Source organism: Pinus tabuliformis, chromosome 3_2 (assembly GCF_031772625.1).
Source record: "Pinus tabuliformis cultivar Carrire ecotype Pingquan chromosome 3_2, CPIR1, whole genome shotgun sequence".
Lineage (NCBI taxonomy): Eukaryota > Viridiplantae > Streptophyta > Pinopsida > Pinales > Pinaceae > Pinus > Pinus tabuliformis.
Window position 1 is genome coordinate 111,911,351 of NC_142302.1, and position 144,179 is coordinate 112,055,529.

General features: G+C 35.3%; 1 pseudogene; it reads left to right on the plus strand.

The window, feature by feature from the left end:
* The first annotated feature begins 9,840 nt into the window (after window positions 1-9,840).
* LOC149180081 (putative pectate lyase 18) lies at window positions 9,841-98,527 on the plus strand (annotated as a pseudogene).
* Window positions 98,528-144,179: the final 45,652 nt, after the last annotated feature.

The following is a 144,179-nucleotide window of genomic DNA, read 5'->3' on the forward strand; positions in this document are numbered from 1 at the left end:
GAAGAATTTTGAAACCTGAAATGGTGGGCATGCATGTGGACCCAAATGGGTCAATAGGTGATGAAAGAGAAGAATATGGAACATCTTCGTCAGCGTCCAGTCACTCATTTGAAGATGTGAATTCTGGTTGTGTGCAAGAAAATATGAGTGATTTTGAATAATTTCTTAAGACAGTTTATATAACTAATGTTTGCATCGTATCTTGAAATAAAATTTTTAATTTCCATATGGTGTTAAATGAGAAGTTATGAGTCATTTTTATGTTATTGGATTATATGTCTTAGTTATGATAGTTTTTATTGTTTAGAATATCTACAATGCAACATTAAATTAGAGATATAATGTGTGTTGCATTCAATATACAAATAATGACTTTTGAATTCATTTGGTGATGTAATTTGTTCATAATGTCATGGTCTTTTAATTTTATGGTTGAAAAAATTCAATTTCTTTTGTATTTAGCACGTTATGGTTGAGAACATGATGAATTTATACGTAGGAAAGAAAATTGTTATTTTACCAAAAACATTAGTGTGTTTTTTCTGCATAAGCAACTTTCTTTGGCACATAAAAATTCGGTTTTACTAGCATTTGTTAAAAATGTTGAAGATTGACCCTAAAAAAAATCATTGTTCCAAGATCATCACTTTTTCAGTCTCAAGCTTATTTTTGCACGAAAATTTCGTTTTCACTGCCATTTTTAAAACATGTTCAAAATTGAGCCTAAAAAAGAAACCATCATTCCAGTAGCCACATTTTTTGTTTTTAGCACTGTTTTTGATGTTTTTTCAGGGTTTTTTAGCAAGAGTTCCCATTTTGAGTTTATAGTTCCCGTTTCAAAGTTTACATTGTTGTACTTAGAAGTATATATAAGGTGATTTTAATGGGATATTTTTAAGGCCTTTTTTTGAGTAAAAAATAACACAATATTTCTATGTACTTATAGGAAACTTGTGTAACCCTTTTTAAGTTTTGGATTTATTCAAATATAAATCCGTTGTCATTGCTATCTCAATACAAATATTGGTATGAGGAGAAATTATATTTCTTGAGATATATGAATATGATTTTAAGTACAATGTATTTATGTTTAAGAGTGAGGTTGGCTCATTATCTTACAACCCAAAATTCTTCCCATAAATCACTTCTAAAAATAGATATAAGTATATTCATTTCTAGAAATTATTTATGTTGAAATTAACATCACAATAGATGAGATATTTTTACCCCAAATGTAGTAGTGGAGGAACTCTAGAAAAGAACCCATACAAGGAAAGGATAATAAGATACTCTTATTTTCATATATTTGAAGTACAAAATATTTCAACTATAACAAGGAATGGCTATTTAATTAGATTTGAATTAATTCATTTTAAGTATGAGGGCTTCACTCGATGAACCTATGACATAGAATGTGCATTTGTCACATACTACCCTAAATTTGACTACATATTGTAAAACACCTATAACAATAACTTTATTTAACCCCCCTACCAATATGAACCTAATACACCTTCCCACTTAAAGAAACCTGTATTTTCACTAGATGTTCTAGTTATCCCTTTTTCGTTAACATTTTGTGTACTCATTTAAAATTTTCATTAACTTTGAGCTTCATTTTTTATACACAACATATAAAAATGCTTTTCCTGCTATTATATGCTCAATATATTATGCCACTTTTTCCTCAATATATATCCCCCAATATAAACATAGGTAGTATCGTATTGCTCCCCCAGTGAAGCCCATTGATTTTAAGCTCCTTCGGGAATAAGATAAAATTGGTGTTTACAATGTTGAAAGCTGAGGTTTCTAAAGTACAAAATGTAGGTTTGAATGTGCTATTATTAGATTCAAAAACTGAAAAATTGAATTTATAAAGTGAAAATAAAATTCCAAAAATGAAGAATTGGATCCCAAAAATGTGAATATCGCATCTTCAATTTCTACTTGGTTTAATGTTGACTATTTTTCATGCTTATTTAGTTCAACAACAAGGAAAAACTCATTAATAATATATTGAAAAAAACTATATCATAACCATTGGTTTCACATTGTAAGCCTACCATTTTTTATTTAATATGATTCAAGCCTTTCTTACCCATTATTCATGAGTTTCTTCTGTGTTTATTTGCTTCATTTCTTGTAGTTCTGTATTAATAAAAAAAACAGTGTTCTACAAGGTTACAAACTCATAAAATAGTTTATTAGTTTGTTACAACCTCATAGGTTCCTCGTGGAAAAAAGATTTGAAGTGTTAGGTATTCTCCTCCCCTCTTCTCTGTTTCCCTTTATTTCCATGTAAGTGTTTTCATAATTAATTAATAATTATTTTATTAAATTTATACTAATTTTACTGTATGCCCTTTAAGAGATAAACCAAAATCAATGTTTCCAAAGTGCACACTTGGGTTTTCTAAACTACAATCCCTGGTCTCAATTATGTTAATGTTCATTGATGACATTTATGCCCATAGGGGTTACATTGTCTCCTTCAACTTCATCAAAATATAAATCTATCTGGATGTTAGTTGGTTTATCTAACTCAACAAACGATAATTTTAAAGAATTTACACATGAATGGTTTGTTGACGTACCGTTATTCATGATGGTTCCAAAGTTCATAACAATGTTTACCATTGTTCCATTATTCATTTTCTCTAAGCTCTAGTGTAATTGGTTGTTATTCATAAAAAACAAACTAAATTACCCATGGAAGGAGACAAAGTAAATTATCCATAGAATGAGAGGAGAATTTAAAAACATGGATAAAATTTACATAGGGAGAGACGGAAAAACAAGACAAATCATGCAATTACTAGTGCACTACATTACTAATAATTATGTCCATGTACATTAAATTGACTTAATGACTGACTATACACGATTGAGAAATCCATAAAATGTCCTACAAATCCACTTTATGAATACTCACTAAAATTCACATTGTGATGGAAGACAACCATAACACAAGGCTACAAATATATAGACACAACATACGTGGATTCCAAATATTTATGCAACTATAACCAAGTTGTAGTCACAAATTAATCTCCCCCACAAACACAACCATATGTATATACCTTCTCATTAACAATAAAAGGTTATTCATTGATGCATGATTGACTTAGGAAAATTAAAAAATAGCACCCACATTCATAGAAATTAAATAATATTGAAATGAACTATTCATACATATCAAAATTTGAACAAATTACTAAAAACCAAATGCTAATAGAAAACAAAATGAAACACTATAAAGTATTTCAACTGTGAATTTTATTTTCATGGCTATGATTTTTCATTTTTTATACTTCATAAATTTGCATTGTAATAATTTGGTAGTTGTTGTTTTTACACTGAAGCATGAGTATAGGTAGCTCAACAGAGATTTATTATCTAATATGTCAATCTTTTTCTGCAAGTAATTTTTAGATATTTAGTTTGCATGAACATTCATCCCACTTATAAACATATATTTTCCTAGTTTATTTCAGTTACCAACTCCCCTTCTAACCTTACACCTTACGGGGCATTTGTTATACTTAAATATTTGCTACCCTAAAATAAATAAATATAAATTGAGGCGTTATGCACCCTCATGTCAAGATGTGACATTTCAATGAAGGTTTCTCCATTAAAAAAGATAGCTAGGTCAAGGTTGTTTCTTAATGACAACTATGGTATACCATACTTTTCCTTAGAAATAAATTTGGTCACCAACTAGATTCCAATGAAAACCCATAATCACTCTTTGTATTCTTTGAAAAGGTAAGACAGTGGGGAAAGCTAAAAGTTAAAAGAGTTAAAAGTCAAAATATGGATGAGAATATTGTGCATGTATTGCATGCAACATTGATCTTGTCACCTCCATATTTTGTATATAAATCAATCAAAGGAAAGGAAAGAAAAATTAAGGACAACCATTTTCTAACCAATCTCATTCTTCCCTTTTTCTTTTAAAATGCATACTAGTCTTAAGAGAACTTAGATAGGGATCTATATTTTTATATATTGGTGAATCTATCCCACTCACTAAGGAATATGCTTAGTTCTTAATTAGTGAAAATATCTCTTAATATCATGTTCCCCTAAAACACATCTTGTGTTCATTACATGGTGGTGTGTCATTGTTGGTCTCTTTTATTTCAATTTTCACTATATTTTAATATTTCATATGTTAAAATATAATATTAAGTATGAAATCCACATCAAGACATTTCATAATAAAATATTTTAGAAAATTTATCGTTACAAACTATTTTAGTAAAATATCTGAAAACCTATCATCCTATTAAACGTTATTCAAATTCTATAGCTATTCTACTCAATATTATCAAAATCTCAAAATCTAGTAAGAAGCCTCTCTAATTCAAATATATCTTCTTTTCACATTGAAAATGCTGTGAGTATTTTGAAAGCCTTCTCCTTTTACCTCGATAATAATGTGAGTATTTTGAAAGCCTTATCCTTTTGTCTTGATAGTATTATTTAAAAGAAAAAAAATTAGAGATCATGACCTACCTTTACTAGGTGACTTACATCCTTTGGATCTCTCCTCAATCCATATTCAATTATGTTTAAATGGTATTATCGATGAAGTCAACTGACCTTGTGCTTAGTTACAATATTAATCATCACCGGTCTTTTATATTTTTTGATAACCCATAATATTAAAAATGTTTTTCAAACTGGACCGAAAAACGTCCCCTTTCCTTAACTCTTTTTCAATATTTCTTTAATTATATATTCTTTTCAAATGTTTTTTCTATACATGTGATAGTTTTTTTCACAACGTAATCGACATTTTTTTCTTGAAATATTAATATTGGTATATTGTATTTTTAATAGTCCGTAAACCAAAACTAGTGGACATTAATGGTGCATTAAGTAAAATAAACTAGAGTAGTGACCTAGCGCATCTCTCCTCGTTATCATATAATTGGACACGGGCTACAAATAGTATCTATTGAATACATGGCACGAAAGTAGAAAGTGAATAAGATACAGAGGTCCTTACTGCATCTTTTTTCATTTTCATCGGTCTAATAACCTAATAGTGACTCTCATATCATGAATAACTTCCATGGAAATGGATCGAGAGTAAGTTAGATTGCTTCATGTCGAGCAATTTAATGGAAATGTCAAATGACAATGGCCCCCATTTGTGGCATGCTTTATACTGGCCAATTCAAAGGAAATGTCAATGGCAGTGTACCTCATGACTAAGCAAGGTCGTGAAATTGATCAAACGAATAGATGAATGCCACCGTAAAATAAATTACCATACCAACCACTCAAAAATTAGAACAGAATAACATACGGTGAAAAGAAGGCGCACCTTCACGGTTCATGTCAATTGGTTCAGAGATTGACAAAACGATGACAGCATTAATAAATTCAGATAAATTGCTCAAATATCACTGATAGCGATCCAATAGCAGAAGAACCCCGGGAAACGACAGAAAGAAGGTAGAGAGGTCAAGTCTCTGCAGAAAATATGCAGAACAACACTGGGTTGGCACAGTATTGGATGATAGCGTCATAAGAAAAACGACTAGAGAAGCGGTGGGTCGTATACAGGGCATTAGTATTTCAAATTCGACGGCTCGTATACCACCGAGCGCAGCGTAGGCAGGTTAGTTACGCCATCGCGTGTGAGTGAGCAGAAAAGAGATTCATTAATATTAATTCTCTCACTGACTCCAAAATTTGGATAAGGGAATAGAATTGAATCTTGATGAGCCTCCGCCAAAATTTTTGGTTTTACAGCACATACGTTGAGTTCAAGGATTTTTGTAATTTGCTTTTGTTGTTATATGGAAATATATTTGCATGAACTTTTGTGAAAATCATATTATATTTTTTCGAGGATGGTATTACATATTTAGTTTTGTTTTTGTTAACCAGACATGGACAGGGAAACAATGTGAAAGATAAATCAGTGAATACTTTTTTTATTAAGATCAGATATACATTTATAGTACAACATACATGACTCTTGGGATTCAGATCCCAAGGTCTCTTGGACTGCTTTTGTCCATTCGAATTCCACACTAACCCTTTAGGATTAGGTGTCCAACATTCCCCCCTTAATCCGAAGGGTTATGTATGAGTCCAAGAAGAGAGCTGTAATACAAAATGTACAAAAAATTGCATGGCAGCACTAGGCTGAATGTGCTCTATGAAATGTTGGTAAAAAAGGGCGGTGGTTTAAGGATGACCACCAACACTGGAACGCTTAGTGCAGTTCCCGGAACTCTTCCAATACTGGCAAGAAACTGAAGTTTTCTGCTAGAGGAAGTGATCCTATTGTTTTAAAGAGGGAAACCTTCAACCATGAAAGGGAGGTCTCACCCCGCATAAAAGGTAAAACTTCAACCTGAAAAGGGAAGTCTCAACCTGTGATGGTTTAAGGATAACCAACAACTCTGGAATGCTTAATGCAATTCCTGAACTCTTCCAAAGCTGGCAAGAAGCTGGAGTCTTCTGCTAGAGGAAGTGTTCTCAATCTGTGTTCACGGGCATCTTTGTCTCTGGCTGCAACTCTGAAACTGGTGTGGCAGGTTGTGGCTCAGGCTCGCTTGATGTGGCTTTGAAGCTTGTAGATGACCATCATTTCCCCCCCTGTCAGATACAAGGTGAGATGATGGAGAAAACTCGACTTCAAGACTGTTTAATATTCTGGAACAAGTTCTGACATGTGTTTGGAATATCTTCTTGGCTGTTGATGCCCATTGCCAAGAAGCGATCCATCCAAGGTGAATCTTCGTTCTTGCAGGACGTTTGTTTCTGAAGCATCTGTGTGAAGAATGACTGGTTTTATGACAGTGCTTACATGGTTGAAGATCAAAACAGTGATCTTTCAAATGGCCAACTCGGTCACAGTGTTGGCATTTTACAATTTGTTGTTGTTGTTGGTGTTGTTGTGGAAGAGGGGTAGAGTCTGGAACAGCTGAAGCTGAACTGTCATGAGAAGCAGGTGAACTGTCATAAATGAATCCAGTACTTTGAAACTGAATGGGCTTTGAGTAGTCTGGAATATGAAAGGACAAGTCCTTGTCATATCCAAGACCTGTTTAGTGCTTGTTGTGGACAAGCTGTTCCCAAGGTCTGATGATGGGCTTGAGAAGTGCAGATTGAGTTTCTGCATCTGCATGTACAACTGCTGCTTTATTGGGTACTGAATCTGAATGAACTTGAACAATATTGACTTGCTGTTTATGGGAGTCTGCTTCATTGTTCTGAACAGAAACAGGTTCAGAATGATGACTCCACTGCTGTAATTCTTCCTGCTGTAGCTTTGTTTCCAGCTGCAAAAACTCAATATTTTCTTGTACATTATGCAGGCAGGTCTGAATGTCACAGAGAGTGTCTTTGCTAACATTTACCTTCCCACCAATAGTGGAGTGTATTAGTGTATTCACTAACTCTAATACATCATGAAATCTAGCCATTGTCTCAACAAAGAAATGAACACACAGCAAGTCTAGACAAACTCCAGCTATTGAAGATTTCAAAAAATCAGTTTGAAAAAGGAACTCAACTAATTCCAGCTAAGAATTTAGCCAATCACTAACAGATTTTTCAATTATCAAGTTTTCACTGGTAAAACTACCAAGGCTACATATTGGCACCCTTTAGATGAGAACATCATTCACGTTTACAGTTCTCTGGTTTACACATTTTGTGCTTGAGAAATTAGTCATGCCGTCAAAGACTCAAATGTACCAAATATATCAGAATATTTACATACAATGACTGTAAGCTGAACCCGTGTACTTTATTCTTTATCGCAGCAAAGTAGAACAGAATACAAATAGAACCGAAATTTCACACTGTAGAGACCAATTATAATCTTCAGAAGCTATTCTGATTTTCTTCTAGTTGCAAAGAACCATCAACACTTCTGGTATAATATTATGCCACTGTTTGTTGCTCACAGTTCCCATTCACACTATTCAACATTGAGACTTAGCTGTTAAAAATGTCGTTGAATACCGCAATACAAGTCTTTTATGTCTGCTAATCCTGGAGTGCACTAGGCCTTCAACGTGCAGGAAGATCTTGACACATTCTCTCACTTGTCAGAGAAGATTATCTCGTACACCCGGGTATCAAATCTGGACAACGTTCAAATGACTTTCTTGCACGGCTTCTTCTTGTAGAGCTTTACGCGGTCTGGAATCGATATTTACTGTGCATATATTGTTTTGCGTCGGAACACAGACCATTCATCTAGATAAAACTAAATAGGATGAGGACAATGAGGCTGGAAAACAGAATTGGACCCAAGAAACTGAAATCTTTGCCCTTCTTTGCCGCCCAGAATGTGTAACCAGTTAGTGAGAACACCACAGCTGCTGTTAATATCAATCCCTCCAGAACTATCCTTCCTTTTGTGTATGCACAGGATATGCCAACAGTGAGGCTCAGAACAACAGTAAACACTCCCAACAATGCAAGATTAACCGGATGCTTCTGATGATAGGCATAAAGAGGGCACATCAAGATTTAAAGGCAAGATGGAGATGCCCAACAAGAGGCCCGGGGTTTGAACCAGGAAAAGATTTATGGGTGAATACAAAACCACGACTGCAGCAACAATTACGGTCAAAAACAATTGCGTGCTCAAGATTGAATACGCTTTCCTCAGGAAATCACAGATCGAAAACAAATACTAGTGGTCTTTTTCTGTCGGCATGTAGATCAATGTTTATTCCACGTTTCTGAATACTATAAATTGAGGAATAAGCCCCACAGGTATTTCACGAAGTCGAAGCAAGAATTTTCCTCAGCCAAGAGCGCGGGGAGAAGAGTAAGATTGTGTACAGAGAGCGCCCAGGAAGAAAGAGGGTGCATGATTTTTCTAATGGAGAGTTTGATGTGCGCCAATATCTCTCCACTTCATCCAGATATGGTGTTGGAAAAGAAGCAATGAATGATGATTATCAAAATTCCGCAGTGCCTCCCAATGGATGTACTCCGATTCTTTTAAATCTTGTGGCCAGGCATGGAACTCGTGCACCGACCAAGAAGCGCATAAAGGAGCTAGCGCAATTATCTATACGTTTGGAGAGTCTTTTGAAGTCTGCAGATGATACACTTACAGGGGAAACACATGGTTCACAACAAATACCATCATCAAAGCTTAAAAGCGAGTCAGCAGCAAACGAGAAATCTCACCAACAGTAACCGCAGAAGAAAATGTCTCAAACAGTCCATCCACAAAACTCTGCAGATGCGGATCACATTTATCGTACTTTCCTTCGTAAAATCAAATGTTCACCAGGAGAACTCGTCGCATAGTTGTTGAACTCTCTGTTGAACTCTTTTCTCGGTTGTTAGATTCTCAATCTAATTCTGCAAGGACTTGACAGAGAAGGACGACTTTTAGGCAGAAATATTTTGGGTACGATGCACCGCACATGGCGTGAGGTTGGAGAGAAGCGCTCAGTCCATGCCAGCATCGGAGGATTTCGCAGAGAGAGTAAGAAAGCCAAGCAACTTGCAGAATGCTTATTTCTTACATTCTAATTTTTTTTTAATTTTTTTTTTTATTGATCGTCACATTTACCCAAATTTTCAATAGATACTTTCATTCAAACAAGCTCCCAACAAACTATCGCGGAATTTCAATGTGCAAGGATGCGTTACAGTGTTGGCAGTGTATGCGCAGAGAGGGCAGCGTGAACGGTGTATTCAGGCAAAAAACGTTACATGCATCTCTGGGCAGCGACAGAGGCAAAGAACATTAGATGCGTTGGCATATGGACAATTCAGGCAGATGCGTTGTCAGGTCAGATTACTACAGAGGAATAATGACTGAGCAGACTCAGAATGGCAGGACAGAAAATGGCAGAGCATCGATGGTGGGAGAACGGTGATGGTTCAAAACGGATGCGCAGAGAATTAAGCAACGCATCTCTGATATGTCAGTCCAGCGACAGAGGTAGAAACACTCAAGTATACAGCCCAGAGAATGAAACGCATTGCAGAGAGGCAGCACTCAGATATGAGCAGCTCAGACACAGAATTATGGGCAGAGGTGCAGGACTGACTTGCACATAACAGGCCACAGAAAAACAAGTGGCTCTGATACCATGTTAAACAGACATGGACAGGGAAACAATGTGAAAGATAAATCAGTGAATACTTTTTTTATTAAGATCAGATATACATTTATAGTACAACATACATGACTCTTGGGATTCAGATCCCAAGGTCTCTTGGACTGCTTTTGTCCATTCGAATTCCACACTAACCCTTTAGGATTAGGTGTCCAACAGTTTTCATGGTTATTTAGTTTAGTTTTTTTTATGGTTTATTAATTTGTTTAGTTATTTTATCATTTATTAATTTGTTTTATTATTTTATTTGATAAAAAAATTTGTTTACTTATGATGATGATGATGGTTAACGTCCGCTAAGACTAAACAATGATCTATCGGACCTAAATAAACAAATTATTTATTTTGATTTAAGATTTTATTCCTATGCTCAAAAAACTTGGAGAGAAGCCTCCCAAACTCACTATAATTTTGACATTGTAAAAGGCTAGGAAGGTAAGTATTGTAACAAAGATTGTGAAAGTGAGATCTAATGTGGTTGTAGGCACGACACTCTAAGAGGAAGCGGTTTTCATCCTCGATGCTCCTATTCTCACATATATGGCAGATCCTTTCCATCCATGGTGTTTTAGGAACTGCCCAACGACTTGTTTCACTATGGAGATCATGAGAATTCATTCTAATCTTTGCTATATTAATTTTCTTCTTTGAGCTAGTTAAAATAGAGAGATACTTTTGATCTTCTAGGTGGGGTTGATGACCTTCTTATAATAACTTAATTTTCTTTTAGCCGCTAAATCTTTTCCACACCACAATTTTTCTTTGAACTTAGAAGTAATAATATCTTTAATGTTATTTGTGTTTTGCAATGCATCATTCTCATTGATCTTGCAATAGTTTAATGAGGCCCTTGTGTCTTTATGCCACCCTCGATTGAGCCTTAGATGGTTTTGGCTGGAATCTAAAGCTAGCTTAGGAAGTCTATGATTGTCTATGTTATTGAGTTTGTGGCTGTACAACAGAAACCTAAGCATAACTAGGCTCTCAATAGGGGAAAGACCTGCTTCTATAATTTAAGTTTCGAAATTCAAATTTTGTTATTTTTATTTTATTCAAATTTATTTATTTGTAAAATGATTGGTTGAGGTTTATTATTTAGTAACTTTAATTTCTATTAGTTACTAATTTTTTATTTTTTATTTTATTTATTTATTTTAACTTTTTTTATTTTGATTTTTTATTTTGTTCTATCATCTCGATTTTCATGAATTATAGTTTTTTTCCATATTTTCAATTTAAAATAACAAATTTTAAAGAGGAAAAAAAAAATTCATTCTTTTTATTTTTCGTGTTTTATTGCGTTTTAATTTACCTTATACATTTCTTTTGTCTTTTTGTATGGATTTTTTTAATCTATTTTCAAATTCAATTAACATTGTTGATTCAGTTTTGTTATTTTTTATTATTATTAAATTTATTTTTAGTAACTTCATTGGTTAAGGTCTTATTCTCTCATCTTTAGTAACTTCCATTAATGACCATCCCATGATGGAATTTACATTATCTATGAAATGATGTAATTTACATTAAATCTCCTTGTTATAATCTTCTATGCACTGGTAGCTAATTGATCTTCTTGGATTCAAGAAGTCTTTTTTTCCTATGTGATTAATGTTTGTGTGTATGTGTTCTTGCATGTTAAAGGATTTGAAACTAGAGTCAGAGGTGGACACTTGGCTAGCTACAAATCCAATGCAATGTAGTGGAGTTCTTCATTTCATTTTAGGGGATTCAAATTCTATGGTACAAAGTTTGGGGTATGGGATCAAACTAATTCTACAAGTGCACACTTTGAAGTTCCAAATTGTTCTTCAAGTCATTGCAAATGAGAAAATGCTCAGCATCTGTAGCATCTATTGGGAGGTTAAGGGTAGTCTTTACTTTGTAACTTATTTCAATTGGTTTGTTAAAGATGTTTTACCTTCTTGCCTTGAACCAAACACAAAATATTGGTAGAGTTTTAAGTAAAACATTAATGTGTGAATTTTGTCAAAGTGGTTTAATCTAGTGCAACTTTCTTCTTGGTTTTATTCAAAGTAAATGCCTCAAATTCATCCAATTTAATAGTAAATCACTAGCTTGTTAAAGATGTTTTACCTATGTTTTACCTTCCTTCCTCAAACCAAACACAAAAGATTGGTCGAGTTTTATGTAAAACATTAATGTGTGAATTTTGTTAAAGTGGTTCAATCTACTACAATTTTCTTCTTGTTTTCATTCAAAGTCAATGCCTCAAATTCATCCAATTTAATACTAAATCGTAAATCATAGAGAAACTATAATATTGGGAAAATATTTGAAAATGGTTGATGATATATTTTATTTATTTTAATATTTAAATTTTTTAATGGTTTTTTTTCACAATATGAAATATTTTAGGAACTAAGTATATTGATTAGAAACATAGTGTTTTGATGCCTATCTTACTAGTGATTTAAATTTTATAAGTGTACTAGTTATAATTTAGCTGTTATATTAATAGTAAAAAAAATGTTATTTCTTATTATTCATATATATTAATTAAATTGTCTTTACAATTTAATTTAAAATTTAATTTAATACTAAATCACAAATTACAGTTCATTGCTAGTCCATTTCGCTCTACAAAACAAATCACCAATTGAGACAACAAAAGTGTTTTTCCACATTCTCGTGCCTTCATCACTACAAACACAACTGCATTTAGCTCTATATCAATCATATACAATGCTCATAAACTTTCTATGATGTACAATGTCCATGAACTTTGTAGGAGAAAAATGGTTGTGCGAAACAAGTTTCTTGGAATTGATATCTCATTCAATTGAAACTAAGTTTATGCGTATCAATTTGAATGTTTGTAAAATATTGCCAAAGAAATAAAATTATAAAGCTTCATTACAGCTAATGAGGTAGGGTGCTCACCAAAAGGTACCATTATAGCACAACATTTTCATTTTCACTTTTAATTTTTTGTGAAAGTTTGAATTATTCTTCTCACAACCTATGAGCAATCCAAACCCCAATTAGTTATATTTAAACTAAGTAGCAAGTGCTGCTGCTGCTACTACTAGCATTCAAACATTTTATTAGTGTGATGCTGAAAATAATACTTATCTAAAAAAATATTTTTTCAATTTTGCACTTTACAAGATAATTGAAGAAATCCGATTTCATTCTATATTTAACTATTATAAATCCATATTAACTATGGATTTAGTAGTAGCTAACCATGGATCTAGCACTCGCTAAAATGGAGATAAAAACTTGAAAAGATATTTGAATCAGAAAGAGATTTGATCACAAATCCATTGTTATATATACATGTATATATTTCTATTATTAATATATTCTAATATTTATTATTATTAATAATATTTTTAATATAGAATATTAATTTTATATTGAAAATTTAAAAGAATTACATTTATTTTTTTATTTCTAAGAAGAAGTAATTATTTTATACTTTCAATTACTTATTCCTTTTACAATTTGAAATATTTTGTTATAATTAACATTATATATATACACATTATATATATATATATATATATAATTTTACATTCATATTCAAATAATTTAATAAATTTAAATTTGTACTAAAATATTTTAAAAAAGTAATAAAAATTATATGTTATTGAGAATATATATATATTTTTTATTTTTATTTTCATGTATTCTATTTCTCTCAATTGATTATAAAATTAGATTACTTTATATCAATATCTAAATATTTTTATATCTCTATACTAAATTTAACTAACCAAAACATTTATATTCATTATTATTTAGAGAATATTTTATTTTGATTTTAAATAAAATTAGTGTTAATTCGATATTAAATAGAGATGAGATTACACCCTCCTGTTATGCTATAAAATATGCTTTTCCTGATCCTAAATGTAGAAATAACATAAAGCTGTACTAATAAATTCAAAACTACATATAACTATTCTACTAATAAATTCAAAATTACATGTAACTGTTTTACCGGTTATTATATATTATATATACAAATCTCAAAAACAATAGCCACCACATTGCTTTAATTTTACTCGTGAGAATCTATGGGCAGGTTGCTACCTTCAGTCAATTTTACAAAATATATATAATGTCTGTATGATCAACAATTCTAACAACTTATAATGTGATGATGAAATATGATGGAATGATTATCTGTTAAAATATTTGAAGACAAAAAAGTCAATCACATATTTCTAAATGATGTGTACGTAGAACTATATGTCGTGTAATCTGTAATGTCCAGCCATATATATTTTAATATATGTATGATTGATGAATTTACGGTCAGCTCATAATCTGATAATTATTTAATAAAATTTGAAGAAAAACAGACATTGCCTATAGATTTACGAAAGTTATATATGTTAAATATATTATGAAATCTGATATCATAACTAACTATATATCCTCGCATCTTATCTTATATAATTTTATTTATGAATTTGTGGGTCAGTATATATTTTTGTTTTACATTAAAGTAGCATTGAAAATGGAAGTTATTTTTAAAGTGAATTAAATTATTTTCAATTCTGCTTAATCTAGTGAGAACTCTCCATTATAATTAAATTATTTTTACAAGTTAACATTTATGAAATTTTATCTCACATTACACCATTCTAATGATAACATTTTAATAATAATTTTCTAGTGTAAATAAAGTGTTCCAAGCTTGGGAAAAAAGTACAGTGAACCGTTAACTCAACGTAACTTACGAAGGGTGACATTATTGAGTTAAATCTATATGTGAGTGAAAGGAATTTGTGACATTATTGAGTTAAATCCATCATATATGTGAGTGAAAGGCGTTTGAAAAGGGACATCATTGAGTTAAATAAATCACTCTGAAGTTTGATTGGGTAAAATTCCGTGCAAAATCTTTTTCTTGGCCAATGGGGCTGCGGTCTGGCAACGAGTCTAGGTCAACCAATCACTTGCCAACATTTTAATTTTGGTTTGATCGAAATAAAAACGTTCAATACTATGGGCTTCACGCAATTCCGAAGGAAAGTATGTTCGCCAAAATGTTATTTTCAATTGATTGGCACGCATGCCGGAATCGGGTGAGACGACATCGCATTAATCTAAAGAATTGAAAGAGTAGTGTCCAGAGACTTCTAAATTAAATTAGTGTCGACCCCAGCCGAAATATGGTAATAGATTCTGTACAACCCAGAATACAGTAATGGTTTCACCGGTCCATTTATTTTCAGTTTTGATATTATTTTTATCGTGTTATCTGTCATGTGCTGGCTTTTTAATTAAATAGATTTTCGATATAGTTCAATTTTATGGTTAGATGGAAGAATTATTTGTTCTATGAGTATTGTATTAAATAACGTTTAGTCCGTATATTATTTAACAATTTTTATAGTTATAAATTATTCCCTTTCCATTTTTCTTAATGAAATTTAAACAAATAACTTAAATTTTCAATTCTCTCAATTTTTTTTTTGTCAATCGTAAATAATTTTCACTTCCAATTTTTTTCAAAGATTTTCAGTTTTCCGGGATGGGGCGTTACTGTTCATGTGATGGCTTTTTTTTGGGTGTTGTGCTCTCCTGCCAAGTGTATCGGCTTAATTAGAAGCAGGAGTTGTTTGTAGCGGAAGTTAGTGGACGCATGCAGGGTTATGGATCGAATTGTCTTGTTTATATGGTATTGTTTCGGTGGGATTTGGCATATGGAACGGCAATTGTGTGTAGCGGTGGGGTAGGCCCTCTACCACCTTCGATGGTATATTGTTTTGCCTGGTTCGAAGTTTTGTCGTTGAAGGAATGTAATGGTGGTCATATTTCCTTTCAGGGTGCATCCTCTATTTTATTAATGCGTTGGTGAGCAATCTGTAGCTTGTTACTTATATAGTATTTCAGTTTCTCAGTTTCTGATCTTGTATCTTGGATTTAGTTGGTTTGATCATCGTTTATATCCGTTTTTCGTGTCCGGATTTATTGTCGAGTCCTTGAGGGTGTGTATTGGTTGTTGGGTGTCTTTTAATCTTAACTACAGTCAAGTTCTGAATTATATAGCGTCAATTCTTGGAGTAGAAGTAAGTTTTTCTTCTTGAGTTTCATTTAATTTTGCCTAAGTCAATTCCTATTTCATGGCACTATGTTGTTAGTGCTTTATGTTTTTTTTTGTGTTGAATTAGTGCTTTAGGTAAGTCTTCTTTTGTTCCAATGCATTCCACAACCTCGTGGGGTCATGGTTCATAGCACTATGTTGTTAGTGCTTTATGTTTTTTTTGGTCTTGAATTAGTGGTTAGGTAAGTTTTCTTTTGTTTTAATGCATTCCACAACCTAGTGGGGTCATGGTGGGTCATGGTTCATATCTGTGAGGAGTTTTGAAATTTAGTGATGATATAATGGTTTTTAGGTTAGGTGTTCACAAATAGTGTTCAAACCTTAATGTTATTTTATAATTCATAGGTCTTCCAATAGTTTTCCCGATTGTATCTCTCTATAGTGTTGATGCCTCCTAGGTAGAGAATGAGTAGCAGGTTCTTCTTTGGGACAGAAGAGGTTTAGTCTCTTTGTATATGATCCAATGGTTACACATTTTAGGTGAGGAAAGAAATTCAAGTACTAGAAAGTAGAGGTGGAGGAGATCATATATATGATTCAAATTCTCAATTGGCTGGCGAAAATGTGAAATGGAAATGGATTTGTGATCCTAGAAAATTCAGGAGTTAGAGGCTACATTTTGTGAATTCTCTTGATTTAAATCTACAAATTTCAACTCTGTCGCAGCTAGTATTCAAAGACAAGTAGGTGGAAAATTACAATCTTATCTCTTCTCTCGAGGATATTTGAACTCATGCTCTAAAATCAAAGGTTTTGTTTCGAAAATATGGATTCTCATTTGGCTCGTATAGAGGATTTTCTTTTGAGCAACTTTGGCTCTCATGACTTCATGAATTATCTAGGCTCTAGTTCTAAGGCCTTGGCTACAATATGTCCTTCAGACCATAATGAGGATGAAGGAATATAATGTTTTTTGTAGTAAAATTTGGTAGGTCTACAATGAGATTGTTATGGTATGGCTTTTTAGCTTCTTGGATTCTTGGTTGGTATAGTGAGTATGTTTTAGTCCAAGCTTAATTTGTTAAAAAACATCTTTTGGCTGGTATGTTGGTTAGTGCTATGGAGAGATACCCCTATGTTATAATTTTTATTGTGCCATGTATTAACTAGCATTTTTATGGAATTGTGCATTTATGGATGGATTTCTCTTATATGGATGGTTCTCGGTTCATGGTGGTTCTCTGGTTACTGAATATGCATAGTGAGGATGTGGTTATTTATTATGATTTTTTGACATGACATTAGATTAGATGGTGTTATTCGTGTTACTGTCTAAATTTTAATGCCGGGAATATGTTTGATGGTTGGTATGTGAGTATACTAGCACTCACTACTTGTTGTACCCATTTGGAGTTATTTTTTCTTTCTATCCTCTAGGTTCTATACCTAGCCTAGGATGTTTTATACTCGTGAAGGCATTTTTTGCTCATTTTTATGGTGCCAAATATTACTTGGATTTATGTTTTCTTCTATTGAAATCAATTTCTAGAGAATTCTAGATTTCGTAAAGGCACTCTTGCCTTGGTTTGTTGGTGCAGAGTCTAGTTTGGAATTATACTTCTTACTGATGATCTTAATGGTCTCTCATATTAACTGATTTCAACTTTGCAAACAATGTAGAGTTATATTTGTAGGTTGGTCTCATTATATATATATATATATATATATATATATATATATATATATATATATATATATATATATATATATATATATGGAGATGACCAAATAATTATGCCTTGATGAACTCGATTGAGCATTCTTCTCTTCTAGTTTGTTGTATTTTGGCTTCTGGGTTATTCTACTTTTATGGTATTGTGGGTGGATTTCTATGTCAAGCTCTATAATCTCCATTTTCACATGAAATATAAGTACTTCAATTTAGCCCATAGGGCATAGAATATATAGTGATGGGGTGTATTATTAACTCACAATGTGATGTGAAGGTCAATGGTACAAAACTCCATGGGAAAAAGTTGATCCATGCTAATGCATGTTGTGGCCTAGTTTGGGTGCGATCCCTAGGTGATTTTGATAGCTTATATTCCCCTGCATTGGAGTTTCTCAAGAAATAGATCAAGCCTGATTTAATTTTTAAAGAAATAATATAACTTGACCAAAAAATAAGTACTTCAATTTACAAGACAAAAAAACATAAATTTTGATTTCTCTCATTTTCTTTTAAATACATAAGAATAACTTTAAACAAAATAGAAATAACTTCTAATTAAAATAATAAAAAATTTATGTTGTTGTTATTATTATTATCAATATTTATTATGTAGTTAAGATAAACTTGACTTGGTCAAGTTACCTTTGGTTTTTGAACTCCAAGTTTATGAGAAACCACAGTATTCATAGGGAATATACCTACTCAAAGGGGGAAATTAAACCAGCCTAAATCCATCTTAACCTCTAATTTACCAAGCATCGAAAGGGATCAAATATCTTGAGATGAAAACCTATTTTAGAGTGAAAGTAGGTTTGATCCCTATCATCACTTGGTATATCTAGCGTTAAGATGGATATAGGCTAGCTTGCTTATAAATAAGTAAAATAAGATTTAAATCTTATGAAAAGCAAGTCCATATGAATAGTATCATTTGTAAATTAGGTATTGACACTATTGTAATAATTAGATCTATTCATATTATCCCATATATATTAACAATTAATATTGTACAACAATATACATACACATTAATGTATATAATGCTACCATAAAAATTTCACAAATAATAAATTCAAAGAAAAAACAATTGAAAAATTAAATATAATAAATGCAAAAAATAATAATCAAAATGTCAATTAATACAAAGTCAACTATAAATCTATGAAGTCTCTACGAAAAGTTAGTAAAAAGAAATACAATTACAAAATATAAAACTAAGCTAACATAATATATTTATGGAGTAGTCTTCAAGTGTAACTTTTCCGAGTTTTTAGCATATTTTTTGCCAGAATCTAGTGAAAAAAATATTGCCAAATCTTGATTTGTGTTGTTTAAATTCGATTTTTGACTGCATATATGGATTGAACACCCTTAGAAACCCCTAGGGCACTTCAATTGTTAAGAGTTCACCTGTCAAGCTTGTGATTTCAATGAACCCTTGTAAGATTCTAGACAAATTAGATCATAAACTAAATTAGAAAACTTCCCAAAAGGTCATGCTTAAAGACTAATTTTATATTTATTATAATAAAATGATGTTAAATTATTAGAATGTCTGCATTTTTCACATTTTATAGAATAATATTACTCCATAATTTTCAATTATTCTTTACACAATTACTTAAAAATTCATTAAAAAACAACAATGATTAAAACAAACAATGTTAATGAAACTTATGCATAAATAAGGAAATCAAACCATATGTTTATCCAATTCTTCTTACCAACCTAAGAATTCTCTCTCATCCCCACCATTAGCCCTATGAGCTCATGATCTTAGTTTAGAATATTTGTATATGGAATTCTCACATGTATTTTGGTAGTTCCAATTAGTTAAAACTCTACAAATTTTGTCAACCAAAAGAAGATTCCTCATCTCTATCTACTTCCTTTTTTGATTTTCTATTATATTCATATTAATTAATATATTATCATAAATTTTCCAATTCAAACCCTTCCACCTATTCCACATAGGTGATTTTACTCGACATTATCCAAATGATGGTTGCCACGTCCAATTTGAACCCATCTAGCTAAACCATTATAGAATTTTATAGACTAATTAAGATTGTTTGTTAAGTTTTCATTTCATTAATTAATAGTATACAAAAGGTTACACTTCTAAGATTCTTATAGGGATAATCACATAGAGGCTTATTTTTTTCCATATAATTCTCCTTACAACAATATCATTAATCATTAATGGAATTTTAAGGTAAAATATGGGTCTCAAAACAAAAAATGTAATAAAAAAAATTGAAATAACCAATGGGATTCAAGATAATGATGTCATCCCCAAACGCGAATATTTTTGGAGGGAAAATAATAAGAATAATTTTTTTAATCGTATTTTCATCTTATTTCCTTGTAGGTTTACTTAAATCTCAAGTGTATATACCTACTAAATGTGGAATTAAATTGCGCATCTAATAGGTACCCATTGTGCATACTTATCAGTAGACTCACATCAAAAGAAATGAAAATACATGAAAAAATAATATGGACACATGTTTTTCATGTATTTTCAATTTTTTTTATGTGGGTCCATTCCACATGCATTTTTCATGTTTGTTCATTTCTTTTTATGTGGGTATACTTAGAAGAATGTCAAGTGGGTACTCATTGGATGTGGAATTTAATTTCTCATCCAACGGGTGTATACAATCGAAATTTGATGAAACTTACAAGGAGATAAACCAAAAATTATAGTCAAACGAGTAGTTACCTTTTTTTAAAACTCATCTCTTATTTTATTCTTTTAACTATTATTTTATTCCTTTCCTTAGGAGGCCCATTTTGGACCTCAAACTTCTCCAATTTCCTACTTGTAAAAACTCTCATGAGGGAGATACCTAAAAGATTTGTTTTGATCGACATTTTCAATGTGAATTAATTATCAAGAACAATTACAAGTGGAAATGCGAAAAGGGGAAACACATTTTTGTGTGTAGAGACAAGTTGTGTTATATTTGGCAAACTCTCGACTAGGAAAAAAGTCAAAATATTTTATCGTTCGTGAATTTGAAACTCTCTCAATTGAGAGTTTTAAACTTTTTTGGTTGAGAGTTTAGTAGGGTTAATGTCGAGGTTGCAAACTCTCAGATGAGAGTTTAACAATTTTTTAGTTGTGAGGTTTGGGAAAACATTCTCTCAGGCATAAACTCTCCACTGAATTTTAGATTCCGACTACGACTCTTACTAAAGAGTTTAGGTTCCATTTAAAACTCTTGGCAAGAGTTTTAGATTCTAATTAATTATCTTGGCCATTTTTTTTGTAAAAAATATGTTCTCATGCACAAACTCTCAACTGAGCGCATAGATTCTACTTAAAATCTCCTAGCTGAGAGTTTAGATTCCATTTAAGCTTTCGGTCGAGCGCTTATATTATACTTAAAATCTCTCGACTGAGAGTTTAGGTTCCATTTTAAATCTCAGCTGAAAGGTTAAATGTTATAAATAGGAAAAGTGAATTTTTGGTAGTTATTTCTACCCTAGTCTGTGAAATCGACAATATCGATTTCCATAAAAAAGTATTTTCCTTTCTGCCATAGCCCACAAAAATTACAATATTTCTTCCCACAACACAATATTGTCGCTTTTGCACTAGACCGTGAAAACGACAATAAATCTTCCCACAAGAAAGTATTTCCATTTCTTCCCTCGTGCGTGAAAATCAAAATATTTCTTCCCATAACACAATATTTTCATTTATTCCCCGACCTGTGAAAATGATAGTAACACTTCCCACAACAACATATTTCCATTTTTGTCATGGCACACAAAATATTGACACAGAATGATCAAGGTAGTCTTTGAAAACATTTTTCGTGTGGATGAACACTGCTTGGGCATTGGGAAAACTCACAAAGAGAAAAGGGGGTGCATTCGTAAAACATTGAATCATGCACTCTTTACTAGGGATTGTTTGGTTTACATATAGGTACATAGTTACTTTTTTTTTATAATAATTGGTAGTATGAAACTTTCACTTTGATAAACTGTAAATTCTTACATTTCACATTGCATAATTTCATGATCTTACATCCTTAGGAAAAGGAACTCTTTTGTTTTCTTGCTTACTTTTCACCAATTACACTCATTTCCAATTATTGGTTGGGTTATTTCAGTTGATTTATTTTTCTTGTATATGCATATAGTATTCATCTGAGATAGTAAGATTTGTGTGAGTAGAAAATGAAACTATATTGAATCATAACATAGCTTTTCTAAACAAAATGAAACCATATTGATGGAGCAAGACTTCACCTTCTATAAGGCCCTAATCCCAGCTATATCAACAAATACTTGACTTATCCTTCACTTAATATATTGCTCATCCCTATTTCAGTTACGAAGTTGACTAAGAAGATGTATGCTTCCTTCTCAAAATAAGATGTCATCGTCTTCTGCTTTTTATAGCTTGTATAAATAACTTGCTAACTTGACTACCTTCTTGTCATTTCTTCAATTCGCACCAGTAGTGGGGAGTTTCATGGTATGAAGTGACCTTCAAAATAGAGTGTTTTGTTTACACTATTTATTTTATTTATAGAACTGTAAAGAGAAGAGATACCATTATAATATCTGAGCTATGGAAATGTTGGCATAGAAATTGAATCCTTGCAAAATAGCATCATATCCCCTCCAAATTGTCATATGAGTAATCTTAGCCATTCCTTTCAATGATTTGATTCCTATAAAGCTTAGTTCTTCCTCCCAAGACTAACCCTCCCTTTCAAGTCAGTAAAATAATCAATTAGCTATTGTCATACATATCACATCTACTTAGCTATCTTACCCATATCCCTTATATTGCCTAGCTTTATCATATCAAGATTGTGTTGTTCCCTAGTTCCTAGTGTAGATAAATTCTCGGTGTAAGGCCTTAAATGTAGTATTATTGCGATCATACTCATGTTTATTAATTTTATTATATAGTGTTATGTTAGGTAGTGGGTTTTAGGTGCTTCAGTCTCACTCTTGATGTCAAGAGTCTTTGAATCTATTTTGATTTTTGATGGAATCTTCTTTTAGTAGTTGCTTGTAATATTTATAATTTTTTTGTGACACTCTCTCTCTTCGTTGATGTTTAATTATTCCATGCACCAATATCTTCTCCTTTTGTTAGTGTCATTCTAGTTCATCCTTTATTTTTTATCTTGTGACACAAATTTATGCATTTGTGTGCTATCTTGATACTCCTTTACAATAAATAATTTCCCACACTCTGAAAAAACTTCATTGTAATTTTTAGAAGGCGTCAAATTTGAATCCCGTTTCACAAAAAGAACATTTAGTTTAGAAGCCAGACTTATTTATGGAATTAATAGTTCATAGCTGCTTATTTCTCAACTTATTTTCTTTTATAATTATTTGGTATATGAATGCAAAAGTTCCATACAAATTATGTTCTTGAACAATTTCCTTTTCATACTATAATACTTCCTTATTATGACTAGCATTTTTCTTATATAAATTTTTTTACTTTGATCCATGTGGTGCAAAGAAAATAATTTGTGTGGGGTTTAGTCTCCATTAGGTCTCAAGATCAAATGTCATGAGGAATGATTGAATATGGGAGTCAAGTGTGGGAGATACACTATCTAAAGGGGTGTCTAGGATTGACCAAGTCTCACATGATCTTGATGAAACCCTCTCATGTTTGGGTTGATTTTTATTCCATGAAACATTGGGGTTAGCCGCAACCAAGGCTCAAATATCCATTGGAAGAAAATGAATTTGAACTAAGGCCTTGGTTTTCGTAAGTGTTCAATACCCTTCTCAATTTCTCTAATACTTTTTTAATACTATGTCTTTTAGAAAGTATCCTTGTTTTAATTTGAACTTTGAACCCTGAAGATTTTCAAAAGTTATAAATCCATCTTTTATCTTACATATCATTGTTTATATTTTTAATATAATACCAAATAACTTGTTATTAATTTTAGTAGCAACAAATTTCAAATTGCACTTCTCCTTCCCTATAATTTGAATTGGGAATTAACTGGTGCTTTGTTCTCTTTCTGGTCAATATATAAAAATTACCCTTTCTAATTTTTTTTATGGTGATAAATAATTTATATTTTAGGTAAAGGGTTCATAGCAGGAGTGGTTAGGCAGATGGTATGTTTTCCTCCCCACTTGTATTCAATTTTTACAAATGGCATTTTGTCCCATTGTGATAAGGCTAGAAGGGTAGATGTCCCCTCATAAGTTCACACCCCGTCATGGGTGTCGCTTTGGACATCTTGGCCCTTGCTGTCATAGGTTTCTTGATAGGCATTATCTTGTCCACTGTTGGCACTAGCATAGGGTCTTAATGGTAGTTGTTAGCTTTGAAATTATGCCTTTCCCAAGTAATATCGAAAAATTTAAAGTCCGAGAATTATATGTAACCAAACCGTGACAATTTTTAGTGTTCAATATTTTTTTTCTAATTATGTTATTAATTACTTGTTATGCTATTAATTTTAACATCTATGTGTAATGTTTTTTATCTTTAATTAAAAAATTCAATAAATGTAGATATAAAAATGAAATAAATAGCTTTTCTTCTTAAATTTTCACTTTCAAAATAAAATATTTTATCTTTCCACTTAATTAAATTTTAATATCTCACTTTCATGTAATACTCTTGAGAAGTGAGTAGTTATATTCCAACTATTTATTTATAATAAATTTGGTTAGAATTTAATTTCTTTCTTTTAAGACTTTTCTAAGGGAAATAGATTACATGATTTTTAGATTATTTTGACAATTAGGCAAACATCAAGACTATTTCTACCCAGATGAACCTTGATCTATACTTTATTGTGCCTAAAGGAGCTCTCTAGCCCAATAACTAGGACATGCTTTCATGTCCTATTATGTTATGTAAAAATTTTGACTCACTCAAAATAAAATAAAATAAGAATAACCCTATATTAAAATCAAACTTTTACATTATTAGTCTTTTATCAATTTTTGTTGGGTATTTAAGGTAGATTTGAAATAAAAATAAAAATAACCTTATGTTAAAATAAAAATCTACTCTATTAATTTTTTAAATAAATTTTTGTTGGGTACTTAAGGTAAATTTGACTTGGTCAAGTTATTGGTGTTTTCCAAGCTTTAGGCTTATGAGAACCAAAGACAATTTCCATAGTATTCATGGGGATTATAGCCTATTTGAAGGGTGAATTAAACCGTCCTAGATCCATCTTGACTCTGGATCTACCAAGAAGAAATATCTTAATATGCATAAATATTTAATCCCTGCAGGTGCTTTGTAGGTCCAGAGTTAAGATGGATCTAAGTTGGTTTATTTAGTTATTAATTAAGTTACCTATACTAATTCATCATGTTTAAAAAAAAAGTTAAGAAATTACATCATAATGTATCAATAGGAAAATCCTTATTAACTACTATCTTCTAATTGACCAACTAACAACTCTATGGGTGTCTAACATGTCATCTTTTGATTTTTTATGATATATGATTTGTTCTCCACATTACATGTCATCCAATTCCATGGACAAATTGTTCTTTCTACTAGTATCATATGTAATTTTATTTTAAGTTTCTATAGTATGATTGAAAACAAATTTTTAAGAGTCTTTAATATTTTGAATGTCAAAATTGCTAATTTAGAGTATTCAAAATTTAAGAAAAGAATATTTTTTAATAGAAAAAATTTTAATAACTTAAGATATATACTTTTTTTTTTTCTGTATTGAATTTTAAACAATCGATTTTCTATTATTATATTAAATCGAATTTGTCTTCGTATTCGATCTCACACTTGGTAACTATGGCTTAAACCGGATCAATTTGGTCAACTACTGACTATGACCCTGCTACTTTTGCTCGATCAAATGTTTGACTGCCTATTCCCCAAGCTCGAACTTATAGGATGAATTATAGCAATTTCCCATATAAACCCCAAAAATTGTCTTCTGAGGTGATTTCCCAACTCTTGATATGGACAAATCATAGTGAATGCTTAAACTTAGCCTTTACTAGCGCTATTTCGAATTCTATATCCCTTTATAGTTTTAGATGTACCTGTATTCACCTATAGCACAACAAAAAATAAACCATGAAGAGATAGATCTCAAGTCGAAACCTTGCATTTTTTGTACTCTGGCTAATTTCAATAAGTAACCCCAGGCCTCACTTTAACAACCACTTTGACTGGTACTTTTATAAACAAACTAGCCCTGAATACTATAGCCATCGATATACACAATTTGGAAAGGAAAGAAGAAGGATCTTATACTTCACTATCACTCTATTGGTTCATCAAATGCTATTAGACTTAGACTTTGGATCATTCAACAATATATCTGGATCAACTAGTTCCATCAATAACAGCAAAGGAACCTCAAGCAGCTCTTGTTATAGTTGTAGTACCATTGTTACAAGGCTTGTCATCCCACTTAGCCTACAATACTTCTATGTTAGCTTACTAATGTTGGAAAAGAAGATGTGGTTTGGGGTATTAAATGGCTTATTTCCATAGTGAACTGCTCCATAAAAAATTTAAGAAAATTAACTTGAATATATTTATGAACCATCCTTTACTAAACATTAAATTCCTTTTTTATTGGTGTATTGATGCATGGCAAAAAAAATCTAATCCATCTCAGAAACAAATAATTCCATGCATGCATAGAATTGCAGTAATATTAGAGGACTAAATATTATTTTTATAGAGATCTATGTTTTTCAATTTATGGATTAAATAGATTTTCATTCTCATCTACCTAAAATGAGATAAGAAATTGAAATCAATATGAAATCAATAGTAAGTGGGTGTGGTAGCGCCTTGAAATAAAATTGTAATAAAATGAATAACAAGCAAAAATGATTTCCATAATTGAACCTATGACCCACACAATCTTGTCCTCTCGTTTTGATCATATGAAAACGAGGTTGAAATAAAATACCAAGCAAACCTTTTTGCTCAAGATATTGCACTAAGAGTTATATCATGCATCTCTTTCTTTCCAATATTAACAATCATATTCTATAATGTAAATCCTTGGGATTGCAGAAAACACTAAAATTAGTGTGTTATTTGGTTAGACATTGAAATACATGCATTATAATGGAATTAATGTGTGAAGCACTTGAGCCAATGTACAGAAATAGATTTTATCAATTGAGTTTAACCGTAAGTGGAATATTGGTCCAAAATATCCTTTCATAAAGTTGTTGTGAAGAATTGTGAGTATATTCTTGGCTCAGACATTCTAGATCATGCATTCCTTCATTTCTTGTTTCATATGTATAGGCTAAGCCCTTATACTTAGATGAGGGAGAAAATATGTTAGGAGAAAACCATGCTCTTTTCATGTTGTGACAACATCATATTTCAAAACTTTTAGATGATGGTATATTCACCTTAAACCCTTTTCTAGAAGTGTTATTATTTCATATTAAATAATTATTTAAGTCCATATTCAAACTTTAATTCTTGATCATTTTCAATCTTCAACATTAATATTAATAACTAGTCCTCTTGTATATAGGAAAAATGGCATCGAAGAACCCATCTAATTACCCCTTGTAAGGCCTCTCCATGGGAGGAGAAGTGTTATGTTCCAATAGACATATTAGATGGCATTGTGAGGGGTACCTTGGGTGTTTTACAAGTACACATTCTATTGCTAGTAAACATTTTCAACGCTCTATTATAAATTTAATGTTTAACATGTTTAAAAATATCATTGTTGATAGGTGAATAGGTTGAGCTTGAGGTTGGTCATAATTATTTGAGTACTCTTCCTTCAAGAGTGAACCAACTATTTGATAGAGTTGCCTAAGGTAAAATCTGAATAGAAACATTGAAGTGAGATGTTTAATGTATGAAAATTTATCACACATGTCTCATGCTTGTGATTGACAATCAATTGTAAATTGTATAGGCCCCACATATAGATCTATTGACACGGCTTCCCTCATGAGTATACACACTTTTTATTGGTCTACTATGCATGTTATATATAGTCGTTTGATTTTTAGTTAACATGTTCAAGTCTTGATAGTATATAAATTCAATGTTTAACTTGTGAATATTTTCTTCTTTCACACACATAGTAACGTGAAAACATATCATCATCCATAGGTGAATGTACTGACCATAAGGATAGCCATGTGGATGATCAATGACTCATCCAAGAGCATTCAAGTGAAAAATGAACATAAATCTTGATCAAGATATGTTTAATGTTAAAAGTTATCTCATCTCTCATACCTATGCAAGATTAGTAATTTGATGTTTTTTATAAGGCATAATAGATTTGAGTTTGTTTTCTTATAAGGGGATAGTCATCCTCTGAATGATGGCTTAGAGAATGAGATAGTTCATAGACCAGGAAATTTTAAATGTAGACATTTTTTAAATATGAATTGTCCGAGTGAAATTTATTTACATTTAAATAATATGTAAATAGTTATCAAATTTTGATCATCCTCCTATGGGGATGTCATTGTGGCTATAGAGGTCTTAGGGCACAACAATATCCTTACAATGAAAGCCATGAACTCTTTTACCATCATCTTGGAGATATTAATGAGGAGACGCCTTGGGAAGACAACATCTCCAATCTTACTATTAATGGCACGAAGGAGCATTCTGTGAGATTGTAGAATGAGGTAGAAAATAACAATGCCTGTAGCCCTACTGGAGATTGTCTCCAAATAGATTTACATAGTTTGGAGAATCCCATAGAGACGTATCATGGGTTTGGACCGGTGATCAAGATTTTTTTGACATGATACATAGGAGGATAGAATTAGTTATTGGTATACACCCCTTTAAAGAAGTGAGAGACAATGTCACTAAAGAAATGACATTATCATTATTTGACTTGTGACCTTAAGACAAAAGTCATATGAAGGTTAAGAGAATTAATGACCCTCATATTGCACCATTTATTTATCAGAATTTCTTGTAGTCATATTAAAAGTTCCCCAATAATGATGTTGTGATGCAAGATTTTGCTAGGATGTTGTACGATGAGTTTCAAGAGCACATGGATCCCAATTATACATATATGGGATCTAAATTCTATGGAGTTGGGAAAGGTTGTACATATGAATGAACTAGTGATATGTGAGATGTCAGATTTAGGGTCCCATCATCTCATTTCCCACCTCAACCACCTAGATTATTTTACTTCGAGATGATCTTGTTGTTGCATCCAATACATGAGCTCATGGGAGGGAGAGGATTAGGGATATTGTTCATGATTTTTTGTGAGTGGTGTTATTTGGCCTAAGGAAGAGGAAGAATTTAAAGAGTGAGGAAAACATTACACCATTTGTCAGTTTTATAGATGAGGTGTTCAGAGAGATGGATCGATTCAAAATCAAGAGATATGCAACATCTTGTAGAGATCATTTGGAGTGATACATGGATCATGCTAGTCGAAGCCTTGTTGAGGCATGTTCTAGGAAGCCATGATTAAGATCACATTTACAACATTTTTTATAAGGCATGTTACATATAAATTTATTATGTTGAATTGTATAAAAAAAATTTCTCAGAAAATCACTTATTTATTTATTCGAACATATGTAGTCTTCATCATTTTATATGATAAATTACTTAATTAACTGGAAAAATTACTACTTCGTGACTTGTTGATGTACGAGCACCACGAGTATTACTATGTATATAGTTTTTTTTTTTGCCTCAAATTGTGAATGAATTAAATTGACATAAATTTTATCGTTTCCCTAATATGTTATATGTTCAGTTTTTAGGTTAGTAGGGAAAAAGAATGAGTCAATCAGGAAACTGAGCCCTAAGGAGTGGTACAAAATCTTATCAACATGGTATTTTTATACCCTAGTAGCCTGTTATACGTCCAATTATTTGTATAGCCTTTTCTTAATAATGATTGTAAGCTCTAATTAATGGTATGCTCTTTTAGAAATTCCATATAGAACGTGTTTTCCATTTATTAATTTTTTTTTATTATTTTTTTTAGTAGTTTAATTGTAGTTCTCTTTTGGGATGTGCGCGAGGAGTTCATGTCCTAAGTTTTTTTCATTTGTATTTGAAGGATAAAAAGTATAGTTCACCATGTTGCATTAGGTGATCCATTGATCTATCTATATCTCATAGGTGCATGGTTGTAAGCCAATTTGTTTGTGAAATTCTTTTTATATTATATTTTTGGCATTTAAAATTCATTTTTCTGTGTAATAATCTTTTTAGGGAGTTATATTCCCTAGTGGTACTTAGCACTTTGTACCATGGCCCTAATTTGATTGACAAAACATCAATATTGGTATGTTGAGTGCCTATTATCCATCGAATTATACCTTTTAAATTCTTTTCTCTCTAACAATACTTAGTTTAAGCTAAAATAAAAATATTACAACTAGCACAAAAATCTGAGGCAACAAAGGTAGTTATATATGTAGATACAAATATATCCCACAAAAAATCTCCATGAATAACCTCCATAGAACTCCATTTTCTCAATAGAGTTTCCCAAAAACATAACCTTGATTTGGATGGCTTAGTTCATCTTAGCATAACAGTCCTGTGAAAGTATTCAAACTTTAAGTGTTTTTGTATCCTTCATTTGATGACAAAACACACTAAATTGATTGATACTAGTAGCCCAACTGGCATTGATGGTTAAATATGACTAAATATGACTATTCAAAGAGGAATACATCCTTTGTAGATATAGTGAAAAATTGGCCATTGATTTTGATCACATTAAAAAAATCCCTGGTACACCTATTCATGTTACCAAGAACTTATCGATATGTGTTCATTTCCACATTGCTACCAAGTCCATCTCCAAGATTTTCGAGAGAAAGATTAATATAAAGGGTTCAAACCATTTCCAGCATTTTGAAGATGCATCATGTTCATGTGGAGATTATTGGTAGGACCAACTAAAAAAAATATGAAAATTGGTTAGAGACTTATTCATTGTACTTAGTTCAAGTCAACATGGAGGTTATAGGTGCCAGTATTGTTGTAAATCTGATTAAATGTTTGAGATCTTAGGTGCTATTGTTTCACGATACAAGTAGTGATGGCCTACATACCGATATATTATAGCTATTCGATATTTGATTTTTAGATATGACTTGGATGGCTTAGTTCATGTTAGCACAAGCACCATCTAAAAGTCTTCGAACTTTAAATGTTATTGTCTCTTGGCTTTGATGACGAAATACAATAAATTTATTGATACTCTCAGCCCACCTAGAAGTGAGTCGTTTTACCTGAACAAGAACACGTAATTAGTGACAAATCAAAGTTAGTTTTGAATCCACAAACAAAATGAGCATGTATAGATGTGCCTAGAATAAAATCTAAAATAAAAAATATTGATGTCTATTACTCATATTCTCAAGAAATATGATAAAATGTTAGTTGATTACCATTAATATGTACGACTTGTGTTTACATACTTCACCATATTCGTGCATTTGCAAAAGCTATATAGTAGAAGTATCGCAAGGTCAATGCCACGAATATGGTAAACCGGGAATTTCTATGATAAAGTGTCAATATCAAGTGTATATGCAAAACAAACAAGTTACTACATCTATGCAAAACAAACAAGTTACTACATCAATGCATTTGAGGATAACCAATGGCATGATTATAATAATGATTAAAACCATAGTTTGAAGGAACCACACAACAATTCATTCTCATAAATTTTTTATAATAATGATTAAAACCATAGTTTGAAGGAGTCACACAACAATTCATTCTCATAATTTTTTTTTTTTTTTTATATTGCTTATTTAGTCTTCTTTGTTCTATTTCTTGATCTCCTTAATATGGTTAGAAGGTATTATACACTCATCTAAATAAATTTATGTTCATGATCCATGTCTCTCTCATAAATTTGCAATGAAAACTGAGAGTATACTGGAGAGATATATGCCTATATTAAAGATTAGTGATTTCTAGATTTCTCATATTGAACATTGATAAGTAGCTATCAATATATATATAAATAGAACCAATATTTATTCCATTCTTCATATATCTATGTCCCTTACTCTCTTTAAAGTAATAATTTTTTAATGTCTTGTGACAACATATATTTATTTCATCATTTTATAATGATTCCATCCTTTGGTAGGAGAATGAATATTCATTTTTACATCGAATTAAATGTTCATTATGACCTACCCTTCTTTTACTACACAAAGGGAACTTGGAGACACACTAAGTAGGGTAACCATGTATATAGTTTGAACAAATTTCTTACATTTAAACATGACCATTTCTCATTGTGCACAGTTTCGGTTTTGAAAATTTGGCTTAACAGGTGAGATCGAACCCAACTATTTACTTTCCAACTACAAATATCCACATATCTTGTTTTCGATATGTGTACCACCTATCTTCAATATGGGAAACATTGTACAAGCAGGAGTGCCATTGTACAAGGATTAGTTTCTGAAATTTACTTGTAAGAATTTTACTGGTAAATTCAAATTTCATCTAACTATTCCAGATATTTTACTACTCTTTCAAACCTTGAGTTAACATTTACTTGTACTCATTTTCTTATATCTCTAGTTCATTATGTTATTTTTTTGTATATGAGGATGTTTTAACACATTTGTATCTAATTTCTAGGGTCTGATTCTAGTGCTTGCTTCAAACAATGGTGACTATTACTTTTCGTGGATACCGTGGAATGAATTTACTAGGTGAAAATAAATCTGGTTTCACAACTAGATCATCATCCCCAGTTCCTATATTATATTTTATTTCTTGCTATTGCTGTATCGTTTATTTTGTACTAGAGCTAATATGATTTTTTATATTTTTATGGAGGCAACATATAATTTTCTGGTGTTTTTATATTTGTATGTAGACAACATACAAAAAACATATTCTTTTATGACTAACCTACTATGTGTCTTATCTAAGATGTATTAATTTGGGTACAAGGTACCATTATGTGTCTTGGGCATGAGGTGTAATTATTTTCTAGTTTGGTCCCACGGTATTATTATATATATATATATATGCTGAGTATCATGTGCTACCATTTTTTAAAGAATGGAATGCTGGAATATTTTGGATACATATAAGTGTCTTCAAACATGCACTCACTTTGCTTATGGCTTATTTTTTGAATAAAATTGTGTTATATTTAAGATCTAGTTTATTTGATGTATGAATTGAACCACTTAACAACCAAAGTAAATATATAAAAGGTTAATTCATTCGACATGATTTTTTGTTTATTATGGAACATACCTTTCAAGAAATAAATTTTTGTATCTATGTTGATTTAACATAATTACCATCTTGCAATTAATATTTTGAAATGTTTCTTTATATGTGGCTCCATTCTCCATAGACTTATTGAATAAAATTTACAATGGTAAGTATTCGTGTTTTTTATTTGGGCATAGGTTCACTAACTAATCAACATTTAAGTTCACTGATCATATGGAACATCACTTTACTACTCTAACCAACTAGCTCGGCTCCAAAGAGCGTTTGATAATGGTAATTTGTTTCTTTTTTTGGGTGCAGGGGGGTGGTCTATATTTTAATCAAATTGTACATTGAATATTGTTGTATTGAACATCATAATTAACGATTCAAACAAAAAATTATTGGCAAAAATGACTTATTTATTATTTGTTTTTGTTATACCATACTTAAAACCATTTGAATATTTAAAAAAGTACTATTAATGACGTTTGATTATAAATAGGTTTCCTTAACTACGTTAACCAATTTTATAGCTAAGCTATAGTTATAATGCCAAGGTTGGAATTTTCTAATAGTTTACTAGAAAACATAACATAACAATTTATAAAAATATAACATAAAATAACAATATATAACATAACAAGTGCTACATAGTCATGATTACCTCCCACATAGATTAAATATAACTAAATTGAAGTAAAAAGTAATGAAGAACTAAAATTGTGTATATCCCATCTTGCAACAAAAAGACAAGTACATTTAGGCAATAGAATGTAGTAGCCATTGATGTATTTATTATTTATTATCTTTGTTCATGGTACCATTAAATATAGTCGTAATAATTTTAGATATAGCTACATTGTGACCATGGTTTGTTTCTCAAGTTTCCACTTTCCATATTCCCTATGCTAAATATGTTATGCACTAACGATTGGATGTTATATTTTTAAGTGTTATATGTCCACTTTATGAAAGGTATAAAAGGAACCATCAATCTTCCTTATATTAAAATATTGTATATTATGAAAGAATGTGTCTCTTCCTAAATTATGTTCAATAATTTTATAATTATATGTGTTAATTATTTTTACCTTATATATTTTATGTTGAAGTTTTTGAGTGCTTTTAATTTATCTAATAATAGAAACCTATTAATATTAACTTGAGTAAGACAGTAGAACTTTCATTAGATCTTTATGCTTCAACATTCACTCTCTCACCCTTTTAAGATACTTTATTATGATATGCATAAGTTTCCTAAATGTCCATTATGAATATGGAAGATGATCTAGTAATTATGGTTAATGATCTCATGGTTGTTATGCTATAATTAATTCATATTGAATGTTTTTGGTGTTTTTAATTTCTTTAATATTTTTTTATACTTTCTATAATAAGTAATATTATGTGAGAATGTTAAAATAACAATATATAATTTCATAATTATATGTTTTAATTATTTTTATCTTATAATTATGGTCAATGATCCTATCATTATTATATTTTAATTAACTATTTTATGGTTGTTATATTTTACTAATTTATATTGAAGCTTTCTAGTGCTTTTAATTTATGTAATAATAAAAGCGTATTAAATTTAAGTTGAGTAGTATAGTAAAACCTTTACTAGAGTTTTATGCTTCAACCTTGATTATTTTATAGGACCATTTTAAAATAATTTAATGTGATATGTTTGAGTCTTCTTAAATGTTTGGTGTTGGTATGGAAATTAATCTTGTAATTATAGTTGGTAATCTTATGTTTGTTATGCTTTAATTAATTTATGTTAAAAAAATGTAATGCTTTCAATTTATTTAATACTTTTTACACTTAATAAGTACTATCGTGTGATAATGTGAGAATTGTGTTTAATTTTATAATTGTTATGTTCTAATTATTTTAATTTTCTAATCATGATTAATAATCTTATCATTATTATTTTTTAATTAATTTATCTTTAAATTTTCGATTACTATTAATTTATTTAATTATTTGTTACACTTCCTATAATAAATAGTATTATGTGTGATATATCTTTATTCATTATCATATGGTTGTCTTATTTTTATTAATTTATATTGGCTTTTTCTAATAATATTAATTTAATAAACAAATTGTTTACACTTGTCATGTATTAATATGCAAATGGTAATGAAATAATTATAGTCCATATTCTCATAATTATTATATTTTTTTGGCTGATTTATATTGACAACTTGAAATGTTATTAATTTGTTTAATAATTGTTTTATTTTACACTTATATAAATGATATCAGTAATAATATGAAAATTGTGTTCACTAATCTTCTATCATACGAAAATATGAAAATTGTGTTCACTGATCTTATAGTGGTTGTGTTTTAAGTTTTTTTTAACACTTTCCTAATTATATTGATATGTTACATCCATTTTTTTTTGTTTTTTTTTAACTTACTGTATATTTTCATTTACAAAATTATTGGTACGAGTTTCTCTTTCTAAAATCTCAGCATTAAAAAGAACATTATTATATTTTAAAGGTACTTTAGATCTCAAAAATAAATATATATATATATATATATATATATATATATATATATATATAAAGGTGTATTAGATCCCAACATTCATATAGCATTAAATTGTTTAGTATTTAATGTATGTTATTTACCGCATAAAAATATCATTTTTCCAAATAAATAATCTAACTCTCAAATCCCAATCTATATCCTTTTACTTGTATCTAACAACACTTTCTAGGTGTAGGAAATTCTATATTTTGTTCTCGGCAAACATAGGAACCATACCATTCATGTTTCTCTAGGAAACGTTTTAGAGAGAATATAATTATGCAATCCAAGCATTTTTTTTAGCTTTTTCCATATAAACAAATTTGAGAGTTAGCTTGTTGCATTGGATCGAACAAAGATCACATCCTACATCATTCCAATACCATCCATGCAATAAAATTAGGTACAAAGTAGAGGTGAGCCTTATTTTCACCCCTATACGAAATATAATGCCCACCTCTTACAGTACCTGCCAATGGTTCAACTCTCAAAACTCTCTGGCAGTAGCATCCTTGACGTCATCTGGCAGCGTCTGAGCCCATACATCCATCTAGCATCCTTGACATCATCTGGTAGCCTTTGAGCCCATACATCCATCCATTGATATTGGCAGCCTCCATATACATTACATAGCCCATACATTATACATTGGCGTTACCTCACATTCAATTCACATGCCCCTAACATATTTGTCATTTGTATTTAATTGCTCTTCCTACCTTCAATCATTGGTTAGCCCTTCAGGCCCTCTGTTACATAATTGCAGAATATGAAAGTGTAGAAAAGCAATATATGCAGGAAGTTACACATTCTGCTCCTACATGAAACAAAAAGATACCACTTCAACCATATCAAATTCCAGGTCATTGGTTAAGCCTTTAGATGCAGGTGGAAAGAAATTTGGACATTGGAGGCCATTGAAGTTTCTGAACATTGGAAGCAGTTTTTGAACATTGGAAGCAGGTTTGTTTTTTCCTCTCCTATGGTAGCAGCTTTGCATAAATGTAATATTTTTGCAGGGTTACCATCTGAACATGTCAAATAAACATAGCCTCTATGGTTATGTTGTTGGATAAATGTAAAATAGTCTCCATGATTTACAAAAACAAGTGCGGTAAAATGTAACTTTTTTTATTTAATGGTGATTTTGTGGGGTATCAAATGCATCTGGTATGATATCTGATGTTTTGATTCTTTTTCTTACTTTGCCTCTGGGCATCAGAGCGTTTTGAGTGTGTTTGTATGAGTGAGGTGGTGTGGAATTTAGTTGGCTGGCGAGAGTAGGGTCCTTAGTGTAAGGACCTGCAGTTCTTACTACCACCGAGAGACGGGTTACGACCAACATGCATGAGGAAACATAAGGTTGAAGTGCATAGATGGGATGAGCAACCATGTTTATATGATGGTTAAGCGTGGGCACCCGTGAAGTGATGCCGAAGGTTGAAGTAATGCTTGAGGGCATTGGTCGACGGGCAAACTAGCCACAAGCATAGACAAAATGTTTTGGTTGAGGAATTGAATAGGTCAGCCAAAGAGGATAACACGAATGCTTGTGAAGTGTATAAACTACATGCTTGGTGGATTCATTTGGCATCAATCAATCACTTGCTCATCTCTCAAACGTGTAGAAGAAGTGCGTAGAATGAAGAGTAGCTGCAGCAAGTAAAAGGAGGTTGCATAACAGTGATGTACCCAACCTTAGGCGAGGCTACATGAAGGAATGTGCTGTCTTGTTTTGGGTGAAGGGCACGAGTAGGGTCACCTGCCAGTTGGAGTGAGGCATGCATGGGTGTGTGGTGCCCGGTTTGTGCGACGACTTGGCACGGGTTCTTGGGTGACTCGGGTGAGCGCCCGCCTGTCGTGCAAGTGTGCACCATGACTTGGTAACGTGTTGAGATTGTGGACAAAGGTGTGTCTCGGGTGGAGGCGCCCGTGTGTGGAGACTTGGAGGCACGCCCAAGTTGGGCAAACAATGTGATCGCGTGATGAGGTGAACGAAAGGTTGGTGAGTCGTGCGACGATCGTGCAGAGGTGCTGACGAGCTGGGCAACCGAGTTTGCCGAAGATTGTAAATTTAGCTAAGTATGAAACTTGTGGTTTCCAAGTATACTTGTAAAGCTTGTAACTTATAAAAGATTGTATAATATATTATTCGGGTAGACTCATTATTCAGGGAGTTGCCCCTCCCTTTATACTATGCAATTGTGTTCTTCATTTATAATTGCTGATGATAATGAATGTGTATTGGTGTTCATTGGTATAAGGGAAAACATAATAATACTTGGTTGCAAAACACAAACTAAGTAGGAATAAGTGGTCAGGCATAGTCCACGAACATAAGTATTGGTGAAAAGAAAGTGTTCGGTGGTGCCACACCTCGCTAACAGCGGTTGAAAGACTACCGCTAGCTTGGGGGCATGACAGTTGGTATCAGAGCTAGTCTGAAGACTTGGAGGAGTCTTGCAGGAAGCTGGGTGAAGCAAGTGTGCATACACTTGACAGTTGGTGACAGGTACTTGCAGGTGAAGGAATCTGACTTCACATACAAGTGGAATAAGAGCTTGTTCATGTTTTGTAGGGAACTTGGAGAAGACTGAAAGGCAAAGATGGTGGATGAACCTATGACAAGTGAATCTAGCCATGATGCAGGTGAAGTCTTCCGGTACAAAGTGTTGGAACAGATGGGTCGATGGAGTTCTAATTGGGTTTTGATGAAGTCTAAGAACATGGGGATTCGGGAAAGTTGTTCAGAACTAAGGAGGGAACTTGAAGAACTCAAAAGCTAATGCAGAAGTACGACATAAGGTGAACTCAAGGAACTTGATGAGGAGATCCGACGAAGTGGTCTTAGTCTTCAAGAGCTCTTGTATGAAAGAGCCCGGTTGAGGATGAAAAGTGCCATGGTTGAAGCCGAAATCAAGTGAGTTGAGGAAGAGATAAAGAAGAAGCTTCTTGGTAAGAAGATCATTGTGATAGAGAAGGAAGATCTCGATTACATTGACAGGCTGGGAACTCACTACCGAGACAATCCAAAGGATGCTTGGAAGCTTAGTTCTATGGAAGTAGTCAATGGACACTTGGTTGGTGCACTTGAGCAGAATGCGATGGAGGACAAGCTTGAAGGGAATCAAGTTGGACCAGGATCAATTTTCTTAGAGGAGCTAAGCAAGGAGGTGAAGTACCTTAGGAGGAATGTCAAGTTGGAACACAAGCCAATTGACACTTTTGAGGCCGAATTCTTGAAGAAGGTTGTTGATGTAAGGAACCAGATAAAGACAACAGAAGGAGGTGATTCCTTGAAGCTGAGTTTTGTGCAGGTGATCGTAAAAGGCAAGATATTTGTAGCTTTGGTGGATGTGGGGGCTACTCATAGCTTCCTAAGTAAGAAGGAAACAAAGTCTTTTGGGAAGAAAGCTAAAATGTGCTTTCAAAGCAGTCAACACTACCATGAAGGTTGTTATTGGTGTGATGGAGAACACTTAGGTGACAGTGGGATCGTGGTTTGGAAAGTTGGACTTGAGGATCATGGACATGGATGATCATTCTATGGTGCTGGGGCAATATTTCATGAGGCTTGCACAAGCCATACCAATGGTGGACCAAGACATTCTCTTGATCACAGCTGAAGGAAGAACCATGATGGTTCTGATGAATAGAATGAGTTGCTTGGGGTATAGACCAAGGATGAATTCTATGACTTTGTATCCCAAAGATCCAAATGTGAAGCATGACGATGTGGAGCAAAGAGGACTTGGGAGTATGACTCAAACAATGAGGGCAGGGAAGCTGATTGACTTCGTTGCAAGAGCGAGGAAGAATGAAGTAAGTGAGAGGGCAATCTCACGAATCAGGGAGAACTTGACAGAGACATCTTCTACTGATGATCTTAACAATGGAGTTGCAAAAGAAGGGAGTCTGAGTACTACTTCAGATGCAATGCTTGGAGAAGATTATGAAGGAAGAGATCCAGCTAGTATAGTGGATTTTTGTAGGTATGCTATGGGAATATATGACTTTCAGCTGACGAAGGACAAGCTAGGTGAGCTTGGGTGTACATATGAGGAGATTGAGGTTGTGCACATATACTTGAGGACACAAAATCAATCTGATACATGGGTGGATGAGATTCAGGGAGGAAACTTCCTGGCCCTCATTTCTCTATAGACAGTCTTGGAGAAGGGTTGGTGTAGGGACCTTGTTCGGAAGGGGCTACACCAACTTAGCAAGGGGCCTTAGGAAGAGGCTTCTTTATGATAGATTGCAAACTTGGATGTAAATGACTAGATGCTGGGATGAAGTCTACATGGGTTGGACATCATGGACAACTGGAGTCATGGACATCAGGTTGAAGACATGGAGCATGATAGTTTTGCAGGGACATTATGCAAGAGCATGTGTAGAGGTGTCATTCATGGACATTCTATGGGGAGTACCAAAGCAAAGGATGTAGTGCAGATGCTGTTGTGACATGGAGATTGTATGAGCCAGTGGAAAGGTTGTACACTATTGTGCAACAAGGCCATGGTTCGAACATGTTGCAGATGGGATGGAGTTTCCATGGACTTGACCATAGGATTGAGAGTAGACTTGACAAGTCTGAAATATAGCAGAAGTCAAGGAAAGACTTATGGTGGCATAAGGATGTGAATTCTTGTGGTTTGGGCATATGGTTGGATTAGTTACCCAAATAGTTCGAGTCATGAGGGGTACCACTGTGCAGAGGTATGTTGGCATTAGTTGAGACGGGTCAATGCATGGCAGAGATGTGTTAGTGTTGGTTCTACACTTGACGAAGAGCATGCATAGGTGTGTTTCGATGGAAGGCTACAGAATGAGGAGGACACGTGATTGAGATGGAAGCTCTACATATGTTGCAGGGATGTTTGCATTATGTGGAGGAGATGATATCATGGATAAGACTATTCGGATATGGGAATCTTGATATTAGTGGATGGCTACTAGGATGGTATTTTGTCAAGGATGACAACGACTTCAGGTGGAGGAGGATGTAAGGACCTGTAGTTCTTACTACCACTGAGTGACGAGTTACGACCAACACGCGTGAGGAAACATAAGGTTGAAGTGTGTAGATGGGATGAGAAACCACGTTTATACAATGGTTAAAAGTGGGCGCCCGTGAAGTGAATCTGACAGTTGAAGTAATGCTTGAGGGCATTAGTCAATGGGCCGACTAGCCACAAGCATAGACAAAATGCATTGGTTGAGGAATTGAACAGGTCGGCAAAGGAGGATAACACGACTGCTTGTGAAGTGTATAAACTATACGCTTGGTGGATTCATTTGGCATCAATAAATCACTCGCTCATCGCTCAAATGTGTAGAAGAAGTGCACAGAATGAAGAGTAGCCACAGCAAGTAAAAGGAGGTTGCATAACGGTGATGTGCCAAACCTTGGGCGAGGCTATATGAAGGAACGCACTGTATTGTTTTGGGTGAACGGCGCAGGCAGGGTCGCCTGCCGACTAGAGTGAGGTGTGCATGGGTGTGTGGCACCTAGTTTGTGCGACAACTTGGCATGGGTTCTTGGGTGACTCAGGTGGGTGTCCGCCCGTCGTGCAAGTGTGCACGGTGACTTGGTGAAGTGTTGAGATTGTGGACAATGGTGTGTCTCGGGTGGAGGCGCCCATGTGTGGTGACTTGGACGCATGCCCAAGTTGGGCAAACAACACGATCATGAGACAAGGTGAATGAAGGGTTGGTGAGTCGTGCGGCGATCGTGCAGAGGCTCCGACGAGCTGGGCAACCGAATTTTCCGAAGATTGTAAATTTGGCTAAGTATGAAACTTGGGGTTTCCAAGTATACCTGTAAAGCTTGTAACTTGTAAAAGATTGTATAATATATTATTCAGCCATACTCATTGTTCAGGGAGTTGCCCCTCCCTTTATACTATGCAATTGTGTTCTTCATTTATAATTACTGATGATAATGAATGTGTATTGGTGTTCATTGGTATAAAGGATAACATAATAATACTTGGTTGCAAAACACAAAGTAAGTAAGAATAAGTGGTTAGGCGTAGTCCACGAACATAAGTATTGGTGAAAAGAAAGTGTTTGGTGGTGCGCACCTCGCTAAGAGTGGTTGAAAGACTACTGCAAACTTGGGGGCGTGACACATAGGATCCTGTTGAAATTTTGCATAGGGGTCAATGAAGAGAGAAAGGTAAAGAAATTCACTGTCAATACTAATCCACTTCCTATATTATTTTGTTTTGTTGCCACCATTTGGCAATATACAATGCATGTTCATGGGCTTAAAGAGTGGCACATTTCCATGGTGTTGTTGGGGATTAAATTAGAATTATTCATTGCAAGGCTTACTATGCCAAAGGCTCTGATTCCAATTAGGGTGCCTCACACCCATGCTGTGCCTGGCTCCATCTACCAAGTCTCAGGTTCAAATCTAATAGACTTGATTAAGATTCCAATTTCCCTCTCTTATAATCACGGGCCCAGTTCATTCGATTCTCAGGGGCACCAGTTTTGAAGAGAAGGAATTCATTGATGCTAATTTGCAAGTTGAATCAGTATGCGCCAACGTTTTGACATTTATGACATATAGTTGACATGACTCTTCGAAACTTTCAGAAGTGAGATTAAATTGGCCTTGTGTGGATATGTGTGAGTTGTGGAGCAGATGATAATGGGATAGGCTTTCCTGGGTGTTTTCATGATCTCTGTGTATCTAGCTCCTTAAAAAATTGTTTGATATTGTTTCTTGGGCCAAGGGAGGGAGGAAATGGGGCTTAAAGCCATTTTGGATTTGGGATTCATGTGAGAAACTGCAAGTTTTTGTGAGTGGTATTCTATAGTTACTAGACTAAAGTTTTGGTGTTTCTGAAAAAATGTGGCGAGAATCGATGTCTTTATTCTCTTAGTTTTGTTTATGGGGTTTTATGTTACAGCAGATTCATCTCATCCTTTCAATGCCAAGTTGTTGCTTGCTCTGAAATCAGGCATCGTTGATTACAATGAATATCTAGATAGCTGGTTAGAGAACAATTTTGCTCACCATTGTTCCTGGGCAGGTATCCAGTGTGATCACTCTGATCATATTATTTCTCTGGATCTTTCAAACATGAATCTCATAGGCCAAATTCTGCAAGAAATAGGTCATCTCCATTGCCTTATCAATCTCAAGTTGCATAGAATTCTTCTATGAGTGGTATTATGTTGTTGTTAAACTAGATTTGTGGTGTTTTGGTGTTTCTGCAAAAATATGGAGAGCATCGGTGTATTTATTCTCCCGGTTTTGTTTGCGGGGAAAAAAATGTCCTGTAAATAAATGGCATCCTATTTTGCCTATGTTGAATAGTCCATAGAGCCCTCCCCCATGGAGTGTGTGTGTTACTAGTAGTATGTGCATCTCCTTCAGCTGTTTTTCTTTGAGTACCTCCCACCATTTACCTAATCTCTTTGCTATCCATCCTGGCACTTCAGTGGCAATTTTCTTACACTTGTTACCATATTTTGCTTGAAGACTTATAACAAGTGATTGCTCGTGTTCTGTTAAAGAACACATTTTTATCCCAGGCTTAAGATAGTTCTTCCACCTCTCTAAACAAGACTTCACATCTCTGTCCAAGGCTTTTCCCCTTCACTGTGATACTAAGTTCCATTCCCTTGGCCCGTATATCTTAACATAAGCACGTAATAAAGCATCTTCTTTAGGCTGCCACCTGCCGCTCCTTCATCTCCAATATTCGATGCCCATTTCACAAGGATCTTCATGATTAATCTAAAAACAACATACAAGAGAATTTCAGACCCAAACTGATTTCGGGCATATGAAATAAATTCCAATGCTTCTAGAACAGACATAACTCTCTGTCTGAATTTAAATCAATAATTTTAACTCTTTAACATTTATTTCTATACTCAATGCAATGAACATTATACTATTGATTAACAATTTATTCCAATAAAAATATAAGAAGTGAGCCAAGACAATTAGTTGGACACTAATATGATTGCGATTAGCAAACAATGCCTATGGAACATTATCTGAAACCATTCTCTATTTCAATAAGATAAAATAATCTCTATTGCAGGGAAAATTCAAGAATAACAATATAGTGTGAATAAACAAACTGTTAGACCTTTTAAAGCACTGCAGTTAATAGACATGTTCATTAAATTATAACACAATAAAATGAATTAAGTATATTGTGGCATGGCATCCAATAATACACTCATCATAATATAGTGATACAAATGATCAAACCACACTGTTGCTAGAAGAAAATATCTTGCCCGAAGGAGTTGGTTCCAATGGTAAGGAGAAAGAAGTCTTTCACTATTGGACAAGGCTCACTTATCATGAGGGAATTTCATGAAGCCAAGAACCTTGAGGAGTGATGGAATGTCTGGTTAGAAGCAAAGAAATAGTATTAAATGATCTTGTGATCTGCACACACTCACAGGTTAAAATCCAATCAAATTCCTCAAAGTTACTAGCCATTGTGGTTGTCAGTTAAACCACCCTCCATCTAGTTATTCTAGGAAGGGAGGCAATCCCACAAGGTTTTCCTTGAAAAGAACAACTATATCATTTACCGATTATAAACTACCATTAATTAGACTTGCATGTAAGTTGCTCATTTTAATTGTGGATCTGTGATAGCATTCGAGATAATAGAACTATAGGTTGTCACTGGTCATATGACAATTGATAGTAAATTTACAATGGCCGTTGTAAGTTATAACATGTTTTAATATGAATAACCTAGCTTTCGTGACATTTCTCTACATATAACACTAGGATAGGCTTTCCGGGGTGTTTTCATGATCTTTGTGTATCTAGCTCGTTAAAAAATTGTCTGATATTGTGTCTTGGGCCAAGGGAGGGAGGAAATGGGGGCTTAAAGCCATTTGGGATTTGGGATTCCTGTGAGAAACTGGAAGTTTTTGTGAGTGGTATTCTTTTGTTGCTAGACTAGAGTTTTGGTGTTTTGGTGTTTCTGCAAAAAATATGGAGAGCATTGGTGTCTTTATTCTCGTGGTTTTGTTTATGGGGTTCTCTATTACAGTAGATTCATCTCATTCTTCTAATGCCAAGATGTTGCTTGCTTTGAAATCAGGCATCGTTGATTACAATGAATATCATTGTTCCAGGGCAGATATCCAGTGTGATCACTCTGATCATATTATTTCTCTGGATATTTCAAACATGAATCTCACAGGCCAAATTCTGTCATAAATAGGTCATATCTGTAGCCTTATCAATCTCAGAGTTGCAGAGAATTCTTTTATGACTGGTATTCTATTGTTGCTAAACTAGAGTTTCTGTCTTTTGGTGTTTCTGCAAAAATATGGACAGCATCGGTGTCTTTACTCTCCTGGTTTTGTTTGTGGGGAAAATGTATGTCCTGTAAATAAATGGCATCCTATTTCGCCTTTGTTGAAGAGTCCATAGAGCCCTCCCCCATGGAGTGTGTGGGTTATGAGGAGTATGTGCATCTCCCCGAGCTCAGTGCCATGTGAAAATTCAAGGAATGGTGTGGTTGGTCTAGAGAATGGTTGGTAAAGCCTGCTTTACAATCATCAGAGATTACTTTTCGGTTTGTTTCGTTTATCCTTTGTGACACAAGGACTTACATTGACAAAGAGGAATGGAAGAAAAGGCTTGAATCCTTAATTTTTTCCCAGATTGAGTTTATCTCAATGATTTGTGAAAATGACAAGCAGGTTCCCACTATTCAGTTGTCACTAAGTAGTGGTGTTCTTGCTACGAATGTTGACCAAGAGGTATGGCAGAGACATGGTGCTTTACCTATGGTTAGCAGAATAAGTGAAGAGAGCTTACTTCCTGATTTGGGTACATGAAAAAGAGCTGAAGCTATGGTTTCTAGAATATGGCTTTCCATTGAAGGCCATATTCAGAGGACTCCCTTCACTTTAGGTCTGGGGGAACCAAATATGTCAGGTAAACCTATTCTTGAATATGATAGAATATGCAAGCCAAGCTATTTCCACTCTTTAAAACAACATAAACAGTTCCATAATCTAGAAGATGCCACACTCTGCAATGTCCTCTAGATCTTTGAGGGTTTGATATTTGTAGGGAAATAATTGTTGCACAAAATATATCAAAGAATATACTCTGGGGATTTTGTAGGAGCATCCACAAAATTTTGGATGGTTGAAAGGATATGGAAGATGCTCACATAAATTGTGAATTCGTTTCTAGTGATGGACCCAGATGGTTTCCTTTTCCTTCAAACACCAATTGGCAATTAGAAGCACCAGTACGCCTACAGGCACATATTGCCTTTGGTCTACCACCCTAAGAGACATTACAAATGCATGCAAGGAACTAAGGCATCTGGTGCCCAAAGTCATGGGTGTTGGGTTGATCTAAAGGGTGGACCAAGGCTCTAGGAGGCACTTATGCATTTGTTTCATTCACATGGACTTTCCTCACATAGCACTTCACGTGCTTATCATGCTGCAATAATACATGTTTTGTTGGCCTTCTAGGCAATAGAAGCCACGGTGAAAAGGTTTTTCTTCTCATATCAGCAGCTGGTAGTAGTAGCCATGGGTAGCATTCAAATGAAGGGTCCATCATATCTAGGTGCTTGTGATGCCTTGTGTTAGATATATTTCGAACCACCTTATTTCCCTAGTGTGGGTGGTGCAAAGACATTTTTGGGTTACTATTGCCACTAAAATTCTACAACTATTGTGGATGGTGCACTAGAAAGTCTACAAAAATCTACAGACAAATCAAGTGAAGTTTTCAACACAAGGAACAGTGCCTTCAGTTTTTCAAAGTAAAACCCCAAATTCATACATACACTTCTTACATTAAGAGTTTTGAATACTGTACATAGAATTATATTGGATATACGATTAGACTCATTTTTTTTCATCCCCATTAGTAGGAGCAATCAAAAGAATAGTGCTAGAAATTTGAACATAATTTCTTTTTTCCCTCTTCAACGTGGATAGGATACTAAGGATTCATAGTGTGTAATTCCTCCTTCGCTAAATGCGGTCAAGAGATTGTCCAAAATTAAAAAGGTAAATATTAAAATTATTAAATTTTATGAGTTGTTTCTTCTTTTAATCTTTTAATTCTTTACCTAAATTCTATGATGAGTTTAATGATATTTATATAATTCATTATAAATTTTAATATGAAGTGTAGTTTAATGTTGTTATTTTTTTTTGTTTTTTAAGAGTTTTTAATTCAGTTTGTGAAACTAAGATAATTATAATTTTAAGTTGTTAAGTTTATTTAATGGAATGAATCATAATTTTTTTTGATGCATTAAACCTATTTTATATTTAATCATATTTTTTGTATTTTTAAATTTTTTTAATTCAGTGCGTGAAATTGAGATAATTATAATTTTAAACTATTGAATTTATTTAATGGAATATATGATAAAAAATTTAATGTATTAAATCTATATCATATTTAAATATATAATTTAAACAATGGAATATTACAATTTCATCATGGGTCATACTAAACAATTATCTCTCTAAACTAGGCCTCAAAAATATAATTCTTTTATTTGAATATTTTCTGCTTCAAAATTAATATGAGTGAACAAACTATCCATGGGTCTTACTGGATCTTGTTCTGATTTAGTGATTTAATGATATATAAGATATATCATTATACTATTGATCAGTCATCTTATATGGTGACTTTATCCAATCTTCTCTTATTGACGAAGATAGTTATTTATATATATATATATATATATATATATATATATATATATATATATATATATATATATATATATATATATATATATATATATATCAATTTTATGGATATATTGACATCATACCGTTACATTTTTCCTTTTTTCCTTACCTTTGATGTTTTTGCATTGCGTGTTTATGTCACAATAAAGTTGAGTTAGCAATAAGGGGTGAATGAGTCTATTCTAAAGGTTGTCTCCAGCTCATCATGTTTGTAGCACTTTTCATGGTGGGTTTTCACTTTGACACCGATTTTCTTCCTTTGCAGATTGTTCTTTAGAAACCATTTTGATGCTTCTTTTCTACAAAGTGCACATACTTTGTGAGTCAAAACACCAAAACCATAATGAAATTTGCTCCTTTATACTTTGGTATAATTGTAATAAAATAGATTATGGCCTCTTCCCAACACTCACTTGGTATGGACAGTGGTTCTAGTAGACTTGATTTCTTGATTGTTCCTCTTTTCTATTCGAGCTACATTCCTACCATAAATATCCACTCATTTCCAAAGTTTTGAGAAAAAATATTACATAACACATTTTGGATTGACTAATAACATATAATTAGTATAATTTTTTATCTCTACATTTATTTTGCAAAGTACTTTGATATTTCTTTATACTCTACTTTAATTTCCTTGCACAGGGCCTTGCATTATTGCTTAGTATGTCATTTAATTTAACCGAATTTATGATAAAGGTATAAATTTTGCCTTTAGTTCTTCAATACTAATTTTTATTTTAGTGAGATTGTAAATTTTAATTAAATTATTTATAGTATAGTGTCATTTATAAAATACGTTGTTCCTTAATCATATAAGTTTAAATTTAGAACATTGATAATGCATATTGCTTATAATCATTCTCACTCTTAATATCTATAATTTTTCTCAACACTTATCATTTTCTTTCAGATTGACACACAGTTCACTTGCTTGTGCAGAGCCTAACCCCACGGTTTAGAGAGAACAAAAACAATCGTTATAATTTTTCTTTCGTGGGTGACTACCAACCTTTAGTGAATTACCTTCACCTCTGCAATTTTTTCCAAACAGTTCAGATTGTTTTAATAATCAGTATTAGTAGGGCAATTACTTACCCTTTACTTTAAAATTTTTACATTTCATGCATATCTTAATTAAGGGGAAAAGTAAGTGGCCATAATCCACACATTTTTTCAATTTGTTTTGCTATTCTACCCAAGTCACATAGCTTAATTAGTAAAGGAGTAAGTGGCCCATAATCCACTAATATTTTTTACTAACCAATTTTTTTTTACTTCACTAGCATTGGGACTAGGAACTAGTGTTGTTAAAGAAAGGGAGTAGCCCCTGCTTCTCTTGCGTCTTTCAGACGATCTTGGGCTTGCATCTGAAATCTTTCTCAAAGCACTCAGTTTTCCATCACCCTCTTTAGGCTCACATAGTGTAATAGGAAGGAAGTAAGTGGCCCATCAACCACACATTATTTTCTTTGCAGGTAAGGAACAAACATAACTTAGTGTAAGTAGACGATTTTGTAAAGGATCATCGCATATCCACATGACTACAAACATTGTATGCTCATTTTTTCACTTACACACACATTTCACCACACGCACTAGGCTACTCTATACTTTGAACAAAGGGAATAAAGTGTAAGGACCTTTTGTACTTAGTTTATTTGAGCTTAATTTTTGACACCATAAGTGAAGGAAGACACCTAAAAGCAATCATAACTTGAACAAACTAAATTTCCCCACATGGGCCACAAAATAATTTATAGTTTAGGTTAAGACTATTGGGGGTAGGCATCCAATAAGCCGACATGGTCATGTTACAATTTAAAACATAGAATTTGTCTTTTAGGGTGCTTCGAATCCTTCAATCAACCCGTGGAAAAGACTACCCAGGAAACACAAAGACTCGATCCAGAGGGGGTTTGGATTATGCTTAATATGTGCAGTGCTATATGGGGCTACCCAACCTGTATAGTGCTTGGTACTGATAATCGATTACGACGAAGCTAAAGACTCGACTGCATCTGTGAGATGAAGGTATCCTATTGGCCAAATTTTATGGAATCTTTCCCTATAGGTCGAGGTGTGGGAAGCACTAAAGCCTCATTCAATACCTTGGTTGATTCTTTTGGCTGTTGGAAGTGTCACCAGTTCTTTCGGGATGTAGCTCCAGTACCCATCATTTTTTGGTTGCTAGAAGCATCACCAGTTCTTTGGAGACGTAGCCCTAGTACCCGTAATTTTTTGGCTGCTCGAAACATCACCAGTTGTTTCGAGATGTAGCCCCAATACCCGTCATAAAAGATATCTCCATAGGGCCTAGTTACTTGTATAGTGGAAAGGACGAATAGGTATTCATAGGACCTTTTATCATACGCAAAACAAACTAAAGTCATTTTCCTTGTTTGATTGATCACAAATCTTAACTTAAAGGGAATGTAACACTTTATTTTCCATTTTGCTTTATGTATGTAATTTCTTTTTCTACATATGCCTCTCCTCACCACAAAAGTGACGCACATTCCATTTTAAGACTACATAAATATTTTACTTTTTGATATTAAGAATAACAAGACAATGCTACACAAAACATTCCAATTCTTGTTTCACCTGAATATACATTAAAGTAAATTCTACAAATAAAAATTGAAACGAATTTTTTTTTATCTAATTTAAAATGAATTGTTAGATAATTTGTTATTTATTTTGATATTTTTTGGGTAGAAAAATTGGAGGAATTATATTTGTGACATTTTATGATATGTCTTAATTTTGAGATTTAGAACTTAAAGCCCTCTAAAGTTATTTTGGGATATGAAATGAGTGAAAATTTTGTGAGCATAGCTCTCTGCCTCTTGATGTCATTTTAGACACAAATTCTAGCTTTCAAACAATGTGAAAATCACCTTAATCAAATATCATATGAAGAAGCTATGTCTCCCACAAGTTGAGCTAACTTGTTCACACGGTGGTACCAAGTGGATGTTTCATCACCGCCATTACTTAGATATGTGGAGTTAGTCATGTGTGGACATTCAAGAAGATCAGAAAAGGTCCAAAACCTTAACACTAATAGTGGCTTGAAAAATGTGAAAACCCTAAACCTTAAATAGTTTCCAACCTATGTTAAACACTACGTCACTAGGAAGAGAAGGGGTTCCATCTTCTTAGGATTGTATTAAAACATAGTTGAGCACAACATCTAGGAGTGGGATTTGAGATCAAAAGAAAGGAGAAAGATAATTTGCAACAACCATATAGACAACAATGTCATAGGCAACTCGATAGTTAATACCCCTTTCTATGTATTTGTATTTCCTTAATTAAATAAAAAAGAGTAGAGTATAAGCCTCACCTTCTAATTAGTTTTTCTATGATATGAAGTTCCCTGAGTTATATCTTGTATTAAATTATATGATTTCTATATTCATTTACATTTTTTTCTTTTACGGGTTTCAATATTTCTATGTATTTAACACTAATGAAGTGTTGAGACATGTGAAACCCTAATCTAAAATCATTATCAAGCTATGTTAAACACCAGGTCACTAGAAAGAGAGGGGGCTCCATATTTTTATCATTGTATTGTCTTGTGGCTGAGTAGAGCATTTAAGAGTTAGATTTAAGAGCATAACATAAGAACCATTTAGAATACAATGTCAAAAAAACTCTATAATAAATACTCATTTTTTTGTATGTATAGTTTCATAATTAAATAAAAGATAATAGAATATAAGTCTGCTTTTTCATTAGATTTCTCTGATATCATATTTTCCATCTTTTATTAAATGATATAACTAATATTTCCATTTACTTATTTTTTATTTCAATTATTTTTAAATATTTGAATAATAAAATAATAAACAAAATTAAAATTCAAAAAATAAATTAAATAATAAAAATTCAAAAATGACAATGTAGGCTATAATAAATTATTTTAGGTGAATATCTACAATAATTTATATATTGTTTCACAATAAGTTAAACTTAATATTACCTTTTGAACAACTCATTGTCAACTTTCAATACCATGACATCTCATGGTGAAGACCTCTCCATTCTACTTATGTAAAAAATGAGGGGTATTATTAAACTCGAGAAGCCTGAACCTATGCTTTTACACTTAAAGGTTACCTTTCTCAATGGCTCATTATCATCTTTAACCACATACCTTGAGATCTGGTAAAGGACTCTCCATAATCTACTTAATTTAAAAAGAGGGGTGTTATTAGTTTAAATAAGCCTCAAATTATGCTTCTAATAAAGCAAAGATGTGGGGTGCATCTACTTATGTTAAGTTGGTTCATTGTTTAATATTAATTATGTAAGCTAGGGTGAGCAATGATATTATGGGGACAACTAACTTAACTTCATTCGATGCTTCATTCTTAAATGAAAAAACATGGAAATTCTACTAATTATAGTTTTTGGGACCATCAATCATTGGTATAAGTGATTGTTCCCAAATATCTCATGAACGATGCTTAAATGGGTCCATTAACATGAAGGAGCATTTCAACTTTGAGACATAATTGAATCTCTAAGTGTAGAATTGTAAACTCCTTAATAATTAAATATTTTAAATATTTAATCAATTATTTTATTAAATTATTACTAGTTAATTATAACTCCAATAAGTTGGTTAAACATTATGTGTTTATTATATTATAAGTTTTATATTTGAATGTAAAGGAGCGGAAGATATGTATACTTTTATTTTATAAATTAAGTAGTGAAATTTTTGTATGGAAAGAGTTGTTTATCTCACAAATGAGGTCGTATATGTTAATATTTAATTGCTAACTGTAGTATGCTTTTGAATTATGTTATTATTATTTAAAAATGATTTTTATTACTTAGAAAATTAATAAATTAACTAATGAACTAATGGGTAGATTAGGGGTAGATTAGGTGAAAATTAACGAAGGTAAGTCTAACACTATCAACATTGTTAAAGTGTGAACATCATATTCTTAGCTTATTTTTAAAGTCAATGCACATTAAGTATTGATAGGGTTTTGCATTTGGAGCAAAATAGGCATATTTGAGTGAGGAAGAGTAACTTGCTTATGCAAAAAATAGTATTAATGTTATGGAAATGGTGCAATATAGAGGGGAAAGTTAATGGCTATATCACAAACCTACAGTTTGCAAAAGATACCAAACTTAGGCCCAACATTGTCTAATATGTTAGCATATTCAACTTTGGAAAGAAAGGAGGTTTCATTCGAGGTGTGTATGATACTTTTCAAGTTGATAATGTGCAAAATACTAAATATTTAGTGGGGTGTTGTTGATTGTGATGGAAATCGCCAACATACAGGGGTGGGTGAAAACATGAAGATGGGTTACACTTTTGTGAGAAACGCCCCAAAAAAATTCACAATCTTAATTTCTTGGTAGAACATTTTTATTTTTATTTTTTAAAGTTTATTTATTTATTTTCTTTTTTTAGCCAAACTATTATACAAATGCTCAGTAGAACGTTTGGCCATTTAAACTAGCATTGATCATTAAATGAAATTTGACCAAATAAATAATTCAGTCGAACTATGTGTTTGACCAAACTAGGGTTTTGGGCCAAATTATTTATCGAGACGAAAAAAATGTTTATATATATGATGGGTCAAACGTTGCTGCATAGTTTTCTACATGGTCGATTTACGTTTGTGGCCTATCGAGCTGAGTGGAAATCGAGCATTGTAAGCCAACGTTTGTTGAGCCGAGTGGAAGCCGAGCACTGTTGATTTCTGTCTATGGTCTGTTGAGCCGAGTGGAAGCTGAGCATTGTAAGATGAGGTCTGTTGAGTTGAGTGGAAGCTAAGGTATGTTGAGCCAAGTGGGAGCTAAGGTATATTGAGCTGAGTGGAAGCCGAGTCGAAGTTGTTAAGGTCATAATTTAATTATTTTTTTATGAAAATTTTATGATGTTTTTTTGAAATTTTTATGAATTTTTATGAATTTTTTATGATGTTTTTTGTTCTTTTGTAGTGTGGTGCCATATGAACTTTGGTTTGTTTCACTTGTCACTGGAAGCTTTCTCAGCCTCCTTGTCCACCCTCCTCATCTAGACCAGGTAAGTTGCCTGTTGCATGTTTGTATGAATTTTCCCGCATGAGAAACACAATGTAATTTTATGTAAAGACCAGAATTATGAATGATGAAGGCAAGGGGTGTTGTCATCAAATTTTTTATACAAAATTTATTGTGAGGGATATATGTTTTTTAAAAACTAGATGGCCACATCCAACGTTGATCGTTTTTGGCAGCAACCATTGCTTTATTTTAATGTAAATGTTTTCACTTAATTATGGATTTCACAATCTCACTCATGGAAAACCAATTAGGAATTTCTATTTAGTTTTAATGATAAAAAAAATTATTTAAAATTTAAAGAATGATTTGATCGACTTAAAAAATTCCCTTTTCACTTGAGGCACGGAGTTGGACAAGGTGAAGAATAAAGGCGCATGATAAAGAAAGTTCTGAACATTCAGTGAGCTCGATTTGGCAGCCACCTTTTATTACATAATTCCCCACTTTGAAAAGGCCATAGAGAATACACAAGCATGGTGAGATTATAATCTAGAAAATGACATCAATTCGTAATTAATAGAAAAACACATCTTTCACTATATTTCACGTTATTAAGATTTAAAAAAACATTAAAATCAACTAAATTATAATTTTATTTTAAATTATTGTTATTACTATTAGTTATAATGTAAACAATAATCATTTAGATTTTGAAATTTGTTACTAAATGATATAAAACCAGTTACAGTTTATTAATTTTTATGTCTTAGGAGCCAAAACAATGTTCTTAAAATTTGTTTATAAGTGGAAAAAAATATAGCTAACATTGTTTTAAAAATGAATGGTACATTGAATAAATAACCTACTAAACTCATCAAATGTAGTGATAGAAGTAGGACTATAATTCTTAGGAGACATGCCTCTCTCTCTCTCTCTCTCTCTCTCTCTCTCTCTCTCTCTCTCTATATATATATATATATATATATATATCGAAGTATAAATTTTACTTCCAATGCTCTTGTTTTTGAAAAAAAATCTCTGATTAGAAAAGTTCAGAAAATTAGTGCAGCCATATAAATTAGATGACTAATAAATATTGATAGACATCAATTCATAATCAATAAAAAAACATGCTACTTTAATATATCTCATATTATTAAGATTTAAAAAAAAATTTACTAAATTATAATATTATTTTAAAATTTTTATTTTTATTATTATTAATTATAAAAAACAAGTAATACAAAAATTAAAACTATATACTTTTAGAAAAACAGGTAACAAGGTTTTTAGTAATTGAGATTCACACTCACTTTACCATGGAGATTTTCTAATGTAAATAAGTTTTTTTACAATATCAAAACTTATCAATACTACATGACCCAAAACCATAACTTGTTTTATATGACACTTGGTTATGTGGAATTTTTTTAATTGGTCAATTTAATTAAAAAGACAAAAAGAACGTAAAAATTCTAGAATATTAAATCCTTACCATTAATAATTATTAATGATTCAATTAAAATTCTAAAAACTCTACTAATTTTCTTAACTCACTAATTATCATGTTATAAAGTGGGGTGGTGGGTGATACAAGGGTTACTACAAATCCTATAGGATTAATTGAAAGTGAATTTCTTTGGGTTCTTGATATTTCAATAATTAATTATGTTGAATCTTGTGCACTATTTGAAGTTTTGAAGCCTTCATTTTACTTTGGTTTTCAAAATTTGAAGGTGGTGATGAATTTTTAGAATGTAACAAGGTGTATGGTTCACATTACTCCATTGAACACTCTTTTGGATCTAATACTAAAGTGGGTGAAGGAAGTATCCAAAAACTATCAAGGGTTAACTTATTGGATGGTTTAAGGGAGAAAAATTCTTTGATCAATATATATATGCAAATCAATTCATTATTACTAAAAGAGAGGGGGGATTGATTATTAATGATAAGTTGGGCATTTACCACATTCCCTAAGTTTCTCATAAAGGAAAAGACATGTATCCCTTATTTATGGAGGCACAGTAAATATAATAATCATATTGTGGGCCATGTAATGTAAAGATACCCAAATCCCCTCATTGCTTACATGAGCAACTATTTGGTTCCACACAATTTTGATTTGGTGAGAGGTGCCACCCTTTATTCTTCAAGGATGATGGTTATAGGTTTTGGGCTTTTAGCTAGAGGAACTAGATTGGAAAATGAGGTGTGGTTTGATGGGTCTTGTCTTTTTGTGCTAGTTGATCCTATTCTATCCTAGTTGAGTCCCTATCCTATTTTATAAAATTACTAAGTCACCACCACTGTGTATTTTTTTCTCAGAGAAGATTTAATAGAGGGGATTTCCTCTTGTCTTAATTCACAAAGTTTTTTAGTGGTTTTACTCTTGATATTGGGGGGTTTGTTGGGGAGAGGTTTTATGTCTCTCCCTTTCATCCCTATTTGGGGGACCCATTAGCACACCATCTCATGTGTTAGTGTTAGGTAGTTCCCTTTGACCCCTTCCAGCTCACTGACTCATCACAAGTCGCCCCTTGACAATAACATGGTGGCACCACCTCCAGAAAGAATTCATATGTCATACATGGTTATTTTAAATTTGTCATAAATATTTAAGCTTATTGATGACCCAATATATTATGATATTACGAATCATACAATGTCATCTAAGATCCCCTCAATATTACTTAATCCCAAAGTAGGGACAAGTATAAAATATTTACCTAAAAATGAGACTTCCATGCTGAGTAAGCTATGTATTAATCAAGACCATAATATTTACTCAAACTAAATTATTTTCAATGCAATTTGTATAGGTATTTTAAGTATGACTGGGTGGGAGAGGATTAATGAGTTGGAATTTGAAGACCCAGAAGATATGATACAATTTTCAGCAAAAGACTTAACATGGATAGAGATTGATGGGGACCAAGTTGTAGTTATTCCATATTGTTGACATGATGCTTTCATAAGTGGAGAGGAATCAAATGAAAGTGCACCCACTCAATTTCTTTTTAAGTATTATCGAAGTCAAAAAATAGAGGATATCAAACACACCTATTACTCAACATATCTGGAGTACGTTGTGTGAGTCTCTATATGATTTTTCAAGATACGTATAATTTTTTCAATATGCATAAATATTATATCTAATTTGTAGTAATTTTTTTACGTACAGTTATTGGTGTTCATATGGTCCACAGTCAGAAAGGAGAATTAGGAGTGCATCCTCAGATCCAAAGACAAACCGCAATTGACATGAAAGTATTAAAATTGGTTGCCAATGTGACTGCTTTGTGCGACGACTTCAAATTAGACCAGATGATGCTGTAATAATATATACTACATGTAGGCATATTGATAAATCCAATGTTATTTTTCATGGGATAGATGCAATCGGTAGGCCCATGAGATTGAATTATGCACCAAATTTAACAAGGGATATGCGATCTAGTGTCCAACATTTCACTAAAAGAGGTTTTAATGTTGGGATAAGTTCATCTCTGATGTCAAGGATGGATCTGGTGAGTTATATTCAGGGATATCTCGAGATACATACATGAGAAGGCAAGATATATTAAACATTTACAATGATATCATAAGGCTAGAGTATGTTAAAGATCAAAGTGATCCAAACAGTGTAGAATGCTAGTATAAGGAACACCCAGAGAGTTTTTTATTCTACCAAAAACAAGATCTTGTCGAAAATATCCCTTTTATCATAGGAATACAAACAAAGTGGATGTGTTCAATGATGCTGAAATACTCTCACAATAATATTATCTCAATGGACTCAACATTTAGTACAAATAACTATGGGGTGAGTGCATATTTATCCTAAATCTGATTCATTTATTTAACCTCATATTAATGCATGTATCTTACATATATATATATATATATATATATATATATATATATATGTACATTTTTTGTAATGTAGTATTAACTTTAAACCTTAATGATTTTCAACAAACATCACAATGGGGTTCATGTAGCTTGGTTGATATCATCACGCAATACTATAGCTGATATTTCTAAATGGATGTTGGCCTTATTTGCAATTGGAAACAAAGAGTGACCAGATTGGCATGTTCTTTCCCTCATCACAGATGATGCTACTACCGAAATTGAAGTGTTAAGGTGATGTGTTTATTATTTTTTTAAGAGGTATAAAAAATATTGTTAATGTATAATCTCTCTAAAAATTATGTTATTCCAAGTCTTCAATCAAGTGTAAAGTATTATTATTTGTGTGGCATGTTCATCGTGCATGGTTGAAGAATGTTGGAAACAAGGTCCAAGGAAGGGAACACCAAACACAAATTTTTCGTGGTTTAGGAGAAATCACGCATATGTGTAAAGATGATGAATCTGTGAAAAAGGAAGTTGAAAGCTTATTTGAAGAATTCAATGAACAAAAAAGATTTTTGGAATATTTTAGAACTACTTGGTTAACTAACAACAAAATATGTAAGCTTCTTATTGGTGGTTTTAATGACTCTATTTTTCATGTCATATGTATAATTATTATTATATAACTAATATATTTCTTTCTACAGATATGTGGGCAAAAGCATACAGAAATTTTCCACGTTCCAATCAAGATACGAACAATGCAATTGAATCTTACCATCGGTATGTCAAGGAAAGGTACCAATGTGAGAAGAACAATGCCTACCATAGAAGGGTTGACTGGTTAATCTATGTTTTGTTGACAAAGGTTGTATTATATTACAATCATATGCACCGCTTAGAATAATTTAGTTTTGTACGACCCAGAAAAATCCAGGAACAATTGAATTCATCCAAGTGTAGAGCTAAGAAAATCCCAAATGATTGTGTCCCTAATGAAAAGAGTAATGATTATTGGGTTCATAGCCAAAATAATGATACTCATGACATTTGGTACAATGTCATATATAAGGGTTCTAATCTATACTTATGGAATTGCAATTGGGCCCTAAATGGAAATATCTGTAAACATGTATTAAAAGTTGAGATGTTAGTGAGTAACACTATTTTGGGTGAAAATGTACCACCTGGTGTCACTGATCCCACTACAGAAAGGCCTAGAATTTTATTTGATTTGAATGAAACACATATATTGGGCCTAGAAATCCAAACAGAGCTTTCACCATGCTTTGATTGTCCTCCCAATCTGAATTATCATAATGAAAGAAGCATTGATGATTTAGAGAATTTCTCATATAATGTTGAATCAAGCAATGTACGACAAGATAGTGCATTCTCTGAAGATGATGAGATGAAATGTGTTAACTCATCAACTCATGAGAAATTGAGATTGATAATACCTACAAATTTGGAACCCGCATATGCATTGAAAAACATGGTAGAAAAAGCATGTCAAGAATGCAATGAAATGTTTTTCAATACTATCACTCCATCCAATATCACTACCAAGAGAAAACATAGTTTCTTGAGTCCATTAAATAAAAAGAGGCGATGGGGTTGGAAGTCAAAATTAGGGACAGATAAACTACAATTTGAATGGGTTGGATGAGTTCATGCAAGAAAAAAAAGAATGGATGAACAATTGGAGTTATCTTCTCAAAAACAAAGAAATGTGGACCATACGCCTGAGATAATGCAATATTCTATTATACCCAATATTGGTATGGAAATTTCATGCTATGCATTATTTTACATTAAATGCGATATATTATCATGTTCAATACATTTGCATAACTATATGAACTTGTTTTTTTGTTACAGCTGAGGGACCCACATCTCACAACATTCCAAATTGTCAAATTCATTTATTTGATGAACATGCTATTGAAAAAAGATCTAGCATTGAGAACACTGCTTCAGCCATTAACATCCCAATATCCTCCCCAAGTGTGCTTCCCCCTATTGTACAACCAATTAGGATGTATCATCGCCCACACCCACCACCTATTTCCTTCATAAATTCTTACATGTCTATAACCACCTCTGTAATACCTTCCCAATGCTCACCCCTACCCTTTATGCATCCACCATTCTCATTTTTTCAATCATCCACCCTTAACATTCCAATTCCTCCCCCTAGGTTAATCGCCTGGCCTACAGTGATTCCCACTATCGTACAACCAGTGGGGGTGTATCATCACCCACACCCACTACGTTTTCCCTATTTCACTTCCATCATGCCTTTATCCAGCACCCCTGAACCATGGCTATATCTATCACCAAGTGTTCCACCATCTACCCAGGAAGGGTTGTCTTCTCCATTGCCTCAGATCCTCATGGTGAGAATGAGTATTTGATCAAAATATCATCATGAATTATTGAAATTGACTCTATGCCTTTCAATTTTTACAACTAATTGATTATTGTAATTTTTGCATAGATATCAATTTGGAAATCCACCTAGGAGTGCCAAGAGGGATGAGGGTGACTTATAGACCCATACTTTAGATCGATCATGATGTTGTTTTTCCATTATGTCATTTATGGGTATGAGATTCATTATCTATTTTGGAAATGAAGTTCTATTTTGTAAAAAGGAAAAATGTATAGCTGGACCAATTTGGAATAAAAATACATAAATTTAGACTTGTGTTTATGACAACATCTTCATTGAATTTTAAATCCTTATGTGGACATGATGTTATATTCTATCAATGTTACATTACTTTTGATGAATGTAGTTGTAATGGATTTTTCTTTTATTATTTACAAATTATCAAGTTTGCAAGTTAAGTTACTTTTATATTTATATCTTATTTGATGTTCCATGCCTGGACAAACCTATCATTACCATGGATTGACATCTTGTTTTAATAAATTAGGAGAAGACATGGAGTATAGGGCACAAAATGTATGTATAGAGGCTAGAGTTCTGCACAACTTCCGCATATGTGCATATCTTCCGTAAATGCACAATTTTTTTTCGTATATGCGTTTTTTTTCTTTTTTTCGTATATGTCCATATACGAAAAATATGCACATGTACAAAAAATATGTAGATATACAAAAGAGTCAGATATAAAAAATATATACGTATATACGAAAGTTGCGCATATATGGAAGATGTGCACATATGTAGAAGTTATGCGTATTTAGGGAAGATTTGAACATATATAGAAGATATGTGTATTTACGAAAGAAGCATAAATTTTATATACGAAGGTAGCACAACTTTATATATGTGCATATTTCGTATCACATGTATTCCGTATGTGCACAACTTATATGTATGTGCATATCTTTCGTATATGCACATTAATAGAAGATCCACATATATATGGAGGTTGAAGTTGAGTATATAATAAGGTTGAAGTTATTCTCAACCTTTGTATATGTGCATATATGGAAGCTACATATATACGGAAGTTGGGCATATCTTTCATATATGCACAACTTTTATATATGCGTATATCCTCTATATATGTGAAACTTCCATAATATGCATACACAACAGTCCATATATATGCTTAACTTCTCCACATGCACATGTCTTCCGTATATGGAGAACTTTTATATGTGTGCATGTTCTCTCTATATGTGTATTTTACATATATTCATGTATCTTCTGTATATATGGATATTCAAAAGATATGCACACATACTTGAAACTTATATATGAAAGCTACACATATACATAAGATATGTGCATATAACATATTGTTGTGGGGGAAAATGCCTATGCAGGACGATCCTATCCACCTAAGGTGTGACAGTGCCTTAGCAACAAACAGAGATAACTATTATAGTATTCTTCCTTTATGAATTAAGAATGAAGAGAGCTAGATGGACTAACCGGTGTCTTCTGTTTGTCCCTCGATCCGGTCTCTCTTCTCTTTGAGGGTTCCCAGCTACTTGCCTTCTCGCTCGCCCAACTTCAAGAGGTTTCTGCAAGATCACAAGAAGAGAACACTACACAAGACATGGATTCATATTCATAACTAGTTTAGGATTAGAAATAAACTAAACATACTAATGCAATCATACATCAAAGATACATTAGTATATAGGAGAAACCAAGATAGCTTTATTGATGAATAACAAGGTTCAGGAAGAGATACAGCCCAGAGGGCTCCAATCCAGCATCTCCTTCTCAGCAAATGGAATTCCTATCTTCACCCCCTTCAAAGCATTAAGCACCCAATGATTGCAATCTCAAACCAACAACAATTCTTTGCAATAACAAAATTCCAGCCTCTAGATCTCATGGAGGAGAGATCCATATATAGATGTTTGGAGAGAGGATGAGTCAGCTTGAGATCTGACTAGTGCCCTCTCCCTTTGTCAGTTCTTGATTCCACTTGGAGGTTCTTGCTTCCACTTGGAGATTGGGAACCTCTTACTCATCACTAGTCGAATTCACTGAGGCAAGTGTCACTGAGGAAGATTCTGGAAGCTTCCTGGGTCTTGACACCTCTTGGAATGAACATGCCATTTGGCAATTCTCGCTCAACGCACCCTGGTAGTGCTTCTACCTGCGTTGCAGTGCAGGTAGCCAGTGTTGGCTTTGACATTCAGCGCAGACAGCTAGTGGAGCCACTGAATTGATCCTGAATTGACTTGTTTTTTAGCAGTTTCTGGTGGAGAACTTCTGTGAATTGCTGTGGTTTGTTAGCCTTGTTCCTCTAGGGGTAGGAACAACATGTTTAGGGACTTTGGATCCCTTAGATTATGGACATTTCATGCTCAATTCTATAAGGCACAAAAATGTCTATAACAGTTGGCCCCTAAAGTATGAGGTCATTTATCGGGTGAAATGCTTTATCAGGGGGATCCGAAGTTCATCCAATGCTGGGAGGAGACCTGTAATAAGATACAATACAATACATTATTTTTCATACTGCTTTCATGATCCAACTGAGGCGGGCATTCCCATGCTCAGCTTTATAAATTCATTTTCCTGTACATAGAACAGGCAATAGTTTGATGGTAGACTGATAATTTTGATGAAATTATCATCCTTTGGGTAGGATGATTATCTGCTGCAATGATGTACATGTCAATGTCTTTATCTTTCCTGAATATATATCGCAGCCCGGATGGATGAAACTAGATCTAGGGTCTTCAAACTCGTTCGATCTTCACTCTAAGTACAAGTCGATCCATGTGAGAAATGTTCTGAAGTTGAACATGGAAAGACATCGCTTGATTACCGGTCAATGAGGTAAACCGTTAACAAGAGCGAGAGGAATCACCGATAATGATAATGACCCTCAAGGTACTGCAGTACAATTCACGTGGTGTGAATAAAGGACTTGGCGTCGAACACCACGCAAAATCTTTCGGTCGAAGGTCATTGATGTATACCTGTCGCCGGAAGTTAGAAACTTGCCATTGAGGCATGCAAGCTTCAAAGTACTGAAGGGGTTGTTCCTAGATCAACTTCTTGGATAATGAGCTGATGTTGACAAGAAGCGATCCGTCAAAGGAGGGCCTTAATGAATCCCACATCAATGACACGGAACAGAGCTAATGATTTTTATGGAGGTGAAAACGATCTGTGACATATGATTCAGGGTGGCGGTCATGAAAGGATGAAGGATAATGTACGGCAGTGGATGGGACACGGTTGACTTTTCTGAATGACTTCTCTTGAACATATGGCGACACTGATGTGATGGATCGGTAGCATTACCCCAAATATGGATGGTATGGCGAGACCATGGATGTGACCGGTGAATGAAACAACCCAACCCGATTGTGGTACAGAGGAAAAGTATCATGTTCAAGAGCGACTTGCTACCATCAAAGTTTTCTTGAGTTTCTCCCAATTTTTCCCCAATCATTGCTGACCAGTACCTCTTTATTTTTGTCAAGCTTGAGAAGGATAACATATGCTTGTTCTATAACCTGCCCTTCGGGCAAGCCCATCGCTATGTTTTAACGAGCCTAGCGATAGTGAAACTCGTTCTCGTCTAAAGACAAGTTTGTCGCTATTTAATGATTTTAACGAGTCTAACAACAAAGATAACTCGGTTCTTTTCATTTTTAGAGATTCTGAAAAGATACATAAAGTTAACTCCAAAAGTCCTTTTTCGTCATCTAATCCCTTAAGTCCGAAAAAGTATAAAACAATACAGAAGGGATGAGTTTTCGATAGTTTTAATGAGCCGAATAAAACAAGCACTCGATCTTTTTGTGCAATAATCCCTCAGGTCCAAAAAGATTAAAATCTAGAGGAGGGATAGCACTTCCTGTCCCTTTAACGAGCTCGAAGGCCAAGGACTCGGAAATCTTTTCATATTTTACGAGTCAGATGAAAAGAGCTTAAAGAAGACTCATCTTTTGAGGAACGAGTGATGAAATAGGTTAGCAGCTAATTCCAGGTACAGGTTGGAATTTTCCAATCACGGCAGTGTCACAAGGATGGCTAGTGAAATCACTCTTCGCAGCTGTTCCTCAAAATGGGTAAACAAACATATGGAGGTGAATGATCGGCCAATGGAAAAGTGGAGGTGATGGTGCAAACACGACCAAGGCTTTAATGGCTGATAATATTACATTCACTGTGGTTATTTACTGGGATAGTTCATTTTTTAACGAGCTTAAATGCGGGTGGAAACAGTTTCTCGATCTTATGTTTATTTTTTAACGAGCATGAACTATGCGCTAAAACTGCTCGGATCTTGCGTTTATTTTTTAACGAGCATGAACTATGTGCTAAAACTGCTCGATTACCCAGTCATATGATAAGAATGTCTCATTGAAGATGCTATTTTTTATGGAGCTTAGATCTTACAAAGCTTTGCTCCGGATCCTTTCATTATGCAAGTTCGGAAACGACTAATCCTACGAGTTTAAAGGGTTAGACCTACAGGTTTAAAGGGAGGACCTAAAAATTTAAAAAATAAATAGCCGCCCCTTGCTTGCACTCAAAAAGGTTTGCATGCCCCCAGGCATAAAGTACGATTTCAAAGTTACCTCTACTTCATTTCCGTCAAAACATTTGTTTCACCGAGAGAGGCCTACCTCTTTCAGGTTACCCAAAGATTGCTCCATTCGCGGCCACGAATAAAACACATCTTCGGCGATGCCTACCGAAATAGACAAAGTTGAGCGACGATGCCCGCCAACTCACATAACTTTGACAAAAGAATCTTATTCTAGAACAACCCCTCTTCCACTCATGGACGGGGTACGGACTAGTCATATTCTCCCGCGGAAACCTACCCTATACCCAAAGTTTTCCTGCCGAAGAAGACCAGGACGCATGCCCCCTGGGTTCCAGTCATATCCTCCCGGATTACTCGCGCTCATCAGGAGGACGGACCGTGGGTTGAGACACTTCTTGCGTGAAGAGACAATTTAGGGATGGTATATGACTATTTGCGATGCGTGATCCGGGAAATGAAAGCTGGTCCACGAGCTTGACCACTCTTCCTTCATGCGGAAAACACATTACTCTAAAGAGTGAGGAGATGACGGCTCCCATGCAATATATATAGTCTTGTCCAAGGAGCAGGTTATAATCCAAGGGTCCTTGAATGACCATCACATTCATTTGAACGGTCTTCCCTTTCAATGTTATGGGCACATTGGGGAGGATCCCTAAAGGTCGACTGGTTCCTTTATCAAAGCCTGATAGATTTCTCATTTCAGGCAAAAGCACTGGCGAACCAAGCGCTTTCCAAGCAATAGAGGAAAGGATACTCACAGATGCCCCTTCATCAATGATAGTGCCAGCCATTACCATTCTGTATATTTGAATGATAATTCTGAATGGTATGCTTGCTGGCAAACGGGGTCTGCCTAGTTGGTTCCAGTCGAACGAGACAACTAGGTTGCTTGGTGGTGGGACCGAATAGACGACCGGGTATGACTCTGACGAAGTTCCTTCTTGCGATAGAGGAATGGGCAAATTGCCCCCTTGTTCGTCGGAGTCTGTGTTGATGAAGAGAATTTGGATGGTGTCGTCTTTATTCTCCTCTGTGATGGTATCATTCGAAGATAGAGCCTCTGAAGGCAAAGCCGGGTCAACTGCACCTCAACCTTTTGACTTTCGTCAGGTATGGATTCAGACGGTTCATCTTCAATGATAGGTGCTTTGGCTGACCACCTGGGCGGGCCAGCCAGGTTCTCAACTAGTGAAGGACTTGGCAGGAGTTTTTGATATCCAGGAGGAAGTTGCACTGGTAAAACCGGGCGATCTTCCAAAACTCTTTTAGCCTCGTCTAAGAAGGGACAATGGTGGATGGCATGGTCTCCTTCACACAGTTTGCAGGGAAATATAGCTTTCCCTCTCTGTCCTGTGACTTCACTTTCACTAGTTGACGGTGAGCTGTCAACATGGCTATCAGAGGTCGACTCTACCGAATTGTGCAGACGGGGAGACCAGTCCCTTAGGGATGCAGGGACAATCTCTGTGGAAGTGGTCTCCCTTGCATATGACACATGGCGATTTAGGCCTAGTCAATGCTCTGTGTGGATTTTTGTCAGACGCCACTTGTTTGCCCCCAGTCGCTTTTGGCTCCTTCTTCTTCTTCTCTTTCTTCTTCTTTTCCTTCTTCTCCTTAGGAACTTGGTTTTTTGTTTTACCAGTGCCGTTAAGCAAAGAGGAAGGAGGAGAGGGAGAATCAGATGAAGTAGAAGGCTGGTGGGTAACTCTGGTCTGGTCTGACTGTTGATTCGACTGTCCAGGAATAGTGGTGTTCTGAACGACATTGGTTGAGAAGAGCCAGACCGGCAAGCCAATTGCCAGTCCTGGAAGCGACAATGTGGCCATATGAGGTGCACCAACATCTCCCCAAGAGGAGAAGGGACTAGGATTTCCACCAAGGGGAATTCCTTGGTTGGTGTGCTCCATTTTCTCAACCTAAAGATCAACACAGGAATAGGGGTGATTGTTCCGTTTAAAATAAATTTTAATGACGCTTTAGACACAACTTGCTTTTTCACTTTTAAAGAGTCGAGAAAAAGCTAAAGATGACTCTAGTCTCCTTCGATGTTTTAACGAGCCCGGAGTGACAAATGCTCGGATGGACTTTTTCCATTATAGAGTCTGAAAAAGGCCAAAAGGAACTACTCTGGAGTTCTAGGCAGAGGGTGTGCCAAACTTTTCGCAAAACCACAGAATACTTTTTAGGGTACAGGCGGTCGATCTTCCTGAATGCTGTGTTCAGTGCATTGCGATCAGTAGGGCGGCCGACACGGCTTCCTAAGGATAAAGGTTTTATGCCTATAGGGGTCTCCCAATATATACGCGACGGTACGTGGGAGCACAATCCGTACTGGCGCTATCGTCCCTCAGGAGGAATCACCCACCATCAAAGAGATCGACAGTCACCAGGCTTTACGACGCCGAAACACGTCTCTAGCCTAGACCTCTATGTTGTGCGTTATGTTGCAAAGCGTTGTTAAGTTCATTCAATTTATTTTAGGTTGATCTTTTTAGAAGTTTGCCTTTTGAGGTTCACCACGAGATGTATGATACAATTCCTAAATGCAGTCTAAAGATGATAAGCAAGCTTTATATCTTTTCAACTTATGAAAATCCTAGCTACAAAGGGAAAAGAAAGACACCATCTTTTCTCAAAGAGAAATCAGCACACTCTAATGCACTTTTCCTAAATCAACATGCAAACTATCAAGATGCAAATGCACAATGCAGGTGTTTGTTTTCCGCTTTCTTAGTATTGATGCCTACAAAGAAAGCTTTTTGTACAACTTTGAATTTGCTTTTAAATGACAAATACAAACAAGTTTATTTTTTCCGAAATCAGAGAGGGTAGAAGAGATTACAACACTTAACGATTTCCGAAATGAATACTTGTTTCGACACTTAAAAGAGACAAACTCAAACCAAAAGCAAAAGTAAATGTATAATCAACTGCAAACAGCCAATGAACTCTCTCCTAAGATCACAATCAACAGATCTGAATCAAGGGCTACAGGATGATTATTTCACTCATGCAAAGGAAAACTGTAAATGATGCCACAAACACATAAAAACACTCACAGTCTCTTTGTACAAAAGGAGGCGGAATTCAAGTAGAGAAAAGGAGTTATCAGATTGGTACCTATGCTGGTTACAGGCTGCAAAAATCAGAGATCAAAACAGGGCAAAACAGAGCAGAGAACCCCAGCTGCACAAGGGCCAACTGGATCAGCGCAACCTCAACATAGGGGTTTTGACATTCAGCGCAGGTAGCCTTCACAAGACCTGCGTTGAAATGCAGAACCTCTTCACAGGGTCTGCGCTGAAGGAGAAACGAGAGTTTCTCACTGGGTTCTGGGTCATAGATTTCTGATTAATCTACTGTTTCAGGCCAAATAAAGGCAACAAGCAAGGTGCAATCGAAGGGATGCTTTGAGGGAGTACTAAGATCTATCACAAAGGATCATCAAATCATTTGTGAGTCCATTGTTCAGATCATAGACAAGTCCAGTTATTGGATCAAAGCAGCAACTGTCTACTTTGCATCTGGGAATAGCAGATGCAGTTCGATTGTTGCTGTCGAGTCTATGAAACAAACAATGATAGAGACACAAATAAAATGACTAAAAAAATCTCCCCAGCAGAGTCGCCAATTTGTTGTGGGGAAAAATGCCTATGCAGGACGATCCTATCCACCTAAGGTGTGACAGTGCCTTAGCAACAAACAGAGACAGCTATTCTAGTATTCTTCCTTTATGAATTAAGAATGAAGAGAGATAGATGGACTAATCGGTGTCTTCCGTTTGTCCCTCGATCCGGTCTCTCTTCTCTTTGAGTGTTCCCAGCTACTTGCCTTCTCGCTCGCCCAGCTTCAAGAGGTTTCTGCAAGATCACAAGAAGAGAACACTACACAAGACATGGATTCATATTCATAACTAGTTCAGGATTAGAAATAAACTAAACATACTAATGCAATCATACATCAAAGATACATCAGTATATAGGAGAAACCAAGATAGCTTTATTGATGAATAACAAGGTTCAGGAAGAGATACAACCCAGAGGGCTCCAATCCAGCATCTCCTTCCCAGCAAATCGAATTCCTATCTTCACCCCCTTCAAAGCATTAAGCACCTAATGATTCCAATCTCAAACCAACAGCAATTCTTTGCAATAACAAAATTCCAGCCTCTAGATCTCATGGAGGAGAGATCCATATATAGATGTTTGGAGAGAGGATGAGTCAGCTTGAGATCTGACTAGTGTCCTCTCCCTCTGTCAGTTCTTGATTCCACTTGGAGGTTCTTGCTTCAACTTGGAGATTGGGAACCTCTTACTCATCACTAGTCGAATTCACTAAGGCAAGTGTCATTGAGGAAGATTCTGGAAGCTTCCTGGGTCTTGACACCTCTTGGAATGAACTTGCCATTTGGCAATTCTCGCTCAACGCACCCTGGTAGTGCTTCTACCTGCGTTGCAGTGCAGGTAGCCAGTGTTGGCTTTGACATTCAGCGCAGACAGCTAGTGGAGCCACTGAATTGATCATGAATTGACTTGTTTTTGAGCAGTTTCTGGTGGAGAACTTCTGTGAATTGATGTGGTTTGTTAGCCTTGTTCATCTAGGGGTAGGAACAACATGTTTAGGGACTTTGGATCCCTTAGATTATGGACATTTGATGCTTAATGCTGTAAGGCACAAAAATGTCTATAACACATATGCATGTGTAACTTCCATATTTATGCATATCCTCCATATAGGCATATCTGACAGCCTCCATATGTGCATATCTTATGTGCTTATACTGAAGAACTGCATATACAGAAGACATGCACATATATGGAGGCTATAGTTCTACACAACTTCTGTATATGCGCATATCTTACATATATGCGCATTTTTTCTGTATATGCAAATTTTTTCTGTATATGTGTGTATCTTATGTAAATGTGCACACTTTCTCTACAGTGCACAACCTCTGTATATGCCTATACATAGAAGTTGTGCGCATATGGAAAATACACATATATATTGGAGTTGTGTATATATGAAGGTTGCAGTTGTACATGTGTATGTGCATATACGAAAAATATGTCCATATACAAAAGCTTCACATATACGAAAGATATACACATATCTAGAAGTTGCGCATATACGGAAGATGTGCACATATACATAAGTTATATGTATTTATGGAAGATTTGAACATATATAGAAGATATGTGTATTTACGAAAGAAGATTAAATTTTAGATATGGAGGTAGCACAACCTTATATATGTGCATATTTTGTATCGCATATCTTCCATATGTGCACAACTTATATGTATGTGCATATCTTCCGTATATGCACATAAACAGAAGATCCACATATATATGGAGGTTAAAGTTGAGTATATAAGAAGGTTGAACTTATTCTCAACTTTTGTATATGTGCATATATCGAAGGTACATATATATGGAATTTGTGCATATCTTCCATATATGCACAACTTTTGTATATGCGTGTTACACAAAAATATCGTCACTATGATTATTTACAGTCAGTATGGGTCCATCATCACTTGTACTGTCCTCCTAAGCAAGTCTAAGACCTCAGCTCTTCAAATCAAGCTCTGGAAATGGGAGAAAGACATTAAAAATCAATGTGACTCTGGTTCCACACTTTCTCTCATGGTCACCTGCGGTCCCGCACATTTTGTGTACAAAAGCTGCGTACCTACCCGCTCTGTCCCTAACGGTGTAGGTGCGGACCCCTGTGAAAGTCAAAAGGTGCAAGTTTTATCTTAAAAAACTCACTTTGGGTTAATTCTAGAGTTTTCTAGAAGGAATTTTGATGTGGATTGTTCGCTCTGAGGTGGTTCATGCATCCCAAAAGAGAAGGAGCTAATCCCTTGACTAAAGGAGCTATCCCTTTGAAGGAGGGTTTTATCCCTTTAAAGGAGGACCTAGTAACTTCCCTCCATTGCACTATAAATACAGGCATTGGGGTGAGGAATAGGGAGGTTAGAAGCTGAACATTTTGAAGGTAAATGCTGGTGAAATTAAGACTTCCTAGTTGAGCTTAAGAGGAGAGATCACATACCTTTTTGGCTTCATTGGGGAGTGAGTGAAACTTGTCAAAGTAGAGGAGACTTCTTGATGGACCCTGGAAGGAGCTTGTACAGCGTCAAGACGAATGTTGTAAAGTTCTTCTTCTTTTGAATTAATACTATCAAACTCATTTTTCTCAACAAGTATCTTATGTTATTTGTTTCATGGACTCCTTGACTTTCATGTTAAATACGTTTTATGCAATTGGTTTCTCAGGTGCTATTTAATTTGTTTGCCTTGTTCGTGTTTGCATATTCGCGGAAAGGAGCTCATTTGGATTAAAGGAGCGAGGGCATCCACAAGCTTGCGTTGGACTAAAGGTAGGCCCTAAAAACACTTGTTTGCTATTGTTCATTAAAGCATATTTAGAGAAAGATAGTGTCTGGTTGGTTTGCTTGTCATTAGGTCTTCTTAAGATTCTAGGAAGGTCTATCTTGTCCACAAGATAGACTCATTCCGTGCGACAAAATGGTGACCATACTGGGGATTTGATTGTTTTCCTTGTTTATACTTTGACCTGAGAAACTGTATTTTCTATTTCTATTTTTGACTTGATGATTGTGGGATTGGGTGAATCTAGTTAATTTTTAGTCAGTTTTTATTTTTCATAGTTTTGGGAGAGGTACGCACCCTCTGAGTTAAGAACAATGCATACCTGTACGCACTTTTCCTTTGTACACAGAGCGTGGACGCACCTGTGTAAACAGGTTTCCTGCGTACCCTGTCAAAAATTTGAAAAATTTTAAATTTTTCTCTTTTTTATCAGTTTAGAATTTGTTTATAGGTTTTAGCCATTGCCCAGACATGCTTGTTCCCTGTCAAAAACTTTCCTTGGTTTAATTTCATTAGTGTTAGGGTTTTAGGTGGAATTCCTAGGAATTTTGCTTGTTGGGTTTGTTTTTCGTTTTTGGTTGTGTAGTGGCTCGGAGCTTAGAAGCCGTAGGGACCTCAGATTATCTTGGTGTCTACCAGTCTTCTTATGAGTCTGACCGTTTATGAAATCTCCCCTTGTTGAGGAATCCGCTTTGTGTTTTCTCATTTCAAAATTTTGAAAAACTTGTATTTGAAAGTTGGAATTTTCATTTTTAAAAAAGAAAACGAAAGATTGGTTGTTTTTTGACTAATTGTGATTCTGCATAAATTAGTCCTTAGCTCACATTTAGCTAAGTAAAACATCCTCAAAAATACTTTTAGTAGGCTTTGACTTCAAGTAGCTTTTTATAGTTTGTAGCTCTTAAAGTTAGTCATTTTCATTAGTTTTGAGTGTTTTATTTGCAAAATATAAAAAAATCTCTTTCGGAAAAAGTTTGTTTTTGTAGTGGTTGAGTGCTTTGAAAAGAAAAGGGAAATTTTTGTGAAATAACTAGTTGTCTCGTTTTGAGTGCTTTGGAAAGGAAAAAGCTCTTCTTTAAATTTGTTTAATTGAGAAAGATTTGTGTTTACAAAGTATTTGCATTCTCAAACTCTTTCTTAGTGTAGAAGTTCATCGAAGAGAAAAGATTGTTTAAATCATCTTAGGTGCATCTTTTTAGTGATTTCGAGTCGAGTCTTTACACCACAAGTTTCATCTCCGCCACCTCTTGACTTAAACAACAACCACTAAAATTAACGCTTAAAGTAAAATTCACCTAGTAACATTTTATTTCTAGGGCTCTGATACACCAACTTAGCTTAGGCTAGTGTCTTGGAGTAGGAGAGTAATTAACTCTCCAAGGCAGTAAAAACAAACAAGTAGTTGTATCTTGTGGTAGGAAGAAATCCAATTGTTGCATTTATGCTCTGGGAAAGCTCCTCTTTAAGGAGAAGCACGAGATCGTGTCCGAACCAATGTGGGAATAAATCCTTCCTAATTGGGAACGACGCCAGATATTCACGTACTAAAAACGGTAAACCTCGAATTAACCATTGTCGAGGAGCCTGGGGTCACTTGTTCAGAAACCTTGGATTATGTCAAGGAGCCTTCAAGGGGATTGAGCTTGCTACTCTGCCCTTGCGTGCGTATCAGATCGTAGACTGTTCCCCCAGGTGTATTTGTCTCAGTTGGTAACCTTAGTGGCCATATTATTTAGGATTCTTCTTAAGGTGACAGTGGTGGGAAGATCCCACTATACCTGGAGCAGACGTCGGCTAGACTCACTTGGATTTTCTGGGGGGTTCACTTCACTCGAGATGGTTAAGTGGAGGAACTTGGTCCAGTCTATTCATTAAGCGGGTTACCGGGGTAACTGTTCCAACCACCATCTCTGTACTGAATTCTGCGACGTTGGATTTCATCACCAACTAGTGTTTTCGGTCCGGAAAGTTACTGTTTGTATGTGTTTGATCTATAGATTCTTTAGGCGTGTGATTCAAATGTGTTTGGTTCCTTAGAGGCTTTAGGTGTTTTTCATTGAGATTTTACTTTTTTTGTGTGTGAAGTAGTTAAAAGTTTTTAATTGTGGCTGAATTACCAAGACAGTCCCGTAGACTTTGGGGCCAGTCTCCTGAGTTTGTAACCGTGGCTGATTTATTGAGGAAGTCCCGTAGACTTCGTGGCCAACCTCCTGAAGAAGTCCCGAGCCAGCTTGAAGGCTTGAAATTCCTCGTAACTCCTAGTGGTAGTAAAGTTGGGTCACCTGAAGAAGGAGAGTCTTCATTGGTTGTACATCCTGATTACCGAACTCTAGCAACAGGTTACAATCCGCAATCGATTTCAGTTTCTGAACTTGTTGGTAGCTTTTCATCTACTAGTGATATAGGTGAAGAACTTGAGATATCTGAACCTGTTGCTCCAACATCGGGGTTTGTCTCTCCAACTTCTAGTGGTCTTGATTCACCTAGGGTAGAAAGAGTAATTACCCAAGATCTTCCTTCTGGACTTATTGCTATTGAAGAACTTGCTCCGGAAGAAGAAGTAGGCATCCCTATCCCTGAAAATCAACCTGTTCTTGATCTAAGGGAGCATGAATCAATTTTTTACAGTCCACCTAGGAGTACTACTTGGTATCTTTCTTTGACTAATTATTTGGAAAAACCAGGGTTAAGTTTTTCACCACCTCGTGCTCCTTATCATCTTGGAGGTTTTTATACTCCCGTAAATATGTCAAGTCAGTCGTCCATGTTTAATCAATCACCTAAATCCTTTTTGTACGGAGGTCCTTCTGTTCCCTCTGGGTATCAGTCACTTTCTGGTACTTTTTCGGGAGCATCTCCTCAACCCATTGAGCAAGGGTTATTAACTGGAAACAATGGTACAAAGCCGTTGAGCATAGAAGACATTCTTATGATGTCAGGTTCGATTCCCAATTCTCAACCTCAAGGTGGCCAGTTACCGCCTGGGGGGCAACCTCAAGGTACACAATTTGCATCTGGAGGACAACCTCAAGGACAGTACGTACCTGCGGTACAGTACGTTCCTCAAGGTCAACCCCAGACTCAATATGTACCCCAAGGTCAACCCCAGTATCAATTTATACCTCAAGGTCAACCCCAGTATCTGAACATGCCTCAAGGGTATCTACCCCAAGGTCAGTACTCGAACCAAGGTTTCCAAGCACCCCAAGGTCAATCTTATGTTCAAGGAACAGGAAATGTACCTTTCAATTATCAATCCTACCCTCAACCCAGTTATGGTCCTCAATATTCTCAACCTATTATGGTTCAGTACCCCGGAATGAACATAGTGTGGGATCCATCGCAAACCCAACAGGTGTTGTAGCCAAGTGTACAGTTGTCATCTAAAACTGGACAACCCTTAGTTTCTGGTACACCCTAGCAACCAGTCCAGTCTAATATTCAAACTTCTGTACCTTCGGTAGTTTCTCAGTCTGGGCCTACTGCGCCTCGTACTCCATCTCAAACGACTGCTGCAACTGCCGCAACATCTGTTCAATCTACCCCACCTACTTCTGGAGTATCGACAGCTCTAGTTTCTACTATTCTTGTATCTACTCCTCAGACATCTTTACCACCTTCTGGATCCACGATTCAAACTACGGTTCAGATGCCTGTAGGACAACCTGGTTTAAGTACGGTTGTCACAAGTCAACCACAATTCACCTATCAACCGTACCGGGGAAAGTACCAATTCGGTCCTGCTGTCCAGCAGCTAGTTTATCAGTATCAACCGTATCCTTGGTACACTTATCAACAACCTCAACAACCCCAGTACGGTCCGGTTAATCCTGGTTTTCTGGGAGGATACAATATCCCGAACGCAATTCCTATTCCTAGTTATCCCGGATATCCTCCTCCTGGGGCTGGTCTCATGACCCAGAGTTTTAGGGATCCTAATCGGCAGTTACCGTTTATCGCAACTTTGGACTTACTAAACTTTTCGCGCCTAACGAACGATCCGATTAATTATCTTCCATTTTGGCCGCCAATGCCGAATAAGTTTCCCAGTGACATTCCCAAATTCGAAGGTAAATCAGGAGAGGACCCGTCGAACCATGTGATGACTTACCACCTCTGGTGTGCGTCTAACTCCATCACAGATGATTCGATCCGTCTTAGACTTTTCCAGCGCACTCTAATTGGTCTCGCGGCCAAGTGGTACATTGAGTTACCGCGAGGCACTTTTTATAATTTTAGTCAGTTAGCTACCTCATTTTTATCTCATTTCCAGTTGCTAGTCTGATATGAAAATGGCACGGAATTGTTAACTTCGCTAAAACAGTCCACATCCATGTACATTTCAGATCATATTCATGAGTGGAGACGTTGACGTCGTTTAGTGAAGGTATTTATTCCGGATCAAATCTTGGCTGAGTGGTTTGTAAAATCTTTGTTGCCAAAGATCACTGAAGATGTTGCTAAAGCCGGAGTGGTTACTGAGGAGCAAGTCATTGCTCAAGCACAGTACCTTGACTTGGTTTATACTCAGTCAGGTACGTTACACGAAAAGATCCCCGATCTTCCCAAGTCAAATCAAATCGCTGCAGCTCCTTTGGGATCTCATGCCGCTCATGGTATGATTGCCACGGTTAACACTAAAGGTAAGAAGAAATCCTCCAAGAATTCTTCTCCTATTATAACCTTTCCTGATTCCCCAACAGGAGATTCTTCTGTAGAGATTTTCGCCGATATTCACATTGTAGAGTCATCTACAGCTAAATCAAAATCTGGTGGGAAGAAGAAAGGAAAGAAGAAGAATAAAACGGACAAAAGTTCAAAGGAGAAACCTGAAAAGGCGGAATCCAATGATGAAAAGCGCAAACCTCGTTATCCATGTCTCATTTGTGACGATGAACATTTTACAAGAGACTGCCCCCATCCTGCAGAGGTTGCGAAGATCGTCAAACGTTCCCAAACTCCTGTTGTTTTGAAGGATCCATTTCCAAGTCAAGACAACAAGATGATAGGTTCTTCCTCGAATGCCAATGAAGAACCCATATTGATGATGTCCCATGTTAGGATTGCGACTTGATCGCAAGATTATGGTAGTAAAAGTCCTGTTGATGGTAAAGAAGCAGAATCTTCTCATTCTAATCCATCAACCTCAGCTCTCGGTTCCGATCCACTACAGATCAAGAAACCTAATCTAGACTTGGTAATCAAACCGCCCACTAAGGGTATACTTTGAAAGTCAGCTTTCAATCCACATGCGAGAGCGGCTCAGAACTATAACATTGTTGAGGATTTGGCTATTTCACCCTCAGCAATGTCAGATTTGGAAGTGCTGCAATTATGTCCAGCACAGCGTAAATTACTCTTGTCGGCTATAGGAGTTGTTGACGTTCAGGACCCGAACCTAATAATTTTTTATCTAGAAAATAGTACACCGCGTCTCCCTCATCAAATGGATTTTCAGGTCCCAGTGATAGTAAAAAACAGGCCTATTCACCGGACTGTAATTAGTGAAGGAGCCTCAACGTGTATTATGTCGATACAGTGTTGGAGATCGCTTGGTTCTCCTTCACTAAATCAATCCCCGACAATTCTTAAGGCCTTTGATGGCCGTGGGTTTCATCCTTTTGGCATTCTACAGGATTTGCCTATAGGGGTTGAAGGAAAAATAGTTAGCCTAGACGTGGAGGTGGTTGATGCCCCTCTAGACTACAACCTTCTCTTGGGTCGAAGTTGGTCTTACGCTATGACAGCGGTCGTTTCATCGGTCTTTCGCGTAATAAAGTTTCCACAAAATGGAAAGATCGTAACAATAGACCAGCTGGCTTACTTTTCATCTGACCCAGCCTCTTCGGAGAGTATTCAGCATGTTGGTAAAACGACTATCCCATATAAGGATGTTGGAGTAGGATTAGTTAAAGATGTCGGTTTACTGGGAACTTTTCCTTTTCCTCCAATCAACGCATCATCTTCATTTGCAACTATTCATATGATTACATCAGACACCATTATTTATGATGATCCTTGGATCATCCCTTCTGAATCTGAGATAGACTCATTTGGTAATTCCATGCCTTTGAGTCCATATGAATTTGCCTATGAAGTCGTGCAGTCTTTTGCCGACCTGGGCTCAAGTGAAATTGACTTAATGAATGTGTTCCGTGAGGAATCACTTTTCACATCAACCTCGGATTTAACTACGTTTTCTGAACTTGTTCGCTCTGATGAGTGAATTCGTGAAATCCTATGTGTAGATGATTTACCATGGGAAGATCTCCATCACCGATCTTCGTTTTTACCTGAGGATGATCATTTTGAAAATGATTTCTCATCAATTTTTACAACTGAATATGTCAAGGAACCTCAGAATCCACTGAAACATCCCGATTCAGAGTTAAATTTGGGAAACATCTCTCGAACTATTCCTATTGACATTTCAGTTAAGCCCGAAATTGTTGAAAACATTCATATAGGTGTCTCGTGTACAGATGACGAAATTCAATTATATAAGGCCCTATCTCAAGAATTCTACGACGTGTTTGCCTGGTCCTATGAGGAAATGCCAGGAATTGATCCCGCGATTTTTGTTCATGAGATCAAGACTTACCCGGACGTTAAACCCGTCCGGCAACATTTGCGTCAGATTCACCCACGAAAAGCTGCTGCAATTAAAGCAGAAGTTGAAAAATTGTTGAAAGCAGGTTTCATTTATCCGATCCCATTAACGGATTGGGTATCGAACATTGTTCCGGTTAACAAAAAGCAGGGAACAATAAGAATATGCATCGATTATAGGGACATTAATCGAGCCCATCCAATGGACAATTACCCAATTCCCTATATCGATCAAATCATTTATGATTGTGCCGGCAGCGAAATATTTTCCTTTATGGATGGTTTTTCCGGATACAATCAAATCAACATTCTACCTGCCGATCAACCAAAAATAGCTTTCATTTGTCCATGGGGGACATTTGCTTATTTCAAATTGCCTTTTGGGCTTAAGAATACCGAAGCAACTTTTCAAAGGGCGATGTCTTATGCGTTTCATGACATCAAACACATTGTGCAACCGTATCTCGATGATTTGCCTGCTGATTCATTACATCGAACTGATCACCTCGTCCATTTACGAGCAATCTTTATGAGGTGTAGGTATTATCGTATTCGGTTGAACCCACAAAAATGTGTCTTCTGTATAGAAACGGATCGATTGCTGGGATTTGTAGTTTCGAAAGCCGGCATTCGCATTGATCCCTCAATGGTCGAAGCTATCATCAAATTGCCTCCTCCTTCGAGTCTTCGCCAACTCCAAAGTTTGCAAGGGAAAGAAAACTTTTTATGACGATTAATTCCTAACTAAGCCGAGGCTACAAACGGTTTTACCCAGTTTTTGAAACAAAACACTCAATTCTCTTGGGATGAGATATCTCATAAATCTTTTGATGCACTCAAACACGCGTTGACCCATGCACCGTTGTTGCATCCTCCCAATTACAACCAGGATTACTTCTTGTATCTCGCCGCCTCCCATTCCACCATTGGAATGGTCTTAGTTCAGGAAGATGAATTCGGGACGGAACATGTGATATATTACCTTAGTCGAACGTTAAATCCAACTGAGCTAAAATACTCACATGTGGATAAATTGGCATTGGCAGCCGTTCAAGCTGTCCAACGTTTTTGTCACTACATTTTACTAAGTAAAACTACAGTAATTTCGGATTGCAACCCTATGATTTACATTTTGACCAAACAATTGCTAGGGGGCAAGTACTCTAAATGGATCGTTATCCTGTAGGAGTTCGACTTGGAGTTTGAGAAATCTAAGTCTAAGAAATATTTAGTTTTTGCGGAGTTAATGTGTGACTTCCCGCGTGTTGACACGGAAACCGTGGCAGAGGAGCCCATTGCGGACGAATCTTTGTTTCTAATCAGCACTTTAGATTCGTGGTATGGGGATATCATCGTATATCTCCAGACCCAATCCTTTCGGCCAGAAATTTCAAGGTCGAAACGTCGGAAAGTTCGATTCCAGTCCCAACAATTCAAAATTATTGGAGATACTCTTTATCGTTGTGGGGCAGACTCTATTTTTCGACATTGCTTAACTCACGAAGAGGCTGAAAGGGTTCTAAATGACTGTCACTCTGGAGCATGTGGGGGTCATATGTCTGGGTATGCCATAGGCCAAAAGATATTGCACGCTGGCTATTTCTGGCCATCTTTGTTTAAAGATTGTATTACGGCGGTCCGAAAATGCCACAACTGCCAGATTTTTTATCGTAAGATGTGCGCTCCACCTGCTCCTCTCCACCCTATAATTGTCGTTGGTCCTTTTGTCAAATGGGGTATCGATTTTATTACATGTAACCCTCACTCAGCTGGGGGGCATGCGTATATCATCCTTGCGGTAGATTATTTTACTAAGTGGGCCGAGGCGATGCCTACATTCGAGGCAGACGGCGAAACAACTGCAATTTTCATGTTCAATCATATAATTGCTAGGTTTGGTGTCCCATAAGCAATAATCACTGATCATGGGCATCATTTTTGAAACGTTATGATGACCGAACTTACAGGCCAGCTTGGTTTACTTCACGATAGTTCAACCCCTTATCCACAAGCGAATGGTCTGGTTGAATCCATCAACAAAGTTTTAGTTATCATGATCCGACGAATCATTGCAATTCATCGGTCGAATTGGCACAACATGCTATTTTCAGCGCTTTGGGCATACCGAACCTCAGTAAAAACATTAACAAGGTTCACTCCTTTCCATCTAGTCTATGGTTTGGAAGCCGTGTTACCCATTGAATGTGAAATCCCGTCACTGCAAATGGCCATCGAGTTAATTCCAGCCACTTCCGAAGAGGAAAAGCGTTTGTTATACTTAGCTCAATTAGATGAGAATCGACATGATGTTGCATTGGCGATCGAGACTCACGCAAAACAAATGAAAGATCAGTATGATCGAAATGTGACCCCTCGAAATTTTTCGGAAGGGGATCTAGTCTTAGTTTATGATCAAGCTAATGAGAAATTATGCATTGGAAAATTCATTCCTATGTGGCATGGTCCCTATCTTGTCAAGCGAAAGCTAGCCAAAGGGGCTTATGAATTGGTATACTTTAATGGGGACTCTTTGGGTAAACCGAGAAATGGCCTTTACTTGAAGAGGTATTATGCTTAAAAGAATGGGGTATGAAGATTTTTAGTTAGGATAGTTTTTCTTTCTAGCTGGTGTGTTTCAGTTTAAAAAGTGTGCTTAGCTTAGAGAGTGTTTTTCCGTCATTATTCATGCTTATCTTGGTTTACTCTTAATATCGCAGATGTCGATGCCTCTCTAAACATACATTGGATTTACTGATGGTGCTTGTCGTAATACACGGAACATCTCTTCCGCAGCTTCGGTTATCTATTCGCCCTCTGATGAGTTAGTTTCTATGCATGGGGTAAGCCTCGATCAAACAACAAACAACATTGCAGAGTACAGTGCAGTGATTGAGTTATTGTCTGAATCTATTTCATTTGGGATTCGGAGTTTGATAGTGAGGTTAGATTCCGAACTCATTGTATTACAGCTTAATAGACTGTATGCCATTAGAAATCCAGTGTTATTAAGATTATTTTTGAGAGTGCGTCTCTTGGAACGTGAGTTTGATTATATTGAATATCAGCATATTCCAAGGTCTTTAAATACATTAGCAGATGCAATTGCTTCTCGAATGTTAAATAGACATTTGCAATAATCATACATGTAAATTTAAAACCATTCCTTAACATGATTTACAAGATAAGCCGGTAATAGTGATATATATATAGGAGTGTGTCAAAAAATACATCAAGCTCGATCATAGGTTGAAAAACACCTTATGATCGGCAAAAATGATAAGTACAAAAAACAAAATGTTACATGTGCCCACAATAGGCGATCATCCTATCACTGGTGATGATCTCTATAAGAAACCACTGCACGGGTCACCTTGCAAAGGAACCTCCTAAAAGGTCTCGGGACTCCAATCACGTAGCACTAAAGTCGACGAGGAATGTCGTCTATAGTGGTCTCAGGAATATCTCCTATCAAGCGCTCGAGATGACCCTCCAACTCGGCCAAAACCTTTGTTGATTTGTCCTGTGGGGCTGGCGCGGGTGCAACTAGTTGCCTCCTCTCGAAAAGCCGGAGAGCGGCTGGTCGCTGTGGACCCACATCTGCATTTGAAATTTTTACTATCAGTTTTGAGACGATGGAAAAAAAAAAAAATAAAATAGGAAAAGTTGAAAAGGATTTTACCTGACTCATCCCACTGCTCTCCTGGTGGAAGAGCCATGTCTGGGTCACCACGAAAATCTATCCCAGCATAAGGGAAGTCCTGAATGGAAAAGACCTGGTTTTCCAACCATTGGAAATACTCAGGTTTGAACCGAGCAACCTCTATCCTCTCGTTCGGGTGACGGGCCATGACTGTGACCCATCGCATTAGTTTGGGCTCTCGAGGAAGCCCAGCTCCAATAGTAAGGTGCTGTGGGATCAGCATAGGAACCCTCTCTAGGCCAAAACTCACGACCAAAGCCCCATAACCAAAGGTCTTTAGCCGTCCGCTCTTGGCCCTGGTTAGTTGGCCTTTCACATTGGCCAGCACAGCATTGCACCAATTGAAGATGGTGCCTCGAAAGCAATCAACTGCCATACGCATCTCGGACCCGGTGGCAATATGTAATGCGGTAGCTCCGCAAAGTCTAGTGACAGTAAACGCAATCACCATGAGTTCAGGATGGGATATGGTCTTTATGTCTATCCCTTTGTCTCTAGCCTGGCTGTTGCAGTACTCTAGCCGGAGGCTATCGACAGACTGGCCACCTGGCCTAGTCCCGTGCAGAGTCAAGTCTTCGCCTCTCTTAGGCAAACCAGTCAAGAAATAAATGTCCGCCGGCTCGATTTCGAGCTGGTGGCCACTAATGAAAAAGCACTGGTCTTGTATGCTCCATCTGTCAACCAGCCACTGTAAGAAATCCACCTGAGCCCTCATGCCAGGAATGGTCCAGAATTTGTACAGTCCACACACCCTCAAAGCATCAAGTGAAGGCTGATGATTCCATGCGGCAGCATCCATGTCCTCATGCTCTCGTTCAGGCCAATCTAGCATGATGTACTCTCTGCATCAAGTATAAAGATTAATTAAATTGCTAGAAGATTTTTTGATTGGTCCATTTTTGAGAATCTTTGGGTTCAAAACCCTTGCGGCGGGTTACGCACCCTCCGAGTTAGACACAATGGGGGGTCCGCACTTTTTCTACACGGAAGGTGCGAACCCCGAGCTTTTTCCCAATGGGGAAAAAGTCGGGGTCCGCGGGTCCGCAATGGTAAACTTGCAGACCCCCGCGCGCAGGTTTTGCGCCTAAAAACCCTCCCAAAAAATGAAATAAAGGACTAAAACAAAAAACTAAATGGTTGAAAATGAAGAGTAGGATGATGTGGATTACCTGGAGAAGATGGCGCTCGATTCCGACGGTTGGATTTTCCACAATCTTCACGGGAAGTTTTCTAATCAAAAGCACTATTTTCTCCCCCAAACTCAAACGGTAAAAATGAATCGAAAAAGGCCCTTTTTATAAGTTTTTTGAGTAGATAAATCACAAATTTGTTTATGTTTCACTTTGAAAAGGTATTTTGCGACACTTTTATCTATTTCAAACAGGTATGAGTAATGTTTGTGTTTTTTTGCAGAATAAAGGATTATTCAGGCGAAATCTATCATTTTCGACAGAAAAACATGTAGAGTCATCTTTAAGCTCTTTTCTGACTCCTAAAACATGAAAAGATTGTCGAGTTTTTCTTTTAAACTCGTTAAAACAGAATTAAAAGACGGTCCACTTACAACTCTTTTCCGACCATAAAAACATGAAAAGATTGCCGGATTTTTGTCGTTTCGAATTCGATATTGGTTATAAAACGACGTGCCATTGATCGCTTTTTTACTTTTTCGGGTCAAGGGCACTAATAACGAAAAGTACCCCTTGGTCGTAAAAGATCAAGTGGTTCTCTCAAGTATTATTTTATACTTTTTTGAGCTTGGGAGACACAAATTTACGAAAAAGGTCAACCCTGGAGTCTTCTTAAGTTTCTTCAGACTCTCTAAAATTGAAAAACGCCAAGTTTCTACTATACTGGACTCGTTAAAATTTCACAGTAAAGGACCTGTTCAATTACAAACAGGAACGAACCACTCCTTCTTAGGGTTCGAATGTAAACTAAGTTGGACTCATCCGAAGGATGAGCTTATAATCAAGCAAATGCTATCCTCCTCAAGCTTGTCAAAAATAAAGAGGTACTTGCCAGAAATGGTGGGGGAAAAGAGAGAAAAATGAGTTTGTTTGTATTACTTTGTAACCACTCTTGAACACGACACTTTTATTCACCTGGGTTGGGAAATCCTTTGCCTAACAGTTGATCAAACCACATTGAAAGTCTTCAGCCTGTTTCTGGGTATTAATTTTGGGTCAATTGTCACCAAGGCTCAAGCCATCTGTCATGTCGTTATGTGTTCAAGAGGTCACTGCCAATTAGCCATTCATCTGCAAAATATCTGTCATCCATCTTGACCATCCCTGAGTCAGTCCTTGCAACTAAATTTCTTCAACTTGATCTATGATTTCGTGTTGTGAGCTTGCCTACGACAGATTGCTTTCTATCGACATCAGCTCATTATCTAGAAAGATGATACAGGAATCATCAGTACCTTGAGATCTGCATGCCTCAATGGCAGGTTTCTCCCCTTCAACGATAGTTTACATCATTGACTTTCAATCGAAGGATTCCGTGATATGTTCGACATCAACACATTTATTCACATCTCATGGATTGTACTGGGTACTTTGAGAGCCATTGACATCACTAGTGGTTTCTCTAACACTTGTTAACAGTTTACATCATTGACTGGTAATCAAGTGGTTTCTACCATGTTTGACATCAACACATTTATTCGCATGGATAAAATCGTACTATTTCGGGAAGTAGAAATGAAGACCCTGGATCTAGTTTCCACCATCCAGGCTGCGAGGAATTTTGTATTCATTATATTGTGGACTATTCATAAACAGATGGCTGTGTCCATACTGTGTTCACATGAGTCTATACTTCTGATGTTTTACAAGCTCATTCCTATATCAGAGCAGTAGATATTTTTCTAGTTAGTTTTGATCTGAGTATGGGAATGCCTACCTCAGCGATGATATGATCTCATATGTATATCTTGCATTGAATGTTTTTACAGGCTCCGACCGGGCTCTCCACAAGATGATCCTCGAAATGATAAAGTACTTCACTCTTCCTATATGATAAATGAAATCCTCATCTACTACAGACTTCGCACTTTAGGGGGCAATTTGTTACACAAAAATATCGTCACTATGATTATTTACAGTCAGTATGGGTCTATCATCACTTGTACTGTCCTCCTAAGCAAGTCTAAGACCTCAGCTCTTCAAATCAAGCTTTGGAAATGGGAGAAAGACATTAAAAATCAATGTAACTCTGGTTCCGCACTTTCTCTCATGGTAACCTACGGTCCCGCACCTTCTATGTACAAAAGCTGCGTACCTACCCGCTCTGTCCCTAACGGTGTAGGTGTGGACCCCTGTGAAAGTCAAAGGGCGCAAGTTTTATCTTAAAAAACTCACTTTGGGTTAATTCTAGACTTTTCTAGAAGGAATTTTGACGTGGATTGTTCGCTCTAAGGTGGTTCATGCATCCCAAAAGAGAAGGAGCTAATCCCTTGACTAAAGGAGCTATCCCTTTGAAGGAGGGTTTTATCCCTTTGAAGGAGGACCTAGTAACTTCCCTCCATTGCACTATAAATACAGGCATTAGGGTGAGGACTAGGGAGGTTAGAAGCTGAACATTTTGAGGGTAAATGCTGGTGAAATTAAGACTTCCTAGTTGAGCTTAAGAGGAGAGATGACATACCTTTTTGGCTTCAATGGGGAGTGAGTGAAACTTGTCAAAGTAGAGGAGACTTCTTGTTGGACCCTGGGAGGAGCTTGTACAGCGTCAAGGCAAAGGTTGTAAAGTTCTTCTTCTTTTGAATTAATACAATCAAACTCATTTTTCTCAACAAGTATCTTATGTTATTTGTTTCATGGACTCCTTGACTTTCATGTTAAATATGTTTTATGCAATTCGTTTTTCAGGTGCTATTTAATTTGTTTGCCTTGTTTGTGTTTGCAGATTGGCGGAAAGGAGCTCATTTGGATTAAAGGAGCGAGGGCATCCACAAGCTTGCATTGGACCAAAGGTAGGCCCTAAAAACACTTGTTTGCTATTGTTTATTAAAGCATATTTAGAGAAAGATAGTGTCTGGTTGGTTTGCTTGTCATTAGGTCTTCTTTAGATTCTAGGAAGGTCTATCTTGTCCGCAAGATCGACTCATTCCGTGCGACAATGCGTATATCCTCTATATATGTGAAACTTCCGTATATGCACATATACAAAAGCTAAGTATATAAAGAAGTTGTGCACAACTTCCATAATATGCATACAAAACAGTCCATATATATGCTCAACTTCTTTACTTGCACATATCTTCCATATATGCAGAACTTTTATATGTGTGCATATTCTTTCTACATGTGTATCTTACGTATATTCACATACCTTCCATATATACACATATTCAGAAGATATGCACATATACTTGAAACGTATATATGAAAGCTACACATATACAGAAGATATGTGCATATATTATGTGCATGTGAAACTTCCGCATATACGCATATCCTCCATATAGGCATATTTGACAGCCTCCATATGCACATATCTTATGTGCCTATACTGAAGAAGTGCATATACGGAAGACATGCACATATACGGACGCTAGAGTTCTACACGACTTCTTTATATGCGTATATCTTCCATTTATGCACATATCTTCCTTATATGCACATTTTTTTCCTTATATGCAATTTCTTTTCTTTATATGTGCGTATATTTTGTAAATGTGCATACCTTCTCTACAGTGCACAACCTCTGTGTATGCATATAACATAAGTTGTGCGCATATGGAAAATACACATATATATTGGAGTTTTGTATATATGAAGGTTGCAGTTGTACGTGTGTATGTGCATATACGAAAAATATGCACATATAAAAAAGCCTCACATATATGAAGGATATACAAGTATACGAAAGTTGCGCATATATCAAAAGGTTCACCAATATAGAGAGGAAGCAAGTGTTTCATAAGGAACTCCAACATGTGGAATTCATAGGATAATGGTATGATGCCATAAGGGATGAAGCAAATCATGGAGTTGAAGCTCTTTTCAATCGAGAAAGTTGTTGAAATAATTGTAGATAACCTAAAGGTAAAATAGGTATGTATGCTTGTATTCAATATTATAAAGTCATGTTGTATGGTTGTAGGTAACATGGATCACTACTCTATCTTGAGAAGCATGATCAAAGAAAAGGAATCTCCTCCCATGAAAGTCGATGCTGTAAGGCATGTGTCACACTAGATGAAATCAACATAATATGTCCTCATATGGAATATGAGGTGGTTGACAGCAACTAGAGGAACTCTGATTGGAAGTTCCTAGGAATGTCATGTGTGAAGAAAGAAATGAAGAGAGCATAGACTATGCAACCATGGAAGAAGGCAGTCAACACATTCCAAGAAGTGAAAGATTTGACTATGAAACATCCCTGAAAGATATGGATAATCTAATGGAAGTCTGCAAAAGATGGAGATCCTTGACAATATATATATATATATATATATATATATAAGAGATGTGTGAACATGTAAGAAGGATGTTAATGCCAAAAGGAAGATGTCATGATGAAACACCATCACAAAGGTGATTTTGATTTAAGTGTTCATTTCATATTTTTTAACAATATCTGGATGGTCTTATGTAGGTCTTCCAAGAACGCCATGTAGAAGGGTGTAAGATCCTTCCAAATAAGATAGCATGAAGAAGGAAACTTGACTGATGGATCACTTTCTGATGAAAGGAATGATGACATGACTGACTCATGGATGAAAGTGATGCATGGTTTGTGACCTATGAAGATGTCCCAAAAGATGAAGACTACTTGACAAATAAATTCATGACATCAAAGGAAGGATCTCTTCAAGCGATTGGTTTTGTTTCCGTCTACACTTGAGCAGCTGTTGTAGGTCCCTAATTAAGAGGGATCATGGAAGAAAGTTTCTTAATTGGAAGAAACTTAGAAATTCCTAAGCCAAGAGGGAGCTTAGGTACATTCCTTCTGTAGGAATGAGTACATTCCTTTATTGGAATAGATATGTCCTCCATAATTAATAGGGAGAGATAGACACATCATTATTGTCTTCACTGGGAAGAAAGAATGAAGGACTGGTTAAATATCTGGCATCCGATCCTCTTTAAAGATGAGATAAGGCATCCAAGATAAGAGTAGTCGTAGAGGACCTGTATTCTTTGAGGATTGGGAATCTAAGATAAGAATAGTCCTAATGGAACATAGCCTAAGAACTCGGGTGGGGTATGTTCAGGGAGAGATAATGATGAGAGTGTCTATAAATCATTGGTCTCGCCAACATTGAGCTTAGATCCTGTGGAGAGATAGAGCTATTAGTCAAGGCTTTTCTATGTGACAGTGTTGGTTGATATGATGCTATAAAGATGGGATACCAATATGATTCTTCTTATGAGAAATTCTTCATTGAGAATGGCCAAGTACCATTATGAATACCTCCCTAGTTAAGAGGAAGTGTTGAAAAGTGTAACTAGGTTCGGTCTTCATAATGACATGTGTAATTATGTTTTTTGTGTAATTTATGTAAAGAAGAAAAATAAAATGATTGTATGCTTGACTCATGGGTTTCATGAGAAAGAAGTTTTCATTTTAGATGGATCCCATTAAGAGCCTTTAGGATTTGTCATAAGAGTCAAATAGAGTCAATTTCATGTATGAAGAACCATTCTTGGTCCTGTTACAAATGTATATGAGTCAATAGAATGGTCGAGTAGCCCTCCAAAGACAGGCACAAGTTCTCCTCTTCAATTCGACCTCTAGATAAAGTGAATAACTCATGTGGGCTTCACCTTATGGAGACACACATATTCATATAAACATGTCGACTTATCTATATAGAAAAGCCACTATATATGTGTGTGAAGGGTCTTTGCATTTCCACACGAGACAAGTTCGAATATCAGTTCAGTGAAGAAGCTCAGATAAGCTATAGGATTGCAGAGGCAAGTTTGCTAAAGGAGCTTGGATAAAGATATAATATTGCAGAGGTAAGTTTGGTGTTATCTCACAGTCAAGGAGTTCGGGTATACCTCTGAGATTCAGATAACAATTATAATGACAACTTCGGTGTTACCACAATTCAGAGCTACCACAACAAGAAGAGTTTGAAGGTCTCATAATTTGGTATCATTACACTTTAATGCTACCACAGTGAGAAGGGTTTGATGCCTCACAACTTAGGTGCCATTATATTGCAGTATTACGCAGTGAGGAAGTCTCTATACTACCATAGAGAAAAGGTCACGGTGAGTAAAGAGATCTCAGTCTCGGTGATGATGATATCTCGGTGTTAAGGAGGTCGAAGCAGAAGGGAAGTCAAGAGGAAGAAAAGAGAATAATATTGATAGTCAATAGAACTAGTGTCTTAGTCTTGGAGTGGAAAATAGGTAAAGGGCCTTGGTCTTGGTATTCGTCAATTTGAATCTCTATAAGAAGAATTTTTGCAGGTTTTCCTTTCAGAGAGTGAGAGGTTTTGGTCCTAACTCATAGCCTACAATATGTGTCTCTTGTCTATTTATGTTCATGCATTTGTTGTTGTTTAATGAAGAAGAACACTAATAACTTAAGAAAATATTATTCTAATCTAAATTTGTAAAAAGAACCCATGAGAAGTTACTAATTGAAGAGAAATCACCTAATACTTGATTCCCTAGATTTCTCAACAACATACAAAGAGGCATATTCAGAAGATGAGGACTTCAATTAGGTGTATCAGTAATTGCAGAGTGAGATTCATGTGCATGATGGTGACAACACCATTAACTACCATCTCTAGGATGGGTTACTCTATAGGCTAGATAAGCTATGTGTTCCTAAAGGTGAACATTTATAGCTGACTAGAGAGGCTCACACCTCCAATGATTCAGGGAACATTGGTGTAGGGAAGACCATGGCTAACTAGCAAAGGTATGTGTATTGGCCTAGGATATAAGAGTATGTAGCTAGGTTCATAAAATGGTGCATGCTTTACTATACCAACAAGCCTAGCAACAAGAAACAGGGTTTGTATCATCCCTTACCTGTACCTACTCGTCCTTGGGAAAGAATTTCCATGGAATTTGTGGGAGGTTTACAGACAACCAGGAAGGGACATGACTACATGTTCATGGTATTGACATGTTCAGAAAGATGTGTGTTTTGATGCCCTGTAAAAAGTCCATCAACTGACAAGAAGCAACAAACTTGTTCTTTGGACAAGTTTGGGTGCACTTTGGGATACCAAGGAGCATCATTTCAAACAAGGACACAAGATTTCTCAGTGTAATATGGACTACATTGTGGGAGAAGATAGACAAAACGTTGAAGAGATCTACAACATTCCATCCATAGACAGATGGGCAGACATAAGTAGTCAACATGACTTTGGTACAACTTCTGAGGGCATACAACTAGAAGCATTCAAAGACTTGGGATGAAATTATGGTATATATACAACATTCTTATAATAGAGCAGTCCACAGTTCTAGAGGAAAGTCCCCACTTGAGACTTGTTTTGGATATTTTCCACCTTCACCTTTGGATATTTCATATGGGCAGCAAGAAGGAGTGAGGGAAGATCTTACAGGAGATGGTTTGAGGGCTGAAAATCTTATAGAGAAGGTGAGATATATCCATCTAAAGGTACATGAAGTATAAGGTCAGGGATCGAAATAAAGAAATCATTCAAGGTGGGAGATAGAGTATGGATACATTTGAACAAGGAGAGGCTGGAGGGGCTTGACAAGAAAATCAAGGCTCTAAGGTATGTCTCTTTGAGATACTCGAAAAGGTGGGTGATAATTCCTATCGACTCATTTTACCACCATATTTGTGCATTTAATCAATTGTGAATGTAGATAATTTGAAACTCTACGAGCCTTCCATGCTAGATTAGGAAGAGGAACAGGTCCTACCTTCCATGGAGGATTTGGCACTAGACGCTCACGCAAACTTTACAGAAGATACAATTTTTCAAAAGAGGTCCAGAACTACAAGAAATGGGCAACATAACCTTTGTAAGAATGGGTTGAAGGGACAACTTCAAGGCAAAGTTAAATGGTACACTAGAGAGAAGGTGGAAGGACAAATTTCCTCACCTCAATTAGTAAAACAAATTGGGGACCAAAATCCTCCAAAAATGGGGAGGTGTGATCTGAATTGGATAATTATATTGTTTTTCATCCATATCGATGCATTTGAGGTGGAAAAAGTGGAGAGATCAGCTCATAGGACCGTTTTTACCAATGGGACCCAGTTTGGTGAAATGGGGTCTAAAACATTCTCGGAACATTTTGAGGCATCAAAGGACCTTTTTGGGGGGTAAAAATTTACCACTTTAGCACCGCACCTTTTCATGCTACTCAACACACAAATACCTTTCCAACGGCGCATGAATCACGTTAATCAGAGTCTGTATGCAAAAGTTTTGCCACTCATAAGTTAACCTTCCTATTTTCACACCTATAGTTTGGGAGGACGTTGCGTCAGATCCCATTATTCATGGAAAAGGGGATAGCCATGTGTTTGTGATGTAAAATACTCTAGAAGAGTCTATTTTGTAACACTAGTTAAGAGTTGATGTAGTCATACTTAAACACTAGTGGGCTATCAAGTTGTGTTATAGCGGGGCCACTCGGAGGAAGAGGCATTCCATTCTTTCAAGAGAATTTTGTTCTATAGTTGAGCAAAGATAGTCATGAGAGATAGGAGGTAGAGCACACAGAGAGGATATGTGCACTGTAGCAGCCCACAGGCCATGGGAATTACATATTTCTAGACACAAAAAGGGAGCAAAGCGACCTCGCCTTCCAGTTGGGTTTTCTCCTGAAAGGGTTTCCCATGGAGCATATCTGGTGCCTTATGTGTGTGTGAGCCTATTTTTTCGTTCTCTACTTTTCTGCATAATTCATATTCACATGCATGCACTAATTATAGTTAAATCCAAAGATAGTAAAGTTTAATAAACTGTAATAGTGTAAAATTTTAGTATTTTAATATAATATTATTAGACCTATTGTGACAAACTGTCTAGTGGAATATCCACAACAGTTTATGGATCAATTGAAGCCATGAATTAACATTATAAATCCTATGAGTAATATTATACCCTATTAATATGAAACCTTAGATGAATAAACCTAAGGTATTCATATTATAACCTAAGGGAATAATAAACCCAAGGGATTTATGCTAAAGAAACAAGGGATTGATATTATAAACCCTAAGGAATAACAAACCAAAGGGATCAATACTAAAAACTCAAGGAAATAATATTAAACCCAAGGGATTAATATTATAAACCTAAGGTATATAAACCCTAAGATAAATAATATAAACCCTAAAATAAGCATGGCTCACCATGGTTTACCAAGGATTATTTTCATATTGATGCAATCTTTGTCCCAACGCGACATTGGACCATGGTTGATCATGATTGATTTTCATATGGAGATAATCTTTGCACAATATGACGTTACACCATGGTTGATTTTCATTTTGAGAAAATATTTTTCAGAATGTGACATTGGACCATGGTTGACCATGATTATAAACCCTAGGGTTTATAATAAAACCAAGAATTAATATGATAAGCCCAAGGGATTAATACTAAAAGCCCTGGGGATTATAAATTCAAGGTATATAAACCCTAAGATAAATATTATAAACCATAAATTAATCATCATTCACCATGGTTTACCAAGGATGATTTTAATATTGAGGCAATCTTTGTCACAATGCGATGTTGGACCATGGTTGACTGTGATTGATTTTCATATTGAGACAATCTTTGTAACAATGCGATGCTAAACCATTGTTGATTTTCATTTTGAGCAAATATTTGTCAGAATGTGACATTGGACCATGGTTGACCATGATTATAAACCCTAGGGATTTATATTAAAGCCAATGATTAACATTATAAACCAAAGGAATTAATACTGGAAATCCTATGTATTATAAATATTAGATTAGTATAATAATGGTTAATAACATTATTTTTTATTATTTTTAATAATATTTTGACATTATGGTTGAGAGTGATTATAAACCCTAAGAATTATAATATCAAGTTTCATATTATTGGTTAATTTTTTTAGCTCTATAAACAATGATATAAACTTAATATTGTTGGTCATTATTGGTTATTATAAGGTTAATCATCTTTATAAACCCTATGAATTATTGTGTTATAATAATATTAGATTAGTATAATAATGGTTAGTAACATTATTATTTATTATTTTTATAATAATTTATAAAAACTAAAAAATAATAATGTTATTAACCATTATTATTTATGGTTAATTTAATGGTTAATAAAATTATTATTTAATATTAACCATTCCAATGGCTAGGTCTATTAACATTTATAAATACCAATAATGTTAAGGTTAATATTATTGTTTATAAATCTAATGAAATGATTATAACATTGAGTTTAATATTAGGGCTTATAATATAGGGTTTATTTTAAATGGTTTATTATAAGTGGTAATATTAATGAGCCATTGGTTATGGAAAAGATTAATTAGAAAAATCATTAAAGTGTCCAATTCCAATAAGGCACCTTTATAATATCAATATTATTAACTTTATAATATCATGTTATTAACTTTATAATAATTTCATTAGCTCTATAAACAATAATATTAACCTTAACATTATTAATCTATAAATATAAACAGTAATTTTATAGAATTATTATTATTTTGTAATGACAACTTTATATTATGATTAATTTTTTATTGTTACCGTTTATTACTTACTCAAATTTTAATGTTCACTCAAAATACATTTTATTACCGATATTCATGAATTAAACACAATGTATCTTAATATTAAAAACCCAAATATTTAATACCATATTGGTAAATGTGGTTGTGTTACTACTATTTTTTTTTTTTACTATGATGTGCAATGCTTAAAAAAAACACAGAAAACTTGAAGTGCCTCTTAAAACACCATTACATAACAATATATTTAATACAACAAATAATGTAAATAAAAAGATAAAGATTATAATCTAAATGGGATATATATATATATATATATATATATATATATATATACTGTAACATAACGTCATTTAAAAAAACTAATAAACAAATTAGAGCGATTTAAGAAAAAATTCAAAAATAAATAAAGCAGAAAATGATAAACTTATAATTAAAAAAACCAAATAAACATCAATATAACCAATAATAACTAAAAATAAAACAAAAGAAAAAGTATAATGTAAATGAATAAAGCATAACTTAACACAAAAAAACCACCGAAAACAACCATATAAAAACAATATAATTTAGTAAAAAAAACAAAAAAAACAACCATATAACAAAATGTAACCCACGAAAGACAAAACAAAAAATATAATGTAAATGAATAAACCATAACCTAATCGATTTTTTAGCACTTAATATGAATAATGTAGAGCTTCATATAAATCCTACGAAAAATAGTTTAAATGCCATATAATGATGTAATCCAACCCTGAGTTCTCTTTCATCCAATTTTCGCAGAACGTTTTTTGGTTTTGTGTCTCATGATGCGTCGTTGTTCTTCTCTCCATAATTAGTATAAACACAATTGTGTAAAAATATATATGCTTTTAGGCAGAGTTTAAATTAATTGTTGATTTTTTTAGAGAAGTGATGCAAAAGTGAAATAAATTTTTAAAATACATTAAAACATATAATAAACATCAAAACAATGCAAGTTATTATTTTCTTACTCTATTTAATATTGATTATTAAAAAAAAACATCATGTTTAGGGGAGGAAAGAAGAAGAAAAAGACATCTTAAAATAAACCGCTATCTACTTCTAATATTAAAGCATATCGACCTTAACATTCAAGCATACACGCAGATTCTAAGATGTTCTAAAGAATGGTAGCTAAGTTGATTCATGAAAGATGTATTGAATATCAGAAACCATAATTATTTTTATGATGACAATGTTTTTATTGGGTATATGGTTTTAAATTTTATTGTAAAATTTGTTACTATAATAACAAAGAGAAAAATATTTGAAAGGGGAAAAATATATATAACTTTAAAGTTAACTAGTTAATTCTAAGATGATGAAGGGAAAAGTAGTTGAGGTTATTTATGAGAAATTTATTTATAATGACAATACTTCTACTTATACATCATTTTAAATTTCTTTGCATAATTTGTTACTATAATGACAAAAATAATCTTCTATTCTATAAATATTTTATCTTCTACACTATAATGCTTTTATCTTCTACTAGTGTCCATATGCCAAGAATACACTCGAAAATCCCACTTGAGACAAACTTTGGGTAAAACTACTATTGCTAGATTCGTTAAGACAAACTGTAGGTAAAAGTAATACTAGATTATGTATACTATATTTCAAATCAGGTGGATTTTTTTAGTGAAGATATGGCCAAAAATTTAGAAATCACTATGATTGTTGTTGGGTTTATAATTCCTATATGAAATAATTCCTAAAATAAGGTGGCTATTTCCCTTTTAAAAACTCACATTTATCTATATAAAATCAATCAAAAGGAAAAATGAAAAAATATTTTGTATCTTAAAAGTCAATAAAAATAACTAAAAGGGAAGGGATACAAAAATAGGAAATCCAAAGCAACTAGGATTTAAAACATGACATTATTAATTGTAACTTAAAACATCTCAACTACATAGAATTAATTATTAATTTATTTATTTCAAATATAAATTTGTTCCTTCCTTATATCATTTAATTATCTTAATAAATTTATCTCTACAATTATTTTAACCATTAATAAACTTATGATAAAATATAAAGCAATACAATATTCATAATAAATTACAAAGACCTGTCAAAAACTCTAATTATTAAAAAGTAACCCTCAACTACAACAAACAATCCTCATTACAAAAAAAATCCACACTAAGTATTATAGATTCAGAACCCTTTAAAATAATTTAAATACATGTTATGGATTCGTAACCTATAAATCTATTATACAAGTTATATACTCATAACTTATAAAGAAAAAACCTACAAGGATCTCCATTAAAACTCATTAAGTGAACATTAAAACTGAGAAGAAAAAAAATATGGATAACACTCCTTTCAAACTATAAGCAGCCTAGCAACCAAGGTAAATTTTCAAACCATAAAAACATTTTTCCATAATAAAAATTGCAAAAGATAAATGAAAATTTCCAAAAAAATACCTTCTCATTTCAGAATTGAAAGTAAAATAGAAAGAGCCAAAGTATAAGGCATAAATAGGAACAGAGATAAGAAAATTTACTCTCTCTGTCGCTTCCATGACCGACAAATTTCAAATTTTGTAAACGCATACGTTTCAAATTTTGTAAATGCATACGTTTCAAAATATAACTCACTGCCAGACGTTTCATAATGAATGCAACCACGTTTCATCCTATTATATTTATTTATTTATTTTTTGTTTTGAAAAACACTTTTCTAATACACCATTTTATATCGAGACAAAGTTTACTCTATCATTCAAAAATATATTATTCATTACAAAATGAGAAACTTTTTTTTACACAAAAAACTAATTATAGCTCTAATGTGTTCAAGTTACCTAAACATGGTGAATTGTTTTAGTTCTCAAAGTGGTAAGCCTAGTGGGTTTAGTAAGAGCAATACTAGTTGAGCATATATGCTCTATGTATTGTTTTCGAGACTTGAACCCTCGTGCTTTCAAGTCTTTTGGTGTAATTTTCGTTCTTTTCATCATCCCAAGATCATTTTCCCTTTTTGCCTTCTGCAAAAGTTAGAACATAATCAATAATATGCAAATTGATATCAACATAATAGAAAAATGGGTTAAAAATATGTAATATAGTATGGAAATAATTAATAGATGGGCACCATGCAAAATGGAAGAAGACACAATGCATTGAAAAGCTATGCAATTATAATGTATGATAAATTATATGTCAATATATTATGAGTTATGGTATAGGGTATACAACTTCTCCCAAATTCCCTTGAAGACGAGGTGAACATCGTAATTGTTGCGAACAATGTGGCTTTGGATGCAACACTTGCTTGCTATCTATTATATGTGGATGGCTTTGAGGAGATGCATATTCTTTATTATAGACACAAGAGAGTAAGTAGAGATATATAATTATGAATCTCAAACCAAATTAAATGTAAAAACTAATTAACAATCATAAAGAATTATTTAAATAAATACTTAATCCATCTCACTTACGTTCTTTTCAAGACCATTATCATGTTCTGGTGTTTCAAATGATTGTAATGGTTCCAAAAACGGTACCTGCATCCATTTTCCTTATTATCATCCTAGTAAAATATAATAATAAATAAGAAAAGAAATCTAAAAAATAAAATATTTGTTTTCTTGCTTGTCATCCTAGTAAAATACATTAATCTGTATGCTAATGTTGATGTGAAATAGTTTGTACGGAAACAAAACTTACTTCTTCCAAAACCTGTTGAAATCTAGGTGAATGTCACAATGGTTCACAACTTGATGTGTGTTGGGTTTCCGAGTTACTAGATTTAAAATTAGTGGCCAAATAATGTGGAGACATCTCTATGGAATTATCATTATGCTAAAAATATCAATAAAAATGGGAAATTAGTATACAATTGATAATAAAAATAAACATGTCATTTAGTGTGAAAATGTCTTGGAAATAAAACCAAGCAAAAATTATACTTATGTGAGTGTGCATCTACCTCTTCTTCCCCTACATCATTAAAAATCCCTTCTCTTTCTTTTTGTTGCAAAGCAATTTCTATGCACTTATTAGTGTCCATACGTCTATGAGGTAGACTTTGCTCCCAATGATTCAAGGTCTCTTTGATTTTGAGTTTTGAGGCATCATCAAACTCATCAATCGTAGAAACTAACTATATAAAACATTCAACAAATTTAACATGTAATTATAAATTTATGTTATTATAACAAGACATGCATAACCATGCCAATAAATACTTACAGTAGAAATAATTTCTTCATGAACGAATCTTTTATATGCTTGTTTGCGCGCATGACATAACCTTGCATCTACATCATATTTTATCTTTTCATTCTATTTTATAATCTTGCTTGGCGACTTGACACTGCGTCTAGCATTCTAGTCTCTTTGTCTCCCCCTTGGATGTGGAGGAATAGGAAGGAGATTGTGCATCATTATGTGATGGTGATTAGGTCCACTTAATTTCAATCGAGTGAATATACCGACACAATCTCCAATTAAACAAGAAAAAATATATTTGGTACCTTGGACAATGACATTCCATTCATGTTGATTTTCCTCCATATTCTCAATTCCCTACACATTCAATAACCTAATAGGATCAAATAACTGAGCAAACCAGATCAAATACTCTGCCAAAATAGTTTAATTTATTAGACATTTTCAATCAACCCAGCTGAAATAAAATCCATGCTATTAACTCCTCCCACACAAACACAGAACATAGAAATTTAATACTTATCAAGGAAAAAAAGTGCACCTACCAGGCGATTGGGTTCTGAGAAAGACAACTAGTGTAATTCACTCCTTAAGACAAACAAAAACCATAACAATAACCCAAAAGAGTATAAAAAATAAAAAGAAAGAAAGAAGAAAGAAACTAACCATATGGTTACTTAGCAGAAAATTCAAATACAAAAACACAAGACCCCAAATCAAAAAATCAAAAAAGGTCTAAAAATCTGAAATTATTATAAGAGTGCTCCTAATACATATCATTATGATAGTGATAGCTATACTCTCGATGTTAACATGCAGGTCACAATTGCATTTAATCATTTTGAAGGTCTTGTGTAGAGAATTCCTAGGTAAATAAATCCCCATTTTCCCTCCATTTCAGGGGTTGTGGTTGTATCATCAAGAAATGAATATCAATGAATGGATGAATGAATGCAGGTGCAGGCATGGATACTTCCATGTGGTAAACAATGACTACACTCACTGGGAAATGTACGCAATTGGGGGCAGTGCAAACCCCACAATCAACAGTCAATGCAATAGATTTGCGGCACCTGCAAGCCCCTTTTCCAAAGATGTGCTTATTGCTAAAACACATTTACTTACTCAGATTTTATATGTAGATCCAACTATTATTTATTCTAATTTTAGATTAAACTGGCACAGATCTAGCTTTAAATTTGGATATATTAAGATAGAAACATGGATAAATAGATCTTCAGATCCAAAATTAAGATGCAACTACATGTAAGATCTACGTTAATTTTGTGAGATTAATGGGATTGCAGGTAACAAAGAGGGAAGAGAACAATGTGAATGAATGGAAGCAGCGGAACAGGAGATTAGAAGGAGATATTCTACTGAACGGTGCATATTTTGTTCCATCGGGAGTAGGAACAACCTCAGCGTATGCAAAAGCATCGAGTCTGAGATCTAGACCTTCCAGCCTCGTCCAACCGCTCACCGCAACTGCAGGTGTACTCACTTGTAGGAGAGGAGCTTGCTACTCACACCCTCAAATACTAACCCATTTACTGACCACCAAGTTCAACCGACTAGTGAATATGAAGTAATCATTATTTTGGTAATTAAGCATCTCCCATTAATGCCATATCTGGTGATTTGGGGCCTTTTCAAAATTTCCCATCATTGTGTATTGTATTGTTTGGAGAGTGATAAGTGCCTCCACATTTTCATTAGCAACCTCGGCCTACAGTATGCTACAATCATTAAACTCACAAGCTTTACAACTCGGAATGCAGTTGTTTTCTAGAAGCAAAATCAATATGTGCAACTTCCCACCAATGCAAAGATCTGGAGGAATGAAACCAGTAAGCTTGTTGGAAGAGAGATCCACCTCCAGAAGATTAGAGTTCCTTCCTAGCTATTGGGGAATCCCGCTAGTGAAGTTATCTCCCCATATATGCAAAATTTCAAGGTTGGGTAGGTCACCGATGAAGGAAGGAATGCTTCCATGAGCCTATTTCTGAATAGATTCATGAGGGTTAGCTCCTTCAGCAAGGATAACTCCTCAGGGATTTCTCCTTTCAGCAGATTGTTTGAAAGGTCCATGGATCTCAAGCTCTTGAGTTCCTCCAGCACTAGAGGAAGGGGGTTGGACAAGTTATTCACTTGCAACAATAGAGTATCTATATTCACTAGGATACGGAACTCTGCAAGAATGGGACCAGATAGCTCACACTCAGACACATCCATATGATGGAGATTCGTCAACTTTCCAATTTCAGGAGGTATTCCACCATCAAATGAATTGTAATAGCCCACATAAAGCTCTTTCAAATGCCTAAGATTTCCCAACTCTGCAAGAACAATTCCTCCTAGTTCATTTTTAGAGACTACAAGATACTTTAGCATAGGCCATCTACCATACTCATGAGGAATGTAACCAGAAAAGTAGTTCCCTCCAAAGTGAATATGCTTGAGATTCTTTAGCCCGGTAATGTCTAGAGGCAATGGGCCTATGAAGTTGTTGTTGTAAACATCCAAGATCTCCATGTCCTACAATCTAGAGAAGTGAGAAGGGAAATAGCCAAAAAATATATTGTTGGATATGTTGAACAAATGGAGGCGGATGGTATTGGTGATCTCATTAGTGAATGGGCCAGTACAAGAATTCTCTACAATTGTGAGATTGATAAGGCTATGGAGATGACCTATTTCTGGCAGAATTTGGCCTGTGAGATTCATGTTTGAAAGATCGAGAGAAATAATATGAATAGAATGATCACACTGGATACCTGCCTCAGAACAATGATATTCATTGTAGTCAACGATGCCTCATTTCATAGTAAGCAACAACTCGGCATCGGAAGAATGAGATGAATCTACTGTAACAGAAAACCCCATAAACAAAACCAGGAGAATAAAGACACTGATGCTCTCTATATTTTTGCAGAAACAACAAAACACCAAAACTCTAGTCTAGCAACAACAGAATACCACTCACAAAAACTTGCAGTTTCTCACAGGAATCCCAAATCCCAAATGGCTTTAAGCTCTCATTTCCTCCCCCCCTTGGCCGAAGACACAATATCAAACAATTTTTTAATGATCTAGATACACAAAGATCATGAAAACACCCCAGAAAGCCTATCCTAGTGTTATAGGTAGATACTTGTCATGAAAGTTGGGTTATTCATATTAAAGCATGTTATAACTTACAACGACCATTGTAAATTTACTATCAATCATCATCTGACTAGTGACACCACATATTTCTATTATCTCGAATTCTATCACAGTTCCACACTTAAAATGAGCAACTTACATGCATGTCTAATTAATGGTAGTTTTTAATCAGTAAATCACATAATTGTTTTTTTCAAGGAAAACCTTGTGGGATTGCCTCCCTTCCCAGAATAACTGTTGGAAATAATACTGAGAGAGGGCAGGGTGAATCAGTATTATCAAATCAATAAAACTTTTTCATTTCCATACTTAGATACATATACGCTACTTCAGTTAATGGAATGCGCGTGTATACGCAACTGTGTCTAATGCACCTAGCATATATCCAGAATACTTATGATTCAGTTAATCCATTAAATGTTGATCTTTAGTTAGTGGATCAGAACTTTATTAACCATATGAACAGTATGTAGGTGCAGCAAAACAGAACATATCATCACACACAAGAGGCACACATGAACACCATGATATAAGGTGGAAACCCAATGTGGGTGAAAACCACCTACTACAAGTCATCTCTATCTTCTTTTAATAAGAAACTTCATTTTACAATATTTATGTACTGGTGCAGTCTTATACCAGTACACAGGCTTCTACCTATAGAAGGCTACAACCTTCTCTCGTTCTCCAGACTCTCCTAGAAGGGAGCTACAACCCCCTTAGCTCTTATACTAGCCGCTCCATTTACTAGTACGTAGGTGCCAGCCTACTGAAATGCTCCAACCTTTACTCGTTCTCCAGCTGCTACTGGAAGGGAGCTACCACCCCCTTTGCTCTTGTACTAGCTGATGTACTAGTACGTAGGTGCTGACCTATATAAGGCTACAACCTCCTCTTTCTTCCTCCAGGTACCACGTTTCATAAATTTTTAGACTGGATACTCATGGAACACAACATCATAATCTGAAAGGCCATGTTTCATCCAATTTTCATATTGTACCCATCAATATCATTGAAGCACAAAATCAATCAATACTAGCATCATCAATCTCTGAATCACTGAAACACTGAAACCCTGTCAACAACACAGTCACCAGAACACAGAACAAACAACAGAACTCTGCAACAATAACCAGATCCAACTGCAACTTCAAATATCATATATCATAATGTATACGCTACTATGATGAACCAAAACCACATACATACGTGCTTTCACCAAAGCCAACCCGCGTACAGATCTACAAATATTTTCTCATAACTTTGCAGATGTTCCATACATCAGTCATACCCATATCATAACGTTTACAAAACATTACATGCATCAGTATACATATCTAGAATAAGCATGATCAAACCGTATAGAGATGATTCATTCCAAGCCATTAGATCCTGATCTATCCTTATATCTTGTTCTCCATCAACCGCAAAGCATCATGAACCCATAACCTACATTCTGGATCTCATCCTTCATCAGATATTCAAGAATTCTTCCATCTGGCTTGCATAATTATCTTCTCCTCCTTTTATAGTCTTAGGCCTTACTCAATACCATATTTCAAAACCATAAATAATCAATACCTTGGACCCGATACCTGGGTTCAACACTTTAGACGAGATACCATGGTCCAAAACCATAGGTCCAAATACCAAGGACTAAATACCATGGACCAAAACCAAATATACATGCCTTCCCTTGCATGAAAGTGCATGTATATGCATACACGCCTTTTGATCGATGATCCCGTGTGTATACGCGACTTTGCTAACAGGAACCTGCATATACCTTATTTTCTTCATTATTTGTAGTCTCATCATCAACTCTTTGCTACTGACCTGCTACACTATGATCTGTCATCTGTGTGAGTTGCCATCAAGGACAATACTTGTATCATAATGCCAACAATAACTAGATGGAGGGTGGTTCAACGGACAACCACAACGGTTGGTAACTCTGAGGGATTTGATTGGATTTGAACCTCTGAGTGTGTGTAGATCACAAGATCCTTTAATATTATTTCTTTGCTTGTAACCATATGTTCCATCACTCCTCAAGGTTCTTGGCTTCATGAAATTCCCTCACGATAATTGAACCTTGTCCAATAGTGAAAAACTTCTTAATCCTTACCATTGGAACCAACTCCTTCAGGCAAGATAGTTGCTTCTAGCAACTGTGTGCTTTGATTATTTGTATCACTATATTATGATGAGTTTATTGTTGGATGACATGCCACAATATACTTAATTAATTTTATTGTGTTATAATTTAATGAATGTGTCTATTAACTGTAGTGCTTTGAAAGGTCTAACAGTTTGTTTATTCACACTATGTTGTGATTCTTGCATTTTCCCTGCAATAGAGATTATTTTTTCTTATTGAAAAAATAATCGCAATCATATTAGCATCTGGTTGATTGTCTTGGCTCACTCCTTATCTTTTTATTGGAATAAATTGTTAATCAATAGTATAATATTCATTCGTTTGAGTATAAAAATAAATGTTAAAGTGTTAAAATTATTGATTTAAATTCAGATAGAGAGTTGTGGATATTCTAGAAGCATTGGAATTTATTTCACATGCTTGAAATTAGTTTGGGTCTGAAATTCTCTTGTATTTTTTTTTTAGATTCATCATGAAGAGCCTTGTGAAATGGGCATTGGATATTAGAGATGAAGGAGCCGCAATGGCGGCAGGTTGAAGAAGATGCTTTATTACGTGCTTATGTTAAGAAATACGGGCCAAGGGAATGGAACTTAGTATCACAGTGAATGGAAAAATCCTTGGACAGAGATGCGAAGTCCTATTTAGAGAGGTGGAAGAACTATATTAAGCCTAGGATAAAAAGGGTTCTTTAACAAAAGAGGAGCAATCACTTGTTATAAGTCTTCAAGCAAAATATGGTAACAAGTGGAAGAAAATTTCCGTTGAAATGCTAGGACGAACAACAAAGAGATTAGGTAAATGGTGGGAGGTATTCAAACGAAAAAAATTGAAGGAGATGCACATACTACTTGTAACCTACACACTCCATGGGGGAGGGCTCTATGGACTCTTCAACAAAGGCAAAGTAGGATGCCATTTATTTATAGGACATATTTTTTCCCTGCAAACAAAACCAGGAAAATAAAGACACCGATGCTCTCCATATTTTTGCAAAAACACCAAAACACTAAAACTCCAGTCTAGCAACAACAGCATACCACTCACAAAAGAATTCTTTGCAACTGTGAGATTGATAAGGCTATGGAGATGACCTATTTCTAGCATAATTTGTCTTTTGAGGTTCATGTTTGAAAGGTCCAGACAAATAATATGGTCAGAGTGATCACACTGGATACCTGCCCAGGAACAATGGTGAGCAGAATTGTTCTCTGACCAGCTATCTAGATATTCATTGTAATCAACAATGCCTGATTTCAGAGCAAGAAACAGTTTGGCATCGCAAGAATGAGATGAATCTACTATAACAGAAAAGCCCATAAACAAAACCAGGAGAATAAATACACTGATGCTCTTCATATTTTTGCAGAAACACCAAAACTCTAGTCTAGCAATAATAGAATATGACTCACAAAAACTTGCAGTTTCTCACAGGAATCCCAAATCCCAAATGGCTTTTAGCCCTCATTTCCTCCCTCCCTTGGCCCAAGACACAATATCAGACAATTTTTTAAGGAGCTAGATACATAAAGATCATGAAAACACCCAAGAAATCCTATCTCATTATCATCTGCTCCACAACTCACACATATCCACACAAAGTCAATTTAGTCTCACTTTTGAAAGTCTACAATAGTCGTGTCATCTATATGTCATAAATGTCAAAACGACAATGCATAATGATTCGACTTACAAATTACCATCAATGGATTCCTACTCTTCAAAACTGGGGCCCGTGAGAATTGAACGAACCAAGCACGTGATTATAAGAGTGGAAAATTGGAATCTCAATCAAGTCTACTAGATTTGAACCCGAGACCTGGTAGATGGAGCTAGGCACAACATGGGCGCGAGGTACCCTAATTGGAGCCAAAGCCTTTGGCACAGTAAGCCTTGCCATGAACAAGTCCAATTTAATCCCCAACAGCAGCATGGAAATGCGCCACTATTTAAGCCCTTGAACATGCATTGTATATTGCCAAGTAGTGGCAACAAAACACAATAACATAGGAAGGGGATTAGGAATACCAATGAATTTCTTTATCTTTCTGCCTTCATTGACCCCTGTGCAAAAATTTCAACAGGACCCTAAGGACCCTACTCTCGCTAGCCAACTAAATTCCACACCACCTCGCTCATACAAACACACTCAAGACGCTCTCACACCTAGAGGCAAAGCAAGAAAAAGAATCAAAACATCAGACATCATACCATACGCATTTGATACCCCACAAAAACACCATTAACTCAAAAAAGTTACATTTTACCATAATTGGTTTTTGTAAATCATGGAGACAGTTTTACATTTATCCAAAAACGTAACCACAGAGGCTATGTGTATTTGACATGTTTAGATGGTAACCATACAAAAATATTACATTTACGCATAGTTTCCACCACAAGAGATGAAAAAACAAACCTGCTTCCAATGTTCAGAAACCGCTTCCAATGTTCAGAAACTTCAATGGCCTCCAACGTCCAAACTTCTTTCCACGTACATCTAATGGCTTAACCAATGACCTGGAATTCGATATGGTTGAATTGGTATCTTTTTGTTTCAGGTATGAGCAGAATATGTGTAACTTCCTGCATATATTGCTTTTCTGCACTTTCATATTCTGCAATTATGTAACAGAGGGCCTGAAGGGCTAATCAAAGATTGAAGGCAAGAAGAGCAATTAAATGCGCACAGAAATGACAAATATGTTGGGGGCATGTGAATTGAATGCAAGGTAACACCAATGTAGGATTTATGGGCTATGTAATGTATATGGAGGTCGTCGATATCAATGGATGGATGTATGGGCTCAAAGGCTGCCAGATGACGTCAAGGATGCTACTTCCAGAGAGTTTTGAGATTTGAACCATCGCAGGTACTGTAAGGGCCGGGCATTAAATTTCCTATAGCGGTCGAAATAAGGCTCGCCCAAAGTAGAGGTTATAGGCTGGGTTGTACAATACATATTAATGATGGAGTCATTCAAATCCTCTCCTGCCATAATTATAAAATAAGAGGTCAAATATTTGAGCAATAATGTTCCAGATAAATGAATACAAATATTGCTTAAAAATAATAAATTCTAGTTTATAACGTTAAATTTTGGATAAGTTTCAATTTGTTTTGTTAAAGGGAAAGTAATACCTAGTCAATGTAAAGCTCGATGCAATATATCATGTGCTACATGTATAAAAATATAAGAAATATACAAAAATGTTTAAGAAATGTAACAAAATAACAAGAAACATAACATAACAATAATAATATATAACATGACATAACAATAACAATACAACAATATAACAACAAATCAAGAATACAATATATAATATTATTTCAAATGATATCTAGGAAATATTTTATTTAACATAAGTGTATACACATATAGAGACACAAATAAATATTGAAGCTTGGTAAAGCTCAATAACATGAATAAATCTTAATTAACCACATATATAGAATGAAATCGATACATATATAAAGCAAAAAATTTAAAAATCTACAAGTCTTTGTTTCCTTAAATTCAGGACAACATAATACATAGGTTATAAATTTATGGTCCAATAGGGTAGCTATATAGAAAAGAATAACTAAATTTAATGTAATTTCATGTGTTCTATTTGCATGAAATGCGTTAGTGGAAAATTTTCAAGAATGGTACCATGATCTTCTATTGATAATTTCCATTGTCATAGCTTTTTTCTACTCTTCAATTCTTTCAACTGCAATCAAGATGTTATGATCAAATGACTATATGGTAAAATATAACATCTTGCTAGTAGTCTTGAAAAATAATGTGTTCTTTACATTTCTTTACTCTTTTAAAGGAATGTCTCAATAACACCACTAAACAAACTGGGTATGTATAATATGAAGGTTTTTTGGTAACAATCCTCTTTTCGACTTACGACATCACAATAAATGATATTGAACTTTCTTTGGATTATATTTTGGTGTAATTAAAACAAATACATAACCATCTCTAACCATATTAGAAAGATGATCAAAATCCTTATCAATAAGAAAACACTTCATTTTCCATCACCTCATGACCAGACCTTGGATGTGGGGGAAACACTGTCATTTCTTCGTGTATCCATGGTTTTCCATATCTTTTCTTATGGTTTACGAACCCAATGGTGAATTCCATATCATCAATACATGTACGACAAAAGTAAGAGTACTTTTGGTTATGAGTTGAGAATGTATTTTTCATTTTCTTAGTTCCTATGGGGTGTAAACCTCTTGCTTCATGGATTTGTTGACAATTATATGGCATATATATATTAACATATCCCATAAAAATATTTGAAAAGTACCTCGTTGACAAAAAAACTCATTCAAGTAAAATTTAGTGATTTATAAATATATCATTTCACTAGGAAAACACATGTCCACACACACACACACACATATACACGCTTAACTATGAACATGATCCATCCTTTGATTCGATACATGGCCTAAATTTTCTATGCATCAGTTAACAACATCATTTGAACCTACAAGCCAGCAAGCCTCTCGATTCAGTCGATGCATCCTAAGTGTGCATATTAAGCATGCCCTAGCACCATCGTTCTCTCTTTTTCCATTCCTTGCCTCAAAGAAATTCCATGTATGACGATTCTCAATTCTGTTATGAAGGTGAGACAACTCAAGGAATGATCATGATATTTTGAATTAACCATGACAACCATTTTTGCATACCCAATGTTGTTTAAAACTAATATGTCATTCCAATAAATCCTTATAAACAATATTAAAACAAAGTTGAACAAAACATGTATCTTGTGTATGGACATCATTGACATATAAATGGTACTTTTTAATCAGTTCATGACTATTTTCATTATTATTAGAACCATTGATACCATGGTCTGCAAGGCTGTACAAAATTTTCATGAGTATAGAGACTTGGTCTGAATGATAATATTCATTTTTTATTTTTGTTTTTGGAATGAGCATGTAATTCTCATCAAAATCAACCACTGATAATCTTTTTTCCCTTGGGAACACATAGCATGATTGTTTGAACTGTAAGTACTTCCATTTCGCTATATGAGAGTGTTTAATGTATTTTTATGTTTTCTCCTTAACATTCTCTTTAGAAGGTTCCATATAAATTTCATCTTCAGGTAAAATAATCTTTCTTGATGTTAACACAAAATTTGCAATGACAATGTATGTAACATATTGATATCTTCTCCACTTCACAGTGACATTTAACAATTGTGAATCATTCATATCGATGGGATAATTTGCATTAAAGAGTTCCAAATGAAAACATTCTTTGCATTTTCTTCCACCAACACACTCCTTCTTATAAAGTAATTAGTCATTTTCTCAACCACATAATATCTTAGATAAAAATTCAAGAACCCTTGAAGAAGGGTCATCATTGGACCAATATTTTATGCCAAATTTTATAAATTCCTCATAATATAATTGGAATTCTAAATAACATAAACAACAACATGTGTCACAAATAGTCACAACCTTGATAGAACATGGTTTAAGCTTCCCAAATGAGCTAAGGAAATGTTCATGTCAGCATTACTCTCCATCAAATTATGAAATAACTCCTCTTAACTTACCCTATTATATGTTTAGCATTATTTTCGTAACACCCTCTACATACAAGATGCCCCAAAATGTCATGTTCATTTTGTAACACATGATAGTTCAAATTCAAAAACATTTTCATAATGTCCCTCATATTATTTATAAATCTATCTTGATATGATTTCCTATAGATATTATCCCAACATGCAAGATCATCATTCTCATCTACTTGAATCCTAAATTTGTTATGCCTCCATAGACGTTTTCTTGATGTTTTTTTTATTCTTGTTTTCATTGACATCAACCAATATGATGTATTCCCTTTTTTCGATAGCACCTATTAAAAATGCTCTACGAGAATTTTTTCCATCTTGCGATTGTTTTTTTGCAAGTGTACAAATGGATGATGTTATGGAACCAGCTCAAGAAAAGATAGAAAAGATAGATCAATGCCTTAGAATTCAGCCTCTTCAAGGGGGCAACCTCCTTTACATTACATAAATGAACAATTCTTGGACGATACAAATGACAAAACCTCCTTTCTATATATAGGAGTCTAAGGAGTCACAATATAACCCAGCCGACCTAACAATAATACTATAAAGCCACAAAAATAACAATAGAGGGTTTCTATGGGGCAAAATAATGGCAATATGGGGTTAATAGGGGCACAACAATATTAATAAGGGATACAAATACAATAGTAATGGGGTAATCACTAGTATTATAGGGATCTAACATGTCCCTCTCCTTCAAAAAAGTGTTGTCCTCAATGCTTGAGTAGTTCTGGATGCTTCTGTATAAAATTCTCATCCTCCCATGTGGAATGTTCAGCGGATAATTTCTTCCACTTGATGAGATACTCTAAAATTGATCGATTTCATAGCTGTCTAGTTCTTGTCTCTGTGACTGCTTCTAGTTCCAATATAATTTTTCCTTCCTCGTCAAGTTCTAGCAATATTGTTTGAACTGGGAGCTTGTTGCCTATAACCTTCTTTAAACATGAAACATGGAAAACTGGGTGCACTCGAGGAGCTGCAGGAAGCTCCAATCTATATGCCATAGTACCAATCTTTTGCAACACCTTGTACGGACCATAATACTTTGGTGATAATTTATTATCCTTCTTAGCTTGCTTTAGGGACATTTTTTGATATGGTTGTAGTCGTAGGAATACCCAATCACCTACATCAAAACTTATTTCGTTGCGATGTTGATCTGCCTGTTGTTTCATTCTATTCTCTGCTAACACGAGGTTATCCTTTAAGAGTTGGAGGAGTTGTTGTTGATGTTCGATGTGATGTTCCACTGCTTGAACCTTATAATTTTCTCTTAAATATGATGTGATGGATGGTGGCTGATATCCATAAAGTGCCATAAATGGGGTCATTTTTGTTGTTGTATGGAAGGATGTGTTAGACCACCATTCAGCTAGAGGCAACCATTTTACCCATTGTGTCTATTTATAAGAGACAAAGAAACGAAGATATCCTTCCAGACATTTTTTTACTATCTCAGTTTGCCCATCAGATTGAGGATGATAAGATGAGCTATGAGCTAACTGAGTACCAAGACAAGAAAATAATTCTGTCCAAAAATTTCCAGTAAAGATGGGATCTCTGTCACATACAATAATCTTTGGACTTCCATGTTGCTTTTGAATTATTTCCATAAATGCAGTAGAAACTGTACTGGCTTTAAATGGATGTGATAATGCACAAAAGTGTGCATACATGGTAAGTCTGTCAACTACCACCATGACGACATTATTTCCCTCGGACTTGGGTAAACCTGTGATAAAATCCATTCAAACTTCCTCCAAACATTGGCTTGGAATGGATAAAGGTTGTAATAGACCCGAGGTCTTAATTGTTTCAACTTTATTTTGTTGGAAAACCAAACATTCTACTACAAACTTTTGAATATCCAATTTAAGGTCATCCCAAAAAGTGTGCAATTCCATAAGAATCTTTTGTTTGAGTTGGGAATTCTTACAAAGGTATAAGAGATATTTGTACCATAACGAATCATTTTTCCAGCTAAATGTATCAAATGTACTGGAATCTTGTTGTAACTTTCGAATAAGTGCCAACACTTCTTCGTCATTCTTCCATTCCTCCCTTGCTTCATTTATCTAATCGGGTTGGATAATAGAAGTGTCGCACAACAATGCTTCCACATCCTCATCCTTTCTTGAGAGTGCATCTGCCACCACATTTTGCTTCCCTATTTTGTAGATGATTTCAAAGTCATAACCCAACATCTTTGTGACCCACTTTTGTTGCTCTTTAGAGGATAATCTTTGTTATAAAAGGTATTTAAGTCTATAATGATCCATTTTTACCTTGAAGTGTCTTCCCACTAGGTAGGGTTTCCATTTCCTAAGTGCATGTAGTATTGCCAACATTTCCTTCTCATAAATAGCTTTGTGTAAAAACTTTCCTTGATTGGACGACTTTCAAAAGCAATGGGTCTTTCATCTTGTATTAAAGCAACACAAATTCCATTTCCTGAAGCATCACATTCCACAATATAGGTCTTTGTGAAGTCCGGTGTAGCTAAGACCAGTGCTTGGCACATTACCTCTTTAAGATGTTCGAAGGCCTTTGTTGCTTCTGGAGTCCATGAAAATGCATCTTTCTTCAATAATGTTGTTAGAGGTGCTTCTATTCTCCCATAATTCTTAACAAACTTGCGATAATACCTTTTCAACCCGATAAATCCTCGAAGATGCTTTATGGATGTGGGGATTTTCCATTCCTTAATGGCTTTAATACTGCCAGGTCTACCTTATCTCCTTCTTGAGATACAATATGACCCAGATATTCCACCTCTTGTACTCCAAAGAAACATTTGGATCTTTTTTCATGTATTTGTTTCTCCTCCAATAGTTGTAGCACCCTATCAACATGTTCAACATGATCTTTACAAGACTTGCTGTAGATTAGTATATCATCAAAAAATACTAACACAAATTTTCTAAGGAAGGGTTTGAAAATGGAATTCATCAAACCTTGAAATGTAGAAGGTGCATTGGTAAGGCCAAAAGGCATGACCAAAAATTCATAATGACCCTCATGAGTTCTAAATGCTATTTTCAGAATGTCTTCAGTCTTCATTCTGATTTGATGATATCCTGAACAAAGATCCAACTTGGTGAAGTAAATTGATCCATGCAAATCATCAAGTAATTCATCAATGACAGGAATGGGAAACTTATCTTTAATAGTGAGCTTGTTGAGCTCCCTATAATCTGGACACATGCACCATGATCCATCCTTCTTGTGCACCAATACTACTGGAGCAGAGAAAGGACTTTGACTAGGTTGAATTATACCAACCTCTAGCATTTCTGCAACCATACGTTCAATTTCACTCTTTTGGGCATAGGGATATCTGTACGGCCTGATGTTTGGAGGAACACTTCCTGGAATTAGATGAATAGCATGATCATGATCACGAATAGGTGGGAGACCTTTGGGAGTCTCAAATACCTTACAATGATTGTCCAAGACTTTTTGGAGATCTGGAGAAATATATGATTCCGATGTGGAAACATCTAGCGAACATAATTGTACAATTACACCTCTCTGTTCCTTTTTCAGAAGCTTTGTCATACCGTTAGAGCTTATTATCTTTCCCAGCTTCCCTGCAATACCCCTTAATACAACTTCCTTTCCTTCTTCACAAAATTTTGTGAAAAGTTCTTGAAAATTAAAAGATATTGTACCCAAGGATTGTAGCCATTGGACTCCTAGTACAACATCAACACCTCCCATTGGAATGGAAAGCATTGGGCTAGTCAATACATATTCTCCCATGGATAGCTTGATATTATGGCACTTTCCAGAGAAATTTATTGTTCCTCCATTTGCAACCATCACATGAAACTCTGGTGCTGGATACAAGAAGCAATTCGATTCTTTTGCTACCTTACAATGAATAAAATTGTGGGTACTTCCTGAATCAATCAACATTATTACCTTTTTCTTCTTCATTTTTCCTTCTATCTTGATGGTTTGAGGAGTGGTAATTCCCACCAATGCATTACAAGATATGGTTGGATTCATTTCTTCTTTATCTAGGCTTTTTTCCTGGAGTATATCCTCCTATTTCGACCTTTCTTGCTCATTTTCTTCTTCCTCTTCACAATCTATGTATAATAATTTCTTCTCAGCACACTTATGACCTTTAGTGTATTTGCTATCACAACTGTAACAAAGCCCTTTTGCTCTTTTTTCTTCCAATTGTTGTGGTGTCAACCTTATAGGTTGTGGAAGACTAGGGGCAACAACACTTCCATATTTATAGTTGTCAGTGGTATGCTCTCTGGTTGCCATAATTTAACTTTCCATTTTTCTTGCTAACCTGAATGCCTTCTCTAATGAATCATGTTCCCAAAGGAAAACATCATGTTGGATATTATCCTTTAAAGTCCCTATGAACACATCAATCCTATGCTCCTCTGGAATATTTTTTACCCTTATGTTCAATTTTTGGAACTCTTCAATGTGCTCCATTATTGAACCCTTTTGTTTGAGACTTATCAATTGGGTAAAAAAAGCGTTGCTTCTTGTATCCTCATAATGTGTTGTCAATTCTTCCGTAAAAATTACCCAAGTGATAATTTGTTTACAAGAGAAAAGCCATTGATAGCATGCAAACTGATTTGGTTCCAAATATAAAGTTGCAATACGTACCTTTTGTGTGTTTTGCACATTATTGAGATCGAAAAATTGCTCCATCTGTAATATCCATGTCGCGGGATCCTTGCCATCAAACTTCCTCATATCGATTTTTAGGATATGGTCGGTCTTCGATCCAACATTAGAGTCTACGAAATCATGATTAACAATCATTTTTTTCTCATCATGAGTTTCCTTTAGTACCCTTTCACCATTAGTAAGAATTTCTTGTAGAAACTTTGTCAAATCTGTCTTCAAATCTTCCATGCCTGTCTTCAAATCTTCCATGTTTGTCTTTAAACAATCCATCTTAGCTTCTATGCCTTTCTTTAAACCATCCATCTTAGCTTCTACATCTTTATTTAAACCATCCATCTTAGGTTCTGTTGCTTTTTGTGCAAGTGACACTTGTTGCACCTGGTCTCGTAATTTTGATATATCATGTTGCATTTCTTCCTCCTCTTCATGAGTCATGCTAGAGCTTTTAGGTTGACTACTAGGTGTTTTCATTTTCTTCCCTCGGGTCATCAATTACCGATAATAATTCTTTACTAGCCCTTTGAATTCCTTCAAACTAATTTTTCAAACCAAGCTTATGCAAAAATTTAAAAAAAACTACACACCTTTTTTCACTCTGTAGGAGCTTGATATTGAATCTGATGTATTTCTGTAATTTCGAATCATCTAGTTCTGAAATTACAACCTGCGATAGCCCTCTGTGTCCTCTTTCCAATGCCACTAGTCTGATCCAAATTGGATTCTCCACGGAAGAGTTATGCCAAATCTCCCACAGTGATGTGATTATAGACTAGTTCAGTAGAGTGAAATTCTATGACGTGCCATGAGTCACTGTTTCAACCTTTGGCTCTAGGCAATATATACAAGCAAACTACAGTCCGTCATCTTTCTGCACCTTCTTACGAAATTTCAACCCGATGCTCAGAGAGAATGTAATGACGATTTTCCCCAGGTCATCTGTTTGGAATTTAATTAAGGAGTCTGCAAAAATACCAAATTCCTCAGATCATATCTCTACAAATATAGAGAAAAAAGCTCTGAAATTCAGACCCAAGATTCAGTGCAATGTCTTCTCGAATGGGTTTTTTTTTTAGCTTCTGAAACGTCGCAGAAAAAAGTTAAAGCGAAAATGCCACAATGACCTGTTTGGAGCAGCAAAACCCTAGACTCCAAAGCTCTGATACCAAATGTTATGAAACTAGCTTAAGAAAAGATAGAAAAGATAGATCAACGGCTTAGAATTCAGCCTCTTCGAGGGGGCAACCTCCTTTACATTACATAAATGAACAATTCTTGGATGATACAAATGACAAAACCTCCTTTCTATATATAGGAGTCTAAGGAGTCACAATATAACCCAACTGACCTAACAATAATACTATAAAGCCACAAAAATAACAATAGAGGGTTTCTATGGGGCAAAATAATAACAATATGGGGGCAATAGGGGCACAACAATATTAATAAGGTTTACAACTACAATAGTAATGGGGTAATCACTAGTATTATAGGGATGTAACAGATGATGTCATATATTTTCATACCAACTGATTTACCCACACCTATTTGGGATATCTAATGTTGAATAATTAAACTGCATCTCTTAGGTATTTTTGTAAAAGTTTATGTCACATTTGATCTTGCACTATGAAAGATTTTCCTTAAAAAAACATTGATCACTACATTCACTTTATTTCAAATTGTCGATTCATGCATTGATTGCCCAATTTCTTCAATTTTAGTTGGATCCATATTCTTTAGAAAAATAATAATCAAAGAAAATGTTCTTGTAACTTCCAATTAATTTCCATGTTTTTCTATATGTTGTAGGATCTTGTTGTGGGTTAGATGTTGTCCTTGCAAAATATATCTATATATATATATATCAATTTGTAATTTGTACTTGACATGTGTACATTGAAAATAGTTAAAATATATTATAATGGTGAATTTCAAATATATTTTAACCTAAATGTTAAAATTCATTCAAAATTTAAAACATTAATTGACTCATTAGTACTATCGATATTCGCATTGATAAGTTCCTCGACATCTATCATTTCCTCATCATTTGCATGTAGATCCACACCTCTTTCAAACTCTCTATTTTGTACCTCCACATCTCCTTCAAGCTCTCTATTTTGTACACACATATCTTCTTCAAGCTCTCTCTCTATTTTGCACCTCCACATCTCCTTTAGCCTCTCTATTTGGTACCTCTGCATCTACTTCAAGCTCTCTATTTGGTACCTCAAAATTTCTCTCACCTTCTCTATTTTCTCTTAGTGTTCTCCTTTTTTCTCGTAGTTTCTCAATTTTTTCCTTATTATTAGTTCTGGTGCAATCATGCTTTCATTTACAATTCCTTTTGGTTTCCCATGTTTTAAAATTTAGAAATCTAAAATCCAATTTGAAAACAACATAAGTGAGTTCAATACTTTAATACTACAAATGATTCTTGAGACAAATTCAAATATCTCAAAGCAAAATTATAATATATACTACAATCAAATTTCACAAATTGTAAAATCTAATTTTCCTCTTATCCCTCATTAAAAAATAGTGATTTATAATTTAATCTAAAATAAATTTCAATATATCTTCTTCTTTAGAACAAAATATTCACACTATCATTTTCCATAAGAAAAAAAAAATATTTTTATTTTCCATAGCAATAAATAACAATATTTAATTTTCATAGAAAAACATTAAAATAATATTTTTTTCCTTTATAAAAAAATCAATATTTTTACCTTTTTAGAAAAAAACATTCAAAATATTGTTTTCAATAGGAAAGAGATTAATATTTATTTCCATAGAGGAAACTAACAAAATTCAATTTTCATAGAGAAAAAAATCAAATGAGGCCTCTTCTTCCCCCTCCGGCACCCCTTCCGCCCCTTAAAAAAAAAAAAAAAAATCATCTGTTTTTCCCATATCAAAAAGAACCAATTTTATAATACCTTCAACATAATATTTTTCCACGAATGAAATTCGTGTTTCGCACTTCGCACTCTAACAATTTTTTCTTCAATGAAAACTTTTTGTCGACTGATAAAATTATCTGGTTTTCTAAAGGAGATATTCTCTCTCGAAACTCTCTACCGAGAGTGTGTAAATGTTTCAACATAGAGTGTTCTTGGCGCCAAACTATTAGATGAAATTTTATAAAAATATTATCTGAGAGTACGGGCATGAAAATATTGGTTGCCCAAAATCTCAACCAGGGGTATGGGCACGAAAATATTCTCTTCCCAAACTCTCGGTTGAGAGTTTTTAATTTAATTGGAAAAGAGTTTTTGTTGCATTAACCGGGTGAGATTAATGCAAAATAGAGTTGCAAAAAACTCTCATCGGTATTTTTCCATTTCTCAATTAAGAGTTTTTTCTAACCCTCGTTTGAAAGTTTTCGAAAACATAAATTATGAAAAAATATTCCAGTGTTAGAAAATGGCTACTTTAATCGATACAAAATTTAAGAGTTAGAGGATTCCTTTGCTACAATTAGTGATTCCTCTGGTACAATTATTTTCAACTATCAATTTAGGTTCAAATGATATAAGTTTTATTCATTTTCATGATGAATTGATATTTATTAATAATGTTATACTAAATTGCCATTGCAATTTTTTACGTTTTTAAAAATTGTTTAAAAAAAAAAATCAATAACCCTAAAATAAAAACACTGAATCATTTAAAAATTCACCCAACACTTCATCCCCCTCTCCTATTCAAAACGATATTTTCAACTAATTTATTGATGATCACATTAAAATGAAAATTGATGAGTTGTCGAAAGCGTTGAAAAATCACAATGTTCTTGTATTACTGTATTTTATTAAATGCTTAAACATGGTGATTAGATTTGAAAATTCCCCAAAAAATATTCCATGCTCGAGTGAAATCAATGAATATTACAATGATATAATTTTTTGCAAAATGAATTGTCATGTCTATAAACCATGGAAGGTCATTAAGTCTCTCATTATACTTGGCTGAAATGTTTAAGTATATGCATTCAATATCCACCAAATTTATCTAGTTATATTCCCATTAAAAAATTAAAAAACAAATATGAGTACTAAGATAAGACAATCCTCTACAAATGTTGTTTTCACTATAAAGTAGAATTATCAAAGAAAATGTGTGTCTAGTAGTTGAAGTTGAAAAGACATAAAAAAATCACAATTTTTTATGTCAAAAACAAGCTGAAAGTGTTTCCCATTTTCACATTTCCACCCATAGGTCTCTACGTCATTTGTTTCTTGATTCATATATGGAATAATCGGGGATATTGAATTTTCCAAGGATATTTGAATTGAGTAGCTTTGATCGCGGTGTGCATTCTGAATGAGAAAGAATTGGCTTCTATCTTTTTAACATCATGTATGAGTTTAGCAATTTGACCACCATTCATACATAACATGTTAAGATCCATATATAGCTTGTTGTATAGCTCAACTATCATTTGGATGAGTGCACACATAGCAATCATTGAAAGGGTCTTGAAAAGGTGAAGCTAATCCTTGGAATTACATGGGTTAAATTCCCCTTGAACGAACATGGAAACTCGATGTCACTTTACAAATTTCAAATCCTATTTGAAACCAACCTATGTAACACTGAAAGATAATACATTAAGAACCACATTGGGTGTTAGCACCCAAAAATTGACCACCTAATCATTTCTTACTAGGTTTATCGAAACACAGCATGTAAGACTATTTTTACAATGATAAAACCCACTTTCAACATAGGAAATAATTTAGCAAACCATTTTTCCTAAATTATTCTCATTTAAATAAAAAAACATTAGAATAATTAAATAAATCATTATTTATTTAAGGAATTGTCATTAGTCCGACTTTTTGGAAACTTTTCTAGTGTGTTTTTCCAGTTATATTTCTCTAAACTCCAGTAGAAAATTATTGAAATCACAAGCTTGATTAGTAATCCCTGCACAATAAAAGCATCCTAGGGGTTTTTCAGGGTGCTGAATCTAAATATGGAGTTAAAAAACCATTTTAAATAACACAAATCAAGATTTAATCTCAAAATTTTCCATAGGATTCCAACACGAGAGAGCCCAAAAAGTCGCACTAAGGACAACTCCTTTATTTGATATTCTCTAAAAATAATTATTAAATCATATGTGATAATTATTTATTATCACTTTTGACTTAATGACATTGGAATAATTAAATAAATCATTGTTTCTTATTATTCCTTACTTATTCCATATTTTCCTTTTTAGATAATTGTTAAACCATTATTTAATAATTATTTCAAATTCATATTTCCCCTAATTCTCACAAAGAGATTAATAAATTATTTTTATTTGTTAATTACTTCAATGACTTTCTAAATTAAGATATTTGAACATTTTGAATATCTTTTCCCTCTCAAAAATAAAATAAAGGATTCACAATGATTAGATTTTGATTTAGTAAATAATATTTTATTATTTTCTAATTCTTAATTTAGTTTAGTATTTTTTTATAAATATATGGTTTTCTCTTCATTATTCACCATGACCATTTTCATCATCAACATTATCTTCTCATAGCATTTGAGCTCCCATTTGAGTTCAAACACCTTTTTTTTTTCTTCCCACTGCATATTGAGAGAGAAAAGCACATTGTTGAAGCACAAGGGCAAGAAAAGGACCCATTCGAGGGACGGGGAACTACAAACCCATGTTGTGATTTCTCTTCACCAAGTGTATTTATAAAATTATCATTTTATTAGGTCCTCCATTGGGTTATTGGACTTCTATTTTATGTTTTTATATGTTTCTATTTATAATATATATTGTGTTCGAAGGTTTTTTTTCATGTTTTATTACGTATATGAAGCATAGAAGAACCCATGTTTTGTTATTAGGGTATAAGTCACATATAGCTTAAGGATTTTTTGCTCACTTAAAAATTTACTTGACACTACCAAATGGTGACTCCACCAGTGTAATAGTCTAGAACCTTGGTGATTTTATTAAACTATTTTAAGAGTTTCTTCAGAAGTTGTATTCCTCTCAATTTATATTTTCAGATCTCTTCAATTTTTTGGAAAATTTTGTTTATGTTGGGGTTTTACATCTTTCTGAAAGTCAAAGGTTCCATCCAAGAAGCAAATGACACAATTTGGGTCATATCTTCCAAGTGAAAGAAGTGAGAACAAAGCGCACTTTTTGGGCCTTTTTCTGCACCCAACTCACTTTTGAAGCCAAAAATTGTGCTTCCTATGCCCATCAAACTCCCCTCAGAGATTCCAATGTTTGAATGTAATCCTATAGAAGACCCTATTGAGAAATATAGGGCATAACAATTAGGTGATTTCTCTTCTTATTATATGTTATGCTCTTGACCTGCGAGAAGATGCTAGAATACCAAATATAAGAAGAAACATAACCCAGAACACATAACAAAATGGCAAATAACAACATGTATTTTATTATTCAGAGATGAAAGAAATGTTCACTTGCCTCTTCGAGGGGGAAACCTCCAATAGTGCAGGGCTCGATTACAAAATAAGATATGTCCCTATTACATAAATAACGGGGTTAGGATTGGACCCTCACATGCCCTCCCCCATAAAAAGAGCCTTGTTCTAATGGCTAGAGCTACAAAAATTGTTGAAAAATAGTGGTTGGCTCCCAGGTCACATCTTCTGGAGAGGTGTCTTTCCACTTGATGAGGACTTCCTCGATCGTGCAGTGCCGCAAATGTCATTCTCATGTGTCAAGGACCTATTCAGGTTGGAGCCAGATTGAAGCTTCTTTATCCAATTCAAGTAGACTTGTTTGAATTCTGCAATTGTTCCCCACCACTTTCTTGAGGCATGATACATGGAAGACGGGATGGATTTTTGCATTGGGTGGCAAGGCTAGCTTGTAGGCTACTTGTCCAATGCGCTGAAGTATTTGATAAGGTCCGTAGCATTTTGGAGCTAATTTCTGATGGCCCTTCTCTTTGAGTGATGTTTACTTATATGGTTGCAGCCTCAAGAATACCTGATCCCCTTCTTGAAATGCGTGCTCTGAACAATGTTGGTCTGCCTGTTGCTTCATGCGATTCTAAGCTTAATGGAGATTATCTTTGAGACGGGCTAGCATGGTTACACAGCTCTATAGGAGTTGATCCACTCCTTGCACCTTGGAGCATCCAGGGATATAAGAAGTAGGTGAAGGGGGGATTTGACCATAAAATGCTTCATATGGAGTCATATTGGTGGTAGCATGATAGTTAGTATTATACCACCATTCAGCTAGAGGTAGCCACTGTACCCATTGATGTTGCTTTTCTGAAGTGAAGCACCTAAGGTAGGTCTCCAAACATTTGTTAACTGCTTCAGTTTGTCCATCAGTTTGGGGATCATAGGAAGTACTTAGTTGCAGTTGGGTGCCTTGTAGCTTGAGAAGTTCTTTCCAAAAGTTACTAGTGAAGAGCGGGTCACGATCAGACACAATGGAAGTGGGCATGCCATGTAGTTTGAAGATCTGGCCCATGAAAGATTGAGAGACCAAAGTAGGGGTAATTGGGTCAGGTAGGGTGCAAAAATGAGCATACTTAGAAAGTTTTTCCACAACCACCATCGTGACTGACTTGTTGCCTGACTTCGGAAGACTAGTAATGAAATCCATAGAAACATCCGTCTAGATTGAGGCAGGGAAGGGAAATGGTTGTAATGTGCCTGGTGACTTGACCGTTTCTCCTTTGTGGTGCTAACATACATCACATTCAGCTACAAAAGTAAGAATGTCAGTTTTCATGCCTGTCCAAAAGAAGGAGCGACGAGTGCGAGCATAAGTCTTCTGAAAGCCTGCATGCCTTGTAGCAGGAGATGAGTGCAACTCTACCAAAATGTGCATTTTGAGAGTGGATGTCAGTGATATCACTACTCTATCGTTGTAGTGAAGAATCTCATCCTTCCGATAGTATCCCACTATGGAATTAGGATCTGCTCACAAGTTATTAGTGAGTTGGGAGAGCGAAGGATGTGAAAACCATTCCTTGCAGGCTTCCTCAATCCAATCTGGAATGGGAAGAGAGATTGATAGCACAGTGTTGTCCTCATCAAATTGGCGTGATAAAGAATATGCTACGACATTTTCATGCCCTTTCTTGTAAATTATCTCATAATCATATCCCAACATTTTGGATAGCCATTTATTTTGTTGTGGTGAGGATACTCATTGCTCCAAAAAAAAATTGAGGCTTTGATGGTCTGTATGGATTTGGAAATGTTGTCCCAATAAGTATAGTCACTGGGTATCCACTGGATGTAAAATGGCCAAAATTTCCTTCTCATAGATAGATTGTCCCAGATGTTTACCACTTAGTTGTTGGCTAGTGAAGGCCAAGGGTCGACCTTCCTGGATTAAGACAGCCACAATACCCATACCTGAAGCATCACATTCAATCACAAAAGATTTGGTGAAGTTGGGTAGTGCCAATGTTGGAGTGGAACACATGTTCTGCTTGAGAGCCATAAACACCTTTTGTGCTTCCTCTGTCCAGGGGAATGAATTTTTCTTTAGAGATTTAGTGAGGGGTCTAGCAATGAGACCATAATTACAGACAAATTTGTGATAGTAACTGGTGAGACCCAAAAATCCTCTCAAAATCTTCAAGGTCTTTGTTTGGGGCCAATCCTGCATTGTCTGTATCTTTTTGGGATCCACCCTGACACCGTCATGCCCCACAATGTGGCCCAAATACTCGACTTCTTCCATGCCTTGGACAATTTGACAAATAATTTGTGCTTCCGGAGCAACTGCAAGAGCAGGTCTACATGTTGAAGATGTTTTTTCTAGGTGAGGTTGTAGATGAGAATGCCATCAAAGAAAACAAGGACAAATTTACTGAGATATGGTTTGAGCAGGTGATTCATTAGGCTCTGAAAAGTGGATGGGGTATTATAGAGAGCAAATGGCATGTCCAGGAATTCATAATGACCTTCATGAGTTTGGAAAGTTGTCTTGGGAATGTCTACTTCTTTCATGCGTATTTGGTGATAGCCCGAGTGAAGATCTAGCCTAGTAAAGAATTGAGCACCATTTAGTTCATCCAATAAATCACCAACAACTAGGATAGAGAATTTATCTTTGACCGTAAGCTTGTTGAGGGCCCTGAAGTCTCGATACATGTGCCATTCTCCATCTTTCTTGAGCACCATGACCACGGGTGATGAATAAGTACTGATGCTAGGATGAATGACATTGGCTTCTAGGAGTTCCTTCATGATTTTTTCAATTTCATTGTTTCTGGTAAAAGGGTATGTATAAGGGCACACATTTAGTGGTGTTGACCCTGGGCCCAAAGTGATGCTATGATCATGTTCCCCTCTAGAGGGTGGAAGCTCGTGAGGTTTGTCAAAGACATACGGGTGGCTATTTAAGACCTATTGCATCTCAGGATGAATATGAAGAGTAGTGGGCTCGATGGCCTCGATGGCATTAAATTGGGCAATAACTCCATTATGGCCCTTTTTTAACAACTTTTCCATTCGATGCAAGCTAATGATAGAAGGAGTACCTGCCTGGAGTCCGCAGAGGGTATGCATGTGGTCATTGTGCTTAAAGCTCATATATAACTCCTGGAAATCCATTGTGATGGGGCCTTGTGTGGGGATCCATTCAACACCCAAGACAATGTCACAACCACCCATGTTGATGGCAAACATGTGGGTCTTCAGGTGGTAATCTCCCATCTGAAGTTCGATATTTTCAAAGTGGCCTTCACATTTCATTATCCCCCCATCAGCAATCTAGACCTAAAAATTAGAGACTACTCTGATAAAACAATGAACAACTTCTACAACTCTATGATGGATAAAGCTATGTGTGCTACCACTATCAATCAATACTACTACTGGGCGATGTTTAATAAAACCTATGATTTTGAGAGTTTGGGGAGAAGAAATGCTTGCCAAAGAATGGATCAAGATAAATGGTTCTTCTTTTGTAGCTGGGAGCTTATTATCCTATTATTTGTCCTCATCTTCCTCGTGTGGTCCCTCAAAGGGTGGGGCTTCCTCAGATGAACTGTGATCAATAGCATCAATTTGAAATAATTTGGGTTCCTTGCATTTATGCCCTGAGGATTATTTGTCATCACAATAGTAACAAAACCCTTGCTCCCTTCTTTCAACCATTTCTACAGGGAACACCTTTTGAACCTTATGTGTTTGGGTAGTGCCCTGAGCCTAGGTGGGGCATCCCTTGGCTATGAAATTTGGACGACACGATTGAGCCGCTAAAGTACGTTCCACCTCGATAGCATTTGTGCAATCTTCCATCCATGTGGCTGGGTGGTACATCTAGATGTGGGCTTGGATGGCTTCTTTGAGATGACTTATAAAACATTCCAAGTAGAATCCATCTCCTAGACCTGTTGTGCGGAAGGCCAATTTCTCAAAGGCTATAATATAGTTGTTTACTGTGCATGTCTATTTGAGTTTAGTAAGATGACCCAAAAATTTAGGTTCACGGTCAAAGCAGTCCCAAATGAATCTTGCAAACACATACGAAGTAATTGTCGTTGGATAACATTTATGATGCCACTAGCACCATTGCCATATTTATTGGTCTATGTAAAGGCCTCCCACACGTAGTTTAGTTTTATCATCTACGATGTGATTCAGAGTGAAATATTGTTCCATTTGTGCTACCCATATTGTCAGATTAGAGCCATCAAATTTTTACATGTCCATCTTGGGAGGTCGAGGGTGGGAATGTTGGTGATTTCCATGGAAGTGAAGATGATGACTAGATTCTCCTTCAAGGTCTTAATTAAAACCATCTTCCTCTGATTGTAACTCTGAATTGCCGTTTGTGACTGTGTCTATTAATGTCTTCAGCTGATCTATTATCCAACCCAATTTTTTTTCAATGTTCGAGATACTCTCATTGGTCATGGCTTGAGCTCTGGATTCTACCATACACAGATTCGGGTCACCTGTCTTCACTTTGAAAAATTTTGGGACCACCCAAAAATGAAGCTGACAAGTGAATGGTACCCCCACACTTAGCTCGTCGTCCTAATTCTTATGGGCTAAGTCTCTTATAAGTGTCCTGGGCGAGCCTCAGACTTTTTTTTTTTACTTTGAACAGAGTTTTACTCCCCGCTTATCAATATTGCAGTAGCCAATTTCCAAAAAATTTATTCCTGCCGAATGTCCTGTGAGAATCGCCCCAAGGTATAGGATCCATAAGCCTCCCTACAAAAATGGTCAAATCAGTCTATGAAACCCTCAATTGCTGAATGTGAGTTGGACTGTGGCAGTAATAGAGCCCCAGCTACTAGATCTAAATCGTATTGTGGTGATAGACCCTGAACTGGTGGATTTGATTATTGCGACGGTGATAGAATCCCAACTTCTAGATCTGATTTGCAAAGAAGATGATGGGTGATCTTTAGAAAGATGAGGGAACTATGGTCTCATGGAGTGTTATTTGCTACAAATCGAAATATGCATAAGGGTCCAACAGTAGTACTTGGCCCAATATTTCAGGGAACTAACAAAGGAGGATCAACCATACCCTTAGCCATACTACCCGACTACCCTATCGTACGCGCAAGTAATCTCCCAAAGTGTTGTTCTCAGTGTACTGTAACAGCAAGACGATCGACGATTTATATATGATGAGATTTCAGGTGAGCCTAGGGGGATTCTGATATACCTATAGGGTACGTGGAAGATAGTCCACATGAGGTTATGTTTAATGTGCTACTACTCGAAGGGGTGCCCACAGGGGTTACAAGGGAGTCTAAAAAACATGACCACCTCTTATATTTTCTGTGTGCATGCCCCCCTAAATCCGTAGGTTTATGCACTCAATGACAGATCCCATGGTTTAAATATGCCAAAACAGGTCTCTAGCCAAAAAACATTTTGCTAAAAATGGAGATATCGCTGGCCCTAGAAAGTGCTATGATACCACTTGTTATGCTCTTAACCTGCAAGAAAATGCCAAAATACCAAATATATGAAGAAACACAACCTAGAACATAGAACAAAATGATAAATAACAACATGTATTTTATTATTCAGAGATGAAAGAAATGTTCACTTGCCTCTTTGAGGGGGCAGCCTCCAGTAGAGCAGGTCTCGATTACAAAATAAGACATGACCCTATTACATAAATAAGGGGGTTAGGGTTGGACCCTAACACAATAATTGCTTGTGAATGCTTTTTAATTATTTAATTTGGGATCTTCTCTTTACTTAGATTATTATATTGTTCTTCTTCATCAAACAACAACTAATGCATAATGTAGGCTATTATCCAATAGACACAGAATGTAGGCTATTATCTAGGGCCAAAATCTCTCCCACTTGAGAGGAAAACCCAAACGAATTCTTATTCTAATAAAGACTTCAATTGATGAATACCAAGACCAAGACCCTTGACCTATTTGCATCTCCAAGACCAAGTCACAAATTTTCCTTGATGAGCTCCTTCTTCCTTGAGTCAACAATAGTCGAACTTCTTGATTCTTCCTTCTTCTCGACTATCTTTTGAAGTTTTGATTCCTAGGAATAGACATACAACTTTTGGCCTTAATTCTCAAACCCTAGTTGAGTTATACGAGAGTGAAACACCTTGATTCTCTTCACTCTAGATGGAGACCTTCTCTCCTTCAACATAGCTTGAGAATCACCTTGTTCTTCTCCAAAAATATTCCCTCTTAATATGACTGTGATATATCAGTCCTTCCTGCAGTAGATGATGCCTCTCTTCTTCACAAATGTGATGGATATCAATCCTAAAACATACCCAAACAACTTTACTCTTCCCTTCCTTATACGTCATTGGTTATGACACTATGCTTTGTGATATTCTCTCTTATTTCTATTACAGATTGCTGACCAAAATTCTTGGTTCAAATGGAGGTCAATCTACCCTATATATAGTGATCTTGACCTCAAATAAGTTGACTTCTCCTAGCCCATATAGTAACATGCCATTTGATGTAGGTTCAATACTCCATCTTGAGGTCGACTTCCTTGAGGAGCTTGAGCTTGGCCTTGGAGGGCCTTTTGAAACTTTCATTAACTCATATACAAATTTAACATGCCCAATAAGGATCATTAGTACATGACATTGACTTAATTTTACTTTATGACTAATCCTAAAGGCTCACATTGGGAGCCATAACTAAAAATAAAATTCCTTTCTCATGAAACCCACGAGACAAGCATTGCAATAATAATTTTATTTTTCTTATTTATATTAAATACATAGAATCACAATTATACATGTCATTATGAATATTGAACCTAGTTACATTTTTAAACACTGCCTCTTAAGTAGGGAGCTATTCATAATAGTATTTGTTCATTCTCAATCTGAAGAATTCTCAGAAGAAGAGTCAGATTGGTAACCCATTTTTTTTGCATCATATCAACTAGAATTGTCAAATAGAAGGAACTTTACTAACAACTCTATCTCTCCAGAAGATCAGAGCTCAATGTTGGTGAGACCGATGATGTATAGAAACCCTCATCATTGTCTCTCCCAAAACATACTCCACCTGAATTCTCAAAGTTTGTTCCACAAAGACTATCCTTATCTTGGATTCCCAGTCTTCAAATAATATCACTCCTTTCTGACTACTCTTATCTTGGATACCCTAACTAATCATCAAAGAGCATCAGATGCCAAATGTTTACCCAATCCTCCATTATGTCTTCCAAAGTGAAGACAAGAATGATGTGTCTGTTGGAAATAATACTGAGAGGGGGGGGTGAATCAGTATTATCAAATCAATAAAACTTTTCATTTCCATATCCAAATTCATATATGCTGCTTTAGTTAAGAATACCCATATATATTTAGTAAACATATCCTTTAGTTAATTGATCTTCAATGAGTGCATTAGAACATTATCAACCATATTAACAGCAAAAAGGTGCAGTAAAATAGAACAGATCATCACACATAAGCCACACACATGAACACCATGATATAAGGTGGAAACCCAATGTGGGAGAAAACCACCTGCTGCAAGTCATCTCAATCTTCTTCTTAATAAGAAAATCCTTTTACAATATTTCTGTACTGGTGCAGTCTTATACCAGTATGCAGGCTTCTACCTATAGAGAGCTACAACCCTCTCTCGTTCTCCAGTCTCTCCCGGAAGGGAGCTACAACCCCCATAGTTCTTGTACTAGCCGATCCATTTACTAGTACGCAGGTTGCTACCTGCTACAATGCTCCAAACTTTTCAACTGCTACTGGAAGGGAGCTACCACCCCCTTAGCTCTTGTACTAGCTAAGATACTAGTACGTAGGCGCCGGCCTACAATCTTCTCTCCTCCAAGTACCACGTTTCATACATTTTCAGACTGGATACACCTGAAGCACAACACATAATCTGAAAGGTCATGTTTCATCCAATTTTCATACTAGATCCATTAATATCATTGAAGCACATAATCAATCAATCTTCTGAATCACCCAAACAACAGATCAATACATATACAAGGATAATATATGTGTTAGCACCCAGATATAGTCCATCAGATGACATAAATATGAGTCATTATGATCCTGATCCAATATTAGTTCTCATCCATCAATACTGAAGCTAAACACAATCAACCAAACAGGATATGCAGAATGCTGACACCTTTAAACTGTCATCAGAACCCATCAACAACCAGAACCACCTGTGACTTCAAATATCATAGCTCAAATTGTATATGCTACTACAATGAACCAAACCTGCGTACATACGCGCTTACACCAAAGCCAACCCGCGTACAGATCTATAAATATTCAAATATGAATTGCAGCGATTTCAAACTTAAGTTATACCCAGTTCAGATCATTACAAGCGTCAGCATACAGATCTAGGATAAGCATAATCAAATATATAGAGATAGTTCATTTCAAACCATTTGATCCCAATCTATTCCTTAGATCTTGTTCTCCATCAACCGGTGAGATCCCTCTTTAGCTCAAATCCAGATCTGCACCATAACCCAATCACAGTATTCCAGATCTAGCACTTTGTCAGATATTCAATAATTCAGATGATGATTTGCCAAATGATCTCCTTCCTCTTTTATAGTCTTAGGCCTTTCACAATACCATGGTCCAAAACCATAATAACACAATACCACGGACCCAATACTTGGGATCAACACTTTTGGATGCAGTACCACGGACCAAAACCATAGGATCAAAAACTGTCGGACTAATACCATGAACCAATCATGAAAGTGCGTGAGATCAACACTTTTGGATGCAATACCACGGACCAAAACCATAGGATCAAAAACTGTCGAACTAATACCATGAACCAACCATGAAAGTGTGTGAACTTTTCTCTTGCATGAAGGGAACGTTTCTCTGCATGAAAGTGCGTAAACATTTCTCTACATGAAATAAACTCTTCTCTGCATAAAAGTGCGTGAACTTTTCTCTACATGAAATAAACATTTCTCTGCATAAAAGTGCGTGAACTTTTCTCTACATGGAATAAACTTTTCTCTGCATAAAAGTGCGTGAACTTTTCTCTACATGGAATAAACTTTTCTCTGCATAAAAGTGCGTGAACTTTTCTCTACATGGAATAAACTTTTCTCTGCATAAAAGTGCGTGAACTTTTCTCTACATGAAGGAAACTTTGTTGCACTATAATTTATCAAATAAATTTGTTGCACTATAATTTATCATTTGTGTGATTTTCCAGCAAGGAAAACACTTGTCTCATAATGCCAACAATCTCCCCCTTTGGACTTGTCGTACTGAGAATTGTCATCTGATATCTCTTCCGTAGATTCATCTAGATATATATAAGTGAGTTGATCTTCTATGAGTTGTTTGCCATCAAGTACAACACATGCATCATAATGCCAACAATCTCCCCCTTTGGACTTGATGGCAACAATACCAAATCACTCTCCCCCTTTGACATCAAGGGCAAAGGGTGAACCAAGATATTCTCTTCCTTTGTTGTCCATACTCCCCCTGAGTACCTGCTGAAATCTCTGAATGAGCTCCCCCTTTGTATATGCCAAGAAGTACCACTCTGTCCATGCTTCCTCTGAGTACTTGCTGAAATCTCTGAATGAGCTCCCCCTTTGTATATGCCAAGGTGTACCAATCTGTCCATGCTACATGCTGAAATCTCTGCTCTGTTGAAGTGTGTTGTTCATGCTCCCCCTGACTATAAGCTAGGTCTGTAAAAAGATGTTCTACAAGAAGAACATGACTCTATACATCATAAATGACTTTCCTATCACCAAAGACTCATACATACATCTATCTCCCATCACAATGGTGATATAACAAAAGTTTACATATGATAACATAAGAGAATAACATCATTCATCCCAGGCATAGTGGGGAAACGAACATAGGCCGTTACATGACCTAAAGAGATCTCATCAAATGACTACAATAGATAGAGACACACTATTACATCATCAGTCTTGATATGACCTTTACATCGAATGATATACATGACATTTATAATAGAGACCAAACACCTAAATAAGATCATGATAAACATCAGCAACAACAATGTATGATCTGCTCCATAGCATCTGTCAAAAACAACTAGACCAGCAACTTGTATTAGTGCATGAATCATCAAGGTATGGCCGTATCAACTCATCCTTTTGAACACAATTCTATATATACAGAATCATTCACATTATATCATATGTGAGAAACACCATAGCCATCCAGATCTGCATGAACCAAGTATCATCAATTGGGAATATTTGCATCAATCAACATATGTACGAAACAACCTATCATCATATAGGTAAGAACTCATCATCATCATGTCTCCAACAATGCAGCTTTGAATAATCATCCATGTATGTGCCAACAATCCTCATCCATATATGTGCCAAGAACAATAGGAATCCTGCATCATAACTGTAATATATGATCTTTATGCATATGACGACAATAGCATATGAGTGACTCATCATCAAGTAAAGAAGATGTGAATTCAAGCTATGTACTTCTCCTTATCCTTGTGAAGATCACCATGTAAGCCCATTAGAGAATCAACCACAAATTTGATCTAAATATCAACTATGTAACCCCAAGAATCATCTGAACAACTCATAACCATATCATAGCAAGATGAATCATTTATCCATATAAGCATCATCAGTAAGGACTATTAACCATAATGCCAACAATGCATTAAAAGCATATGCTCACCCTAAACCTATGCCATCTTGTTTACTGTAAGATCTGATCATGCATATCAGCAAGAAGTATTAAGACATCATCATTATCAAGTTAGAAACAAAACACTTCTAACCATCAAGTCATTTCCACATATCATCAGCAAATTGTAACCATTATCAAACAGCGCAAATAATAAACCGAGTCATAACTGATCCTTTTCCTGAACCTGTCCCTACTGCATTTCCTCAAACAATCATATACGTGACTATGCCATAACCAACTCGCATATTTACGTGACTTCTCTTTAAGAAACTTGCGTATGAGATTTAGGACACTGAAGTTTTACACTTCCAGCTCCCTCTGATTCTGTTATGTCTATATGTTGTGCTGTGCCGCCTCTTTCTGACTCTACTTTTTTCTTCTTCCACATCTTCAAGTGTGATGATGATGTTTTCTCCTTTTGGTATGGTGCCCATACTTTGTTCCTGCATTCCTTAGCTATATTTCCAAGCTTGTTACATGTGTAACAGCTTACATGTCTCATATTTCTTCTATAGCAATCAATAGCTCTGTGACCAAACATAATGCAAGCAAAGCAATATCCATTAAAGTACCTTGAATGTGATGATCTTTCTGCATGATGGTCTTGAACCCTTCTTCTTCTACATCTGGCTGCAACATGTCCAAGATTATGACATACATAACATTCAACATTATTCATAGGAGGAGTAAAAGATTTTCTTTGAAGAATTTCTTTCCTTGGTTGATGATGAGATTGACCTTTCATCTCCTTATTGAGCATTTCAGATTTTGCAGTAGAGTCCCTTGTCTTATTTCCTAAACTAGATTCACCTTCAATAGATTCATGAAAACCAAGACCAGTTTTGATAGCAGGAGACCTTTGACTACTAAGAATATCATCCAAAATCTTAGTACTATCTTGAAATCATAAGTTCTTATATTTTTCTTCTAATTTATCCTTTAGAATGGTTACCTTAACCTGAAGATGCTCTTCCTTTTCACGATGTTGCTTCTTCATGTTTTCTTCAACTTTTCTTTCTTCATCCAACTGATGTCTTAGATTGAGGACTTCATTTTCTTGTTTTTCATGAGATTGGAGAAGTTTGTTATTTTGTTTCTTTGATTCTTCAAGATCTTCCTTCAGCAAGAGGATCGTAGCTTCAAGACTTTCATAGTAACTGGATCTATCTCTTAGTTTCTTGATTATTGTGCTCTTCTCACTGACTTCATATCTTAGAGATGTTACTTCATCCTGCAACTTTTGATATTTGTCCTTGAATAACTTCCTTACCTTGTTTCCTTCCTCTAGTTGAGCTTTTAGTTTGGTAGCTCCTTCTTTGAGGGCACATTCCCTTATGTTCAATAGATCTTGTTGATCTCTAATTTTTTTTGTAAGACTTTTGAATTCTGCCTCTATTTGATATCTTTCTTGCTCACCCATAAGAGCAAATTTAGTTGTTTCGTTATCATTTTCATCTTTCCCAAATGGATAGATAGCTGGAACATCAGAGGATAACACATTCATACCTGATAGTTCATCTTCATTCTGAAATGATTCTGAATCTGAAGTGCTTCTTCCACATAATCCCCAATCGATTCTCCCACTGTCATAGTTCTTCTGCGATGTATTCTTCTGCTTAGGCGCTTTCTTCTTAAGCTTCTTTGCCTTTGTTCCACGGATCTCCTTCAAGCGATCAAGCTTCTACAAAAGGACCTGCTCTGATACCAATTGTTCGAAATAATACTGAGAGGGGGGGGTGAATCAGTATTATCAAATCAATAAAACTTTTTATTTCCATATCCAAATTCATATATGCTGCTTTAGTTAAGAATACCCATGTATATTCAGTAAACTTATGATTTAGTTAATTGATCTTCAATGAGTGCATTAGAACATTATCAACCATATTAACAGCAAACAGGTGCAGTAAAATAGAACAGATCATCACACATAAGCCACACACATGAACACCATGCTATAAGGTGGAAACCCAATGTGGGAGAAAACCACCTGCTGCAAGTCATCTCAATCTTCTTCTTAATAAGAAAATCCTTTTACAATATTTCTGTACTGGTTCAGTCTTATACCAGTATGCAGGCTTCTACCTGTAGAGAGCTACAACCCTCTCTCGTTCTCCAGTCTCTCCTGGAAGGGAGCTACAACCCCCATAGTTCTTGTACTAGCCGATCCATTTACCAGTACGCAGGCTGCTACCTGCTACAATGCTCCAAAGTTTTCAACTGCTACTGGAAGGGAGCTACCACCCCCTTAGCTCTTGTACTAGCTAAGATACTAGTACGTAGGCATCGGCCTACAATATTATCTCCTCCAGGTACCACGTTTTGTACATTTTCAGAATGGATACACCTGAAGGACAACACATAATCTGGAAGGCCACATTTCATCCAATTTTCATACTGGATCCATTAATATCATTGAAGCACATAATCAATCAATCTTCTGAATCACCCAAACAACAAATCAATGCATATACAAGGATAATATATGTGTTAGAACCCAGATCTAGTCCATCAGATCACATAAATATGAGTCATTATGATCCTGATCCAATATTAGTTCTCATCCATCAATACTGAAGCTAAACACAATCAACCAAACAGGATATGCAGAATGCTGACACCTTTAAATTGTCATCAGAACCCATCAACAACCAGAACCACCTGTGACTTCAAATATCATACCTCAAATTGTATACGCTACTACAATGAACCAAACCTACGTACATACGCGCTTACACCAAAGCCAACCCGCGTACAGATCTATAAATATTCAAACATGAATTGCAGTGATTTCAAACTTAAGTTATACCCAGTTCAGATCATTACAAGCGTCAGTATACAGATCTAGAATAAGCATAATCAAATATATAGAGATAATTCATTTCAAACCATTTGATCCCGATCTATTCCTTAGATCTTGTTCTCCATCAACCGGTGAGATCCCTCTTTAGCTCAAATCCAGATCTGCACCATAACCCAATCACAGTATTCCAGATCTAGCACTTTGTCAGATATTCAATAATTCAGATGATGATTTGCCAAATGATCTCCTTCCTCTTTTATAGTCTTAGGCCTTCCACAATACCATGGTCCAAAACCATAATAACACAATACCATGGACCCAGTGCTTGGGATGAACACTTTTGGATGCAATACCACAGACAAAAACCATAGGATCAAAAACTGTCGGACTAATACCATGAACCAACCATGAAAGTGCATGAGATCAACACTTTTGGATGCAATACCACGGACCAAAACCATAGGATCAAAAACTGTCAGACTAATACCATGAACCAACCATGAAAGTGTGTGAACTTTTCTCTTGCATGAAGGGAACTTTTCTCTGCATGAAAGTGCGTAAACATTTCTCTACATGAAATAAACTCTTCTCTGCATAAAAGTACGTGAAATTTTATCTACATGAAATAAACTTTTCTCTGCATAAAAGTGTGTGAAATTTTCTCTACATGGAATAAACTTTTCTCTGCATAAAAGTGCGTGAACTTTTCTCTACATGGAATAAACTTTTCTCTGCATAAAAGTGCGTGAACTTTTTTCTACATGGAATAAATTTTTCTCTGCATAAAAGTGTGTGAACTTTTCTCTACATGAAGGAAACTTTGTTGCACTATAATTTATCAAATAAATTTGCTGCACTATAATTTATCATTTGTGTGATTTTCCATCAAGGACAACACTTGTCTCATAATGCCAACAATCTCCCCCTTTGGACTTGTCATACTGAGAATTGTCATCTGATATCTCTTCCATAGATTCATCTAGATATATATAAGTGAGTTGATCTTCTATGAGTTGTTTCCCATCAAGTACAACACATGCATCATAATGCCAACAATGTCTATCTCTCCCTCTAAATTAGGGAGAATATACCTATTACACTGAAGGAATGTACTCATTCCTATAGAAGGAATATAACTAAGCTCCCTCTTGGCTTAGGAATTCTCTTTGAAGTTTCTACCAAGTTACAAACTTGTTTCCAAGCTCCCTCTTAATTAGGGACCTACAAAAATTCTTTCGGTGGACATGATGCAATGACTCGTTGTTTAAAGAAATCCTCCTCACGATGTCATGAACTTATTTTATTTATTCAATAATATTCATGTTTTGGGACTTCTTTATAGGGCTTAGACCATCCATCACTTTCATCCATGAGTCAGTCATGTCATTATTCCTTTCATTGGAAAGTGATCCATCAGTTCATATATGGCCTTCCTTCATGCCATGCTACCTTCTTCATGCCATATTTTCTTAATGATCTTTCGTCCTACTACATGGACATCAGTGGTGGAAGATATCCATAGCTCTTCCCATCTATATGCTATTAAAAAATATGGAATGAACATTAAATCAAAATTACCTTTGTGATGTTCTTTAATCATGACATCTTCTAGTTCGCATCAAAATTCTACATAGATGTTGACACGTATCCAAAAGATATATATTGTTAAGGGTCTCTTTCTTTTTCAGACTTCATCAGAGTTTTCCATGGAGATACCTTACTCAAATCTCTCAAGTTTAGATACATATGGAATGAGGGTATGCTTGATGGATTCTATGAGAATCCTTTGAGCCCTCACTTCCCCTTACATAAAATATACATGTTCTTAAGAATATTCTTTTTTTGGATTAGCGATAGATCCTTTGACATGATCCATAACCTCATTTTCATTGAGATTTGGATATGTCCTCTTCTTCCATGAAAAATAGTTTGAAGCCCCAAAAAAATTGTTTCTTTTGTTGCAAAAAGACATTTTAACATATTCAAACATAAATGTACTTACTTTTGAAGATGATTCTTCTACTTGTTGCCTCGAATTTGATGATAAAATAGATGATAAAGACCTTCTCCATAATTCTTGACTCCACAAAGAAGGAGATCACTTTAGATCCTTTCAGGGTGATGTCATTGATGATGACCAATGATGAATTATTGATGATGTGTTGATTCTTCTTGGATGATTGTATTCAATGGTAAGGACCTTGCTTCTACTAGAGGGATATTTTCTTAGAATTTTTTTAAGATGATGACAATGTCCCCGATCTTGCTTCTCTAGGATGAATAATCTTCAAGAAACTTTTATTTGTAATTTCCTTCAATTTGAGTATGCTATTTGTGGCCTTTTTAGGATCCCAAGACTTCTTCTAGTGTAGACTTCTTCTTCGATCTATGGTTTTAATACTTATTTGTAGATCTTGAATCCAGTATGATCTACATAGTTTTCTTTTGTGTATTTCTCAACATTTTATCCTCGAGTGTCCCTTAATAAGATGCCCTTCCTTGACTTTGTCAGCTTAGCTCTGATAACATGTTAAAAAATATACGACATAAAAATTAGGTGATTTCTCTTCTTACGATAACTTCTTGTTAATTCCTTTTACTTATTTAATTTAGGATATTCTATTTACTTAGATTATTATAGTCTTCTTATTCATTAAACAACTACCAATGCCTAAAAAATAAAAATACAAGACACAAAAAATGTAGGCTATGAGCCAGGGCTAAAACCTCTCCCACTTGAGAGGAAAACCCAAAGGAGTTATTCTTCTTCCATCAACTTCAATTGACGAATACCAAGACCAAGACCCTTGACCTATTTTCATCTCCAAGACCAAGTCACAAAGCTTCCTTGATGACCTCCTTCTTCCTTGAGTCAACCATATTCAAACTTTTCAATTCTTCCTTTTCTTGGCCACCTTTCAGAGTTCCGGTTCTTAGGAATAGACCTACAGATTTTGGCCTTAATTCAGAAATCTGAGATGAGGAATATGAGATGGAAACACCTTGATTTTTTTTCCCTAGGTGGTAACCTTCTCTCGTTCAAATCAACTTAAGAATCACCTTGGACTTCTCCCAAAAACTGCCCTCTTAATATGAGTGTGATATCTCGATCCTTCCTGCAGTATATGATGCCTATGTTCTTCACACGTATGATGGATATCATCCCTAAAACAGAGCCAAACAACTTCACTCATCCCTTCCTTACACTTCGCTTATGAAATTTCTCCTTGTGATGTTTGCGCTTCTTTTTATTGTAGATTTCTTGATCAAATTTCTTGCTTCAAAAGGAGGCCAAGCTACCATATATATAGTTATTTTCCCCTAAAATAAGCTAACTTCTCCTAGCCCATAGGCCAAAATTCCATTTGGTGTAGGTTCAATACTCCATCTTGAGGTCAACTTGATAAAGGAGCTTGAGCTTGGTCTTGGAGGGACTTTTGACACTTTCTTTAATTCATATACAAATTTAACATGCCCAAGAAGGGTACTTCATACATGACATTGACTTAATTTGACTTTATGACCAATCCTAAGGGATCACAATGGGAGACATAACTAAAAATATAATTCCTTGCTCATGAAACCCATGAGATAAGCACTATGATAATAATTTTATTTTTCTTGTTTATATTAAATATATAAAATCACAATTATACATGTCATTACGAATACTGAACCTAGTTACATTTTTCAACAGACCCCACTAATCATGTTCACTCTTTCAACAAGTGGTGTTCATCAAATTCCATTACTAAAGACTCCATTCGTCTTTGTCTCTTCTATTGCACCCTAACTAGAGCTACTTCCAAATGGTATGTGGACTATCCACATGAATCTCATTTTGCCTTTACAACTCTTGCCAAATATTTCCTTTCATATTTCCAATTACCTCTCTGATACAACATAGGTATTGAACTCTTGACCTCTTATTGTCAAACTTTTTCCACCCGCCTTTCTAACCATGTACAAGAATGGAACAAAAGGATGAGGACGTGTAGAGCCCTTGAGTTTCAATACTGTGTATATATGGATTGGTTTTTGAGAACCATTTTAGCCCCCATGGTAAATATGTTGCATCTCACTTCCCTCAGACTCAAGGAGAAGCTCTCCACATAGCCTTAAAATATGATCTGACACATGCCTAGTCAGGTTATGTTTATATTGTCCTCTCCAATTTGCCTTGGCCTAGTACTTCTAATGGACCAAGGATATCTCATGCTGTTGATAATATCATTGGATATCATTCCTCCTTCAACCACCACCATGTCCTCAACACCCCATCAGTTATGGTCGACCACAGGGGGGGACCAATTCCACTTACCTATTCCCCTATCGATCCTTCATGTGTAAACTTTTACCAAGGTGCACACAAATCATACACATTTCCCCATCTGTATCAGTAAATTCTAGGGCTAGTAGTTGCTCAAACTGGTTGTCAAAATGTTGTTGTGACTCCTTACTATCCTTATGCATTACTTAGCACTCCAACACCACCAACACCAGTGCCTCAACCTTCCATGGCTCCACTTCCTCTGCCACAACAACAACCCCATCCATAGAGTCAAGTGTATGCTCATCAGCGTACCACAAATCCCCCTAACCCTAAGAGAATCAATAAGGGGAAGGGTAACTAGAATCAACAACCTGAAGGTAACTAATGAAATCAAGGTCAACAACATGATTCCCCTAAGGGTGACCAACCTAAACCCACAACGCAAAAATGTGGCTAACAACCCAAGTAGAACAAGGCACTTAGAACTAATAAAAATTGTGGTTGTTGTAGATTTTTTGGCCATTATACTCACGAATTATCCCTTTTACATTAGATGCAATAAGCATGAGAAGTTCAAGAAACTACCTCTAGATGACCTTGGCCTATGTCTCTTCCTCCTCCTCCCTCTTTGTCATAGCTAGCAGTTCTGACCAATCCTTTTTCCCATCAAGGATATGTGGGTACCCAAACCACCTAGAGTGCTATTGACCCCTAACCTTCACAATTTGGAAAGAAAGAATTATATATCTTCATGATGGATTCCAAATAAATCAACCTCTATACTTGGTCATTCAAATATGAACAAACTTTTGATAAGTCAGTGATTGATTCTCAACCCAAAGTTTCCGTTTAGCCTTTGTTGTCACTAAATGGTATAGGTTCAACCCAAGATTACCAAATATCTACTACATCAAAATGTTGTTTCTTCTAATGTCGCCTATACATATAGCATAATCGATGATTTCTTGTAGTCTCCTACAACCATGTCAATGTTGGAAGTCCTTTAGACATGAATCTCCCAACAAAAAGATCTATTATCTTCTTTGGACACTGTGGATCCCTCAGATGATCGTATGATGATATTTGATGTTGATAAAAGGAAACATCCCCCCTTACATTCATCTGTTTCCTTTCATATACCAGTCTCCATAAAAAATGCCACTATTCTTAGCTGTATAATACACGAAGGCACCTCCACCTATGTGATGGTTGCTAATGTATAGAGGCAACTTGGTTCCCTTGAACTGTCACCATTCACTATCACTCTTCGTGCTTGGGACGGTCACCCTTCATAGCCCCTCGGTTTATATCATAACCACCCCATTACTGTTGTTGGAAATACAATATTGATTGATATTGAAGTCATTGCTACCTCTTTAAATTATAACATCCTTTTGGGTCATAGTTACACATATTCCACGTTAGTTTCTTCATCCTCTCTCATTTGCAAAATATGCTTCCCTCATAATAGAAATATTGTCACTATTGATCTGTTGACTTACTATGACACCTAGTCATAGACTTCTCCTCGGTCCACTATCTCATCGATGATTGGAAAAAAGAACATCCCTATCATAACCAATGTTCCCCTAGGGTATATAAATATTCCATGCTACTTGGGACTTATTATGGGTGACCACCTACCCCTTCTGAGAATAGCTCTTCGATATTTTGCATGCTTCAAGTGTCACAGGATGCAAGCAACCGACCTGATACATCTTCCTAGAATGCAACTCCTCTAAAGCTCCCTGCTCAAAACTCAACTCATCCTTCAGGTACAATTCCTACAGGCTAGTTCCCTCCCACTAATCTCTCTCCCGACCCCTTGGAACTAGGAACCATTCCTCCAGACCTTTCACATCCAAGAGCAGTTCCTCTTGGTCGTTATACCTCCAATTAGATAAATTTCTTATTTCCACCACCAAGAATATTTTCTACCCCTGTAATGGATACGTTGAGACTACCTAACATTACTTTGGGGATCCCAATATGGTACATTGATTCTCCTGTAACCACTCCCCCCAACCAAGTCAAACATTATACAACTTTAACTTTGTTTTAACCCATTGTTCCCTCCTCTTCCTTTACATTAGTTCCACAACAACCTCAGCACGAAGCCACTCATTTTGTGAAAACATCTAGTGAGTGGGGAAAACCCTAGGAAAAGGGAAACAAAGACAAGGTACCCCAAGTAACTCCCACTCCTCCTATGCCACCTAATCCTTCTCCTCCATGTGGTTTGTGTGATATTGTTTGGAACACCACAATAGTTTTCCTAAGCTTCCCCATATTAAGAATGTGGTCTCTGATACATTTCCTAATCCTAACACTCCTAAAGTTTATGTTACCTTACCCAAGCCTGCTAACAAGAACAAAATCTCATGCACGAACCACCCTTGTACTTTGTTTGATAAGTATGGACATTATTCCCATCACCGTTCCCATCTTAGAGACTTTCATGATACACTTCAATTTCTTCGCAAGTTAGATTCTTCTTGTAATCACTCTACTTCTCCTCTACCTATAAGTTTTGGCCCCAATACTTCGTCAAGAAAGGAGGTTTCTCAACCCACCATTGTGATTCCCCCTCATGATGTTGAGATGATGGATATATCAGCCCCTATTCTCTACTTGTCATCATCCATGGGATCGATATATTATTTATGAATTTCCTATTGTGCTTCTTTGGAACCTTCTTCAGAGGACACTTTGGTCTCAACAGTGGTAGATGTCACATCTACTAGTCATTCATCCAACACTTTTGACGACGCACATGTGAACCTTGTCTCCCATGATGATGATGGGTTTTATAACCAATTACTTCAAACCCATGGATTTTAACCACATCCACATTGTGGTGATTACATTGAAACTCAAGGTTTGGGTAAGGGGGCATCCACTTTCAAGAGTCCAAAATATGAAATTCTCCCCAACTCTCCGAGTGCATATGGTATATTTGACTATTGTACCACTATTATTCCTCATGCTGAAGAACTTATAGAGTACCATATCACTGCAAATCGCTTTGGGGATGATCCACTTAATCATTCCTTCATCTTACTTCAACAACCTAGTCCCGTAGATATTGTTGTTGACCAACCTTAGTTTCATCTAAGTGAAAATCAATCCATTATATCTAGATCTACTCTTTCATATGGTGACACCATGTATGAGAACCAAGAAATTCAATCCCTTTGACACATACATAGAGTACGAAATGAGATTTGAAATCCACCATTGCCTCTCTCCAAATGTATCTATCTATTCTTCACATAATAAGACAACCATAAACAAAAAATGGCGATGAAACCACATAGGACATAACCACATTATGTGCATCCATACAATTGTTTGGAATTCATAATTTTAAGTACACTCGAGATGTCCATAGCATGTTATAACCACACCACCAAAAATGGGGGGGCACATACACCCCCACATATACTCATCACCCTTTAGAGGATATCTTGTGTCAGTAGGGCTAGATGCTTGAATCCCTTATTCACACACTTGGAACACAATGGAACTCCAAAAACTTATCTAGCTAGGGGCCCCATTCACACAATTGCATAACAGATTAGTAACCTCCATCACATATTCTGGGGGTAGTATCTCATGCTTGGGAGCATGATGGACCCAGGCCACCTTCTCGTTTGATGAACATAAGTCTCGGCCTAGATCCCAACAATCTAGGGATGGGTGATTATCCTTTCATTCCTTGGATATTTTCTCCTCCCGACCTCTTCGGTGATCCATATACACATCACATATTATAGATGCTTGATACCATATCTTCAAATAGCCTATTATATGTGATATCACACATACCACCCAGTCCCCATGCTTGACTTGATGGGCGGGGATTATCCTAGGCCTTCTCTAGTAGTTCATTCATGTATTCCTTTCTTGCATTAATTCTTCACCTAGAACCATCCTTCCAAGATGCATTAAGTCCATTTTCAACAAGTATGGTTACCTACGTAAAAATTGCAGATCCAAAATCCAATGGTTGGTTTGTCTGCTATGAGCTCGCCAAGATTTAGGTTGTGCTCCTCCTCGCAAAATTCTCCAACAGATCAATATGCAAAAGAATTGGATTTGGGCTCAAGAAGCCCTTTCATAGGGAAAACCCTAGTTTTTTCGTTGATCATTACAAGCAAACCCTAGCTCATTTTGATGAACTAATAGTACTTTTGGAAAGCTCTCACTGAGCTCTATAATGGGTCTTTTATTTTCATTTTTGGTATTTTTAATCTTCACTGCAAATCCATTTTTTCCATGAGGTCTCACTTTGAAACCTATCAAAATGCAATCTCTTCATATGAGTCACTTGTACTCTGGTACCACTTTTCCTTTTCACTCATTGAATTATTTCTTGAGTTTCATCATGAGTAATGTTATGAAACCAGCTCAAGAAAAGATAGAAAAGATAGATCAACGCATTAGAATTCAGCCTCTTCGAGGGGGAAACCTCCTCTACATTACATAAATGAACAATTCTTGGATGATACAAATGACAAAACCTCCTTTCTATATATAGGAGTCTAAGGAGTCACAATATATTCCAGCCGACCTAACAAAAATAATATAAAGCCAAAAAAATAACAATAGAGGGATTCTATGGGGCACAGTAATAATAATATGGGGGCAATAGGGGCACAACAATATTAATAAGGGGTATAACTACAATAGTAATGGGGTAATCACTAGTATTATAGGGACCCAACATGCCCCTCTCCTTCAAAAAAGTGTTGTCCTCAACGCTTGAGTAGTTCTAGATACTTCTGCATAAAATTCTCATCCTCCCATGTGAAATCTTTAGCGAATAACTTCTTCCACTTGATAAGATACTCTGAAATTGATCGATTTCGTAGCTGTCGAGTTCTTGTTTCTGGGACTGCTTCTAGTTCCAATATAATTTTTCCTTCCGCGTCACGTTCTGGCAATATTGTTTGAACTGGGAGCTTGTCGCCTATAACCTTATTTAAACATGAAACATGGTAAACTGGGTGCAATCGAGAAGCTGCAGGAAGCTCCAATTTGTATGCCATAGTACCAATCTTTTGCAACACCTTGTATGGACCATAATACTTTGGTGATAATTTATTATCCTTCTTAGCTTGCTTGAGGGACATTTGCTTATATGGTTGTAGCCGTAGGAATACCCAATCACCTACATCAAAACTTCTTTCACTGTGATGTTGATCTGCCTGTTGTTTCATTCTATTCTGTGCCAACACGAGGTTATCCTTTAAGAGTTGGAGGACTTGTTGTTGATGTTCAATGTGATGTTCCATTGCTTGAACCTTAGAATTTTCTCTTAAATATGATGTGATGGATGGTGGTTGATACCCATAAAGTGCCATAAATGGGGTCATTTTTGTTGCTGTATGGAAGGAAGTGTTATACCACCATTCAGCCAAAGGCAACCATTTGACCCATTGTGTCTGTTTATCAGATACAAAGAAACGAAGATATCCTTCCAAACATTTGTTTACTATCTCAGTTTGCCCATCAGATTGAGGATGATAAGATGAGCTATGAGCTAACTGAGTACCAAGACAAGAAAATAATTTTGTCCAAAAATTTCCAGTTAAAATGGGATCTCTGTCACTTACAATAATCTTTGGGTTTCCATGTAGCTTTTGAATTGTTTCCATAAATGCGGTAGAAACTGTACTGGCTTTAAATGGATGTGATAATGCACAAAAGTGTGCATACTTGGTTAGTATGTCAACTACCACCATGATGACACTCTTTCCCTCAGACTTTGGTAAACCTGTGATAAAATCCATTGAAACCTCCTCCCAACATTGGCTTGGAATGGATAAAGGTTGTAATAGACCTGGTGTCTTAATTGTTTCAACTTTATTTTGTTGGCAAACCAAACATTCCGCCACAAACTTTTGAATATCTGATTTAAGGCCATCCCAAAAAAATTCCTTCTTAACCCTGTGGTAAGTTTTTAAAAATCCTGAGTGCCCTCCTAAGGGAGAAGTGTGCAATTCCATAAGAATCTTTTGTTTTAGCTGGGAATTCTTACAGAGGTATAAGCGATCTTTGTACCATAACGAATCATTTTTCCAGCTAAATGTATCAGACATACTTGAATCTTGTTGTAACTTTCGAATAAGTGCCCACACTTCTTTTTCATTCTTCCATTCCTCCCTTGCTTCATTTATCCAATCTGGTTGGATAATAGAAATGGCGCACAACAATGCTTCCACATCCTCATCCTTTCTTGAGAGTGCATCTGCCACCACATTTTGCTTCCCTTTTTTGTAGATGATTTCAAAGTCATAACCCAACATCTTTGTGACCAAATTTTGTTGCTCTTCGGAGGATAATCTTTGTTCTAAAAAGTATTTAAGGATATCATGATCCATTTTTACCTTGAAGTGTCTTCCCATTAGGTAGGGTCGCCATTTCTTAAGTGCATGGAGTATTGCCAACATTTCCTTCTCATAAATAGCTTTGTGTAAAAACTTTCCCTTGATTGGACGACTTTCAAAAGAAATGGGTCTTTCATCTTGCATTAAAACAGCACCAATTCCATTTCCTGAAGCATCACATTCCACAATAAAGGTTTTTGTGAAGTCCGGTGTAGCTAAGACCGGTGCTTGGCACATTGCCTCTTTAAGATGTTCGAATGCCTTTGTTGCTTCTGGGGTCCATGAAAATGCATCTTTCTTCAATAATGTTGTTAGAGGTGCTGCTATTCTCCCATAATTCTTAACAAACTTGCGATAATACCCTGTCAACCCGAGAAATCCTCGCAGATGCTTATGGATGTGGGAATTTTCCATTCCTTAATGGCTTTAATTTTGCTAGGGTCTACCTTAACTCCTTCATGAGATACAATATGACCGAGATATTCCGCCTCTTGTACCCCAAAGAAACATTTGGATCTTTTTGCATATAACTGTTTCTCCTCCAATAGTTGTAACACCCTGTCAACATGTTCAAGATGATCCTTCCAAGACTTACTGTAGATTAGTATATCATCAAAAAATACTGACACAAATTTTCTAAGGAATGGTTTGAAAATTGAATTCATCAAACCTTGAAATGTTGAAGCTGCATTGGTAAGGCCAAAAGGCATGACCAAAAATTCATAATGACCCTCATGAGTTCTAAATGCTTTTTTCGGAATGTCTTCAATCTTCATTCGGATTTGATGATATCCTAAACGAAGATCCAACTTAGTGAAGTAAATTGATCCATGCAATCCATCGAGTAATTCATCAATGACAGGAATGGGAAAATTATCTTTAATAGCTAGCTTGTTGAGCTCCCTATAATCTGGACACATGCGCCATGATCCATCCTTCTTGTGAACCAATACGACTGGAGCAGAGAAAGAACTTTGACTT